Source organism: Myxocyprinus asiaticus, chromosome 30, assembly GCF_019703515.2.
Source record: "Myxocyprinus asiaticus isolate MX2 ecotype Aquarium Trade chromosome 30, UBuf_Myxa_2, whole genome shotgun sequence".
NCBI classification, from domain to species: Eukaryota; Metazoa; Chordata; class Actinopteri; order Cypriniformes; family Catostomidae; genus Myxocyprinus; species Myxocyprinus asiaticus.
In genome coordinates this window covers 2,567,626-2,711,804 of record NC_059373.1, presented here as the reverse complement: position 1 = coordinate 2,711,804, position 144,179 = coordinate 2,567,626, and the positions used below count along the sequence as shown (strand labels likewise).

General features: G+C 37.9%; 3 protein-coding genes across 4 annotated transcripts in view; all 3 read right to left on the bottom strand.

Annotated features, from left to right (window-relative positions):
- Positions 1–11,406, bottom strand: part of LOC127420666 (kelch-like protein 7) — a 16,181-nt gene extending 4,775 nt beyond the window's left edge. Inside the window, exons 1-8 of the mRNA XM_051663114.1 lie at positions 11,165–11,406; positions 8,937–9,039; positions 8,734–8,827; positions 8,382–8,506; positions 7,021–7,196; positions 6,545–6,719; positions 3,336–3,478; positions 2,725–2,965 (exon numbers count right to left, since the gene is read on the bottom strand). Of these exons, the coding sequence (XP_051519074.1) occupies positions 2,725–2,965; positions 3,336–3,478; positions 6,545–6,719; positions 7,021–7,196; positions 8,382–8,506; positions 8,734–8,827; positions 8,937–9,039; positions 11,165–11,302 (1,195 nt within the window). The 5' untranslated portion in view covers positions 11,303–11,406. The remainder of the gene's footprint in view (positions 1–2,724; positions 2,966–3,335; positions 3,479–6,544; positions 6,720–7,020; positions 7,197–8,381; positions 8,507–8,733; positions 8,828–8,936; positions 9,040–11,164) is intronic.
- Positions 11,407–30,693: 19,287 nt separating this feature from the next.
- On the bottom strand, positions 30,694–42,625 carry LOC127420671 (leucine-rich repeat-containing protein 3B). Its single transcript, XM_051663121.1, has 2 exons — positions 42,481–42,625; positions 30,694–34,392 (listed from the first exon to the last, which is right to left on the bottom strand). Exon 2 carries the CDS (start codon positions 34,247–34,249, stop codon positions 33,464–33,466), a length of 786 nt encoding a protein of 261 aa, XP_051519081.1. The 5' UTR covers positions 34,250–34,392; positions 42,481–42,625; the 3' UTR covers positions 30,694–33,463.
- Positions 42,626–75,848: 33,223 nt separating this feature from the next.
- LOC127420665 (solute carrier family 45 member 4-like) lies at positions 75,849–136,192 on the bottom strand. 2 transcript variants are annotated; one of them, XM_051663112.1, is made up of 9 exons: positions 136,049–136,192; positions 132,904–133,003; positions 107,085–107,888; positions 86,289–86,477; positions 81,501–81,680; positions 79,689–80,818; positions 77,641–77,740; positions 77,258–77,469; positions 75,849–77,053 (listed from the first exon to the last, which is right to left on the bottom strand). In XM_051663112.1, the coding sequence occupies exons 3-9, from the start codon at positions 107,380–107,382 to the stop codon at positions 76,673–76,675; spliced, it is 2,490 nt and encodes an 829-aa protein (XP_051519072.1). In that variant the 5' UTR covers positions 107,383–107,888; positions 132,904–133,003; positions 136,049–136,192; the 3' UTR covers positions 75,849–76,672. The 2 variants fall into 2 exon arrangements, with proteins under 2 accessions (XP_051519072.1, XP_051519073.1); XM_051663113.1 differs by lacking the exon at positions 132,904–133,003 and having other exon boundaries at positions 136,049–136,137.
- Positions 136,193–144,179: the final 7,987 nt, after the last annotated feature.

Genomic DNA, 144,179 nt, shown 5'->3' with positions numbered 1-144,179 from the left:
GTCTGGTGAGTTTGCTGGCCAGTCAAGCACACCAACACCATGGTCATTTAACCAACTTTTGGTGCTTTTGGCAGTGTGGGCAGGTGCCAAATCCTGCTGGAAAATGAAATCAGCATCTTTAAAAAGCTGGTCAGCAGAAGGAAGCATGAAGTGCTCCAAAATTTCTTGGTAAACAGGTGCAGTGACTTTGGTTTTCAAAAAACACAATGGACCAACACCAGCAGATGACATTGCACCCCAAATCATCACAGACTGTGGAAACTTAACACTGGACTTCAAGCAACTTGGGCTATGAGCTTCTCCACCCTTCCTCCAGACTCTAGGACCTTGGTTTCCAAATGAAATACAAAACTTGCTCTCATCTGAAAAGAGGACTTTGGTCCACTGGGCAACAGTCCAGTTCTTCTTCTCCTTAGCCCAGGTAAGACGCCTCTGACGTTGTCTGTGGTTCAGGAGTGGCTTAACAAGAGGAATACGACAACTGTAGCCAAATTCCTTGACACGTCTGTGTGTGGTGGCTCTTGATGCCTTGACCCCAGCCTCAGTCCATTCCTTGTGAAGTTCACCCAAATTCTTGAATCGATTTTGCTTGACAATCATAAGGCTGCGGTTCTCTCGGTTGGTTGTACATCTTTTTCTTCCAAACTTTTTCCTTCCACTCAACTTTCTGTTAACATGCTTGGATACAGCACTCTGTGAACAGCCAGCTTCTTTGGCAATGAATGTTTGTGGCTTACCCTCCTTGTGAAGGGTGTCAATGATTGTCTTCTGGACAACTGTCAGATCAGCAGTCTTCCCCATGATTGTGTAGCCTAGTGAACCAAACTGAGAGACCATTTTGAAGGCTCAGGAAAACTTTGCAGGTGTTTTGAGTTGATTAGCTGATTGGCATGTCACCATATTCTAATTTTTTGAGATAGTGAATTGGTGGGTTTTTGTTAAATGTGAGCCAAAATCGTCACAATTAAAAGAACCAAAGACTTAAACTACTTCAGTCTGTGTGCATTGAATTTATTTAATACACGAGTTTCACAATTTGAGTTGAATTACTGAAATAAATGAACTTTTCCACGACATTCTAATTTATTGAGATGCACCTGTATATATAATAAATATACTTTTTATTTGATTTGATTAAATTAAGACCCTCCTGGCACAGCCTAAATATTTACAAATAAATATACTTTATTTAACTTAATTTTATTTTATTGTAGTAAATTCAGACCCTCCTGGCACAGCCTAAATATTTATAATAAATATACTTTTTTTTATTATTATTATACCATCTTGAAACAGCATAAAAATTTACAAATAAAAATACTTTTTTGTTTTATTTTATTTTATTAAATTAAAACCCTCCTAACACAGCCTAAATATTTACAATAAATAGACTTTTATTATTATTATTTTTTTATTATTATTATTAAAACCCTCCTGACACAGCCTAAATATTTACAATAAATATACTTTTATTATTATTATTATTATTATTTTTAAATTAAGACCCTCCTGGCACAGCCTAAATATTTATAGTAAATATACTTTTATTATTATTATTATTATTATTATTATTAAAACCCTCCTGACACAGCCTAAATATTTACAATAAATATACTTTTATTATTATTATTATTATTATTATTTTTAAATTAAGACCCTCCTGGCACAGCCTAAATATTTACAATAAATATACTTTTATTATTATTATTATTATTATTATTTTTAAATTAAGACCCTCCTGGCACAGCCTAAATATTTACAATAAATAGACTTTTATTATTATTATTATTATTATTATTATTATTTTTAAATTAAGACCCTCCTGGCACAGCCTAAATATTTACAATAAATAGACTTTTATTATTATTATTTTTTTATTATTATTATTAAAACCCTCCTGACACAGCCTAAATATTTACAATAAATATACTTTTATTATTATTATTATTATTATTATTTTTAAATTAAGACCCTCCTGGCACAGCCTAAATATTTACAATAAATATACTTTTATTATTATTATTATTATTATTATTATTATTATTATTATTATTTTTAAATTAAGACCCTCCTGGCACAGCCTAAATATTTACAATAAATAGACTTTTATTATTATTATTATTATTATTATTATTATTTTTAAATTAAGACCCTCCTGGCACAGCCTAAATATTTACAATAAATAGACTTTTATTATTATTATTATTATTATTATTTTTAAATTAAGACCCTCCTGACACAGCCTAAATATTTACAATAAATATACTTTTATTATTATTATTATTATTATTATTATTTTTAAATTAAGACCCTCCTGGCACAGCCTAAATATTTATACTAAATATACTTTTTAATTTGATTAAATTACTTCCATCCTGACACAGCCCAAATTCCTTTTCTGTTGTTGATGTTTTTAATAAGTGTATAAAATGAATCTCACTTCAAAGAGGTGGTCTACCAAGATAAATATGATAAATGATAAATATCCTAACAAAGAAATAAACTTTGATTTATTAGATGTTTTTTATTAGAGAGTTTCTTTGTAATGAATGACAGTGAACACTGCACGGGTCAGTAAAGATGTGTTTCTGCTCATGTGACTGAAGGGTCTGACCAATAGAAATAAGTTTCACTCAGCACAAACATTTGAGTCATTTCAAATTTTAAAGCAACCTCATCCGCTCTCTTTTTCCAGTGGAACATCTGTTTCCTGCACAAACTCACCCACTTCTGACCCTCCTGAGGTGTAGATCTTTCCTTTAGATGCACAGGCCGCCAGACTGTCCCGTGGGTTTGGGGGTCCGAGTTTCGAGTACCAGCTGTCCTTCACCACGTTATAGCAGTCCATGCGTTTAATGGGGAAGAGCTGAGAGCCGCCCAGGATGTACACAACATTGTCCCAGAACACAGACGTGGCGTCACGACGTTTCTCAAACGGACAGCGAATGTCTGTCCAACTGTAATCCTGAAACAAAACACACGACAATAACTCGACATCACAAGCCTAGAATTAGCACTGGCTCCCATACCTTTCCATGACATTCCCAGTCATTGTGATTACTAATTAATAATTAAAAAAAATCATTTTATATAGTTTGCAATCACATTTTAGAACAGTGCATAACTAGAAATGTTTATAACCATTATAGCATTTATTGACTTTGCATTATTTTCCGTAACTTTCCCAGGTCTGGAAATCATCATTTTAAAATTCCCTGATAGTCTTTCTATGACCTGAAAATCCTGTATCATCTTCCTGTCTCATTGACACGACAGATCTGTGATTTGCAGACAGTTTTATGGATAATTGTGATTATTCTCGGGAAAGCGCATACCTTTGGGTTAAAGTAACGGCAGGATTGCGGTTGTGAGCCTCCGAACAGAGCGATGCGGTAGTCGTGTTTCTTGCGGCGCGGTCGACTGCTCTCACCGAGCTCCTCGCGGTCTTCTGGAGACAATAAATGATATCGCATCCCACCTGACCACAAACACACAGAGACACATAATGAGCTCAGAGTAACTCACTGTACACACTGTCTCACCACATAAGAGCAATTTAAAGAACTTAATTGTGAAACTAAAGTTAACTGAAGTTAATTCAAGTTGTGTTAAGTAAGGCCACTAATTGGCTAATTGTCTAAAGGCTTGACATCATTTTCTGGAATTTTCCAAGCTGCTTAAAGGCACAGTTAACTTAGTGTATGTATACTTCTGACCCACTGGAATTGTGATATAGTCAATTAAAAGTGAAACAATCGGTCTGTAAGCAATTGTTGGAAAAATGACTCATGTCATGCACAAAGTAGATGTCCTAAACGAGCTGCCAAAACTATAGTTTGCTAATATGAAATCTGTGGAGTGGTTAAAAAATGAGTTTTAATGACTTCAACCTAAGTGTATGTAAACTTCTTACTTCAACTGGACCATTCTACTGAATTGGTTAAAATTCAGTTTTTTCCACCCCAAAATAAATAAAAAAATAATAAAATATATATATATATATATATATATATATATATATATATATATATATATATATATATATATATATATATATATATATGTCCCATATCTTAGGTCCACATTTCTAGTAAAAAAAAAAAAAAACAGTCCATTTTCAGATTATATTTTCATACTTTTTTGTAATGTTTTTTTTCTCTCCCGAAATTTTTCACTACCGAAAAAAAGAAGTACACCATAATAAAAAATAAATAAATGGATCTATTAAGAATGTATTCCACCTTGCCCCTAACCCCCAACCCAAAAGATAATTGCAATGAATTTTTCTAGAAAATGTTCACTTTTAAAATGTTCAAATTTAACAAATTTCAAAGTTTAATTTATAGCTAAAATAATAAATAGATAATAACATTTTTATCTATTTTAAAAGTAAAAAAAAGTTAAAATAAAACAAATAAAAAATAGGAAAAATGTATCTAAATACTAAACAAAAATAAAGTAACATTTAAAGTAAACATTAAAAAATTAATTAATTCAAATTTAAAGGAATATTCCGGGTTCAGTGGACTACTTGCACTGAGCCTCACGACGCACTTGCGCTTTGAAACAGTGTGGCCCGCTAGTTCCCAATAAATGTGCTTACATGCGCCGTAGCTGCCTAGTTCCCGAAAGCCACTTCAAATGAGTGTTCAGCGGTCTGAAGCAGACATTTAACCACAGATCAGCTCGAAACGCACATGACAAAGGGTGTCAGCACCAGCGGTGCTCTTTGAATTAAACAACGGCATGCTTCAGTCACTGATGTCCCATGTGTGAGTGAGGAGAGACGTGATGAACGCATGCATCACCCTGTCTTTATTAAATGTATGTTGTAATCTTTATTTTGTGTCACCGTTTCACTGATAAGTACTGTATATCGATAAATGTTGAAATGCAAATGCATAAGTAAGAGCTGCTAAAGATAATGAGTTGAAATAATATATATTTAGTGTGGTTAAATATATATTTTAGCACAGTTTATTTAATTTGATAATACAACTGCTTCATTCTGCTCTGAATGATGGTCAGAGTAAGATAACAGCTAATGCATTTAGAAATAAATACATCTGGGAAATTTATCCAAAGAAAAGTCATTTGCAATCATTGTATGGTGGAATTTATCACTGAATCTCAACTGGATGTTAATGAGACAGATAGACTGCTGCAGGTTATACTGTATATGTTTGATTATATTTGGAAAATAAATAATATATTGAGAGGCAAATTATAAAACTAAGACGTCACGTTAGCGCCTAAAATATGATTAATTGATTTAATCAACTGACAGCCCTAAAAAAAGATATAATCTGTCTTCAGTGAATAAATCTCTGCACATAGGCGCTCTGAACGCTGTAACCGGAAACACCGGAGCCGCACTACTTATAATGCGGAAGCAGTTGTGCAGGTAGTCAATACAAGTCGAGCTCAATCGACAGCACTTATGGGATAATATTGATTACCACACAAATTAATTTCGACCCGTCCCTCCTTTTCTAAAAAAAAAGAAAGAAGCAAATATCAAGGTTACAGTGAGGCACTTACAATAGAAGTCAATGGGGCCAATTTCTGGAGGATTTAAATCCAGAAGTGTGAAGCTTATAATTTTATAAAAGCACTTACATTAATTCTTCTGTTTAAACTCATGTATTATTTGAGCTGTAAAGTTGTTTAAATCATCATTTCTACAGTCATTTTAGGGTTTGATGACATCGTCACGGCAACGAAGTTGTACAATTGGTTATAACTTTACACAGATGCGGTTAGTAAGTGATTTTATCACAGTAAAATCATGTTTACACACATATTGTTTATGTCTTGTGTCTATACTTTTGAAACAGTGAGTATTTTAACGTTTATGGATTGGCCCCCATTGACTTCCATTGTGAGTGCCTCACTGGAACACAGATTTTTTTAAATTATTTTATCCCCTTTTCTCCCAATTTGGAATTCCCAGTTCCCACTACTTAGTAGGTCCTCGTGGTGGTGCGGTTACTCACCTCAATCCGGGTGGCGGAGGACAAGTCTCAGTTGCCTCCGCTTCTGAGACCGTCAATCCGCGCATCTTATCACGTGACTCGTTGTGCATGACACCGCGGAGACTCACAGCATGTGGAGGCTCATGCTACTCTCCACAATCCACACACAACTTACCACACGCCCCATTGAGAGCGAGAACCACTAATCGCGACCACGAGGAGATTACCCCATGTGACTCTACCCTCCCTAGCAACCGGGCTAATTTGATTACTTAGGAAATCTGGCTGGAGTCACTCAGCATGCTCTGGATTCGAACTCATGACTCCAGGGGTGATAGTCAGCGTCAATACTCACTGAGATACTCAGGCCCCCAGATTTGTGCTTTTTTAAAGAAAAGGAGGGACGAGTCAAAATGAATCTTTGTGGTAATCAACATTATGCCACAAATGCAGTCGATTGAGCTTAACTTGTACTGAATCTGGAATATTCCTTAAAAAAATAATTGAATTGTAAAATAAAAGACTCAACTCTCACGCCACAAATGAGCGTTCAGTTAGTAATAACTCACAGATGACCATTTTCAGGCACTCTGGATTATCCTGGATCAGCGGTTCGGCCTGGACCGTCTTGCTGAGGAAGTTTTTGGATACGAGAGGGAATCGAACTTTTCCCAGAATGTCAACAATGTACTGCTGCCGATTCAACACGTCGTACTTGAGCCACCGAACAGCTGCGTCATATATCTGTATGATTAACACACACACACAACTGTTAAACAAACCTGTCTGCTTCATTAACAAAAATAGAATTACCATGTTTTTTTTGTTTTACCATGGTATTCTTCGAAGTACCTTGGAGTTCCAGGTAAATAGCATGTAATCATTTATTCCTGCTGAAAAATGTCTGATTTAATCTGGTCTCCCAGCGTGACCAGGTAAAACGTATCCAAAACCCCCTTAAAACCAGCCAACAGATCAGCCTGATCAGGCTGGGAGACCATGTAAGACCAGTTTAGACTGGTTTAAGCTGGTTATTGTTTCTCACCTGGTCTTCGGCTCTGACGGTCAGTGTGTCTTGCTGCAGCAGGTGCGTCACCTGTTTAACATCCAGCTGTAGAAACTCATCCATTTTATAAACGTCAGTGAAGTGCTGATGAATGAAATCATCCGCCGCGATCTTCAGCTCGGGACAGTTCAGACATTCAGCCAATGCACTGATGCCTTACGATAAAAACAACCAATCACAACATTCCTCTAATGATTTATGCTGAATATCTGATACATACAGTACTTCAATAATCTGCACAATAGATTGGTGACCATACTGGTATTGATCAATATTATACAGTATTAGCATCTTTTTTTTGTATCGCATCAATATATATTTGTATCAATCTGATAAGGCTAAGGCTTTTATCCAATTAAACAGTAAATGAGTGAAACATTATATTAATGATATTTACACCGTGTTAGTATTAAATAAAATCACTGCATTGCAGTATTACTGAGAATCATAATTAAATGTGTTACCAATAAATTAAAAAATAAAATCTCTGTAAAAATAATCACAGTGAAAATGAAAATGTCACAATGCAATGCAAAAAAATTCAAAAAGATCCTTATATATATATATATAGTTGGAACAAAAATAATCCTTTTTAAGGATCTTTCTGAATTCTTTTGGCATTGCATTGTGACATTATTTTCATGACAATTAAGCCGACAATTGCAATTCAAAGTGCTTTACATAAAATGTAAAATAAATACATTTTAAATCAAATAAATAAAATAGAAAAATACATTTTAAAACCAGTTAAGAACAAAAGATAAGAATAAAAAGATTAAAAATGAATAAAACAGAAAAAGAATACAGAAATTAAATTATATAGTGCAATCAGTGAGTGCAGCACAGTGCTCAGTGAAAAAATGCACAGCTGCACAGATGTATTTTTAGTGCAATTAATTACATAAAAAACAGCATGTTAAACAAATTAACTAAATTAATCACGCCCCCTGATGCATACGTAAATTCCGTAATGAAGTACAGATTTTACTACCATATGAGCAATTCAAGTGAGCAATTTCAATTCATTGATTGTCAATTAAAAACAGCACAGATGGAACGCAAGAACGCATCTTGTGAGAACTGCACACACTGATGAACTCAATGCAAAACAGATTGCTGTAAACTGTAGGCTTGTCCAATGATATAAGAATAAAGCGAACAATATATTGAGTTCTTAAGATACTTTCTGTATTGTCTAATCAATGCTTTATTCATCTGCCACAATAATGCAATTTATTATATATTATAATTATATATTTATTATAGGCCCTACATAAGACAATTCAAAAGACTGAGAAGCCGACTGCAGGACAAATCGCATAAGTTCTCTTGTGTCTCACCCAGACAGTTGGTCGCGTCCACCTGCTCTTTCAGGAAGTCCACACACATCTTCTTCACAGGTTCAATCTGATATTGATTAGCAGCGTTCAGCAGAGACTGAACATTATTACTGTTCACTGAGATCCTGCAAGAACATAAAGAAAAATACATGTTTAAGAGATCCGTCTTCCCATATAAACACATGAACTCTTGATAAATGAAATGAGTGAATGAAGTTAATTCATAGCTCTACACTGAACTGTCTGAGGTACATGTATAAATTCTAGCAGTCAGTCAAATACAATCCCATCCACAGAAGTCCGATGAATCATTTTTATTGAGTAGCACTCTCTCTGTTTCGTCATGTCTTACCGTGCCGTGTAGACAAACTCAACCAGTAGTTCAATGATCTCAGGTTCTGCTCCTCCGAGCTCGACCTCATGATTCGTGGCTTCCATCATGCTCGCTGCAGAACATGCAAAACTATCATTACATTCCTTTCTGTCTCCTGCATAATATGTGATTGTATTTATGTCGTGCATGCGTGTTTAAATGCATCACAGACTGCCTCTCACATGTGAACATGAGATTGAAGAAGTGGCTTGCGGCGGCCAGCACCACTCTATGCGCCAGGATGTGTTTCCCCTCCACCACCAGTATGACATCACAGAGGATCCCCTGTGAACACAGGTCAAAGGTCACACAGTGTGGAGGTGAAATGGGTTTCTATCACAAACTCGATAATAAATGCACAAGACAATTAATATGACATCACCTGGAATATGCATCATTTCAAGTGATAATACATCAGTCATATATCAGAACCTATGATGTACTGTACATGCCAGACACTGATTATCGAATGCATATCTCAAATATCTCAGATTATATGATGTATATATGTGAGACAATTTACCTTTTATGATGCATATGTCAGATTTTATAAATAATTTGTCCGATTATATTATGCACATCTTTAATATCTCATGATATGATATACGTCTCAGATTATATAATGCATATGCCAGATTACATGATGCATATCTCAAATATCTCAGATTACATGATGCATATCTCAAATTACATGATGCATATCTCAAATATCTTAGATTACATGATGCATATCTCAAATATCTCAGATTACATGATGCATATCTCAAATATCTCAGATTACATGATGCATATCTCAAATATCTCAGATTACATGATGAATATCTCAAATATCTCAGATTACATGATGCATATCTCAAATATCTGATTACATGATGCATATCTCAAATATCTCAGATTACATGATGCATATCTCAAATTACATGATGCATATCTCGAATATCTTAGATTACATGATGCATATCTCAAATATCTCAGATTACATGATGCATATCTCAAATATCTGATTACATGATGCATATCTCAAATATCTCAGATTACATGATGCATATCTCAAATTACATGATGCATATCTCAAATATCTCAGATTACATGATGCATATCTCAAATTACATGATGCATATCTCAAATATCTCAGATTACATGATGCATATCTCAAATATCTCAGATTACATGATGCATATCTCAAATATCTGATTACATGATGAATATCTCAAATATCTCAGATTACATGATGCATATCTCAAATATCTGATTACATGATGCATATCTCAAATATCTCAGATTACATGATGCATATCTCAAATTACATGATGCATATCTCGAATATCTTAGATTACATGATGCATATCTCAAATATCTCAGATTACATGATGCATATCTCAAATATCTGATTACATGATGCATATCTCAAATATCTCAGATTACATGATGCATATCTCAAATTACATGATGCATATCTCAAATATCTCAGATTACATGATGCATATCTCAAATTACATGATGCATATCTCAAATATCTCAGATTACATGATGCATATCTCAAATATCTCAGATTATATTATGCATATGTCTGACAAATCAGATTGCATGATGCATATACCACACATCTCAGAATATAAAATGCATATTTCAGATTATGTCTCAAATATTTACGTTTACATGATGCATATGGTAGATATGTCAGATTATATGATGCAAACGTCAGATTACGTGATGAATATTTCAAATATCTCATATTGTATAATGCATATGTCAGATGTTTTAGATATATATATGATGTATATGTTAGACGATTCAGATGTTATGATGCATATGTCAGATTATATGATACATATCTCAGATTACATACACGTCTCAGATTATATGATGCATCTCTCAAATATCTCTGATTTTACTATGCACATGCCAGATTACATAATGCATATTCAGATATATCAGATTATATGATGCATATCTCAAATATCTCAGATTATATGATGCATCTTTTCAAGATCTCATATTTTATGATGCACAAGCCAGACATGTCAGATTATATGATGCATATGTCCGTCAAATCAGATTACATAAAATGTAGATGATGCATGTCACAAATATCTCTTATTTTACAATGGATATGCCAGTCATCTCAGATTAAATGATGGATATGTCAGATATATCAGATTATACGATGCATATCTCAAATATCTTTGATTATAGAATGCACACATCAGACTATATGATGCAGATCCCAAATATCTACGTTTAAATGATGCATATCTAAAATATGTCAGACATGCCAGATATCTCTGAATATATTATGCATATGTCAGATTTTATGATGCATACACCACATATCTCAAACTATACAGATTATGTGACGGACACGCCAGACTTTACAGGTTATATGATGCATATGACAGATGATATTTACCTGTTTCCTCAAGTTATTCATAACACCCATGATATTGGACAATAATCTGAACTCCTCTTTAGATGCAATCTTCTTCTCGTTTTTCTTTTTGGGTCCTACTGTCTTCTCGCATGATGTTGAGGCCATACTGATCATCATTTATCACGCATATGATGAGAGAGTTTATTAAATTAAGACAGTGAGCTGATCTGTGTAGCTTTGGAGATAAATCCGAGTGATGTGAACCGAGCAACAAAACAGCAGGATTCACTACTTCCGCCTACTGAATGAGTGTCAAAATAAAAGTCCCACTTTTAAAAAAAAAAAAAAAAAAAAAAGATGTTGTGTTTTTTATGATCTCCAGAAGAAGAATAAATCTTTCGATTCTTTATCTATTGTAAGTATACTTACTTCTATAGCTTTTGGGAAATTTTAATTTAATGAAGAGATGCTCTGTGGGGCTATGAAGGCAGATTTTAGTGACCAGAATGATGTGAAATAAGCAATGCTAAATTAGGATTTCACTGTAGAAGCCTGCTGAAAGGGTTTGTTCAAATACAAGTCAAACAGAAAATAGATGCATTTCTACCATGTAAAAATATAATATAATATAATAATATATGTAGATACATGAAGCTGTGATTTATTTGATTCCTTAGATGTCAGTGTCGAAACAAGTTATTCTAATGAGAGTGCATCCACTCACCTGAAAATGTAATAAACAAAATTCAAACACTGCAAGAACAAACAGTCACTTTTTAATTAATAATTTATTCGTATGTATTTGCAATCAGCAACTTTTTATAATGTTTTCCTCTTTCTTCCCTCTTGCACGGGTGTCTTGTCTTGGTGTGCATGTGTGTAGTGATTTGATCATTAAAGGTGAAATTGTCATGTCCAGTCAGGCCCAATTACAGCAGATAGAAAGATAAAATCCAGTAGTTCTCAGGTTTAATACCTGGGGTGTAGACGGCTACAGCATGCACATTTATCCTTTGACTCCATAAGGAGAGTTTTACACAAAAGAAGACATGCCAGGCGCTTTTCTGTGTTTAATGAGGTGGAGAAGACTGTCCTGGCATTGGCTCTTAACAACACAACCTCTCTGAGGTCTGCTTGTTACGGCGACCAAAGGAACCAGAACGCTTCTTCCCTGCTTCATTTCAGAAAGCTTTAATTTGAACAAGCCGCTGTCAGATGTCTGAGTGGTGATTATATGGATATGGAATTGATGGATATTAACATACAAATGGAAAGAGATTCACAAATCGAAAGTTGGTTCACAAATAAATTGAATGAAATCGACAAATATTTGTTAGGTGTTTCACAAAAATAAAGTGAATTCACAAATAGATTTGCAAATAAAAAAATTATTTACAAATATATTTTTTAACTCACGAGCACAACTCTGTCCAGCATTCATTTGTGGTGACACATTTCAGTCAAGAAACTTGGTTAAAATGAAAATAGCAGACTCATACAGCCAGCCAGGTTAGCTATAAAGCTAATGATTAGGACACTCTACAAATGGGCAATTTTCATCTGTCGACATTTAACAAGACACTTACACATGTTTATAACTGAGAGAAAATGATATGAACTTTAAATCACGATGGCGTCCGTTTCTTTAAAAGTTTGTGGTCTTGGAGTTTATCTGTATGTGCTTGATTCCATGCTCATGAGAGCGCTGTGACTCTGGCCCCGCCCTGATAGTAAAACGAAGCGTGATTGGTTGAAGATAGAAAGTGCTACGATTGGTCCGAGTAATGTGGCCGTTATCTGATTGGCTTGAGTAGACGATGAGTGGAGTCCACTTATTTGTAGATTAGTGTGCATGTCTTGATGCTAGATTTGTTTCAAAATCAACAAATGCGTGCAGCGATCCGCAAATGCACAGGAAGCAATCCCCAAATAAATGCGCATGATTCACAAATGAATGCTGAACAGAGTTGTGCTCATGAGTTAAAAAATATATTTGTAAATAATTTTTTTATTTGCAAATCTCATTTTTGTGAAACTCCTAACATATATTTGTAAATCTCATTCTTTTTATTTGTGAATTAATTTCATGTTTGTGAAACTCCTTACATTTATTTGTCGATCTCATTCAATTTATTTGTGAACCAACTTTCTATTTGTATGTTAATATGCAACAATGAAGCCTCAACATGTCTGAGCATTGTACTTGCTGCCTGGTCACCTGGAGTGTTTATATATAATGTGTGTGTGTGTGTGTGTGTGTGTGTGTGTGTATATATATATATATATATATATGTATGTATGTATATGTATATGCACATATATACTATAGGTAGATAGATATGAATATATATAGATAAATATACAGTATATACATATACATATATATATATATATATATATATATATATATATATATATATATATATATATATATATATATACATACATACATACATATACATACATACATACATACACACTGTAAATATAAAGAAACATATGTATACCCAACCGTATATATCTCAACAGTGTCCCTAAAAATCTACTGGTTAAATAAGTAATTACAAAAGCTGTACTTAAATATATACATTTCATTGCATTAAATTAAATATTATTATAGTAGGTGTCATCTGCAATCACTTGCTGCTAGAGCTTTTTTCAGAAATAACTTCACTCTTCTAAATCACTTTTGCAATGACTTTAAAGCAACTGATGTCAAGGTGTTTTTGACTGGAAGTCAGCCATGTGACCTTCATCTGGCATTTAAATCTGAAAGGAAGACATTAAAAGAAAATACACATTTAAAGGAAGCAAAAATGGTTCATAACATCAAAGGTTTTATAAAGCACATACTGTACATTCAAGTGAATTTTCTTACCTTCTGCTTTTTGTCCCTTTAAATGATGCAAATGTATTCAGATTAAATCCAATCTACTGTAAAAACATTTGCACCTTTTGACAGCCAAATACTGTGTGTCGATATTCAATGGATCACATGCTCTCTCAAAAAAGCATAGTAGAGAGAGACTAAGCAATTCAAACTACTTCTCATTGTATTTTTGGATATTGAAGAGGAAAGCGTAAAGCACAAATATATTTTCACACACTCATGGTAGTGTGTTAACCATCTGTGTAGAATCTGTCTGTGCAGTTTTTTTCAGCAGCTCGAGTAGAAAAGCACTTTGAACTTGAGGTTGTGAAAAACGGGCAATCATCCTATTGATTACCAACTGTGGGAGTTTGTGACGAGGAGGAGGGTGTGGCCGGGCCATAACGATGGATGCCCGGCACTGAAGCAGCCCAATCAGCCGGGAGAGGGATAAAGAGGAGCCGGAGATGCCAGTTCGAGAGAGAGAGAGAGAGACGCAAGCAGCAGTCTTGTGTGTGTGTGTGTGTGTTTTGTGTTATGCTGGAAAGCAGTTTTATGTTGTGTTTTGTTCATTTGTTTATTAAAAGTTTACATTGACTGCTCAGCCAGTTCCTGCCTCCTCCTTGCCCATCGTGTGAATCCGTTACATTGGTGCTGAAACCCAGGAAGGAGGAGGAATGCGCTGTCAGAGAGCCCATACCGCTGATGGAGGGTCGCGACGCCGAGGCGGAGGAGCCCGCTGCCATCCGCCAGGAGACGAAGGAGCCGCTGCCATCCGCCAGGAAGCGGAGGAGCCGCTGCCGTCCACCAGAGGGTGGAGGAGCCGCTGACATCTGCCGGGAGGCGGAGGAGCTCGCTGCCGTCCACCAGGAGGCAAGGTCCAGTGCCATCGTCAGGCGTTGCAGAGGGCCGCTACACAGCTGGCTGAGGACCAGTCGACAGCGTGTTCGGGGACCGGCAAGACAGTTTTTATCTCTCTCTCTCCTCTCTCTCACCTGCTTGCCCTTACCCTCTCCCCTTGTCCTACTCACATTCCCAGGAGGCGGGGAAGACCGGCAGTTTTATGTTGTGTTTTGTTCATTTGTTTATTAAAAGTTTACGTTGACTGCTTAGCCGGTTCCCACCTCCTCATTGCCCATCATGTGAATCCGTTAAATTCACCCCCCTAAACCCTGCTCCCATCCGGGTTACGGCACCACTGTGTCCTGCTCGACCGGCTCTGAGCAGGATTCAAACTGGCATCTCCGGCTCCTCTTTATCCCTCTCCCGGCTGATTGGGCTGTTTCAGCACCGGGTATCCATCGTTACGGCCCGGCCACATCCTCCTCCTCGTCACAGAGTTTTTGTTGTAATCTTCACTTTAAATGGTTTTATCCTCGATTCCCATCAGGCAGTGACTCATTCCTCTAAAATCTCTGTTTTATCATGTTTAAGAGTGTGGATGTAAAGGGCCAAATCCTAAAGGGGTTTGACACATCCCTGTAGAACCCCAGAGAATATTCCAGAGGCCAGAAGAGTGCTGGAAAACCCTGATACCAGATCCTTTAATTTTGACTCAAACACACGCAAGCGTCCTTTGAATGACACTTCAAAAGAGAGTGAAATATGTAATGATTTGTCCAAACAGACAGACAGATGGACGGATGGATAGACAGATAGAAAAGAGTGACAGACAGACAGACAGAAAAGACTGACAGACAGACAGACAGATAGATAATCGTATGATATGTTATGAGATATTATAATATAAAATATATTATTCTAAAAAAAATCATCATGCCTGTAAAGCTCCACAAAACTCATTTGACAATCTTGAAGCCCCTCTGCTTTTGTCTAATGGATGAGAAGCATCTAGTCTTGGCGCTCTACCCTTCTATAAAATAATTAAGCAAATACAGAGTCTAAAAAGAGACACGAGGCCAATTCCGCCCTCAATGAGGCATGCAGACCTCCGTCTGCAGAAATTAATTACCACAAGACTTCTTCCATTGTTGGAAAGCAAAGGGGCGCGTTATTGTGCTTGTGAAAGGCGGTCTGGGAATCGCTGTGTGCTGGATGTTATTTCTGTGTTTTCCACACATCACATCGCCGGCGTGCCACAGCCATCAGTGTTCTCTGTGCCAGCTTGTGTGACTGCAAATCTGTGAAAGCCTCTCGCTAACAAGCTGCCCGGATCCCACATGAAAGCAAACACGGGAATCGCTCCACAAACTACAGCCACACCATTTACATATCTCCATTTCCAAAAGAGACCCCAAAGTCTTCTTCCCGCCTTTTGATGAAGGGAAACCATAAGAAATAAAAAGTGAATTTCATCCAGAAGCAGAATGATGCAACTGCACATGGTCGAGATTTTGGTGATGAATGCAAGACTGTGGTGGACCTTTTGCAGTTAATGTGGCACACCTCCTGGAAGAAAACAGCGCTGACCCTCAGGGGAAAACGTAATTGAAAGTTGAACATAAAATCCAAACTTTCTTGATACGTTACTAGCCAAATAGCTGTTTTGAAATATGTAATAGCTCAGAGATGCTCTTTCATTGCTCAGGAGCTTAATAAAGTTATTAATTATTCCCCCTAATTCAATGAAGTATCAACCTTGTCTCAGATGATTCTCCTTAAATCCTTATGGAAAACAAAATAGATACAAATTAGTCAATTCTTGAAATACAGTAAGAGTATAGAGCTATAAAACAATTGTGAATTGTATAGCTCAGATAATTTACTCTTGGGAGAACTGAATGAAAACTGAGTTCATATTGAGATCTCAGACTTTGGTATCTTGGCAAATCTAATATAATCAAATGATAATCAACAGATTATTTGATAATCAATATACAGTAGTTGTTAGTTACAGCACTATATAATAAACGTATACTCATATTTTGCTAGTCAAATTATGCCGTAACCTGGTCTCGAAACACATTACAATTCCTATATTTCTGTCTCTTTGCACGTATGGTGGCAGTTTCCTGTTGAAATGAACAGTAGACGCGCTACTACAACAATGACTTTAATTCATTTACACACAAATCATGAGTAAAAGAGCAGATTATCAGTTCATAAACACTTACTACTTTTCGCCCTGATGCTCACACAACGCTATCTTATGACATCTAAACAATTTTACTATAGCGCATGACTCATTTTAACACTTGCATTACATAACTAACTACATTTACAAGCTTGTTCGAGTGTGATCAAATTGCGCGGTAGCTCAACTGATAGAGCGTTGCACTTGCGACGTAAAGGAGCGGGGTATGAGTCCTGAAGAGGACACGAGCCCACACGTGAACCCAAAGTGTCATAGAAGCAGCACAAAATCACGTAGTTGTGTTTTTCATCTCACATTTGCTTTTTCTGACACTCGGTTAGGTTTAGGTTGAATGTTAAGGGTAGGGAGGTTTTGTTGATTTAGAACTCGACAGAACATTAACCTTAAAAGCCTCATCTGTTTTGGAGAATATTTAACTCGCTTTTAGCGCCACACAGTGGACAGTCATATTTTTCAGTGCGTAATTTTCACTGGATCAAGCTGAAACTATAGGTAGACATTGTCACATTTTGGAAACATGCACAGACAGAGTTTTCTCACTTGGATGTTTACACCTCTACAAGACTATAAATGAGAAACAGAGAGTGAGAAACAGGAAATGTGGAGAGAATGGCAGAAACCAGGCAGAATGTGCCAAACTGCATATTTGCTTGCTATAAACACACACACTGAGGCCTGCTGGGTTTGAGTAAACATGAGGACGCCAAACACTTTCCAACACACCAACACTTCCATTGAGAGCAGAGAGGAATTAGACACATTCACTGATGGAGCTGAACTGCTTAAAGAGATCAAACACAATTCATCTGATTGCACAACTGAGAAACTGAATCAAATGAACCGGCTGACTTTAACCTCACTGAAAACATAGGTTATATTTGTAGTACAGCGCACAGCCATCTTGGTTCCATAAGTATTGTTCCTATTCATTATTTCCATAGGGATTTCATAAAATCATAAGAGATGTAAGCCATGACCCAAATTAGCTCCAAGTTAAATCACATCATTACAAACTTTGAGTTGAAGCAAAAAAGTATTTGAAAATCAGACAAAAAAGACAAAGGTACATGACTGTGAACTTAACGCCTTTAATGAACTACAATCCCATGAAGCATTGCAAATAACGTAATCGAATTAAATGTAATTTTTTTTTAAAAGTTTACAGAGAGTGTAGGGAGAGAGACTCGATTGCATCATGGGAGTAGGCAGTCGCTGCAGAGCTCTTTTGATGCACTTTGTTTGCCGCGATTCTCTGATAGGCGGATCTCTTTTCAGGATCATGGGTAGTGTAGTTTTTAACCAGGAATTACGCTACAAACACGATTTTGGAAATAACACAGACTGATAGCTTCAGCAGAAGAATATACCATCCATTAACAACCTCAGAGCTCACGGTAGGTCTGTCTTTAAATATGTTATCGCTAAAACAATCAATTCCCCTATGGAGAAAATGAATGCAATTTTTACTTCTGGAACCAGACTGTTGCGCACTATTAAATGCTATACTGCACTCATGTCAGCCATTATTGTCTAATAAACTCTCTAACGTCTAATAAAAAAAATAATCAAATACATGATCATTTAAAATAATGAAAATAATGATAATGAACAACAAAAAAAACCTAAAAACAAAATTGAGAACCTTCTGTATAAGTTCCTACGAGGTTGTCACACAAAAACCTCACTGCAACGTTCTGGGAATGTTATTTTATGTTCATAAGAAATAAAGCCCAAATAGAACGTTCCTAGAATGTTAGGAATATTTCCAAAAAACAACCAAAGGGGAACCATATGCTAACGCTAGGGGAATGTTCTGTGTTTGCTCTCCTATGTGTGCATGTGTCTGGTCTGTTAACACACTCCAGCAGCTCCATCAAAATGCTTCAAACGTTCCCTCACATTATACAGCCCGTCAAGCTTCTCAAGATCACTAATTGCAGAAATCACTTCAAAATTGTGAGACAGAGTGTTTTAGCATTCAGAAGGCACAAGAGATTTTTAAGTAATTTTCAGCCACTTGTTTCATGGTTTCTCGTGTTTTAAAACACACCAGCGTGCTACCAGGAAGACTAACACAACCTCCGTTTCATATTTAGCTGTTTTAGTGTTAAAAATACATTGCAACAACACTCACTAACAACTATATGTTCAGTCTCGAAGGCTACCAGGGACTAAAAATGGTTCAAGGAACCAAAAACAAATGACATTTTTTGCAGAATGTAAATGAAAACCGGATTTTTTTTTAAAATGCTGGTAACCCGTTATAACCAGTTAATTTTGTTCTGATAATTTTTTCATGAAACTAAAGGCCAAAGGGTTTATCACAGTAATTTTTTGGAACTACACCACTTCATGTTGCCTGAAAAAAAGAAGGCTATGCTTTGATCCTGAAGGAAACTACTGCATCACACATTTCTTTGCCTAATCGCCCGTTGTGGATGTCACATTCTGTGAATGAAGACCTTTTTAACAACTATATATAATTACTACCTATACATGCACGGCTAATCCAGATACAAGGAAAACATTATTAGAGGTAAAAAGTACATTTCTCAGTTGTTTCCAAGTCTTCACTGAATTATTGTTAGATTTGATGCTGCTGGGTTTTGACTCATGATCTGTAAATTAATTATACTTTACTGTTAATGAACTGTTTGTTATGATTTCTATGCCGATATATCCACCACACAGGAAAAAAAAATATAGCTTATTTTCGCCTATTTTGGTGAGGCAAGTTGCTTATTTTGGGCTTGTTTCTCTTGTGAGATCTGGCAACACTGCAATTGGTATTTCACCCACCCCTTAGCACAGAGTACTGTCATTTTAAAAAGAACGTTATTAACCGTTCACTTATTTTGTTCTAAAGCAGGCTGCAGAACTTCTGAACCGGAATGAAAAAATACCGGTTTTGCTCAGAACGAACCGAAATGAAAAACATTTCGTTTTTAGTCCCTGAAGGCTACCAACTATTTTTCAAAACCAACAAGATGATAGAAATGTTTTTACATTGTGAGAGAGATAACAGTGTAATTTACCAGTAATTTCTCCAATTCTCACAGCCCAGAGGAACATTTGTATTTATTGAAACTTCTTTTAAAGGTGCAATATGTAATATATTTACTATACTAAAGCATAACATTTTCATAATATGTTATCAGAGATTTCGGAAACAAGCTAAGTTGAAATAATGGCTTCTCCGAAAACGATGCTACAGCCAGTATATTCTACTTTGAAATATCCGTTCCGGGCCGGAATTTCTGTTTGTGTTTTGGCCTGTGTGATCCCGCCCACTTCCCATTTCCCAACAGTATTTCGACACCCCAGGTTGCCAGATTTGAAACAAGTCAACGGGCAAACACAGCGCGCTGCATCCATGGAAGCCAACAATACATCTAGCTAACAATGATAGAGTTATAAAAAATCCACATGAGCTGGTTTATAATTTGCAAACAATAAAACATTACAAACGTATACATTAGCTGATCAACTTACAGTGTAAGGCTCGTCGCTTGCCATTGTCAGTTTGCTCGTTCCTGTTGCGTGTCCTCAACCTGGCAACCCGCATGAGCTTCGAGTCTGGGGAGGAGGGGGCAGGGGAGACAACTGTCTCCAATATTTTGAATTTGGACTGCAGTACCCATTTTAAACATTTGATGTCAATGTTACATATTGCTCTTTTAAGTTTCATTTAAGGATTAACTTTGTTTTAGATGTTTCTCCTACAATTCTTGACAGAAATGAACAGAAATGAGTCAATTGTTGACATACAGTAAGAGTATAGAACTATACAATGAACGTGAACAGTGTAGATCAGATCATTTGCTCTTGGGAGAAATGATGAGAAATATATGAGTTCAAATTGAGATCTCTGCAGACTTTGGTGTCTTGGCAAATCTGAGCAGAGTTTGAGACATTGTTGAGATCTCTTCTAAAACTCTAGAGGAGGATCATGTGAGATTATTGGGGTATTTTTCTCAGGAGCAGGGGCGTAGCAATGAGCTGTGTGTGTGGGGGGAGTGGGGGGGCACGTTCTAAATCTCATCGGCCTCTTTTTACAATAAGACAGTTTTAAAGAATTTTTAAGAATATGTGATATCAGTGTTAAAAATACATTGCAAAAGAAAGCATTTCACCTGAAATTGTATCCCCTTTTCTCCCAGTGTTGGAATGCCCAATTCCCACTACTTTAGCAGGTCCTCGTGGTGGCGTGGTTACTCACCTCAATCCGGGTGGTGGAGGACAAGTCTCAGTTGCCTCCGCTTCTGAGACCGTCAATCTGTGCATCTTATCACGTGGCTCTTTGTGCATGACACCACGGAGACTCACAGCATGTGGAGGCTCATGCTACTCTCTGCAATCCACGCACAACTTACCACACGCCCCATTGAGAGCAAAAAGCACTAATCACGACCACGAGGAGGTTACCCCATGTGACTCTACCCTCCCTAGCAACCGGGCCAATTTGGTTGCTTAGGAGACCTGGCTGGAGTCACTCAGCATATCACCTGAACTTAAAAGAAACATCAGTCAATCAAGCATTTTTCTATGATAGAAATTTATATTAATAATTGCAACTAAAAAGTAGCAACCATGTATGAATACAAATTTTCAGATTAAACAGAATTGTCATATAATTTAATGACTGCTGTCAAACATTGGTCCAGTCAGCCAAAACCAAGAATCAAATCATAAAAAAACATTCCTTAATGTCAATGTCAAATATGATCTTACCTGAACAGTTTCTACACTGCTGACTTGGTCTCTGATCTTTTTTTTCTTTTCTTCTAAAATAGATATGCCACAAACATCACCACTACCATTAATCTAAATTCAATTTAATGGCCAAACAAAAAACATGGAAATGTCAAAGAACAATAGCATTGTTTAGATGTATACCATGCCATATGATTATTGTTGTCACATACATGACCCTAATGAAAGAAATCCCGAATGTCTGTCCCATTCAGTTTATTGGTTGGTTGTTGAGCAAGACACGTTATTGGTCATTCAGTGTTTCAGTGAAAAAGACCTTGCTAAAATTGACTAAAATGTTTTCACCTGTTTCATGGTAACAACATCAGCTTACAATAGTCAACAACAGACTTCTCTTTGTGCTCACGTATTGTCTCAGGTTGATTGTATGATGTCAACAGCTCAGTGTCTGTCGTGCTAATGGCTGGCAGGCTTGGGCTCTTTAATATTACTCACGTTGTCTGCGTTCGCCCAAACTGATTTACTGAATCAAAATGCGGATGGTGACATGAGAGCGCTAGCTAATGGGATTAGCGATTCTGCGTTAGTTCCACCCATTGCCGAAGCAACCAGCTGGCAGAAGCTTCTGCTGGGTCTTAAAAGCTTTTTTCTCTCGCTCTGTAATTAAGCAAAATAAACGTCTTAAAATGTAATTAGAATTTCTTGCTAATTATGAATTTAGTTATTTCTAAAAGTGAGGGGGACATGTCCCTCCCAGTTATAATGGTAGCTACACCCCTGCTCAGGAAAAATGTTCCCCATTTGCTCTCCAAAAAATGTCAACAATATAATGTTTAGATTTACACATTTTTAATTTCATAACAAAATTCCATCACACTGAATTCAGTAATCTTTAACAACAACAACAACAACAACAACAACAACAAATGTTTTTTGTTATGAAATTTAAATGCATAAATCTTTAAAATATTCTACTTTTTTTTTTGCCTGCATTTAATCTCATTTATGTCTAGGAATTGATCAAGAAATTACAAAGATCTCTTTTGTGATTTTTCTTTCCAATGAAAGGAAGTTCATAGTTCACTCTCATCTTTACTATATTTCCAATCTTAAGAACATTCTGTTGATATTGAGAGTGGAGATACACACAGCGTGTGATGGATGATTCTGACGCTATAAAGTGCTACAGTACATGCCGTGTGTATGGATTAATTCTCATGTTGGACATCGTTTTATCTGGGTAACTCCGGATGGAGGAGGAAGGTGGATGTAGGTGTGTAAAACTCTATTCCGGTGTGTGAATTTAAACATCCTCCCACTGAAAGGTGAGCGGTACAAATCTTGCGTAACACTGAGTGGAAGGACAACACTGCCGGATTCACTTTTGTATAACTTGACTAAGGGTTGGGCAATATACTGTAGCTACTGTACATAAAATATTTTTCAACCTTTTGACAATATTTCTCTATATCTCAATGAATTTGCTCTGTAGCCAATAGTGTTCAAAGGTCAAAAGCATAAGAGTAAAGTACAAAGTAAAATACAGTAGTTTTTCAACCAAATGAACACAAGAAACAGGCTTCCTTAAGCCTTCCTTGGTGTGCTGGTCTTAGTAGGTTTGTCCCAGCAGACCATTGTCTTTTATTGTATTTTATGTAGTAATAAACATCAATAACAAATACACTGATAACTAGCAAAAATCAGCATTTCACAAAATCCGTCAACGCAAGAAAAATGTGTGTTACATTTTAAATCACTGGGTTATTCTTCACTGTTGACGTCAAAAATTGAACAGTCATGCGCACACTGGTAAGCCAGTAAGGTGCTGTTTACATGCAACACGAAAGCAGGTCAATGGGCAAAAATTGGTTTATGCTCAAATCGTTTATGACCGTACATCGATAAAACTGTCTAAAGTTTTTACATGACCACACATTTTGTCTGCTTAAGTATAATCTGTTACTGAACTCTCACTGAATCAGAGTTTTAAATCGATTAATTGACACAGACAGTTTGAAATGATTCACAGAAATTAATTGAACTTTTCAACAAAGTTTTAGCAACTTAAAATCACCAATGCCCTTAAAACATCTGTCTTAACGCTCTCAAACTAACGACTTGCTCTTTAGGAAACTTAATCACTAAAATAGCAAAGATGTTTCTTATTATTTTGGCAGCAATATCATTGTGAATATTTTGTGAATATTCAATATATAGCCCAGACTTAAGTGCATCACAATCTAGCACTGAAAGTTCTCGCAGACATTTTGAACTTATTACAGACTTTAACTGGAAAGTGTTTCCTCGTTAGTGGAAAATTCTGGATGCGCTGCATGAAAATGAAGCATCTGGTTCATTCAAACGCTTCACTCTTGATAGAATACACGGGCTTCATTTCACAAATGAAACAATCCTTGCTCAAATGAGATGCCACACTTTCTCCGTCATTAAATGAATTGTTTAATAAGATAGTAAATCCTCACCTCTCGGCATAATCGATAGGAGCTTTTTAGCTCTCTATTGGTAATGTGTTGTCACAAGTGAGACAAGCCTCAGCATTAACTCTGCTGTTTTATTCAAACTCTATTCAATCACAAGGTGAAGCTTCACTCACATGGCATCTCAGTTCACAGCAAGGGATCCTGGTAAAATATGAGTGTTTCGTTTGGTTGCAATGATCACAGGCCAAGCAAAGCTGTGGAAGACAAATTTATGAGGCATTTCACCTCCTGGGAAGGAAAAAACCAACAGGAAGGGAAAAATTCACAAATGAGATCTCTTTAGTATCTCAGTTGTTTCACCTTGACAGCAATGGTATGAAATGGAGAGACTTCTCAGGTATTTTACCTGAGAAAAAGACCCCGGTAATCTCATGTGCGTCAAGTGAGTTTCCGGAGAGATCTAAAACTGTTCTTAGATTCCAAAGTCTGCAATCAAAATAGATTTGAATAAGAACTCAAACATTTCTTATAGAAATTCTTCCAAGGCCAGATATTCACATCAGTTTCATAGCACTATACCTTTTTTCCCCATGGAACACAAAAAGAGAAATTTTAAGGATTGAAATCAAAAGATGCTTTACGAGGTGGTTTATAAGACAAGAATTCTTGATGTTTGCAAATGTTTTTGTTGCAACCGCTGTTTGTGTGAGAATGCCTTATGACCTCCGCAATATCTTAATCCCGAGACCTCAGGAAATACTGGCCTTACACAACAAGCTCTATATTTCTCTGGAGGGGGGTTATCATATTGGTTGGATGTGTTTTGATTGCTTGTCACCAGTCAGGAGCAGTAAAATGACTAGATTCAGTGTAAATAATGTAATCACATAACATAATCTGTGTCAAGAAACACAACATCACTGTTACTGTTCATTTGTGGGAGGAAACAACAACCAATCATCTGTACAACTGCAGTCTCTTGGCCTTTTTTAATATTTATAGAAGCAGCAAACATAATTCCAAAATCCACAGGGACTCCGTCTTTGGAGCATTCAAAGACACATCTGTGCTTTCAAACTCCACATAAAAATAATTGAATGTGATCGTGTCTAGGCCTGCTCACAGTACAAATGACTGATGATGTGTGCAGCACAGCTAAACCAGATTGTCTTGCTTTGCTCCCTAGACATCAGTAGGATATTAAATTGATTAAATCTATCTAACCCTAACAAACCCTAGCCCCAAACCCTAGCCATAAAGTCTAACTTGTTACACAAATCCTAAACCTAACCATGATTTTAACAGAAAAATAATTTTTGTGCTCCAAGGAAGAAAGAAAACAGGGTTTGGAACGAGATGCGGAAAGCGTTTTACACAAGGGCGTAGATTTGGCAACCAAATCTGTTCACTGACATTTCCTTTCATCGATTTTAAATTCTGGTCTTTATTGTAATAAAAGTTGTACCTTTTCGTACGAGCCAAGTCATACGATATATTACGATTTCGCCATCTCGCATGAATTACAATTTGTTGAGATTATGTTGAACAGAAAATCAAAATAAAACTGTTTCATAATTGGTCCTGCCGTAGAAATATTTCTGATGAATCCTTCCTTAGCAACTGTTGCCACGCACCATACTATCAGGGAAACTTTTCCTCTATGGAAGCCCTGCATGTTTGGATAGTTTTAAACAAATTTTACAGATATTATAGTAAAATGTGGTTTTCCGCAAGCCATTTATAATACAGAACAGAATAATACATTATTGATATATATATAGATTGATTCAAGTCATAGTAGATGCATTTGTAGCTAAAGTAGCAAACTTTTTGGAGAAATGTTCTGTTCCACTAATGTTATCAGTTGTAATCGCTATCCAGTCGGAGATGCGTGGATATAAAAACAGAGGGGAGTGCACAGTGACACCCAGGACGGAGAGGTGCGGCGACCTTGGTGTGCGCACATGTTAAGTCTCCTGTGTGTTGCGGTTGTACAGAGACGGTTGCACCTCTAAAAAAGCAGATTGTGCCCAAGGCAAAAAATGACCAAAACAGCAATTGCGAGTGGGGTAACCAATGGGGTGTCCAGGCTTCAGTCCATGGTGACCACGGCCACCCACTAGCTCCACCACTGCCAAAGACAAAGTAAGGAGCGTTAAATGAGCAGAATAAAATTTCAGCTCAGAGAAGCCAAGAACCCCACAGTTATTCTCCAAGTTGGCACAAGATTCCATCGGTTTTAATACTGTACTTAACTTACTCTAGCTAGGTCTAAACTCTTGATATATTAACATGCCACTGTTTTTATAATGACTGTACTGCATGTGGATTTTTTTGTCACTATAAGGACATACCGATCAGTCACCAAGGTTTCACAGTACATCTAATTTTAAAAATCACACTGAGTCACCCAGTTTGAAGTTTCTGGGCAGTTTTGCTTCTAAAAGTCTGAATTATTTGCCCTTGGGAGTTATTCGAATTTTGTGTTTAGCTTAAATTAGATGCTGCTTCGTTTGGAGAAATAAACGTAACACAAACGCTTGAAACAGAACAGCCAGCAAATGAAGAACTTATTGTTATGATCCTTATTTTTTTCAAAATGCAGTTACATTCAAGGTGATAAATATTCACATATATTAAGTGATTTAGAAATGAAGTATTATGTATGAACGAGTAAACTCTAAAATCAGATGCCTATGAGCACAGTTTTACCACTAACTTTCCCAATACTGTATTCTCTGGAAAATCAAACAGTTGTGAAGATGTGACCATTAATATCATGATTAATGAATGTTACATTGTTTATTGTACTGTTATACTGTACATTTGAATACAATGCATTTTGATTCATTGTATGGATAAAAAACATCTGAAAACCACAGATCTAGATCAAATTGGATGCCACTCACATGATGAGATTATGTGACAAAAAGAAAGGTCATGTGACAACAAAATAGCATATTACTGTTTGAAATGTTTATAATTGAATAATGCCCACTGATTCACTTACTATTGTTGAGTGTCAGAAATAAGAGAGGCTCAGAACCCAAACGCAGAGTTAAAATAAATGAATGTATTAATACAAACAATAGGGCAAAAATCAAACCAAAAGGGGGAAAAACAAACATAAACAACCCCATAGGGGAAAAACAACAAAGGAAGTAATCCGGGCTGAGGAAGAAGGTAAACGGGGCACAGGACTGACCGGACCGAACAGGAACAAGGTAGGGGAACAGGACCGACAAGGAATGTGACCAAACACAAATACAGGACCGACAAGACAAACTGGCACTGGACAGCACACACAAGGAGACTAAAGTAGGGAGGGAATTCAGATGGGTTAACAGGGGACAGGTGAGACAAATGAACTAATAATAAGCAAACAAGGAGGCGGGGTATGACGTAAGACAGAGAGGCACGCGGCGATACAGAAACAAAACAAAGCCACGTGGTCTCACAAGACAACAAATCACCCGAATGGCATGAGTGCACATCACCAAGACAATGCGGCAATATACACCCATGGCAACCGACAAACAACATGAGAGAATGCGTAGCAACGGCAAACAAAGCGATGCCATGCATTCTCACAGTAAACGAAACCTGAGCGTACATCGCGAGACAAACGCCACGCGATGCACACAACAGGCGACAAAAACAAGACAGGACACCTGTGCGAGAGTTCAGCCACACACACACCCGACACCTTAGACTGAAGTGACTGAACCTCAGCACAACATGAAAACAGCTCACGATCCGGGTGCGCAACGCAACGTGAGCGCAACGCAAGGCGCACCCGTGTTCGCCAGAGACAGACTCGTGTCATCTGTATTGACAGGTGTGCATGCTGCCAAGATGACATAAGCGCGATGCACCCATGTCAATAACAGACAGACATGGAGAGTGTCCGGATCCCGACACGGACCAAAACCGAACTAGACAGGAAGTCAGGATCCAGACACCGTGCTCGCGACATGAAACACAAGATAGACCGAAGAGCGCACGGCAGGAATATGACCGAAACTGTGCGCTCACACAAAGACAGATAACAAAACACAAGACAGACATGGGACGATGATGTCACGGTCCTGTCAGACTGACAAAGTGACAGGACCGTGACAGTTGAGATAATAGTATAGTAGTATACAGTATAGTATGTAGTAATCTAGTATTCCATTCTGTCTGTCACAAATATGAATCATTTCAGCAGCTGACCAAAAGGCACAACTTTTCTTAAAACTGGATCCAATTTGTGGTCCCCTTTTAGATCCGGCAAACTGATAATAGGCGTCCACACTTCAGCTGAATAAGAACAACAGATATGAGTGTCAGAGATTCGATGGTGTCTCTGCTGAAACCATGGAAAACCGCATCTCGTCTCCCATCAAACGCTTTTGTTTTCATTTCAATCCCTTCAGTTTTGGCCTCTTGTCAGAATTCAGCCCTTGTTTTATTCATCACTCTCTCCTTTGCATCTCTGTGCCAGAGAATTGCCACTGGATGCAAATTTGACACTATTGAGGTATATTTTTAAGTCACACGAGAAATAAATATTGGACACTTGTGTTTTCTGGTTTTGATGATATTGCTGGCTTTGTATGTTGGTTAAATATTTAATGAAATGTTAATAATTCAGGGAGAAAAAAACAACGCATCATTTTCAGACAGACATGAATGCTAAACCTAAAACCTAGTGAGCTACCTTGCTACATGGGCAGGTACCTATAAGTGACTGATTTGGAACACTCTACATAGGCAGAAACTCGACTGTCACATAGACAGTCAGAAAAACTGTCAGATAGATACAGTACATAGAAAGAGAAATAAAGAAAGAGAGAGCCATTTAAAGCAAATTAAATGTCTTTTGTGGGTTTGTTTACATTTGAATTTTTGACAGTGGCAGTTTGAATTAATGAGTAATTCGTTGACCAATTTGAACATTCCGTTAATGTTACAGTCTACACCAGGCATCGCAACTGCTTACTGTCTACACTGGATGCGTCAAAGGTAACATTCTAAACCGTTTATTTGTCTTGTTGGCAGGAGTAGCGCCAGCGCGTATAGCGCAAAATGGAACGGGACCATTGCCGTGGGAAGTAGGGGTGCTGCAGCACTCACTCTCGGCGTTCCAGCCCACCCTGTGACGTGTTGTCAAAACAGTGTATGCATGAAAAATGTATGACAATTAATTTGTTATTTGAAAACCGCCGTACTCTGTGTTAATCTCGTTAACGAAAGGAATGACGAAAATGTATAGGGGTATTTTAGGGGTAGATTATGACAAAAATGTTATTATTTTAATTGAAATATTTTATTCTTTACAAAAATGTGAGTAAAAAAGAATACTGAAAAGAAATTAACAGTGCATTCTAAAAAGGTAATGCTAATACTAGCTACTACTTTATTCTATATATTATTATATGTTATATATTTTATGATCATTAATCTAAATCTGTTCGTAGAAATATTTCAACAAATGTTTATATATTTTTCGAACATTTGGTTGTATTTGATTGACACATTTATAATTGGTTTATAGCATTATAGGGTAATAAAGTACCCCCCCCAATCGTTCCCACGACTATGAACGGGACATACATTTACTCTCGGAGCATCGCTTCCAGTGTAGATAGCTTCACTGATTATAATGGGATCTATTTGCTTTTGACGCAACACTTGCGTATGGTGAAGACAGGTAAGTCTATAGGATTTTTCATTGTCCGCTGTGCAAAAACTAAGTCCGATCAGTTAAAAAAGACAAAAGCTGTGTCCCAGCTGATGCACTATACACTAGCAATATATCTATACACTCAGCCTTACAGTGTATACATTTTCAAAGTGCAGTATCGTCATGAATGGAACACTTTTTACTACACGGAAGTATTCGCCATATAACAGCTGACGGAAGTGACGTTTCAAACACATGCGTGTTGCTGATAGCTTTAGCGCGTTAGCCAGCCTCAGTTCAACACATATATCTCAAATGATATTCACAGAGCGAGGGATGATGGTAAAGCATTCAACTTACATTTGTAAGCTGCTGTCTTTACTGAAGTTTTGCCAGTTGCTACATGCTCCATTATTTACAGTCGTTTTGTCAGGCCAGCATCATGGACAGGTACCTACGTCCCTTCCGCTACCTACAGCAAGCCACAAGCGCTGAGTGCATGAAGTGTCCAATATTCCACACTCCGTTTTTAAGGTTGAATAAGTGCATCATCTGGGTACTCATACAGCCTGAAGGTCTGTACCAAGTTTGGTGGATGTTGGAGAATTTAGTATTAGAAAGTTTGGTCTCGATTTAGGGATTTTGGAAAAACCCTAAACCAACTTTGTAGAATAACCATATGTTGGCTTTGTCAAGCAAACATAATTCTATTTTAGTAATACTTTTATTGACAAGGAGAATTTTCACAGTATTGTATGAACTATATACTCCACAATAGGTTTTTGGAAAAGATGGAAAAATACTAGACTCATTTATATCAGGAACAGTGTGCATGAATCTTTTATTTCATTTTCTCTACATCATGCTTTTACAATGTGATGTACCATTAGTTGCCACCCAGTTTTACATCTTCACAATAAGTAAATTTTTTGAAAGTTTCATGTTTTCCAAGCCAAAAAATTGCACACAAAAATAAAGGAATTACCTAAAAAACATACAAACATAAATAACATGAGAAACACATGCCGCAACTTTGCCCTACACTTTACTTTCCAGAAAGACCCATTAACATGATTCGCATCAACATTACAGTGCTCTGAACTTTATGGAGCAAAGCATCTATCAGAAATGTTATACTGTGTCCAAACCAGGCGACAAGTTTCCAGCCAAGTAACCTACATGATAACATGATAATCATTTGCTTTGACTATTTTCACTATTGCGTACATTCCATCCTTTGTTACTGAAAACTGCCCTTCCGTGAAGCCTTCTACAACAGTTTTAATGTGGAGGTCAAAGCGGTGATTGACGCTTGTATCGAAAGGTACGTTTAAGCCTTGATGTGACTCATGTGAAAGGCCGTTAGGACTACAGTAATAGCAACCTCACATATCAGTGTCACTTTAAACACAAAACAAAAATTTTTCCAATACTATCTTCAACAGTTTGTCCTTTATCTTTGTGCAATAAAGTCGTGTCCTGTTTCAGGGCCGGTAGACGTGAGTTAGGCAAGACTAAATGAAATGTTTCAAAGCAAATTTACTGGTATCTGGAAGAATGAGAGACTGATAGACGAGTATTTCAGGCACTTAAAAATCTCTCCCCGTGTCCTTGGCTACAGCGTGTCTTTCTGTGGATTCAGAATTGTAAACAGCTCTTTCGTCTGCAGCACAATAAAACGTGTAGAACAAGCGCAGTTAGACAAGGCAACAGACTATATAAGTACATTCAAACACAATTCTTTAAAGGGATTTCAGGTACCTTCCTATGCAAATGACAAGCTGTGTCGACTCTGAAGCATCTTTTAAATGTTCCCCTAAGGTTTTCCTAATGTTTCTGATGAACCAATGTTATATCTGTCATAATTAAGTCATAATTACTACTACACCAACCTTAGAAATTAATTATCGTTAAAAAGGCTCTGTAAAAATGCATTTGATTAAACACAAATGATGAAGTGACACTAACTAAAAAAAGAAAATTTGGGGGGGGGGCATGGTACCATGGAATTAACATGGTATTTTAAACATGTACCATCGTAATGGTACAACAGTTTACAACTGAATATATGGTTATATCCAAGTTTACCATTATAATACCATGTTTTTTTGCATGTACCATGTTAATACTATGGCATTCTTTGAAGCACCTTGAATAACCAAGTCAATACCAAGGTATATAAAAACCATTCAGTGCCATGGTATTGCTATCTGAAACCATTTCTATACCATGGTACCACCACACTACTTTTTGTAAGGACCCTGATTTCCTTTCCATGCAGATTGAGCTAAACCAATGTCCTGTTTTTCATTTCCTCTCTCTTCTCCTGCCGTCTCTCCTCTGGTCCTCCTGGGGCTTTGCTTTGCTGGACTCGGCTGCCAGCTTTAAGATTGTGGGCAGGAACAGAGTGACAGCTGTAATTTTCTGCTCACAGCTAGCCTGGCACATTACTGTACACATACAATAAAATCAGTGAGTGCTGGCAGCACTGCTGCAACTGCTCACAGCACTGGGGGAAGTCGACAGCCCTCAACTGGTTTGATTACATAATTTACCTCTTAATTCGAGAGGCATTGCAGATGTCAAAAGTTGAGCCTGTTTGGTTCCAGGGGTGGAACTTAATGCTTAATGTTAATTTTGGTCATGAATACACATCAGTCACTGAAACCATCTCGTAGATTACATGATAAATGACTAGCACAGGGCTAGCAAGCCTTTTTATGCATAGTGAGGTACAACATAGACAAAGAGCCTCACAAGTAACGTCACCGACAAAAGACTCGGGTGGAGGTATTGACTACATTCCTCAACTACTGTTCCGAGAATCACGTGACACGCACCACATCAGCACTGTTGTGCTCTACGATTCAATGATCACAATTTAATGAAGATTTCGGAAATCATATAAAAATGCACAGGATCACAATAGTAGTTTTTGAATGTTGGAAAAAATGTCCCGCATCAAACCTGTAGCAATTTGTTTTAGATTATTTCGCTAATAAAGGGTCTATTACGTTGTTTTAAAGGTCGTAAGATGATTGGTGCGCAAAGCTAATGTGCATTTTTGACATGCCGTGATTAATATTTGTCTTACAAAACTTTATGGCATCAAAACATTTGTAGGGTTTTTACAAATTATTGGAGTCTATCAACATTTGCACCTGAGATGTAATTTCTCAAAATACCTGTACTGGTCATTAGCGCAATTGGCGCTCTTTATGATGTGTCTTGCTTGATAGTTAACAGTTTCAACTGAACAGTTAAATAGAAAATTACATGTCAATATGCCTGAAGAAAGGTTCTCACACGAACGGTGGGTATTAACCACTTTTAAAGGACAACTTTGCGATTGTTTTTATGCCAACTAGACTTACTCAAAAGGACACAGGGTTGGAAGTGTATCACAAAGTGTTCTAAATACATACTCAGAAACTGGAAAGCACATTGGAAAAAGAGAAGACAGGTGTAGTGCGTTAGACGACATTTACGATTTGTGTCAATTTATCAACATCCTAGAATTAGTCTCTGGAATTGTAACTTGGTTGGTCGCCCTAAACGACAATCAGTTTGACAGTCCCCTTACTTTGCAACATCACACAACCGTGCTGATGTCCTCTGGTTCATCCGGTTTCTTGGGTTTGCTCGGAAGTGATTTCAGGTACTCAAGGTGCCGTCTTGCATCCTCCTGGTTCTGCCGTACATAGTAAACAACGTATGAAATAACCATAGCAAACCAGCCGAACATGGTCACCAACATTGCGTAGTCGGTGGTCCGCTTCGCAAGGTTGCACAAGTCCGCATCCACTGCAAGAAACGGCTGGCCCTCCTGGTCCCTAAGCTCCGAACTACGGCACAATACACGTGTGGCAGCCTCGTGATTGTGCGCCATGCCACCAAGTGCCTGCTGAAGGGCGCAGTCACAGTGCCAAGGGTTATTGTCCACAATCACACGCGCCTTTAAGCGTGCAAATGCATCCTTGTGCACGCTAGTAATGCGGTTGTGGGACAGGTCCAACACTTCAAGAGATCCCTCCAAACCGATAAATGCCCCCTCCCCGAGTGTCTCCACTGCATTATGGGATAGATTAAGCCTCCGGAGCATCCTCAAGCCGTGGAAGATGCGATCAGGCACCAGCGATATATGATTTCTGTCTAGTTGTAACAGTTGAGTGTCTGGTGGGACATCAGGTGGGATCTCCTTCAAACGTGACAGGCTACAGGTGACGTTGAGCCCGTGAGGGGGGCTTTCGGAACGCTGGCAAGTGCAGCCCTTGGGGCAGGTGCTGGCAGACGGAAAGCACAGGACCATGAGCACCAGGCTCTGTAGGAGCAGACACATGGGGATGGAGCGAGACAGCCACAAGTCCAACGGCGTCATGCTGACAGGCAGTCAACATACTCCCGCCCGCAGCGAGCAGACGCCTGGGTCGTTCATGAGTGCCCCATAGTGGGAAGAGCTGTCACCAAGAGCCGTAGATCTCTGGAGAGAAGCAAGTGTCAACTATCATCGTCTGTTTGAGTCTGTAGAGGAAGAAGACAGAGTGATCGCAAGTCGACAAGCTAATTTATGACCTGAAATAACACCTTGTTACCATCATTAGCTCAGACAATGAAGAAGCAAATATGCTATTGAAACATAGGGAACATGCAAACCATGTTTATTTGGGTGCCATGCCAAAAACATGAAGGGATATATCACCCAAAATTTCCAATTCTGTCATCATAGTTCCATGATGTTCCAAACCTGCATGACTTTTCCTTTTCCATGGATTTTAGGCAAAATGTCATTGTATGGTGACTGAGGTTATTATTCTGCCTAACATCTACTTTTGTGTTTCACAAAGTGTTTTGTGTTTCACCCACATCTCAGAATAGCATTCTGAGATGATATTCTTCTCACCACAATTGTACAGAGTGGTTATCTGAGTTACCATTGACTTTGTCATTTCGAACCAGATGGGCTGGTTTGAGTATTTCTGTAACTGCTGATCTCCTGGGATTTTCACACACAACAGTCTCTAGAATTTACTCCGAATGGTGCCAAAAACAAAAAACATCCAGTGAGCGGCAGTTCTGCGGATGGAAATGTCTTGTTGATGAGAGAGGTCAACAGAGAATGGCCAGACTGGTTTGAACTGACAAAGTCTACGGTAACTCAGATAACCACTCTGTACAATTGTGGTGAGAAGAATATAATCTCTGAATGCTATTCTGAGATGCGGGTTGGCGCTGTTCTGGCGGCACGAGGGGGACCTACACAATATTGGGCAGGTGGTTTTAATGTTGTGGCTGATCGGTGTATAATATATATATATATATATATATATATTTGACTCTTTATTTTTTTTTACTATTCCTTTAAGTCATTGTAACACTGTGACAAGTTAAATACTATTAAGATGTATTTTGTCATAAAAAATGTTGTATTCGTGTAATTTTTTTAAATTACAGTTAAAATTGTGATGTCATATATTGTTAGGTAAACTGTAAAAGAATAAAGTACATGTTCAGGGTATGCATGAAAACGGTGTTGTGGCGAAACTAACTAAAAGTATCACCAATACTAACATTTTCTAAACAATTTCAGACATTTGACAAATTTTCAACAACAGCAAACCTGATGTAAGCAAACCCGAATGTGCAAAATAATTCACAGGCAGACAGCATTTCCTATTGGCCAGTTTTCTGATTGGCAAAAAAATAAATAAAAAAAATATCACAGGCCGTAGTCGTATTTTTTATTTAATTTTTTTTGTTGATTTTCTTCCCTTTTTCTCCCGAATTTGGCATGCCCAAATCCCAATGCACTCTAAGTCCTCGTGGTGGCGTAGTTACTCTCCTCAATCGCGCCTGAGACCATCAATCCGCGCATATTATCAGTGGCTTGTTGAGCACGTTGCCACGGAGACTTAGCGTGTGCGGAGGCTTCACGCCATCCACCGCGGCATCCACACACAACTCACCACGTGCCCCACCGAGAGCGAGAACCACATTATAGCAACCACGAGGAGGTTACCCAATGTGACTCTACCCTCCCTAGCAACCGGGCCAATTTGGTTGCTTAGGAGACCTGGCTGGAGTCACTCAGCACACCCTGGATTCAAACTCGTGAACTCCAGGGGTGGTAGTCATCGCCTTTACTCGCTGAGCTACCCAGGCCCCCAGTCGAATTCTTTTTTGCTGTTTACAGAGTATAGTGCTGTCACCAAGACTGGTGTGATTTAATGACACCTACTTAAGTGATATCTCATATAATATAATAGAACCTTTAAAAGGATAGTTCACACGGGTTCAAAACAACATTAGGATGAGTAAATAACATTTTCATTTTAGTAAGAATTTGTTCATCTAAGATTCATTGGTTCAGTTAGTAGGCAAAAATGTAGTTAAATGCTGCTGTTTGTCACTATTTTTCCGACTCGAGTTGTATTCGTTGAATTTAATGTAAAATTTTCTGTTCAACTGATTGCCATCAATCACCCTAATTAAGATCGTCATTGTTTCTATGCCAGATAAATACTGCTCTGATTCTATTTTACAACATTTCATTATCAGTAGCTTGTTGCTCAAGAAGGTACAGTTTCAAAGTCGCTTCCCCAGCGCTGAGTAAAGACCCTCATTGAGCACACAGTTAAAGTCACCTTACAGAAACCTGGTATATTTCAGGCAGGGGGTCGGTGAATCGGTGTGGGGAAGAGCTATAAATAACACACATTAACACAGAGCACATGCCTCGTTCGTACATACGTGATGATGCCAATCATAGCTTGATGTAAACAACTAAACTGAGGTGAGAGATAAAAGCATGCAGAATTCTCCTCATGTCACCAGCACATATCTGAGAGCACTCCATTTAACACACACAGTCCTTACGGATATAACATCAGACTGATTCAGCTGAACTAAAACAGGTTCATTTATAGAACCGAACACATCAGGACCTTTAATTTCATTACCTGGGTCATTCCTGTTCTGCAGTACCTTTTCAAATCAGTAACCTTTAACCAAATTAATATGCTTGTTTTGCAATTGAAGTGAGTATTTCTTTAAAAGCATATACCAGAGTAACTAGACCTTCAGGAATATATGCTCTGGTCCAACTCAGGCACTTTATTAATTATAACTTGATTATTTACACAATGGCAAGAACATTGACAGGAAGTTAGCTAACTTAGCTTTAATGAGGGTGTCAGCTTGAAGTTCATTTTGATTTTTTTGTTTGTTTTTTGGAGTGGAATGTTTTGGATTGAGACAAACATACATTACAGAATATATCGGATCCATTACTAAAACGTATTGATGTATGAGATGCTATTTGCCCACCGAAATGTTGTCACATTGAAGGATGATGTCACTCAGAACCTGGCTTTGGTTGTTAAAGGGATATTACAAAAAACTAACAGGATGGAAAGTGATATTAATGACATATGACAAATCTATAAAGTGATTATCCATTAAAACAATATTCTCAAGAAAACATGTTTTGTTTTAAACATTTCAATTAGAGGAAGAAAAAAAGTGAGGAAACACCTGGAACGTGTTAAAGGAATATTCTGGGTTCAGTACAAGTTGAGCTCAGTCGACAGCATTTGCAGCATAATATTGATTATCACAAAAATGAATTTCGAGCCTAAAAAAAAAGGAAAAGAAAAAGAAGAAAAAAACTGTGTTACAGTGAGGCACTTACAATGAAAGTCAATGGGGCCAATCTGTAAATGTTAAAATAAAAAAAACTTTAAAATATATTTTTAAAGTATAGACACAAGATGTAAACAATATGTGTGTTAACATGATTTTAGTGTGATAAAATCACTTACTAACCTTTTCTGGGTAAAGTTCTACACAAGTTACAACTTTTTAGCCATGACGATGTAACTCTGTAAACCCTAAAACGATTATTTAAACAACTTTATAGCTGAAATAATACACGAGTTTTAACATAAGAATTAATGTGTGCTTTTTATAAAATTATGAGCTTCACATTTCTGCCTTTAAACCCTCCAAAATTGGCCCCATTGACTTCCATTGTAAGTGCATCACTGTAACCTCCATTTTTGCTTTTTTTTTTTTTTTTTTTCCCATGCCCAATGCCCAATTCCCAATGTGCTTTTAAGTCCTCGTTGTCGCGTAGTGATTCGCCTCAATCTGGGTGGCGGAGGACGAATCCCAGTTGCTTCCGCGTCTAAGACCGTCAACCCGCGCATCTTAACACGTGGCTTGTTGAGCGCGTTGCCACGGAGACATAGCGCGTGTGGAGGCTTCACGCCGTCCACCGCGGCAACCACGCACAACTCACCACACTCCCCACCAGGAACGAACCACATTATAGCGACCACGAGGAGGTTACCCCATGTGACTCTCCCTAGCAACTGGGCCAATCTGGTTGCTTAGGAGACCTGGCTGCCATTTTTGTTTTTTTAAGAAAAGTCAAAGTCAAAATAATTTTTTGTGGTAATCAACATTATTATAGATTGAGCTTAACTTGTATTGAACCCGGAATATTCCTTTAATAAACTGACACTTTTTCATTTCAGAAGTACTGATAGTAGAATATAGTAAAATTATTTAAAATTCACCCCATGTCAATCTCATTGCCATTAAGAAAACCAATTTGAACTCCATCTTTAAAATTGTGATATTCATATTTTATCTATCAAGACATATATGATGGGACAATGAAAATGGAAACCTGGTCTCATAGGATGAACGTTACTCTATACACATTTTTGCAAACTGACTGTTATGTGCCGCTTTCTACAGTTTCCTGGTGAAATGAGCTACAACAACTGTGCGTTTTATTCACTTTCACACAAATCACGAGTACAACTGCTGTTTATGACTTTATAAAAACGTATTTGAAAAACGAAAAATTTTAACACTTGTATTACAGACCCACCTATATATAAACACTTATTCCTATGTCTTTAGCTTGCTTGGTATCTCACCTAATAGAGTGTTGGACTTTGAGCTCGATGGCTGCGGTTCAAGTCCAGCTAAAGATGCACAAAAGCCTAGAAGTGACACAAAATGACAAGGTTGCTTCAGTTAACGTGTATTCTTTTTTTTATTCTGAATTTGCATTTTAAAACACTCAGTTAAGGTTAGGTTTTGGCTAAGGGTAAGGATGTCTGTTTTGTTAAACTCTCATTTCTCTTTTTGGACACTATTGGTTAGGTTTAAGGTGAAGTTTTAGGTTAGGGAGGTATGTTTTATTTATTAAAACCTCCATCTAAAATTCACCTTAAAAACCTTGTCTGATTACAACCTAATTTCGCTCAGTTTTGGTGCCCCCCGCTGGACATTTCACTGGGAAATCTGCAGCCAAACGTGAAACGAAACACGTAATTTCAGTTTTGCAAAAATGCTGCAGTGTTCACGTATATTTCATGTGATCAGGCTGTATAAGATTCCCTAAAAAGACTGATCCAAAATAAATGAATAGAGTAATGTAAAAATAAATATCCCCAGAGTGCAAACCTGAGACAACCGTACTCAGAGACTGTGTGGCTGTTCACTAGAGCTGAGCAGCACTGAACTGCTCTAGTGTGTGTGTGTGTGTGTGTGTGTGTGTGTTGCCTGAGGCTCTTTTGGACCGGTGTGGACTGAATCCCAGGCCCATATCGAGACTGCCCGGTTGATGTAATGTTAGTGCATATGCCACATGGGATATATGATGGCACTTCACACAAATCTCAAGGTTCTGTCACTGCCAGCTTTCTGGTGCAGATTATTACAACTGGCAGGCCATCACAGGAAAGGTAAAATAAGTAGGTGATGATGATACACATATACTGTCAACACTAAACTACTTCCTGAAATTTGGATGAGAATTCTGGATAAATCACAGATGTAAATATATCAAAAAACACATTAAAACAGAGTATCCTAAACCATCTCAAGATATGTAGTAAATCAATGTAATTTTTGCAAAACACTCTTTACACTTTTTTTCTGTTAAAATTACTAATATTTTAACAGTGTATTCTTAATCAGTCTTTTTTCCTGTTTTCCATGGACCTTAAATGTAAATGTAAATGTATCCACAAAAATATCAAATAAAAACATAGTATTCTAAAGTGGGTTGCACACCGGACACGTCTGATGGACGACATGGCACGTTCTAAAATTCGAAACAATTGTTTTCTATGAATGTACACACGCCGCCGCCGCCACTCGGCATCTGTCAGCGGCGCCCACCTACAACTCCAGAGACTGCTCAAATTTCTGCCGTGCCACGGAGCGCAACTCGAACATTTTCCATTAAATTTGACCCAAATCATTATCAATGGACATATTATTACTCTAGCCTTGTTCATTCTTTAAGAAGGGAAAAACCTGGGGGCCTGGGTAGCTCAGCGAGTATTGACGCTGACTATCACCCCTGGAGTCGTGAGTTTGGGTGATAGTGTGTGTGTGTGTGACTCCAGCCAGGTCTCCTAAGCAACCAAATTGGCCCGGTTGCTAGGGAGGGTAGAGTCACATGTGGTAACCTCCTTGTGGTCGCTATAATGTGGTTCTCGCTCTCGGTGGGGCGCGTGGTGAGCTGAGCGTGGATGCCGCTGAGAATAGCGTGAAGCCTCCACACGTGCTAGGTCTCCGCGGTAACGCGCTCAACAAGTCACGTGATAAGATGCGTGGATTTACGGTCTCAGACGCGGAGGCAACTGAGATTCATCCTCCGCCACCCAGATTGAGGCGAGTCACTACGCCACCACGAGGACTTAGAGCGCATTGGGAATTGTGCATTCCAAATTGGGGAGAAAATAAAAATAAAAAAACCTTGCTAACTTTTGTGTGTACTGTCTGCCACGTGAACCTCATCGACGTGCCCCGTTTTTAATACCTGTGCCGTGTCCTAGCCACGACGCGGTGTGATGCTTCTCGTCCGGTGTGCGACCGCCTTTAACCATCTCAAGAAATGTAGTAAATTAGTGTAATTTTTGCAAACCAACCCTGCAAAAATCCTAAACTGTATTTGTTGTTGCTGTTGTTATTGTTAAAAATACATAAAAATGTATGTTAAAAAAAACAGCCAGAACTTTACCGCAAAAAACTACAAAGATACAATTTCAGGCATTATGGGATATTTAAGTGATTGAACATTTTACTGTAAAGCTAAAGGCAATTCATACTTTTACAGCTAAAAATAAAAAAAATTAAAAATTCACTAGAAATGTACACAAATTGTTAAATATAATAACGCTTTTTGCTGTATACTGTAAGATAACTTACCCTAATAACAGGTTTTTACAATATGTAAAAAAAAAAATCTGTTAAAATGATTCATTTAGTGAGTTTTATGTTTAAAACGGGTGATAAATAAAAATAAAAAACAAGATAAAATAGACTTATATTCAAGATGCATTCTAAGTCAATTTTGTTTAGATATTCGAACTGATGAAACAAGACAAATGTAGTGAGTTCTCCCTCCTACAGTAACAGACGCTATTGACATTGATAAACACATTGTTCAATATAAATGTAGTCAAGAGTCATTATCAGACGGACATCATGTTTTAATATTAAAACACATCAGTCCAGACAATCAAACGGATCTAGGTCACAAGTCATGAAGCTTTTATCATCATTTCCATAACCATCAAAACACATTAAAGTCCATAATATGACTATAATGAAGCTGGGGGAAGAAATCATAATAGCTTTAATGCACTTTGCGATGATTCATTCATTTAATAACTTTGAATCTGTGGCAATATTACGCTTGGGTATTGTGGCTGAATATTCTATCAACAAAGATAGCTAAACTATCCTACTTCAAGATAAGGATAAGGATAAACTGCACTGATATTTTTGTGGTTCAACAGCAGAGGGGTACTTGTGCATTTAATGCATGCAAAACATGCATTTTAAGTCTAAAAGGGGGGATCTTGCCACAGCAAATAGTAAAGAGTCAAGTATGGTGTTTAAAAGGATTATATGGCACAATACAAAGATTGGTCAAGCGTAATAACAGTCCAATCACATAAGTGTCACATCAAAGCTTTGATCCCCTGATTCCAATCCTATTGCCTCTTACATGAATTCTGACCCTTTCTGTGTGATCAAAGGCAACTGCACACCAGACAGCATCCAATGCACTCAAAGCCAGTTCTAGGCACTTCTAAATAAGGGACTTGCATATTGGAAATAACTTTTTGTCTGCTTGTTAAACAATGATGAGTGCTCATATAGATTACAGTTGATGTTTTGCACATCCTAGTGCATTGTGAACCAGAGCCTACATTCAGTAAATATTATTATTTGGGCTTTATTCTCTAAGATTAATCAATAACTACCACAAAGTTGTTCATGCCAGGCTGGTTTTAGATAAATCAGGCATAAGCCACCCAAGCTGCAAATACAGATTGCACAATAAAAACAATAATGAAATGTCATATGGTGCATGCCATATGAAATGGGCGCAATAATGCAGCCACACAGACTGACGCATGTCAAATCATCTTATTTGATTTTGCATGCACAGTCCTGCAGTTATATCAGCTTGCAACATGTAGATGTTGCACACACACGAAACAGATGAATGCACGTCAGTCTCTAACACGTTTGTTTAATGCGTGTATGTGCAACAGGCGACAAGCGTTTTCTTACCTGCGACAGAAACACTCATCAGTCGCCGCATCCGTGAAGCTGACATCTTCAGAGAATCATGCAAACATATGACGTGATGCTCGCGCGCCTCTTTTCACATGCATTCTCACATAGTTGGAGATTGTTGGCTGATGTTCGTGGCCAGAGGCTCTGGAGTGACTGACTGGGAGGGGTTCGAGGGTTCGTAGTGGTGGTTGTAATTTCCGCTTCGCGATTCTTTTGAATGACTCGGTCGAACCGATTCGCTGAGTCAAAGCGATGTGAATCTCTCGACTGTAAGGGATATTTTTATTTAGATGTTGTTTACATTATGGAGCATAGTTAATATAGATATATTTAATAATAACATGTGGGATAATATTATGTTGCTGACACAAATATTGCATTAATAACACAACATTTGGCACAATCTAACCGTAAACACTATGACAAATAGGATTTTTACATTAAAAATGAACCGGGGAGTTCTAAGAACACATTCGGGTGATCACTCAAAAGAATCGGCGGGGCTGTGATTTGAACCGGTTCATTGAAACGAATTGTTCAAAAGAACCGATTCGATAAAAATGACTCGGAAGCCCCAAATCTAGGCGGTAGCGCGCGTCTGCTCGGTGTGTGTTACCCGGGTGACACAAGCCCTCTTTGTCTCATTTATCGCCTTAAATTGGTCAGAATGTATGACTGGGTAACTCTACCTTGAAACACGTTTATAAAGATGTGCTCAAGTGCTCTGGTGACCCTTACAAAAGTACTATAGCATTACCATGGTAAAGTGTATCAGATGCAATACCATGGTTGGTAGTCTACTTTGTTATAAACAAGGGTACTGAATGATTACTTATTAATTCAGTATGACATTTACATGATACTTCAAAGTAAGTTTCATGTCCCAAAAAACCTGTCTAAAAAACAAAAACAAAACATGGTTATACTCTGTGTTGGGTGTAAAGCATTACTAAGTAATTAATTACTGTAATTAAATTACATTTTCATTGGGGGGAAGTAAAGTAAGGGATTACTCTTAATTTTAAGTAATTTAATTACAGTTACTTCTGATGTAATTGTGTTAAATACTGTATAGACTAAAGAACAATTATATATAAAACAATAGTGAATTTAAAATTGAAATTTAACGTCTAATGTTAAAATGTATGTTTTCTAATTTAACGCCGCCCCTTTAAATTCTTTGGCCAGTTCATGAATAATTTATTAGATTTTATATGATTTATTTGAAAGAATTAAAAGAACAGTTTCATGTCTGTCATTGTATTTTTCATCTGGTCGAGGTTGATCAGGGTTTTAGAAAGTAATCTGTAATAAGTAATGCAGTTACTTTCCAGCCAGAGTAATTAGTACAGTCATCTAATTACACTGTAGAAGATGTAATTAGTAGTTAGTAAATAATTACTTTTTAGAGTAACTTACCCAACACTGGTTATGTTTTATTTTAGTTGGATAAGGGAGTTGTTTTAAAGCCCATTACTTACAAAAATAAATTAATTAATAAAGTCATGGGGGAAAATTTTTTAATATTATGTTTTTGGACACTACCTTGATGGCAGTACAATAGTGTTCTTTGAGGAACCTTACAATGAGTGCATTTACATGCACTTTAAAAATCTGATTTGTGTCGAATTAAAGCAACAGTTCGTCTTTTTAAAATACCACATAAACGCGTTAGTCCGACTGAAATCGTACCAGACCGTTTTTTTGCGAAATCAAACTAGCAGACCAAGGTTATACGATTGTAGATCGGTTCCGTCTACCTTTAAACACTTCAGTCGGTCCACAATTGACCCTTCGCTAAGCCCCGCCTTAAAATAGCTTCTGACCAATCCTGTCCGTTGCCCCGCCGCCATTACTCTAACACGCGTTTGCTATTTTCCATTGAGAGCGTACGGGAGTAATGTGTGTTTGAGTACTTTTAAGCAGGATTTCATCAAAATAATTAAAAATAAAATTGTTGCCGGGTCATTTGTAATAGTGACATGAGTTACCCAGAGAGGATACCCGCAATGTTTTTCTTTCTTGTAAAAAAAAAATCATCTTTAAATATATCTGGAGAAGAGCATGTTATGGATTAAACCGTGTCAGCCCTCATTCCCAAATGAACATATAACATCTGCAATGACGCCTACATTTACTCCAAGGTAAATTGAAGCTAATAACTGAACGTTAATTCATTTATATATTGATTCAAATGGTTATAAAAGCGATAGTAAATAAACAGTTCACAGCACCAAAATGAGATGTTATAAACAGCTCTGTTCACTTACGCTAATGTTATAAGATGTGCATTCGCTATTAAATGAATCGCTATTTATCTTTTCAAGTGACTAATAATCGTTTACCTTGATTCTGATTCATAGTCTCCACAGTTTTCAGTCAAATTACTGTGTAATTTAACAATTTATTTGACAAAAAACTTCAGATAAATATGCATTACAGTGTCACTCTTCATACCAACCCACATAAAAATATGATCCATTACGTTTATGAGAATATTTTGCCAAAAACCGCATCGTTCACGGCAATCTCCCATTCATTCCAATGAGGAGTTCTGCAGGGCTTATCAGAGGGAGCAACCGTAACCAAGGGGTGTGGAGCTTAGCGAAAGGTCGGTAGTATACTCAGCAGGTGCTCTGATAAACAGAGGTGCCGTGTGACGTATTTTTAACCCGGAAGTCAAAAGCAACACAAAGCAGAGAAGAAGAGCAACAGCAACATTTGTTAAAATGTTGCTGTTGTTAGATCGATTCAAAAAGAGTTTTCAATTAAACGTTACAAATTACACTTTATCTGCTGCATATATCTTCCTTTCAGTTATATTCGAGAGGTTATAACAGCTTCTTTTACTGATCTCATGTGGATTCCTTTCATAGAATGAGGCATGAATTTGATTGAATATGCAGTCTGAAGCAAAGGACAGGTACAGATGACAAACTGTTCAATAACAAACCTTAAATACCAGCAATTGTAGGAAAATATAGACAAACTATATATATATATATATATATATATATATATATATTTTAATCGTCTATTTCTTCATGGCAACTCTCCTCAGTCTAAATGTTATTATTTATTTATTTTATTTGGGGGGGGGGGGGGGTTACTCCCCTTTTCTCCCCAATTTGGAATGCCCAATTCCCAATGCGCTCTAAGTCCTCGTGGTGGCGTTGTGACTCGCCTCAATCCGGGTGGCGGAGGACGAATCTCAGTTGCCTCCTCGTCTGAGACCGTCAATCCGCGCATCTTATCACGTGACTTGTTGAGTGCGTTTCCGCGGAGACATGCGTGTGGAGGCTTCACGCTATTCTCCGCGGCATCCATGCACAACTCACCACGCGCCCCGCCGAGAGCGGGAACCACATTATAGCGACCACAAGGAGGATACCTCATGTGAGTCTACCCTCCCTAGCAACCGGGCCATTTGGTTGCTTAGGAGACCTGGCTGGAGTCACTCAGCACACCCTGGATTCAAACTCACGACTCCAGGTCTAAATGTTATTATTAAGCTTTACACTGAGCTTATAAAGATGAAAGGGAAGCAAAGCAGAGCTCGTATACTTGAAGACAGTAACTAAGACTGAACAAATGAAGGCTGTAGATTGACAACGCAAAAACCAGCGGTAGTACGAGTATAACTGTCCGTGTAAACGTATTCAGTAATACAATGGTAGATGATGGTAATCAGTCAGTACAATGGCCTAAATGGTAATGTCCAGTACTTTTTTGTATGGGCTACTTTTGAAAGGTGTGGATATTTCTTATAAAGTTTTTTATTTATTTATATATGTTACATGCATTCTGCTCACAACAGCCACTTTTTTATTTTTTAGAACATTTGAGCTGACAGTACGTTCCTTGTTGAATCTGACTCAAACAGGGCAGTCCAGGGGAACACAAAGGCAACGACCAGGCTGCTCTTTTACTTCATAAAAGAAAAGTCCATTGTAACCACTAGCTATTAAGCTCCTAAACGGACAAAAAGAATTATAAAATTATCCCATACAAATATAGCGCTATATTCCAAGCCATCTAAAGGCGTACAGTGGCTTTGTTTGACTTATTTCAGTCAAAACTATTCTTTTAACCCCAGGTTACGCCAAATTGACTTTCCCTCTAATATTATACTATGCAGTTAATGATAAATTAATATGTAACTACTCATGATCAATTATCATTGCTTCAGCTTATTGGATTAATAACTGTTTTGATAGTTTTACTGTAAATACCAGCTAGCAGTGAGTTTAATACACTTCAAGTCTTAGTACTCAATCAGTGTCAGCCCACTATAGAAAACAAGCAATCATCTGTGCCATCCTTGACAAACATTGTCTGCCTCTGATAAAGGCAGCTCATCTGTCAGACCGGAGAAACATTCATTCCACCCAAATATCACTCACTGTAGCCAATTAGTCATTTTAAAGCTAATCAAACAGCAGAATGGCAGCAAAACATTCATCGCCACCATCAAATGAAGTGAAGTCCCGATCACCTGGGCCAAATGCCAGTTTTGAGGTCTATATTGAAGGCAAAACATAATACATAAAAAATGTCATTTTGCTCAAGCACAAAATACAAAGAAATTGTATAGATCCTGGTATAATTGAAAGCTTCGTGGACCTTGCAGCCATTTAAACCTCTTTGTCAGAGCATCACGTTTTCAGTCTGTTTTGAAGCTCAGTTAACGTGTTTATCGTGACACACTTACACTGCAGCTGCAGTATTATGGCTTGATATGATTTTCGAGAATCAAATTGGCAGGTTGCCTGTGTAGCATGTAATTTCACATTTTTCCTCCATTCTCTGTGGCACTGATACATTGCATTTGATTGACAAACAAACAAACAAAAGAAGCGCAAATAAACACAAACGGATCCTTCGTTAATTTACAAAGGGACTGATTTGGAACAAGACATTTACATTCCTGCTTTTCAAAGGTCATGCATTGTAATGTTAATTTGCATACTAAGTGACTAATTATTTTGCAGCCAATAGGCAGGTATGTGATGGGGCTGCACAGGCGTGTGCAAGGGGCGGCCGGTCATCAGTCTTTAACGGCACTCAAATACAATCACCGCTGAAATTGGGTCACAGAGTTCAGATAGTCCATGCAATTAATTGTCTTTCAATGGGAGTAAATTAGCCTAATTAAATGTAATATAAACACACCATCGTGCATCTCTGATAGACCCATCACATACAATATATAGGGCACAATGGGGCTAAAGCCCCGACTGGGGCGCCCTTTAAGGAAAGTGGGCTTTTTTTTTACTGGTTGCAGAAAAATATGAACTGGTTGCTTTTTATTTTATATTGATGAAGAAACATAACATGTTTGGAAAGAAATAATAACGGTTGTTTTAATTAAAATACATTTTTTAATAAAAGGTGGCAAGAGGGACTTTTACCCCACACTTGGGGAAAATACTGTAGGTACTGGGAAAATAGTTATGGGGCAAAATTTGTCAACTTATGCAAACACTTCAGAGACAGCAAGATGCTTTTTTGAGTAACCAATAAAGATAATGATGATTCAAAATAACCACTTAAAAAACCATTTCTTTAGCCCCCACAACCTCACCCACTATTCTTTCTCTTATTGGACAGTTAATGAAAACCCTTTGATTTAAATCACCTTGAACAAAACTAAAAATTACAATAAATATTTTGGTAACACTTTCTATGAAGCCTGTATTTATAATGCATTATAAGGGTATTTTTAATGCATTATAATATATGCATAATGCCTTATAATATTTTGTATTGTCTCATAAATAATTGTAACAACAGTTATAATATGACATAATACTTACCTATTTATGGTTATAACTTTTAAGAGTACACTGCATTATGACACACGATCAACACCACGTTTTATCCACATTTATTTTAAGTTATAATGCAGGTCTCATACGGTAGTTATAATGTATTGTAAGTTCCATATTTTGACGTTATTTGAGATCAAAACCTGCACAACATCTTCCTACAACTTATGAGTGGTCTTGTACCACTTTAAGTCAAATGACAAAAGCAATGTCTTCTTGTAACCACGTAACATTATTTTAGATGTAAAAGAGTTGCTCACATTAAAATGAACATTGGCCTCAGAGGAAACAGCTCTACTAAATGTTAGGCACTGGTACTGTAAATAATACATTTTAAGTCACAAGAAAGTTTATTATATGTTATTATGCATACAGTATTATGCATTAGGAATACCCTTGTAATGCATAAATACATGCTTCATTGAAAGTGTTACCAATATTTGATATCAAAATATATGTGGTAATTTAAGGGATTCTCATTAGCTAAATAAATTTGCAACGTCGAAGCCAGACATTGCACGCAATGATCTCATGGATCAAGACAATTGTGCTGTACAGAGACAAACAGGTGTTTAGGAAAGAGCTAAAGGGGTAGTTTTTGTTGCTTTTTATTGTTTTGGTAGAAAGTAAAATTAAAAGTGCTTTGGGGGGGGGGCCTTTACCCCCATTGCACATTACACCATACTACTACTCATACTATTTTTTTTACAGTATGTGAATTTTCAGTATGCATGAAATACCTGGATGACCTATGACCTACTGCATTTAACAAAATGTACAGTATACAACTGAGCAAACTTAATCTCAATTTCCAATGAAATACATAGACTAATATAAACCATGATTTCACATCTCCTTCGTGACTATTTTTTTATCAAACAGCCAAAAGTTAAGACACTTTTACACAAAATATGGTTAGCAGTGCAAAATAACCGTATATATATATATATATATATATATATATATATATATATATATATATATATGCAATGACAACTGAATGCCGCTCATTGAATTAAGTCAGTATGAAGTGCCATTTGCAACCCATTTTACTTCCATAATTTGTCCTATATTCAAGTGAAAGAGAATATTTAACAACAACAACAAATTTATGGTTGGACATAATTGTATCCATTTTGGGAACTGACTGGATAACAGAATGATCTGTTTCAGGGGCGGTTGAAAAATAAGAGGGATTGGTGACAGACTCTGAATTGGACATCTTGGATCATATTGTTTGTATCGAGCACTGATCCTGATGTCTCAGACCTGTGTCTGTGCTCTGAGTGTTTAATGGCTGAATTCCTGATGATTATACTTCTCTCGAGATTCAATACGTGCTTCTCGTCCATGTTATGCACTCACCTCTGATAGAAGCAATAAAAATGATCAGTTTGATAGCTCTGCCTATTACATCTCCATTTCTACATGATGCTTGCAACCTCTCCAATGGAGCATTTTCATCCTTAAAGTGATTTAAATGTTTCAGGTCTCGCCTGACCCGATATCAACCCCTAAATTATTCTGATCATCTCCAATAATCCTCTGTGGCTCTGATGTGACCTTTAAACTCAGCTAAAGGTCACGCTGATCAATGCAGAACATGAGTGGTGTCACAGATCTGACCTCCCGGAATATATCAACCGCTGGAACCATCACTGATCGAGATTTGCTGATAAAAGTGTTGCTCATTCTGCCATCAGCCATTAATGAAACACTGAAGAAGACAAGGGCTCTGTTTAGAATAGAATATTAGTGTGCTTAATGCATACTGCACAGTATGTAATGCATACTATTTTTATTTATTTTTTTAAGTATGTGAAACAGTATGCAGTGTATAAATGACAGAACATTGTTTTCACATGACATCATTATGTCGACACTTTTGTAAAGGTGCATGTTTAATTCAGTGAGTTACTTCCAATTATTTTCCATCTTGGAAACAAAAACAGTTCACATTTACGTTTAATCATTTAGCAGATGCTTTTATACAACGCGACTTACAAATGAGGCATCCGACAACATACATGCGTAAAGAATTGCTTACTATGCACAGTAGCCTGTGCATACTATACTACTATAAAAATAGTATAAGTAGTATGGTAGCATGGTAACATATCCAAACATACACAAAATATAGGATTTAAAATAAGCAATTGTAAGCTGCCCACTAGTGTTTTTAATAAACATAATAAATGAACTCAAATTTGAACCTTCAAAAAACATTAGCGTTCTCTTCAGATTATTCGGATTCATTATTCTTCCTACATGATCTCTTTGCTTCGAGTTGTTATGACTGGACCTAATGATACTGTATTATTTATGATGATGGTCTTTCTCACAATGATTGTCTTAATGGAACGGGGGTAAAAGTTCACCGTGGCTCCAGAAAACTCCTCTTTGTCCCATATTGGTGATCTTCAGAAACGTTAAGACTTACTTGCTCTCAGGAAACAGCTCTCTCACTAATGGATGATGTTATAGAGCTCTTCCTGTGAGTTTAATCTATTTTGATCTGCATTATCAACAAAAATGGCAAACAAAACGGTCTCTGCAAGCTACACAAGTGCAGAAAGGATTTAAATATTGATCTGTTTTTCACTCACACCTATCATATCATAAACACTGGAGTCATATGGATCACTTCTATGCAGCCTTTATGGCTTTTATGAGCTTTAAAGTTCTGGTCACCATTCACTTGCATTGTATGGACCTACAGAGCTGAAATATTCTTCTAAAAATCTCCATTTGTGTTCTGCAGAAGAAAGAAAGTCATACACATCTGGGATGGCATGAGGGTGAGTAAATGATGAGAGAACTTTCATTTTTGGGTGAACTAATCCTTAAATATACAAACACTGCTACATATACAAAAATATTGAGGTTTTCCTATAGATGACATTACTAAAGAGCAAAAAATAGTCGTGTGCTCATGTTGCAGTTAGATGGCTGGTTTAATCTCTCTCTCCTCTCGTTTGATGCTGGAGAACTACGGAACATTTAACACTTTTGTCAGACGCAGGAAGTTACGGGAAGCTCCAGTCTCCTCTCACTGACATAGGCTGATTGGCCCCCCGCCGCCGCTGCGCTTAAAATGGAACTCAGAGCACAAATAATTAATGCTTTTGTCTCACCTTCAGAACATGTGGCGAGATGTTTAAGACACCAGTCAAAGATTAAGCCACTGAGGCTAAGTTCGAAATGGAATACTAGTGTATTGCATACTACATGCTGCTTACTATTTTATAGTATACGAAACAGTGTGCAGTATGCAACAATATACTAGTACAGTACTACATTGTTGCCTAATGATCAGTGCTATCCGGTTATTATCTTGAAAATTTCATCTTGTATACTATTTTGTGTACAAAGAATGAATTTTATTGGAATTTTTTTTTTTTACTACAGTCTGATCAAATATGGCTTTGTCTCTGGTTCATTCGTCACACTGGACATAGAAGGTCTAATCGAATGCTATTAAGTATTGTATGCAGTGTGAACTGGTTGTATACCCTTGTGCGACCCCGCGTCCTTCTGCGAGGACACTGTGTTTTGTCTTCACTAAACGCTATGCATAATTTTATTTCATTTAAACCGACTGATCTCAGTTCAGAACACTCTGTGCAGTCAGTAAAGGGTTTAACTTTTGATGCACGGAGTCATGTGACAAAACAACACGGTGCTGATCACAGCGGAGTTTGTCTTTGGAAGAAATGCCAATAAAACTACATCTGGTAAGAAACCTCATTACGTTTTTACATTGAAACCTGTTTGAGTCAAAAGATTTGAGTCTCTAGTTTCATCCGAATTGCCATTTTTTAAATATGAGTGATTTATGGCGAAACGCCAGGCTGTTAAACACAATGATCACTGTAGAGGACAATAGCGCTAGTTTTTTAATGAGAAATCCTATATTTACTATGCATTGAGAATCAATGTATTCATGCAAAAGCTGAAACATGTTGTTTCAGAAGCTTTACATGGAGTTAGGATGAAAATAAAGTGCATTTCTAACTTTTCTGAGACCAGTGCAGACAGACAGCACACTGGAGGTTAAGTCGTTCACTAAATAGGGAGCAAGGGAGCATCCAACAACTTTCTATGCAGCTAAGTGCATTCAGTGCTAAAATCCAACCAAAAGTTCAGTTTCAGGCTGCAGATGATGTTTGGATCACTCAACATGTTTGACAGACATGGGACAATGATAATCAGTACATAGATTCAGGATTTATAAAGTATAATTTTATTTTAACATGGTTGTGATTGGATGATGCTGGTCATTACATTGAATCAGAATTAATGATGCTAATTTCTGATTGGTTCAATGCTTCAGCACTGGCCAATACACATCCAAAACAGCTTTACAGAAAATCAGCTGTAATGTCTCAAAAACATGAATAAATCAACAATCCTGAAAACATAAAACAATTTATTTAAAAAATCTTTTTTTTGGAAAACAAACACAGCAGTCACACTTGAGTCTTAGGAGGATACTGCACATTTAGGAAAATGTAGTAGGCCAATTAGTCTAGAAAAAGATGTTAAAAATCACAGTTTATTGTTTGTCGTTCCTTCATCACACATTGGCTACTATGCACTTCAAAAGCAGTATAGTAAAGCAGGACATCATTCTGAACACACTCAGCTGCTTAAGAATGATAAATTGTTCACTGTTTGGCCAGAAACATACAGGACTTTACGCAAGTACACGTGCGCAGATCCGAGTGCTAACAAACTTAAACAAATCCCAGTACTCAAGGGGGCGATGGAGTTTGTGCCATTAAACTGGATGTGTTATTATTTTGGTAAGTTGCTACATGTATAAATATATTGACTTTAACGTACTTTCTCAGCAATATTCTCTTTAAACTGTCACTCCGCCAAGATAGTAGTTGACTTGAAAGAGTAAACTCACAATAGAAGTGGGCAGTTCACACTAATGTCTGCTATAGCACCCCTTGTGGCAGTGTTGAGAATGCAACACTTCTTCCCTTGAGTTATAACTTGTGGTCTGAAACATTTTGGAATGCAACAATGCACAAAATCACTAGAAGCATCTGCATTCATGTACTTGCACAGAGTATGTTTTGGCCTTTAATCTCTGAATTCAGCAATTGACTTCTGTTTTCTTTCGTCATTAGGAGAATTCAGTCATTTGTACGTGGTTTGTTATGCTAGAACACAGCATCAGTGTTTAGCGCAGGTGAATGGAGAGCTAAATGAGGTTGACAGCAAAGAATGTGAAAAAACTCTGGAGAATAATTTAAATTCAGTCACCTCCATCCAGTGGACAGCAGGGCTGTTGTACAGGGGAATCACATGAAGCCTCTGGTCTGGATGATGTTGGAGTTATTGATCATGAAGGTGCCCAGCATGATGGATCGATTCAGTCCAGTCCTGACACTATATAGAAGTTTCAGTAACCTCGATGCACAGAAACCTTTTAAACACGTCTTTTGTTGCGAAGTGTGAACATTCTGTCATTATTACTCACTTTCATGTCATTTCAAATCTGTTTCTCACACAAAGCTTCTCCAGAAGACTTACAATAAAGCGCATGGACTACTTTTATGGTGCCTGTTTGTCACTTTTGTCAGAAGCCCCTGGCCACCATCTGCTCTTGTTTTCTTTAAAATGATCCTTTTGTGTTACTTGTAAGAAAGAAAGTCATATGGGTTTGGAACGACATAATTTTCATTTTTGGGTGAACTATTCCCAGTACTTTTGAAACAAACTAATTATCTGTATTGATACAACAGACAAGTCAAGTCATTTTCATTTCAAAGCAGCTTTACAGGAAATTAGAGTGATCATTGTGTAGTTTGATTATATATGATTGTAAACTGTGTATAAAAATTAAATTATAATGTATTTAGAGCCCCTGTGAGCAAGCTAAAGGCGACTGTGGCAAGGAACACAAAACTCCATAAGATGTTGATTAATGGAGAAAAATAACCTTGGGAGAAACCAGACTCACTGTGGGGGCCAGTTCCCCTCTGACTAACATCATGAATATAATGCCAATATTAGTTATTTATGTGCAGTGCAGGTCATGGTTTAAAATTGAGGCCCAGTGTTTCAAAAATAAAAATAAAAGATTTTTTTATGAACTTTAAGATTAATGGCTAATGTCTTTGAAGTTCATCCTGGATTAACTGCAGAAGTTCACATAGATGCATTGTCCTTTGTTAGTTGGCTGGTGAAGGCTTTTGTTGGTAAGTAAATGATAGTCTATGTAGTCCATTTCAAGAGTGTAGTCCATCATTAGACAAAAGTGATGAGGTTATTTCAGTGAGGTTCGGTGAGGTTTCGGCAGTGGCATATGAAGTATCCCATGTCTTACAGGTGGTGTTGGCATCAGCTCATCCTCTGAAGTCAAAAGTCTTTTGTGGATTTTGATATTCTTGGAATTATTAACAAGCCAGAATTTTGTGATCGTAATGAACGTGATGGATTATAGCGTGTCAGAAGGTCACTTAAGTACTGTGGAGCTAGACCATTCAAAGCTTTGTACGTAGTTAACTGAATTTTAAAATTAATATGAAATTTAACAGGTAGCCAATGTAACAACGATAAAACTGGGCTAGTATGATCATATTTCTTGTTTGTAGTCAACACTCTGGCAGCTGCATTTTGAACCAATTGAAGTTTATTTATTGAACTTGCTGGACATCCTCCCAGTAACGTATTACAATAATCTAGACTTGAGGTCATGTAAGCATGAATTAGTTTTTCAGCATCAGCAACAGAGAGCATGTGTCATGTGAGGTGGAAGAATGCTGTTCTACAAACATTGGAAATGTGATTTTCAAAGGACAGATTGGTATCAAATATAACACCTAAGTTCTTCACAGTAGAAGATGACGTAACAGTACATCCATCGAGGGTCAAATGATATTTTAGGGGCTTATTTTCAGAGGTTTTTGGTCCAAAAATTAGTACCTCTGTTTTGTCAGAATTGTGTAGAAGGAAATTTCTGGCCATCCAATCTTTGATTTCATTGACACTCTGCTAATTTGGAGAATTGTGAATTTTCGTTGGGTGTAGAAGAAATATAAAGTTGGGTATTGTCGGCATAACAGTGGAAACTTATTCCATGATTCCTGATAATATCTCCCAGGGGAAGCATATATAAGGAGAAAATCAGAGGTCCTAAAACTGATCCCTGTTGCACTCCATACTTTACTTTTGTTTGATTTGACAATTCCTCGTTTACACATACATAGTGATAGCGGTCTGATAAATAGGACCTAAACCATGCTAATGCAAGTCCACAAATGCCAACATAATTCCCCAGCCTATTCAAGAGAATGTCATGAGCTATCATGTCGAAGGCAGCACTAAAATCTAAAAGCACTAGATGCAGCTGTGACCAGTGCGCTCTGTAAAATACAAGCAGTTGCAACAGTAGAAAAGCAGAAAAACCCGAAGCATGCGGTAAAATGGCAAAGGATAAAACTTTGAACGTGAAGAAGCTAGAATAAGCAATGCTAAGCAGGCTAGCAAGCTACAAACACTGATTTGTGCAGCCTGCCGGCAGCAACTGAAACAGGAAGTCAATAGTCTGTCTGCATTTCAGTATTTCAGTAATTGTATTGTCATTAAAAGTCTTAATTCATACAAACTGTCTTGCATCAGGTGGGTATTTTTTCACTAATGGGTGTTACAGCAATAAAAACGAGTCTCACATTTCTTGGCACCAGCTGTATAGAGTCTGTCCCCTAGAAACAGTGTGATGAGGTTACAGCCAAAAGCAAGCAGAAAGTGTCTGTGAACTCTAGGCAGAAATGCACTCTTTTCTGCTTTGCTGGGGCATGATGGGGAATATCTCATTGACACGCCCCTATTATGATGCGATAAAGGTCTGTGCATTGACTATGAGTTTTCTGCCGCAGCTGTGCCTCCATCCTTGGTGTATCTTATTGAATTTGGCATCTTTGTGTGCGCCAGACACTTTAGACAGAGTCTGGATTGTGTTTAAGGCCCTCAGGAGCCCCAGGTGTTGAACACAGGCTGAGTTCTGTTTGCTGTTAATGCTACTGAAAGTGCAGAGAGACACAGAGAGTAAAACAACATAACAGAATACAGAATAAGCAGGAAGGAAGAAAAAATGAAGAATAACAATCTTTTCAGTTCAAAAATAATAATTAAATGTAACAGGCACCAGCAGTTCCCTCACAAAATATAAGGCATGCATAATTAGTAGCATTTGCTGTGAGACCAATTTAACAAATCCCTGACTTTATGTATTTAATTTCAGTGTGAACATTGCGCCATTTGTAGTAAAGAGATAAATTATACCTCAAATCATGTGGCTTGTTGAGAAGAGGTGTGCTATTATTTTTCTAAACAACCTGACTTGAGATTGTCACTTGGTGGATAATAAAACAAGATACAAATACCACAGACATTGAAGTTGGGACCCAAGCCATATCTAGAGACCAGAATATCACAGAGACTTGGACCAGTAAGCAACCACCTTGCAACCACCCATATCACCCTAGCAACCACATAGCAATGCCTGGTAAACCAACTAGAACATCCTAGTAACCGCATTTCAACAGAGTGGCAACCACCAAGAAGACCCTAGCAACCACATAGAAACTCCCTGGCAACAACCCAGAACACACTAGCAACCATATAGCAATGTCAGGTAAACCACCTAGAACATCCTAGTAACCACATTGCAACACCATGGCAACCACAAATAAGACCCTTGCAACCACTTAGAAACTCCCTGGCAACAACCCAGAACACACTAGCAATTGTATAGCACCCAGAACACCATAGAAACCACACAGCAAAACCATGACAACCACCCATAACACCCTAGCAACTGCTTAGCAATGCTGTAGAAACCACCCAGAACACCCAAGCAACCACATAGCAACACCATGACAACCACCCATAACACCCTAGCAACCACATAGCAACTCCCTGACAGTCACTCAGGACACCCAAGAAACTGCATAGTAACACCATTGCAACCACCAAGATCAACCTAGCAACCGCATAGCAATACCCTGGGTACTATCCAGAACACCCAAGCAAATGGAGGGCAACACCCTGGCAACCAGCCAGAGCATCCTAACAACCGTACAGCAACACCAAGTCAACCACCTAGAATACCCAAGCAACTACATAGCAACACCATGACAATGACACAGAACACCCTAGCAACCTCATAGCGCCCAGAACACCCTAGTAACAACATAGCAACACCGTTACAACCACCCATAACACCCTAGCAGCTGCACAGCAACGCCCTGACAACCACCAAGAACACCCTAGAAGCCACACAGTAATGCCCTGGCAACCAATCAGAACACCTTAGCAACCGCATAACATAGCAACACTGATGACCACCCACAACACGTGAGGATCATGGTGGCATGTTTTGCACTGGCAAACACCACTTACTTTTGACATCTTTATAAAATGTAAAAAGTCAGCTAACAATCAGGATTCAGTGTTTTGTATTTTTCATTAGAAGAAAAAAAAACATCAACAAGCAAAACAGCAATAGTGCAAGTACTGGAAGAACATTCCTGTCAATTAAACAGTCCTAACCATAACCATTAACTACCCCTAAAGTCTGTGAGAAATTATAGGTTAGTAAGTATGCCATTCAAGCCTAATGCTGGCCCTGAACATAATCCTAACCCTAAAGTCTGAAGTGTACTGTACTTAAGTGCAGTATGTGACCGCAAATACTTCTAGCTACACAATCTCGATTTTAACGTGTTGCATTCTGAGATGTGCTGATGAAATCAGTAAGGCATGAAACATACTTTACGCAAGTATGTGAGTGCATTTGCTGCAACCATCACTCCAAGCTTCCATTTTTATTAAATGGATTGTATATTTTGGATTTGTATGCAATTATAAGAAGCAGAACTGTTTTATACCCCAAAGTTTGTGCATCTGTGTTTGCATGTGATTTTATTTATTTATACGTTTGTTCTGGGTGTTAGCAGGGTTTGCTGACAGCTGGTCCTTGGCTGTTTCGGATTTGGAAAAAAAAAAAGGAAAGTTTTGATAAAAGAAGTAAATGGAAAGGGAATAGCATAGTTTGTGGAAATTTCCATGCAAGCTTCATTATAGTAAAATATCGTCTCTATGGTTTTCTCATTCATTAAACATTTGAAAAATCCACAGTTGAAAAATTCAGGGATGAATGTGGCATCTAATGACAATTGAGTTTGACACAAAATCTGTCATTCCACAGAAAGATGATCTCCTTCCAAATGTCCTTGAAATAGGTCTTTATGTGAGCATTTAATTAGTCAAACCTGATCTGCATTAAAATCAAATAAATACATTGAAAAAAAAAAAAGGCATTAAATGAGATGAGAGAGACTTCTGGAGCAAACAAGGTCTCGTGCTCTGCGGAGGAGGTTTATGATTTAATTTCTCTTTATCCATAGAATTATATTTCCTCTTCCTCTTTGTCCTGGTGTCTTCTTATTAAGAACCATTTTAGTTCTTGATGACTGTTAAGAGAATAGTTCATAATATGTTCTGCAGATCAGTGTTTTGGTTTCTGGGTTCTTTAAAGCATCAGTAGATGGTTTTCTAAAAATAGAGAATAAAACGTTCTTTGAATGGTTCTCCTATGCAATCTGGCAAATTTTGTCCTGGTTCTTTATTCTTTTTAATTAAAACTTAAAAAACTCTGGGTGTACAAATGTGGTGATACTTATGCAGCAGACATTTATTTGTGTCCAAATGAATAATGATGTCATTCAGTGAAATGTGCACACACTAACCAGAAAGAAATGAAAGTCCAAATGCAATTTTGTAGCTTTTCTGAGAAAGCACAAGTGAAGTATAGCCTTTAGTCTTAAGAAAATGTGAGCGCTGCATAGAGCGAGGCCATTTGAAGTGTCATAAAACACAGCAGTTTGACTTCCACAGGAAATTAATTCTAACGCTCAGGCTAGCTTTAACTTGAACTGTGAGCTGTGGAGGCGAATAAAACTGCCTCTACCTGCGCTGCCATCATGTCTGGCTATTTGCTTTATCGGTACTTAAGTCTGAGAAATAGTCATTAATATTCTTTAGGTGGAAAAGTTCATCTCAGCATATTGTGGACATCAGAGAGGTCGGGATGGAAAAGGTCATTCATTCCCATGGTGGACATATTTCTCTCAATGTGCTTCTTAATATGCAACTGGATAAAAACTGCTGAATCGACAGATAAGTAGATGCATTTGTAGATGATTGAATGGATGGATCGAACAATAGACAGACAAGACCAGACAGACAGACAGATACATAATCAGTCAGACAGACAGACAGATTGATAGATAGACAGACAAACAGATCCACAGACAGTCAGATAGATAGATAGATAGATAGATGGATAGATAGGACAAGGCAGACAGACAGATGCATAGACAGACAGACAAACAGAAAGATAGCTAGAAAGACAGACAGGAAGATTCAAAGACAGACAGGTAGATAGATAGATATACAGACAGATGCAGCGACAGACAGACAGATGCATAGACAGATAGACAGACAGGTGAACAGAAAGATAGCTAGAAAGACAGACAGAAAGAAGCAAAGACAGACAGATAAATAGGCAGACAGACAGACAGATAGACAAACAGACACAAAGACAAACAGAAAGATACACAGACAGACAGATAAACAGGCAGAGAGACAGACAGACAGAAACATAGTCAGACAAGACCAGACAGACAGACAGATACATAATCAGTCAGACAGACAGACAGATTGATAGATAGACAGATAAACAGACAGACAAACAGATCCACAGACAGTCAGATAGATAGATAGATAGATAGATAGATAGATAGATAGATAGACAGACAAACAGACACACAGACAGAAAGATACACAGACAGACAGATAGACAAACAGACACAAAGACAGACAGAAAGATACACAGACAGACAGATAAACATAGACAGACAAGACCAGACAGACAGATAGACAGACAGACAAACAGACAGCTAGACAGACAGACAGACAAACAGATCCACAGACAGTCAGATAGATACATAGACAGATAGGACAAGGCAGACAGACAGATGCATAGACAGACAGAAAGGTGGATAGCTAGACAGACAGATAGACAGACAGACAAACAGACAGCTAGACAGACAGAAAGACAGACAGAAACATAGATTGACAGATGGATGGATGGATATCATGGTACGTATGACTCTAGAGATGTCACCCCATTGATGAAAAAAACAGCGTGAAGCCTCTTTCACACCTCTCTCTCTCTCAGTGCTCAATGAGATCCTGGTGGACTTCATTAGCGTCAGATTGAGTTTAGCTTCCATCCGCAATAGATTAATACGTGGCAGTAATTGGTTCATGTTTACAAACCTCACAGTTTATAAAGACGCATAAATGGTCAATAGTGTTTCATCGACAGCCTTTAACGAAAAGACGGACTGTTAGCCACTTAACAAAGGTCAATGATGGGTAAGCGCTCATCAAGTGATCGATCCACTCGCCTGCTGTCGTCCTCAGCATATGATTGGCCAGTCAAGGGCTTCTGTACCCAAGAGAAACACTCATGCTCCAGCACCACTCACACACCTTTTTCTTCAGAAACATAAAAGTAAAATTTAGATTTGTATCTGGTGACATTTCTGAAGTTGTGTGCTCTGTTTAGGAGGCATATTTGCTTTTATAGTAAATATTTAATGAGGGCTTGCGAAACAGAGTTCCACAAGTGTTCACACTCAATGACCTGCTTGTCATCTTCAGGTCTCTAGCACACTAGACGAGTCACGGAATGGGAATTGAAGACAGGGAAATGTATGTCTGTGAGAGAAAAAGAGAGAGAGAGACAGAAAGTGCTAATTTTAGCTCACAGTGATAAACCTCGCTACCCTGTGGGACAGTGTGATATCAAAGGGAATACATGCTGACTTGGTTGCCATGGTGAGCATAATTCAGCTTAGCGATCTCCTAATTAGAAACCAGGGATATATGGAGGGAATATACAGTAAAAAGGCAGCATAGTTATCATGACTGTCAGGAATTACATATCTGACCATTCCAAGACCATATTGATGGGTCGAGAGAGAGAGAGAGAGAGAGAGAGAGAGAGAGAGAGTGACAGGCTGCACTAGATCAATGCTCAAATAAGTATATAGAGAAAGTGCCTCTAATGCAATGAGGTGCTTGTGTTTGCAGTTAATGCATCTATACACATGCGTGTAGGATAATTCTCTTTACAGCCGCTCTGAGCTGCCGAAGTGCAATTTTGTGTCTCACCTCTGATGCATGTAGAATCACCAGACAATGAAAATACTTTGATAACAATTAACAATAAGTTTAAATACTCATTATTTGGTGTAGGGGGAAAATAAACTTTAGATTTTGTATCTGGAGTGTTTTCACCAAGGAAACTGCTTTCAAAAACTTTTCAAAAGAGCTGTCACTGGTAAAACATTCTCTGAATGTAATGACATATTTGCAATTTATAAGCTGCAAAAAAACAAAACAAATTTATGTCGTCAGAAAACACGCCCCCAAAGTTGCTTCAACACGCCCCCAAAGTTGTTGACTGGTGGGGGGTGGTGGTGATTGTAAATGAGAATGCCCCCAAAGTTGTTGACCGGGGGGGCCACAAGATGTCGCCCCCATGCCTAAATCCGCCACTGCTACTTTTGAATGGCTGTCAATGGAGAAAGATGCTTTGCCCACAGAATGGTGTAGTTCCAGTGTCTACCAGCAGGGCTAACTGGACCATCCTAACCAGCTAATCCTTTACCATATGTTTCCACTGGCGTGAAGGAAATCCACTCAAATCCGCTCACAACACTAGGGAACATCTGGCTCTGTGCCGCTGTCAATCGCACAATTCACCTTGAGAGCTTGGCGCTTGACTACCATAGAAATGAATTGAAAACGCTTACTCACCTTGGCTCAAAACGCGGCAGTCGAAATGTATGGTTACCACTTGTCTGTGCCGATACAGATATCTAGAGAACAGGGTGGATGATTGCCAAAATATCGGGTGCAACGAGGCTTAAGGCCTTTTCTGTATCAAGATTGAAAAAATAAAAAACAAACAACACATTTCTTTTTACTGAATATTAATAGAGCGACATCATTTGTGTGAATAGAAATAATAATGTATGGTTGTTTTGTTTGAAATTCATTTTAAAAAAGTGGCAAGGCGCACATGCAGAAATCCAATATATGAACAAGTTATTGGTTCATACAGTATATTTCACATATGTGCATATTCAAATTCCATTTCTGTTTGAGAAAATGTGTTACATATACGAAAACTGACTTTTTTGTAGTATTTTATAAATTGCAAATGCATAAACTTACAAGTATGTGACTTTTTTATATCAGTGAAAATCACATATGAACATATACTGTATTTCATATCTGTGATTTGCATTTAATGTCATATATCAGTAATATTCTATAAACAAATTAATCTCCACTGTGATTGGATCAGTCAATGTGAGCCCACTTTAAACATTCTTCATTACAAATGTGTTCCACAGAAAAACTTTTGATTTAATGACATTGAACAAAACTGAAAATGGCAAATAATTGTATTACAGTAACTTTAGACATTGCACACAATGATCTCATGGATCAGGAACATTTTGCAGTGCATAGTGATGCTTATGAAAGGTGTTTAGGGAAAGTGATAAGGAAAGTATTGTGGTAGCTTTTGTTGCTATTTAGTGTTTTGGAAGAAAATAACATAAAAAAGAAGTCACTTTTACTCCTGAGGGGGCTTTAGCACCGTTGTACCCTGTTTACGTACAATGTCATGACAGCAAATAGGATATACACAAAACTGCTGAATTAAATGAACACTTAATTTTGCACAACATTTCCTCATAATTCACCTAGGATGAATGAGTACTTCTTTTAACCGTTAAACGCATACCTCGGTTCTTTGGTGATCTTGGACCTCGTTCCTCCCACTGTACCTCGTCCATTTTTTGGAGTTGTACCCACACCTCTTAAGTATTCCTTAATCTATCTCATATAAATAGTGTAACACACACACACACACACACACACACACACACACACACACACACACACACATTGGTGCAGCTATCATTATGAGGACTCTACATAGATATAATGATTTTTATACTGTACAAACTATAGATTCTATCCCCTAACCCTAACCCTACCCCTAAACACACATATACACACACACACACACACACACACACACACACACACACACACACACACATGTTGGTGCAGCTATCATTATGAGGACTCTCCATAGACATAAAGATTTTTATACTGTATGAACTATAGATTCTATCCCCTAACCCTAACAAAACACTTTCTGCATTTTTACATTTTCAATAAAACATCGTTTAGTATGTTTTTTAAGTGATTTGAATTATGGGGACACTAGAAATGTCCTCATAAACCACATTTATAGCATAATACCCTTGTAATTACCAGTTTGTAACCTAAAAACATTAACTCGTAAACCACCCAAACCCACATACACACACACACACACACACACACACAAACACACACACACACTCACACTCACACTCAAACACACACACACACACACACTCACACTCACTCTCACACTCTCACTCTCACTCTCACACACACTCGCACTCTCACACACACTCACACACACTCACACTTACACTCTCACACACACTCACACTCACACACACACACACACACACACTCACACTCACACTTACACTCTCACACACACTCACACACACTCACACACACACTCACACACACACTCTCTCACACACACACACACACACACACACACACGCACACACACACACACACGCACACACACACACTCACACTCACACACACACACACACACTCACTCACACTCACACTCACTCACACTCACACACACACACACTCACACACACACACACACACACACACACACACACACACACACACACACACACTCACACTCTCACACACACACTCACACACTCTCACACTCTCTCACACACACACACACACACACACTCTCACACTCTCTCTCTCACACACACACACTCACACACACACTCACACACACACTTTTTGAACTTCCATAAATTATTTGTTATTTCTTATCTATATAAGTTTACTATCACAGTATATGTATTTATTTGTTTATTACAATTAGAAATGAGTACTATATTCATACAAATGACTACTATATCACATTGATTTTCTGTGCAACAGTGGTGAATTATCAGCATCCCAAATGTGTGTGCATATACATTATACATGCTATTTGATACTCAAGGTGGCGCTGATGTTTAAGATTGTCTTGATTTACATTTGACATTGCTATTTGACGAAGAAGCAACGTGGAAGTAAACTATAGCAAGTGTAACACATGACCAGTATGATTCAGCTATTGTCATTTGGGTGAACTACGGAAATTACGTAAGTTGTGCATCTATTTAGACTCAAAGAGTGCTTGAGAAAATACTTATGTGTATCTTATGTGTATCTTATGTGTCATGTGTAGCTCAATATATGTTTAAAAGCCAGTCGCATCTTGTGAAAATTCAAGTAATGAATCCAGTTCAAGATTTGTCCTGATTTGTTGCATCATGTCTTTGATTTATATAAAATAAAACATCAAAATATATTAAAGCATATTTTTATTGTATTATTTTATTGTCTTGAAAACATTTGGAATATTTTACACTATCTGGGCATTTTGTAGATCTATTTGTGATAGATATAAGTGCCAGGTCTCTAAAGACCGGAGTATGTAAGAGTGTTTGTCGAAATTCCCATGCATTTAAGGGTTAATCGGCCAATCAGTAATCAGCAATCTTAAAATGACCAAATATCAGCAAATTACTATTGGTCTGCTGCACTAGTTCTGAAAGCATAAACCTGACAGGAGCCAATAGCTCACAGTACTGAATCATCAGATTTGGTGTTTTACCAGTATAGTCTAACGGGACAATCCTTTTCCTTTCATGAAAAAATAAAAAGATTATAAATTCATTTATCAGAACAGTCTGACGAATTAAAATGACAGAAAAAAGGATTAATAATTCATTTATTCATTACCAGCCTATGACATCTGCAAAAGTTAATAAAGATTCCCCGTCTCTTAAAATGGCCCAGAGAGGCAGACTATTCCCGGTGATTTATCAAACAGCTCTCACCGAAAATCCCTCGATGTCTTTCTTACCAATCCGTCTGTGTATCATTTATCTCCCGCTGAATCTACAGCCTCCGCCCGTGGCCAGTCGAGACTCCAAAACAAATGATATTGACGATATGCTGCTGTGTTAAAGGAACATTAGGGTACAACGGGGCTAAATGGTTATCGGTGAAACTAAGCAACGATCTCAACATATTTATGATCAAAATGGCAACATAAACGCACGAGCACATCGTGGCCTTTGCTTACGAAGAGGCTGTAGCTGTTGAAAAACGAGTGAGTAAAAGATAACAATATTTTAACATTTGAATCACAATTCACTAAATATAAAGGAAAAAAAAACACTTAATCGTGCTGTGCATCCCAAGAAAACAGACGAAAATACATCTTGCCATCTTCACCAGTATGCCATTGACGCTTTGTTCAACTCTACGCAAGGTTGTGGTATTTATAAGAAAGGGGCGGAGTTTAAGCAGACTAAATGATTGGAGAAGTCCTGCGTACGTCACCAGAGAGAAGTCGTTTCACCGGAAGATCGAGTTATTACATTTTGATTAAAGATTACGAGGTCAAAATTAAAAAAATAAAAATAAAACATATGCATGAATGAATCGTTCACAGTAAGATCAGTAACATGAAAATAGATAGGGTGAATTTTCATTTCATGGTGACTTTAAGCTTTTTGGCTGGTGGATAATAAAAATGGCAGGAATAAATCCTATAGACTTAAAGTTACGTGACATAGCTTTCCGTAAAGTGTTGTTTACATGAAGCAAACTCCACCCATTCTCATTGGTAAAACATAAGCAGAAGTTCATCCACCTACAAAAGTAGTCCCACAACAAAAGGACGATTCAGACAGCTCTACATCGCAAATAAGAAATATTTGAAAAATAATGGATTCATAAGTAAAGAAGCGGCATACAGTAGGCTAACCTACTCCAGCGAAGCGACTCATTTCTGCTGCTTATTCAGGCTTTACAACCATCTGTTCCCGTATAATCTCACTGGGCTGGGAGAGACACAGCACAGCAAAACTTAAACTAGATTCCTTCGTCATCGTCATTTAGTTTTTGGTACTTTTCAAATGTCTTTATGTTTAGATTTGACTTTAGCCTTGTCTTAGACCCAGACTTTCAATATTAAACTATAAAAATCCATTATAAAAACACATATTATTACATGTTTAAAACTATGATCATCTAAACAATTAAACATAACCCATTTCAGTACTTATTTTAATGTATTTTAAGTCTTTAATTCCTACACCAACACTAAAATGCACCAATATTACCACCCTGATAGCACACGTACATCACCCAGACTATTTGATGTAAGTTTACATCTGGAAGACATATTTATTATCTGCAATACGTCTATAAGATGTTTCTTCTCAGATGCCAATCAGATATTCAACAGATGACTTTGAGATGTTTTTAAATCTGATCTTTCTAAGATGTTCAGGAGATGTTTATTAAAATGCGATGCTTTCCAGATGAAAAGATCTAAAACAAACATCTCGGATATGTACGTGTGCTATCTGGGCATGGTGATCCCATGTTATTTGTCTCAAACACTACCTAATGATAATGCTACAGTATTGAAGCACCTTGTAAAAAAACATGGAACATAAAGATGGTAATCACTTAGTACCATGATACTATCAGAGTAGCCAACTATGGCACCACCATAGCACTGTGTTCTCATGTTTATTTACAGATTATTACTGTTTGGTTTTCTAGATATTAGGCCACACTCTAATTAACATCCAGTCATAAAACACAATTTCCTGTCTGTATGCACGTTAGGTGTAAAGTTGAGTTTAATATCAGTCCCAGAGGCTCAGAGCTCATTGAGTATGTGTGATTCCAGGAAACTCGTTTATGAGAGTGCAATTAAGTCGGTCATTTGAAGTGACATGAAGATAGATCCGCCCTGGAGATTACTGTAGGTGCTGCATTCATTTATTTAATGCATGACAGATGTTCTAGAAGCTAGTTTTCATATGCACACTGAAAATGAGGCCGCTATTGGTCAAACTGATGAGAAACAGCAGATGAGAACATCGAACAATATTCAGCCGACTCATAACACTCTCTGTGGGCAATACTGTCTCCAGATCATAGGGATATATTCTAAGGCTTATGCATGTCAAAGTCACAAACCTCACGTCTGAATCTGTTTTTGAACAAATGTTCCCACTCATATCATTGCCACGTTTTAGAGTTGCTCAAAATCTGCATGTAGGACAGTGTGTGTGAAACTATATTACATCTTTGCTTTAAATTGTATGGAAAAATAGCTATGCATATTCTTCATATTTGTGCAATAACTTATGGTATTTTGGCTACAACGACATCCAGTACTAGAAAGTGCTCTGGCGCTCTTTGACCAGCAGATGGCGCCATAGGTCACAAAAAAAAAAAAAAAAAAAAAAAAAAAACAATATTTCAAGCCATTGACAAAGTGAGCAGAGATGTTGAGAGCTTTGTACATCCCTGCTGGAAAATCCAGCTCAAGCTGGTAGCTGTGTTTTGGAACATGGTAGCTGGTCCAAGCTGGCCCTGAGCTGGTCATGTGCTGGTCCTTAGCTGGTCAGGTGCTGGTCCTCAGCTGGTCAGGTGCTGGTCCTCAGCTGGTCCAAGCTGGTCTTTAGCTGGTCATGAGCTGGTCCAAGTTGGTCATGAATTGGTCCTTAGCTGGTCAGGTGCTGGTCCTTAGCTGGTCCAAGTTGGTCATGAGCTGGTCCTGAGCTGGTCTTTAGCTGGTCATGAGCTGGTCCAAGCTAGTCATTAGCTGGTCAAAAGCTGCTCCAAGCTGGTCATGAGCTGCTCCAAGATGGTCATGAGCTGGTCCAAGATGGTCATGAGCTGGTCCAAGATGGTCATGAGCTGGTCATGAGCTGGTCCAAGGTGGTCATGAGCAGGTCCAAGGTGGTCATGAGCTGGTCCAAGTTGGTCATGAGCTGGTCCAAGTTGGTCATGAGCTGGTCCTTAGCCGGTCCTTAGCCGGTCTAAGCTGGTTATGAGCTGGTCCAAGTTGGTCATGAGCTGGTCCAAGTTGGTCATGAGCTGGTCCAAGTTGGTCATGAGCTGGTCCAAGCAGGTCATGAACTGGTCCAACTTGTTCATGAGCTGGCCCAAGCTGGTCATGAGCTGGTCCAAGTAGGTCATGAGCTGGTCCAAGTTGGTCATGAGCTGGTCCAAGCTGGTCATGAGCTGGTCCAAGCTGGTCATGAGCTGGTCCTTAGCCGGTTCAAGCTAGTTATGAGCTGGTCCAAGTTGGTCATGAGCTGGTCATGAGCTGGTCCAAGTTGGTCATGAGTTGGTCCTTAGCTGGTCAGGTGCTGGTCCTTAGCTGGTCCTGAGCTGGTCTTTAGCTGGTCATGAGCTGGTCCAAGCTAGTCATTAGCTGGTCAAAAGCTGCTCCAAGCTGGTCATGAGCTGCTCCAAGCTGGTCATGAGCTGGTCATGAGCTGGTCCAAGGTGGTCATGAGCAGGTCCAAGGTGGTCATGAGCTGGTCCAAGGTGGTCATGAGCTGGTCCAAGTTGGTCATGAGCTGGTCCAAGTTGGTCATGAGCTGGTCCAAGCAGGTCATGAACTGGTCCAAGCAGGTCATGAACTGGTCCAACTTGTTCATGAGCTGGCCCAAGCTGGTCATGAGCTGGTCCAAGTAGGTCATGAGCTGGTCCAAGTTGGTCATGAGCTGGTCCAAGCTGGTCATGAGCTGGTCCAAGTTGGTCATGAGCTGGTCCAAGCTGGTCATGAGCTGGTCCAAGCAGGTCATGAACTGGTCCAACTTGTTCATGAGCTGGTCCAAGTTGGTCATGAGCTGGTCCAAGCTGGTCATGAGCTGGTCCTTAGCTGGTCCAAGTTGGTCATGAGCTGGTCATGAGCTGGTCCAAGTTGGTCATGAGCTGGTCATGAGCTGGTCCAAGTTGGTCATGAGTTGGTCCTTAGCTGGTCAGGTGCTAGTCCTTAGCTGGTCCAAGTTGGTCATGAGCTGGTCCTGAGCTGGTCTTTAGCTGGTCATGAGCTGGTCCAAGCTAGTCATTAGCTGGTCAAAAGCTGCTCCAAGCTGGTCATGAGCTGGTCCAAGTTGGTCATGAGCTGGTCCAAGCTGGTCATGGGCTGGTCCAAGTTGGTCATGAGCTGGTCCAAGTTGGTCATGAGCTGGTCCAAGTTGGTCATGAGCTGGTCCAAGCAGGTCATGAACTGGTCCAACTTGGTCATGAGCTGGTCCTTAGCTGGTCCAAGTTGGTCATGAGCTGGTCGACCAGCTACCATGTTCCAAAAACCAGCCTGACCACCTTGAGCTGGTATGTCAAACTGGTAGCTGGTCTAAGATGGTCTCCCAGTTTGGACCAGCTAGAAACCAGCTACCATGTTCCAAAACACAGCTGTCAGCTTAAGCTGGTAAATCTGCAGAACTAACTGTTTACACATAAATACAAATGGTTATAATTAGCTATAGCTATGCAGGAAACTATTAAATATAAATGAACTAAAAAAAAAAATATATATATATTTTATTCCAGTCTATTGTGTCAGAATCATAAGACATATGTGTTTGTACGTGTATGGCAACCTGCAAAAGGGCGAATTGTCGTTCAGTCACTGTCAAATGACACAAATGTGTGTTTTCTCTAGCAGTGATTATCTGTGTTGTTTCAAACTCCTAGTTTAAATAGTCTTAAATAAAAGGATCATTTTTTTTTGGTGAATTGTATCCTCCAAAGAAAAGTTCCAATACAGTCATATTTTTGTTATAGCTGTGGAATAGTAAGTTGTCCCAATGTGACAATTTACCCCATATAGTGTGACAACATACGTTTTGTAGCAAACACTTGCTTTATGTATATACTGTACAAAAATTGACTTTTAAAAATGACTATTGAGTATGTTTCTATACGGTCTAAACAACAGGGATTATGCAATCATTGGGAAACAAACTGAGCCAAGTTTAATGTCAGCTGTAATCCTCCTCTCTCTAATCTGTGTTTTCTAGGAAACTAGTTCACTTTATTCATTAGCAAGCTATAAAGTTTGTAAAATGCTTTTAATGCTCAACTTTAAAGGGGATTTTTAAGCACTTACCAGGGGTGGGGCCAGAAGAGTGGCACAGGGTGCCACCCTAAAAATGAGCTTTGCCACCCCACTTGCCACCCCAACTCGGACTTCACTTGCACATGGTCCATAACAACGTTCCGCCCGTGTCTGGGAGGACACAGCAGCGTCCTCCCCATGCCACCCCTTACTCGACTCTTGCCACCCCTTTGCCACCCCTGGCAAAAAAATCCTGGACACGCCCCTGGCACTTGCATTACGTGGACGGTCCGTTTTGTCCATGTGATATACATTGAATTAAACTGAATTAAAGCTGCTAGCATATATTAACTGCTATATCAAAAACATAATCAAAAATCTGTATTTGATCAAACATTGTTTATATCTTTCTCATAATGCCTAAAACACACTCTACACAAATATGTGATGATAAAGCTATGATAAAGCTCCCTTTCATGTGTCGTTGCACTCAACCAATGTTGTGAGTTTGGGGGCGGGACTACCTGTTTGCTCCACCAATGGCAGATGTTCGGGAAATCCATTTGCTGTTATTTTTGCATAAAATCACCCTAGAGCACAGCAACTCAATATATACAGAAACTACAAAGCAACATGATTACATGTGATCATTTAGAATCCAAAAATCAAAGATGCCAGACTGTCAAATTTGGTTTAAATTCTTTAAAGGTGCATTCAGTATAGTGTTTTTCAGTTCTTCTATATTTGCAGGCATACAGTATGTACAGAATTTACATAAAGTTCTCATAGAAAATAAAACTAATACAAAATAATCAGCATTTTTTTTTTTTTTTTTTTTTACACAGAGGCAAATGAAACTACATGTACATCTTTTTTTTTCCAAATGACAAGGCATTTAGTACACTGCATGGAGTTTCTCACATCATACATTATGCATTGAAATAACATCCATGTCTTTTCCATAAAGGACCGAAAGTGAATCACACACATCTTCATGTGAGAGTCAAAGACATTTCTCTATCAGAGAAGGTTAATTAGAAGACTAGTTAGTTTTGAGCGTTACTTTTCAGCTGTATGATTTTTTGCTAAAGTGAAATATGAATTGTAAACTAAAGATGACTACAGAGTGAATCTCACGTCAAGAACATGTCCAGGTCATATTTCACCACAAAATCAAAAGGAAGTAATGTTTTGCATGAAGAAAATGAAAACTATTTTTTTTTTTTTTTTTGCATTGTAACAATTTTCATGACAACTATTTTATTTTTCCCTCAAATTCTCATTACTGTAATAAAATAAAATAAATAAAATAAAAATCTAATGTTCATAACTGTAATGCAAAAATCATACATATTTAACATGGTAAAGTTAAACATCTAGATAGTATTTGTGAACTGACTTTTATTTATCTTAATTTAGTCATATTTTTACTGTAATCAGTAAAAATCACTATATTACAGTAATAATAATTTAATGAGAATCACCATTTAGAAAAATAATAAAAAAAAAAAAAAAATCACCTGTGAAATGTGATTTAATTGTCATGAAAATGCAACAAATCTTAACTGTCCTAAAAACAAGCTTAATTTTATTGAAGCAAAATATTATTTAATACCTTTTTTCTTTTGATTTTGGAGTAAAATATGACCTGGCATGTTTCTGTAAGATTCACACTGTAAGAGTGAGATGTTAAGCGTGCACACGCACACTTCCATGTATAAACATGCACATGGTGCTCATATGATCATGCAAAAATAGACATGCTTGCATACATGTCTCTCTCTCTCTCTCTCTCCCTCTCATACACACACAAACACACTTACACTTTTGCACAAGCTGTAAATATATTTTCTCTGAACGTACAATTTCTTTAAATATTTAAAAATAAATAACCACAGTTCAGTTTTGTCTATTGCAAGATATTGATTCATTTTACTTTTAAAACTCTGTATGTGCAAGTTCAGTGCAACGTTGGATCTTTTTGTCCTAAAATAATAATTAAAAAAAACAATCGTTACATTCAATACTGGAAACTTCATCCTCTGACCGAGTCAAAAACTGTCTCTGTGAGTCCAGCATTGGCTTTACAATCCCAAACATTCCAGAGTCTTCGTTTCGAGGTCTGAAAGAGTCACCAAACGCATCCGAAAATATCCAAACACAACCAAGATTGCACTTCAAGTATTCAAAGAAAGAGTCTTGTGTGTTTTTGTGTACCAAACCCCAGTGATTCACCACCGTTAATGCAAACACTGACCGAGGCAGGTGCATCATGTATTGCAACTTCGTCTGATTTGTCAGAAACTTGATGGATTTGCATTCAAGTTTACATTCCAGAAAAAAAAAAATATATATATATATATATATATATATATCAGCTTGTCTGATTTTAATACTCTACCAAAGTTAAAGCCAGTACAAATGTGCCTCATTGAAAACGTCCTTTCCACTGGACTAGTAAACCGTCTAGCCGGCAAGACAGAAAGTAGAACTGTGTCCAGTCAAGACTTCTTCATATCCAGCTTACAGCAATATCTGGTGTTGCTAAAATCCAGTTAAGATTGGATCAAGCCAAAAACAAACAAACGAACAAACAAAACAAAAAAAATCACGCACAGTCCATCACAATTGTCCTCAGCTTCAGAAACCGTAGAGTGCAGCTGGGGTCCCAATGGTGGAGATGAGTTCATTCACACAGACCAAACCAGGCGCTAATGTAAACAGACCGCTAGAGCGAGTGTGTCAGCCATGCACTGAATTATTCTCATTCTGTGAGAGAAAAACTTGCAGACAAACTTACAATACAACTCATTTGTGTTTTGAATTCTTGCACAGTAAAAGTTCTGCCAAAAAGTGCCAAGGCGGCAACCTCAAAAATCACATAATATTCTTTGAATGCGACACAAGCGCAGGTATTAAGTCTGCACATTTCAAACGCAATGACATAGCTGAAGAAAGTTACATTTGAAGACATTGAAAATTGGAAGTCTGCCAGTTTAAAAAGAAAGCATATATATATATTTTCGGTTTGGTATTTGCGCAAAAACTCTGATGCAGCATTGAGATTATTATTTGTTCAGTCTGTGAAGCATTCTCAGCATTGGTTCGGTATATACCCTTGGGAATAGGCCTTGTTAGGGAATACACTGAAACGAGATACGGAAACATGGAAAACTATGAGGGAGAGTCATTTGTCACACTTAAAATGAGAGAAGTATGCAGCGACCTCAGCAGAAAACGCATTAAAGCACTTCAGTACGTCAATGACAAGAGTTGACGCTTTAATTTCTTAAGTTAACATGAACAAAAGTCATGTTCATTAGAAGAAAGTGTCCTAATCATATTTTCACCCCAACATAAAAAAAAAATTAAAAAAAAGAAAGAAATTAGAATTTGCATAAAGAAAATCTATTAAGACAATTCTGACATTTTTTTCCACAAACAAAAAAGTAAAAAATAAAATAAAAAAAAAATTATATATATATATATATATATATATATATATACACATATACACACACACACACACACACACGTATATATATTATTTAACTTGTATAGTACAAATGTAAGTATGGCGGTATTTGGTAGTATTTTATTATGCTAATATTAATTTAAAAAATACTTGTGTCCAGATAAATATATATATTATAATTATATATACAAATAGTTCAATATTATTTCATATATATATATATATATATATATATATATATATATATATATATATATATATATATATATATATATATATATATAGTGGTGGCCAAAAATATTGGCACCCTTGGTAAATATGAGCAAAGAAGGCTGTGAAAAATATATCTTTATTGTTTATTTATGTCTTTATTGTTTGGTCTTTCATTAAAAATATTCACAAAAAACTATCCTGTAATGGATATAAAACAACGGCAAACACAACACAAGTTTTATAAAAAAAAAAGCAAAATGTTTTTTCAAATATATGTGTGGCACAATTATTGGCACCCCTAGAAATTCTTATGAGTAAAATATATCTGAAGTTTATTCCCATTCATATTTTACATTTTTTTTAGGACATCTGGGTGACTAGGAACATGAAATTGTTCATTATTTCCTGTTTCAGAGAGGTATAAATGTGAGGTAACACACAGGCCAAATTCCCTTAGTCATCTATCACAATGGGTAAGACCAAAGAATAAAGTTACGATGTGCGGCAAAAAGTTGTTGAGCTTCACAAAATGGAAAATGGCTATACAAAAATAGTGAAAGCACTGAAAATACCCATTTCCTCCATCGGGGCAATAATTAACAAGTTCCAATCAACTGGACATGTTACGAATCGGCCTGAAAGAGGACGTGTGTCTATATTGTCTCCACGTATGGTGAGAAGGATGGTCAAAATTCTCCAAGGATCACAGCTGGAGAATTGCAGGAATAAGTTGTGTCTTGGGGTCAGAAAGTCTCCAAAACTACAATCAGACATCACCTTCTTCACAACAAGTTGTCTGGGAGGGTTTCAAGATAAAAGCGTCTGCTCTCACCCAACAACAAACTCAAGCATCTTCGGTTAGCCAGACACTGCTGGAACTTCAAATGGGACCGGGTTCTATGGTCAGATAAAACAAAAATAGAGCTTTTTGGCAGCAAACACCAGAGATGGGTTTGGCGTACACAGAGATGAAGTACCCAATGCCCATGGTTAAATGTGGTGCTGCATCTTGAATGTTGTGGGGCTGTTTTTCTGCCAGAGGTCCTGGACATCTTGTTCAGATACATGGCATCATGGATCAAATACCAACAAATACTAAATCAAAACCTGGCTGCCTCTGCCAGAAAGCTTAAAATGGGCTGTGGTTGGATCTTCCAGCAAGACAATGATCCAAAACAAACATCAAAATCAACACAAAAATGGTTCACTGACCACAACATCAAGGTTCTGCCATGGCCATCCAGTCCCCAGACCTGAACCCCATAGAAAACCTGTGGGGTGAACTGAAGAGGACCAACATGGACCTCTGAATTTGAAGGATCTGGAGAGATTCTGTATGGAGGAATGGTCTCAGATCCCTTGCCAGATGTTCTCTAGCCTCATTAGGCATTATAAGAGAAGACTCAGAACTGTTATCTTGGCAAAGGGAGGTTGCACAAAGTATTGAATAAAAGGGTGCCAATAATTGTGCCACACATACAGTATATTTGACATAAATATTTGTTTTTTTTTTATAAAACTTGTGTTGTGTTCGCAATTGTTTAATATCCATTAGAGGATAGATTTTTGTGAATATTTTGAATGAAAGACCAAAAGGATAAACAATAAGGATATATATTTCACAGCCTTCTTTTCTCATATTTAAAAAGGGTGCCAATATTTTTGGCCACCACTGTGTGTGTGTATATATATATATATACAAATAATAGTACAGTATATATATGCAGTATTATAACATAGTGCTGTATATGAAACATGTAATATATTTTATTTATAAAAATTTTGGCATTATGGTAAGGAAAATTGGGGAAAATTTGCTTTATACCATGAAAATAATGTCACAATAGTTCTAAAAATATACATTCAAAATTTTTTTCTTTTGATTTTGGTGTCTTGGACATTTCCTTGTGAGATTTACTCCTTTACCTGCATGACACGCCTAAAATAAAGCCATTAAAATAAAACAATAACTGTAAATTATTGCACTGGACAACTTTTGGTAATCATAATGTCCTTGATTAGGACAGCAGTTAAAAAACAAAAAAACAAATGTGATTCCATTTTTGAGCAATTGAACGACATTAGAGATTTCTCTTAGATTCTTTACATTATATTAGATTTGTTTAGTATGAGCTTAGAATGGAAGTGTGCAAGGTAAGTGCATGTCGATAAAAGCGAGAGAGAGAGAGACAGCATGCCCTCTCTCTCTCTCCCCTGAAAAGTTCAGCCCAGAGTCGCCCCCTGGTGGCCCTGAGAGGGAAGGATGCCCGTCCTCACCCTACTGCAGCCCTGAGACCCACAACACCAGGCCAAATACGGACAAACAAACACAAACAACAACACTGACAAAAAAAACGACTCCCCAGAAACTGTCTCCCACCCGTCCAGGGGAGCTGGTCTTGTTGACGTGTGTAAAAACGTGCCCAGCCGTTGGGAATGTTAGCGGTTGTCGGAATCGGATCACATTCACAGCGTAGATTCGCACTCCACTTTGCAGGTTGTGGTGGCGGTACCTTTCCGGGTGAGCTTCAGGAAGCTGGGTTTCTCAGTGACCATGTTTTCTCCGTGGCCGTTACTAGTGGACGCCAACGCTTTTGTCTGTTCGCTCTTTGACGCGTTGCCTTCTCCGTTCGAACCCGGGTAGATGACGAGGAAGCAGGATGCAAGGAAACCCAAGAAGGAGCCACCGGACGCCACCATGGGAATGACCCGCACGCTGCCCACGGCGTCCACCACCGCCCCTAGCGCTGACGCCACCAGGATCTGCGAGATGTACACTTGGCACGACAGGATGGCGCAGTCGATGCCAAAACCTCGCTTGGAGTTCCCGGGGCTGTGCTGGACATACTGCAAACAGTGAAAAAATAAAAATACATCAAGTTTAAACACCACATATTTCTTCTTTCCATTCTACAGGATTTTTTTAACGCAATCAAAATAAAGGCTGGACAAACTAATTATTCTGAAAACATCATATTTAACATTTTATTAGGTGTTGGGATGGGAATACGGTCTCAAAGAGATGAATGCAAGTGTTAAGAAGATTCTGACCTCTTTAATTTCATGATACTGCCCCAGCAGAGCATACGGACAGTACGAGATGCTCATGGAGATAATTCCCATGCTGCTGATCATCACCATGGAGACATAGACGTTTGGGAAGATTGCCATGACAGCCGTACCCACTGCAAAACCCAGAGTGCCCAGGATGTAGATGACCTTTATACTGAGGTCAAAGTTATCCAAGGACTTCTGCAGTACAGCTAGATTTCAAAAAAGGAAATAAAGGATTATAATTGATTCACGATTGATTCATTGATTCACAAGTGAAAGCACAATGTTTTGTTACACTTCTAGTTTTTAAGGTGTGATGTTCAACAGCTTTGGGCAACATTGAAACAAGTTTTATGGCTGTCTAGGTGAGTGACACTCACCTGAACATATAGCAGCAGTGGCGGCATATATCACTAGACCCCAGCAGCCCATCTGCACCCCCTTGTGGTAGTTATACAGCGCGGTGGAGTTCAACGGGGCCTACAGCGAAAGCAGAGATTAGCGTTAAAGTGTTCAAGTAAAAACTAACTGGACAGCGAAGTTTCTAACTGATGCGTGAACCCCGAGGGCCACCAAAAGGAGTATTCACCAAAAAATGAAAATTTTGTCATTGGTTCAAAATTTAAAGGTGCCGTAAGTGTTTTTTTTGTTTGTTTTTTTTTACCTTTTTTTGCTAACTTCTGCCATTTTGCTAACTAACCATTATCAGCACCAATTTGTCGTTGTCCACAGATAAACTTCCCCTCTTCCGCAGCTCTCAAATCTCATCTGCGGTCACGTTTATTCAAACGTGCCGAATCACGATTGTTCACGTGGCATGCGATAACCAGTGCCATTTGACGTTAATGGTGTTAAACCAGCCGTGGTGGTATTTTCCCTTGCAATTATTTTGGGTTTACTCTAAATAAAAATAACCATAGTTGTTCTATAGTATGTGTAGTAAAACCATAGTAACCACAAAATGTACCATGGTATTACTACAGTAACCATATTTTAACCATGATATTAGTGGTAAAACCATAGTAATATTACAGGAAAACCAAAACTATGGTAATAAAAATCATAATGATTATGCCAAAAATTTAAACATGGTTACAAATGTTTTACCATAGCAATACCAGGGTATACAAACTATAGTAAACCTGCAGTATCCAAGTAACTTTTATGTTAAATCATGGTAAATGTACTACAAATGAACCATGGTGTTACTATAACAAAACCAACCATGTTTTTGGTAGAATGATTATGATTTTTAAATCACACTAGATTTAGTTTCCTGTATTAATATGGTTTTACAACAAATTGCTATTATGTTTAAAAATATGATTTCTGTAGTAAATCCATGGTACATTTTGTGGTTATAAAACTATGGTATAGTTCAACTATGGTTACTGTAGTAAAACCATGATTAATTTTCGTAAGGGGTGGCAAAACTATTGCAAGGGAACAGCAAATTATTTCAGATAATAAATGTAAGCTTAATAATACTGTATATTGGCAAAACATATTTCCTTGAATCCTGGCGAACACACAAAAAAACCCTGCATCAAAACTAACATGTGTGATCTTGCAGATCAGTGTGTCCTAATTTGTAGGCGGAGTATTCTGCTTTCATGCCTCTATTGTACAATTGAGCATTTGATTGGTAAAAATTTCTGCTCTCGCATAGAGAATTTCATAGCGGAATTATCTCACTTAATCGACTGCCTGTTGCTTTAAATTTCTGCTCCGGGATAAAGTGGCACATAACTGCTGGTCAATTTCAAAAAGCCAAATCCACCTTAACGAGAAGTGAAACGTAAAAAAAAAACAACAAAAAAAACACTGACACTAGATTAGTGGTTGCGGATAACATCTTCCAACATCGCTTGCTGCATGCATGCACAGAGAAAAAAGCCATAAATGATTATAGCCTACACTCTAAAAATAATTTTTGGGGGGTTAAATATTTTTTTCATGTTAGAGCGAGATTTGAGCAAACTTTTTTTTACCGGCGAGCATGAGCGCTACTTGAGCGGAATGTTCACTTGGACTGCGAGCGGTTGAGCAGAACGCACACACATGGAGCGGATTATTGAGCGGAGTGTCACACTGCTCCGCTTCGCTCACATGCTCTGTTCTTCACACAATTGTATTGCTTCAGAAGATGTAAAATAGTGCACAAGTTGTATGAATTGCTTTTTGAAGCTTGGCAGTATAAATCACTTCCCTACACTTTTGATGTATTGAAAAGAGCAGCTCGGACATGTTGCCAAAGTTCGTCTATTGTGTTCCATGGAAGAAAGAAAGTCATACAGGTTTAAAATGACAAGGGTGAGTATTGGATAACAGAATGATTCTTTTTTTGAGTGAACTACTCCTTTTTTTTGACAATTTTGTTTTGACATTTTGACAATTGTAATAACAAAGAAAAAAATTTGGCCCTCACCGTGGGGTCACCCTCGTAGATGACCTGCCCCATGAAGTCGGTGTAGAACACGGCCTCAGCAATGATGGAAAACCAGGTGACCAGGTGACAAATGCACAATCTGAACAGCTCTTTGGGCATCTTCAACATGGACATCCACAGCAGTCGTACGGTGGTCTCCACCTCCTCCTCCTCGCTCTCTGCGTCTCCACTCGAGTTGGTGTTCCCGCTCTGGTGTCTCGTCCTCTGTCCATTCCTCTGCTTCTGCCTTTTCTCCATCTCGTAAATGTCGTTCATACTACGGGACGGTTTGATGAGCAATGCTGCATTGGCACGACGGTAACGGTAACGGTGGGAGCCCACGCGGCCATAGTAGGAAAAGGTACAAGACGACTGTCGGTAGAAGGTGTGGCGTCTGCGTCGTATGGATGCGTTGGTGCTCGAAGGTTTCATAGACGTGTTGGATTGGGCGTGACCGTTCATGCCATTAAGGTCCGTTGGTTGTCCATTGGGTGCTTTGGATCCATTGAGTTGGTTGTTAAGTAGAGCCTCCTCACTATTGCGCTCCACCTGTTGCAACAACGCAGAAACACGACTTAATTTACAGCGCAAGAACTCCTGACTCCCTGCACTGCTGCTGCGCCGTGGCAGCGACCCGTGATAGGACGAAATCCGGTCTTGGAAGATTGAAGGCTCAATTTCACGCAAGAATAGTGTATCGTGGTCGAAATGGTCCAATGTCGCATCAGCCATGGCCAAAACGGAGTCGCTCTTACTGCGGACAATGTCCACATCAAGGAAGTCCATGTCTAGATCTCGTTCCGAGCACCGGTCAGTATATGGGTCATAATGAACATAGTGGTTGTAAGACTCGTCTTCGTGGATCATGTCGAGTTGAGTTTGGTGTGCTGGTGGAACCAGAGAGCTGTTAACTTTAGCATTCGATTCGGTTTCAGCTTCCTCGTCGAGACGGTCTTGTTGCGGACTGAACTGTTGTTCCTCGATACTGAAGAGGTGAAGAGCGACGGACACTGTGAACAGAACTGCAGCAAAGAGGAACAGAATCTGCTCCTGAGACTTGAAGGCCTGACCCAGGAAGGTGTGTGTCCAGTCAAGACCGCCCAGAGCATAACCAACCGCACCTCCCAGCCCTAAAGGAAACACACACACACACACACACACACACACACTGCTTAGCACTGATCCTCTAAGGGTGCTTACACACTAGAAAAAAAACTTTGATGGAAGTATGAGGGATAGGATGAGCAACATGTACTTTAAGGGTGTGGAAATATTCTGATCAGTTTGAAATCAAGCGGGAATACAGCAAATTGGTTTTCTGAAAGCACAACATGACACACCTCTATGAAATTCTCACTTGTTAACTGATACTTGTGTCAGAGTGTTGCAGCAAATGTTAAAATGGTCTCAACTTCTGGTCTCATGACACATTCTCATGCTTAAAAATGCTAGATGCAGCAAAATGAAAAGAACAGATGGCAGGTGTCTCGAGATGCATTTTTAACAGTTCTTTTTAACTTGACACGACGTCTAAAAATGTGGCACTCCTGTGCGAGATGCTGAAAATACAGCAAGATGCAGCACAACTGTCAAAGACCTCCATTTAGTGCATGTTTACATTGAAAAACAATTGAAAAACAGTTCTGACACACACATTACACATTTGGTGTGAACGGCCATAAGACTCAGGACATTCAAATATATTCAAGCACAGCTTGTGTTAAGATTATGGTCTCAGTTTATGTGATATGTGAGGAACTGAAGGACCGACAAAGTGTTTTTTCTTTGCGGGGTGAATTTATTGTGCTGTACCAGCAGAAAAGGCGTGGATGTTGAGGGCCATGTCCTGTTCATCTGTGTCTGCCACGTCCAGCAGATACGCTCGTATAGGGCCCTCTGTTGCATCAGCGCAGAAATCCAGCACCACGACCCCCAAAACTGTCATCACGATCCCTATTGGCTGGTTGTTTGGCACGTCTCCTACAGCAAGACCTGAGAGAGTGAAACAAAGAGAGAGAGAGAAGACCATTAGTGTTCCACACAAGCAGGTCCACATTTTTGGCATTTTCAGCACTGATTTTGGAGGAAAAACTACAGAATACTGTGGAATGAATCCAAAGAAGCAGTGTGTAATTTCTGTGGCTGCAGCAATGTCAGGCAGTCCCCCAAGAAATCCTGTAGTGATTTCAATGGCTAAAAGAAGTTATTTTGGGTATTTTATTGGGTGCGTAAATCCTAAAATATTGCTTGAAGGTTTATGTTGTCTTAATCATGAAAAAACTAGAGCTATCAAAATTAACACGCTAACTCGTGCGATTAATTTAAAACGTTTAACATGTTTCTTAATCATGATTAATACATTGGAAAATGTTAAAAACATTATGGTTACATATTGTTTTCTTTTCTAAGAGGGAACTAAAGGCATTTTAACAGGAAAAGATGTATGTATAGAGTCAAATTTAAGCACTTTCAAAATCAGCGATTAATCGCGATTATGAAAAATCAAGCGATTAATCACGATTAAATATTTTAATTGGCTTACACCACTGGAAAATACATAAATTAATGTTGCGTAAGCTATATATGGCATATCACATGATATAACCAAAGCAACAAATGATCAAATTAAAGGTTTATGTTTGTGTTTTCAGTTAGCATGCTCACCGATTAGCATGCTATGCTAACATTCCAGCGCTAACATATTCAGTCCAAGTACTTCACATAATTATATCAAAATGTTTAATTTAGTGCTATGGAAAGTGGATATGGTAATACTGTATCTACAGTAGTATTTACACAGCAACAACAGGAGTTTATAACAGACACTTCAGATGTTCTACACCACAGAGTCACAGTGTTTCCACTTTTCAGGCAAATCAACCTACAAATGGCTGACTTATAATTGACTGCATATTAAGCTGGGATATTAGAGACGATATTTAAAGTATTAGAATGTGTGTGCCTTCCTATTAATAAACCTGATTGTCAACTCAACAGCTCTCTTCCTCACTTGCTTACAACAGAATATACGTCAACCCTGACTGGTCATGTGCTCTGAAGTGCAAATTTACCATTTATCACTTTCAGCATGTGCAACACATACAGCCTGTGCCCTCAGGGAATTCAAACATCCCGTAATGCATGACCTTTATCCGGTGCATGTCAATCAGCTCCATTGTCATAACATGCACCATGTCACATGTGCGTGTCTCTGTTGAAACATCTATTGATTGTTTTGGCATATTTTAGATCTTTTCCAGGGTTACATTAGAGCGGGTGGTAACTACAGCCTGTGATGAGTGACCAAAAGGTGTGATATGTGTGTAATTATTGGTCTTTGTTAAGGCAAGCATCACTGTTACTATTTAGGGCTGTAAAGTGAGAAAGTTTTGCTATTCTATATTATGACTATTAATTCACTATCTACACACACACACACACACACACACACACACAAATGTAAACTGTAAAAGAGACTGCGAGAAGGTGAACACCAAGTATATAGTCTTCACTCTGTGTTACGTCAGTGTTCGGGCGAGTATACTTTCTTCCTGACAAAAGAGTCAGCATGCAGCGAGCTAGTTGTGGAGACAGGAAGTTGTTCCAGTTAGCCAGTGAAAGGTAAAAAGGGCACAACAGGAAACAGTTCCCTGTGAACTGGTTCCTAGTCCTTTCCCATGTCATAGAGACTGACAGAGTTCATGCTGCCACACACACACACTTTTTTACAGCACACAACAGAGGGTCTCTCTTCACTCAGATACTGATGGTTTTCTGTGTTAACCCTGCTGACAAAATCAGATTAAACCAGCCTAAGGTGGTTTGCTGGTCTTTCAGCTGGTTTAAGAGAGTTTTGGGTACTTTTCAGCGGGGCACGCTGGGAGCCAAGCTGGCCTCCTGCTAAACTAGCTGAAAAACCAGCTTGGCCAAGCACGGAGACCATCTTAAACCACGTAAGACCAGCAAAACATCAGAGGCTGTTTTTTTTCCAGCAGGGAAGAAATATGGGCAGCTAAAGTCTGGAGAAGATTTTTCACAATATTTTATTGTAGAAATTAAAAACTTATGTGTGTTTGCGCAACATGAGAATGAGTAAATGCTGACAGGTTTATTATTTTGGGGAGAAATATCCCTTTAAAGTCCCCTTTTGTGGACCTGTGAAATAGTAAAAGTACATTCTGTGAAAACACCCCACAGTTTTAAGGTTGAACACTGGCAGGGAAAAAACATTAACTTCCCACAATTAAAATATAAAAAATATTGCTGTTTTGAGATCTGAGGCGCTGACAGGTGTTGAGTGGGGTTCAGACATCAGCAGGTGTTGATTCTGCTCACAAATACGTGCCAGCTGACGTTGGCTGTGATAATGTTGTCTGCCGTTCTGTGCCAAGAACAAGAGCGCTCCTGAAAAAACAACTTGATTTTTGCAAACATCTCACTCTAATGGATAGGGCTGGGTAAAAATATACATTTACCAACGCATCACAATCTTCATTTGAACAATCTCAATATCGGTATTTTACTCTATGCGCAACCCTCTTTTACAGTGAGAGCAAATCACTCACATTTGCAACCAAATTTCCTATAAAATGTGTATATTTGGCAACTGGCTGGTAAATGTTCAGACTTCACTCAACAGTGATTGAGTAGTTTAGTGGTGAAGAAGTTCAACAGCGAGATCCTTTGAGTGTTGAGAGTAAAATTTGCTTTCACTCGTTCCGTGTAATGTGTGTCCAAAGACGAGATCCACACAATCAATCTGTCATTGAATAATGTCTCTTTTAATACCCTTTCTGCTATTTACCATCAGTTGTTGATCAAAAACAACATAAAAGAAACATTTAATTCTAATCACACACAGCACAGATGATATAAAGCCATTCGAGTCTTCTCTCGTTAATATACGCTCATTTACAGAACTGCCGGTTTTCTTAAAGAGACAGTACCAGTTTTTAGCACTTGTTCAATGAATTACAGTAAATACTTGAAAAACTAGTTTAAATAGTGCAAATGATGAAATGAAACAATAAACATGTAACATGTATAATATATGCAATGTAATATCATTTGTGTTGATTGAATGCATGGATTTGTTCATTTTTAAAAAAGCCAAAATGTGACCAAAATGATGAAAAACTAATCAAATATAATTAGTAAAATGTATATTTTCATAATGTACCTAGTTAGAAGGTCCTCTGTATAATTAACAGCATTAGCTGGGAGAGAATTTCTTTCAAATGCAAGCAAAAGGACATTTAAACTGAAATATACCCATATGAATTGAAATCTAATCTAAATCTTGTGAATCAGAATCGAATCAGGAAATCTGTATCAGTACCCAGCCTTACTAACGGATCTATTGTGAAGTTTTTTAGGTTACTTGTTTAAAGTCAACATAAAACAGCATGAGACAAAAATGTAGGGCGGGACTTGATTTTATCCATCATGAATTGATTGGATGGTGAAAAGTTAATGAAAGCATTTATTGTATATATACAGTATAGATTATATATAGCTATCGATAATTTTTTTTAATCGAATTAATGACACGATTTGCCGATTAATTTAAATTTTTATTAGTTAATCTAATTAATCACAATTTTAAATATTTGCTGAGAAAGGCCCTCAAACAACTATAATTAAATATATAATGATAAATAATTATACATAGTTATATTTCAATAATTATAAATGCAATACATATTATAAATATAATAATTCATATAATTAAAATGCATGACATTTTTGTGACAGATGAATAAAGCATCGATAAGACAATACAAAAAGTGGCTTTAGAAGGAAATATTTTGTTTATTTCAATATAATTGAACATTAGCCTATCACTGGCCTACAGTCCACAGTAATCCATTTTGCAATTTAATTCGTCAATGTGTCCGAGATAGATTTATTATAAAGGGCTTTTTCTAAGAATGTACACATGCATCAGACGGATGCTTTTGGAGCGTCTCACTTTGGTTGCGTTGCGTCATGAACACAGTATTTTTCAGACGCTGTGTAAAATTAAACACATCTCAAGATACCTGCATTCGGAAATGCACTCTGTCTAGCTGTTTGAAAGCAAAAACATGTTCTCAACTTGTGCTGTTGCAAGTGTCAAGCGAGTCTGAATGTGGTTTGTTCTTAATACAGCTGGAGTTGTGCTTACTGCACCCTGCTGAAAACAGGTGCTACTTCAAGCTTGAATTGTTCCGATGGTCGGAATAATCCTTATTAGAGTCCAGCGACAAGTTTAATTGCATAAATTTTTTAACGGCTTTTATATATCCGTTTTTATATAATTAATTGCACTGAATTAACACGTTAAATCCCAACTAATATATAATAAATCCCATACTAATATATATATATATATATATATATATCAGTATATATCAGTATACTGGTCAGGCTGTCCAGACCAGGCCAGGTTCGGGCTTCAACTTGATGCCTGCACAAATCTCAACATGCACTGATGACTCTTGCACATTAAGACCAGGAACATATATTATATATATAAGTAAGTAAGTAGGTCAATTTCGTTATCTTGTGGACTTTAAAGCTTCATTCAGTTCAGACTTTCTCACCTGTCCGTGGACTCACCTATGAGCGAACCGTTGAGAAAAAGAGCCACGCCCAACAGCACGCCCACACACAGTGCCAGGATGAAGGGTCGCCTGCGGCCCCAGCGCAGTGTACAGCGGTCACTCGCCGAACCAATCAGAGGAGTGAAGATGAGACCCAGGATTGGACTGAGGAACCACGTCAGGCTGTAATATTGTTCTGGAAGACCTGCATGACAAACCACTGATTATTAACATCACAATATACGATTAACACAGGTGTGATGTCACTTCCTGTATACACAGCCCAGGGGTCATGAATATGAAGCTTCAAAGATAAAAGCTGTTTCAGGTCTGTGAAAACTGGCACATAAAATGATGATCTTATGACCAGATTAAAACAAGAAAACAGGATCAGACTATTAAAGCATTAAAAGACTTTATCTAATCAACTTTTTCCCTCACAAACACTCTCACATGATTATACTCATAAATAAAGACTGCTGTTTAAACATTATAGGTTTAGTAATCCTCTGAAAGCTTGGCAGACTTCCAGCATACCAATAAAAATACACTTTCATTGTTCCTGGATAAGAAGGAACATGCATCCAGCGTGCCAACGTCTCTGTGCAAGAGACTGGCATTTTTGAGGTGATCTAGAAACACTTTCCCTAACTGAACTACTGTCTTATGATCCAAAAATAAAACTTCAAACATCCAGAGACAGAAATCAATGAGTTGGGGTCCAAGAATTCCACTGACGAAATGCTCCTGAAAACTCAAATTATGGGGGAAAAATCTCTGTTTTGAGTTCCTGTGTTTGCAATTGACAACTGTATTTACTAAACTGCAGCTTAAATACTGTGTGCATAAATGAATAACCAATATATTAAATATTAACAGTAAATAATAAAAATAACAAATATTAAAAATAGACGATTATGGGGGTCTGGGTAGCTCAGCGAGTTTTGACGCCGACTACCACCCCTAGAGTTTGAATCCAGGGCGTGCTGAGTGACTCAGCCAGGTCTCCTAAGCAACCAAATTGGCCCGGTTGCTAGGGAGGATAGAGTCACATGGGGTAACCTCCTCGTGGTCGTGATTAGTGGTTCTCGCTCTCAATGGGGCGTGTGGTAATTTGTGCGTGGATCGCGGAGAGTAGCATGAGCCTCCACATGCTGTGAGTCTCCGGTGTCATGCACAACGAGCCACGTGATAAGATGCGCGGATTGACGGTCTCAGAAGCGGAGGCAACCGGATTGAGGTGAGTAACCGTGCCACCATGATGACCTAGTAATCAGTGGGAACTGGGCATTCGAAATTGGGGAGAAAATGGGATAAATTAAAAATAATTTGTTAGACGATTTTAACATTCCAACACCAGAAAGTCTTATAATTGATACTATGTTATTTAATACACAAGTCAATTAAGGTGTGAGTTTATCCATCAATCCTAATTAACCATCAACTGCAACTGAATTTTTACTTTTACTCTTTTAATAAGCATATTTAGGACTCTAAAACTCTACAATTTAACTGTAATCTATTTATTCAGATTGATCATTTATTTTATTGCCATTTTAGTCATAAAAGATGACACAGTCTGTTTAATATGATAAAATATACCCTAATATACCCATACATTATTTAATACCATATCAGCACCAGAGGCTATTTTCATGGCAAGAACATGGTGAAATAAATCAATAATGGAAGAAAGCAGATCAACAAAAACAGTTAATACGAATAAAAGGAAAAACTAAACAAATAATTTTAATATAGAAAATTAAATATATTTCTGTATTTGTGACACACTCAAAAAATAATTTTTATATATTACGCATTTCAGTTTCATAGTCAAATTCCATTAAAATTGAACTGAATAATCTTTAACAAAAATACAATAACCCTAAATAGTTTAAGTTTGTGAAAAACTACATACAGTAATTTAATTTGATGGAATTTCGTTATGAAATTAAAAATGCGTAAATCTTAAAAATAGGCTGAATTATTATAATTTATTTTTTTAGTGCATGTACTATGTACTAAGCATATCCTACATTTACAGATTGACCCCATTAACTTCCACTGTAAGTGTCTCACTGGAACCCAGATTTTTGCTTTTTTATTTGTATTTTATTTTTTTAAAGAAAAGGAAGGACGAGTTTAAACTAATTTTTGTGATAATCAACATTACGCCACAAATGCTTTCAATTGAGCTTAACTTGTACTTAACCTGGAATATTCCTTTAAAGTACTTTCTGGAAGAATACATAAATAAAAGTAAAGAAATGTCCCTGAAAATCAAATTTAGGGTGCAAAAATTGCTGCTTAATGGAAAATTTATATTTAACACAACACAAACTGTAAAGTAAATTCTATGATGCCTTTCAAAGCCAGATAATATCACACAAAACAGTCCAATAAATGCAAGGAAAGTGTGATTGACTATTGTCAAAAATGAGATAAATGGTTAAAGAGAAAATCATAAAATTGCATTAATATTTCTGGAACATTACAGCACAAACAACATGAATTCTATATATATATATATAAATATTCTTAGATATAGTTTTGATTCAATTTAAAATCAGCATAACCAGAATCTGCAAACCATTTTACTTCCATAATTTGACATATTTTAGAGAGAGAAACAGCATATTTAACTAGGAAAAAACTAAACAAACAAAAACAAAACGGTGAATAATTTTTTCATTACAGAGCCACTAAACAACACAACAGAAGCCACTGCAGTACTTCCTACTGAAAAACACTCAAGCTGTAATTTTACGAGTTTAAGAGTTTGTGTGTGAAAATAAGTCTGTCACATAATTACACCAAATGAAGACTAGATGGAGTCGTGGAGAGCTGACAGACATCGAAATGAATGACGACCTTTATAGTTTGTTTGTTCTGTGGGGTTGTTATAGTGCCAGAGCAAACACACGTCGCACAGCGTGTGACATGCCAGCTTTCTAAAAACTGACCACCAAAATCACTGTCTCACGCACACACACATCCCTCTCGCTATCAATACACCCTACACAAGGCCGTTATAACGCCGCATAACCTAACACAGGCTGATGGTGCAGATCATGTGGTGGTTGGCACAGCAACAAAAATTCAGAAAGAATATGCAAAGAGATCTGTGTGTACTGACCGCGAGCCCTCACAGGAATCAACGCTATCTTTAGAGAGAGATTTCTGTGTGTGTGTGTGTGTGTGTGTGTGTGTAGGCCTGTCCGACACAAGGGGAAGGTTGCCTCACGTCCACAGCCATAATAGGATTACCACACACATGCACACACATTCATCTGAGACGGCTTGACAGCGGTCAGCGAGGGCTGCCAGGTTTGTTATGTGAAGAGATCAGTGTTGAGGAGTCAAGTTCAACACTGGCATATAGGACACCAGCAGAGAAAATTCCAGAACTTCAGATGGGTCGGTTCTTATGCAAGAGAGAACAAGTACAGTTTCACAGATGTCAGCAAATGACATCAGCACTAAATTCAAATGCAAACAGCAAACATAGCATAGATCAAGGAACAGTGTTGGGGAAACTGTAGTTTGACAAGCTACTCATAATTTAAAGTAGTTCAGCTGCAGTCAAGCTACTCTTTTCAAAAAGTAGTTAGCTATGCTACAAGTTACTATCAAAAAGTAGCTAGCTACATTAACGCTACTTTGAGGCATTATGTTACTCTCAAACCAATAATATTAATAACAAAATTTACACTAATAACATTTATTAAATAAATGTATTAATTAAATACATTAAATGTATAAACATTTAATGAACAGTAACATTAATGCAGTTAATAATGTCCATAAAATAAAATACAACAACAGAAAATAAAACCAGAAAAGATCGGACGCCATTAAGTTTTGTGCTTGACGCATAATACTGAGTATGGATAATGTGTGAACAGAGACTCAGGGCTTGTTTATCCCCTCACCTGTGTTCTTGTTTATTGCACATTCTGACTTTTTTGCAATTGACACTCAAGTTTCGGCTGTACAGGTCACATACAAAGGTTGCTCTACAAAAATCTCCTGGACATTTAGAGGCAATTTAGAGGCCGGATGCTTTGTTCAAGTCCAAAAAAAGAGGACATGTCTGGGATAAAGAGGACATTTGGTCAGCAAATAATAGATTGTCGCATAATAATACATGCCATAATAAATGATTTATTTTACCATAACTTAAATTATTTTACATGAAAATAATAGTTAATTAAATGCTAAAAAATTGAGAAATCAAACAGTTATGCACGATAGGAATTATTTATCTCACTGCTCCCAAAAACGCACAGATAATGAGAAGGGAAATAAACATTCAAATAGGAATAAATAAATCCCTCAAAATGCAATAGTAACTTTTTAATTATTTTATTTAAAATAGTAAAAGGTAAATGTGCTGTTATGTTGTCTATTAACAACAAAGTGTCAGAAACATTGTTTGTTTCATAGACGCTGCCTCATTCTGAGCAGCAGCCGAATACACTTCAAGTTCATCAGATGTTTACCCTTAGCTCAGTACTTATTTGAAACACCTTTGGCAGCGATTACAGCCTCAAGTCTTTTTGGGTATGACGCGACAAGCTTTGCACACCTGGATTTGGGGATTTTCTGCCATTCTTCTCTGCAGATCCTCTCAAGCTCTGTCAGGTTGGATGGGGACCGTCGGTGGACAGCCATTTTCAGGTCTCTCCAGAGATGTTCGATTGGGTTCGAGTCCGGGCTCTGGCTGGGCCACTCAAGGACATTCACAAAGTTGTCCTTAAGACACTCTTGCGTTGTCTTGGCTGTGTGCTTAGGGTCATTGTCCTGTTGGACCCTGACCAGTCCCCCAGTCCCTGCCGCTGATAAACACCCCACAGCATGATGCTACCACCACCATGCTTCACCGTTGGGATGGTATTGCGCAGGTGATGAGCGGTGCCTGGTTTCCTCCAGACATGACACTTGGAATTGAGGCCAAACAGTTCAATCTTCATTTCATCAGACCAGAGAATCTTGTTTCTCACAGTCTGAGAGTCCTTTAGGTGCTTTTTGAAAATTCCAAGCGGGCTTTCATGTGTCTTGCACTGAGGAGAGGTTTCCGTCTGGCCACTCTGCCATAAAGCCCAGATTGGTGGAGTGTTGCAGTGATGGTTGTCCTTCTGCAAGTTTCTCCCATCTCCACACATGATCTCTAGAGCTCAAACTAATGCACCTGTTCTCAGTGCACCCGACTGTACACAAACTTTTAAGCATGGGGTCAATGCAAGTGCCATTGGTGCTGGTACGGTTCTTCTTCAGGAGGATAAAAATGGTATAGATCATCCTGTTAGTTATTATTCTAGTAAATTCAATAAGCATCAGCTTAATTATTCTACCACTGAAAAAGAAGCACTTGCTCTGTTACTTGCCCTACAACACTCTGAAGGGCTAATAGTAGGAGAGACCGGGGCTAGCTGACACATTTTTACACCAGTGAATATTTCTCAGGGTAGGTTTATTTTTGAAAGTCAATTTCTGTATAGACAAATACAAGTCTTAACTACAAAATAGCTATTGAACCATGTTTGTTCAAGAAACATGTCTCAATAGCAGGTATTATTGCAGTACCATAATTGATAGAGATTTAAACAAACCTGTAACAAAGTATTACAAGTATTATGAATTTCATATAAATATGGAAAATATGGAAACAATATAAATACAGCTAAAACTCTAACGGAAATTCCCACCATTTAAAAAAAAAAAAAAAAAAAAAAAAAAAAAAATCTGCTATGCAGTTCTCACAATTGGGGTCAAAATTCAGATGGAAAACTGCCACTGCACCTGCTGGTGAGAAATGTGTCCCATTCTCAGACCTGGAAAAAAAATAATTTTCTCGCAGCCCAGGAGGGGCCAAACCATCTGGGAACCACGTACGCTGCAGTCCTGAGAACAGTTCTCAGAGACCCTTATCAGAGTCAGAACAGGATCTGAGAAACAAGCCGTTCTCTTCTCATCAGAGCTTGGGAAAGCCAGACCTGGCATCACGTCATAGTGCCACTGATGACTTCCTGACACCATCGAGCTCTTTGTTCACGAGCCACAGTAAAACACAAACAAGTGCAAAAACATACAAACAAAAAATCTGAATCAGTTGGTAAGCAAGTTATTTGTACCTAAACAAATATATCAAGTAAATATCCAAACAGGACGTTGAGATTTCTGTAAATAATGACAGGAGACTTTTGGTTCCCACCAGGTCAAAAATGGCAAACAATACTGAGAGCAAAGTGAGTCAAACGGGAGGAAGTAGTATGTGAAAGACAAAACCACAGTCATATTCAAATCTCAAGTCACTGAAACCCAGAGAGGGGCAGTTCTGACATCTTATCGGGTAAGAACAGCGCAAAAGATTTCCATTTTGGGGTCTTTTACAACTGGAAAATCCAATTCAAACCAATTTAACATGGTCAAGAGGAATTTTTGGAACAAGGAAACTTGTTTTTGTGGCTCCAAGATGGTCTACCAGGTCAACACCTGGTCCATCGGCTGGAAGTCCAGCTGATCTACCATCTAGACCAACTTGGACCAACTAGAGACCATGTAAAACCAGCAATCAACTTAACCCTCCAATGGTATTGAAAAATGGGGCCTCCCTTTGGTATTCGTGGTCATTTTTGACCGAAAGGGTTAGATGTGTAACCCTTTTTTTTTTGTGATGTTGATGATGATGATGATGATGATACCATTTGTACTTCCCCGAAGAAAAATACAATTATGCATTTCCTTTAGGATTTTATGCTATTTTGATCTTATTTACATGTACATTTCTAAATTTTACCATTAATATGCATATACAAATAAGCATATTTTTTAAGACCCCCCCCCCCATATACTGTATATTTGGCCATTATCAAACTATTTACATTGAAGTGTCAATTTTTGCAGTTAATGTCATTATGTTTGCAATCAAACCTGACCATGGTGTTACAAAGAGTTATATAATTTCAATAATTTCTTTCAAATTTAAAAATGTATTAACTCAAAGTAAATGCATAATAATGTCATAAAAATGAACATCAAGAAACAGAAATGAACTGCAAAATTCTGAAAATTCAATTATAGTATAAAACAGAAGAATCAGAATAAACATTTTGCAATTTCAAACTTTCTATTGTAAAAATGTATTCTGCAAACGTGCATGTGTGTGTGTGTGTGTGTGTGTGTGTGTGTGTGTGTGTTTGTGTGAGTGCAAAGCTGTAACTATGTCTTGAACACTGGGGGGGGGGGACCAAACCATTTTGGGGGTGGGGGGGTCACGGCTGTTGAGGTCACAAATATAATGGTCCTCTTTGGTCCTTTAATATAGTAAAGGTGCTGAATGCAATAATTTTCTGAATAAAGGCTTTAAATGCGATAAAGGCCCAAAATTGTATAATTTTTAGTTTTAAAAGATACATGTATTTTTAAAGTTCACACAGTACAAGACAAACACTGTCTGCATTGCTAACAATTTGCCTGTTTCAGTCATCTTTTCTTTCTTTTATGTGCTGTCTCAAAGAAATGATGAATATCATTGGAATTTCTTTTCATCATTGATGTAGCTGTAAAATGACATGACATCAGCTGGCTAGCAAAAAGAAAATACACAAAATTATTTACTGCCTTCAAGTTTTCCCTCATTGTTTTTTCCTCCCAGTAGAATCTTAACTCAATATTTTCTTCAAGAATCCAAATGCTGCAATTTTCCATACAAAAACAGTTCATATTGACCACTGCTGTCAAGGTCTAAAGAGGAAAAAAAAAATCATTATAAAAATACCATAATAGTAGTCCATACAACACATAGCTGTTGTATGGCCCCAGAAAGCCTGGAATATAGTGCACGAGTCATATGGACTACTTTTAACCTTTAATAGTGCTTTATAGTATTTGTCCTTTATGAAGCTTGACAGCTCCTGCTCACTATAAACTGTTATTCTATGGAACAGAGCTGCTTAAAATAACTTGTCCTCCTCAAAGTATATTGTGGTAATGGCTCTGTGTGAGTGTATCAGATTGCTGTCATCAGCTGGAAAACAACAGATGACTTGTAATGCCAACAATGACCAAACCATGGCTGTAGAGCTCCATTTATTGATGCCCTGGTTCTGTGTGTTATAGTCTCACCTTCATTTCTGAGTGCATGTGTTTAGCATTGTGACTGATTGTTTTTTTTTATTATGATTTTTTTTTTTTTAAATGTAAAAAAAAAGCTCTGTGTTATAGTCTCACCAGCTCATTTTTGTGTGTGTGGAAGTGTGTTTGTTTGTGAGTGGGTGAATGTTTTGTCATTTCTGTCTGTTTTTTTTTCTGCATTGTGGCTGATTTATTGATTGTATTTGACAGATAAAAAAAAACAAACAATTGCCCTGTTTTTTTGGTCTCTCCCATTCATTTTCAATGGTCAGTAAATTTTGACTGCAAATACCAAAAGGTGTCGCTTTTGTTTAGGATCATTTAGACTTATCGAATCAAGCCCAATTTTTGTTTGTATGTTCAGATGGCAAATGGAGGAAAAGTCACCAAGTCTTGTACTACTCAGATAAAGGAAACAATTTTACTTAAATTATGAACATTTATTACAGTCAAAAATGACGGAGTACCATAGGAGGGTTAAGCTGGTTTTAGCCGGATTGTTCAGCAGTCAAAACTCTTCGTTCTTAGTAAGAAGTCTTGGTGACATCAGCCGAAAAGGAAAGCCTTTTCAGAGGAGTAAATTCTTACATTAAGATAAGAGATTACAAATGTTTGTACTGTAAAAAAAGGTCACTGGCCACCTGTGCACCACCACTGGACCTTGTGACTGAAAAAAAGTTATTAATACAACAATGACCATTACAACGACCTGTTTCTATGAAAACAAGAGTCTGTGCCACGACACCATTCACTGCTACCTTTGAGAATTGAGTGAGAAAAATGAGAAAAGTCTGGAGTGAGAGTGAAAGGAAGAGGAAGGTCATGATGGTCAAGCTGTCTAGAAATGGACAAAATGCAAAGCAATGACAGGAAACAGCTGCTCTGTGCCACTCTCAGGCTTTCTCTCGATGTGTCAGGTGCATTTTGCCGTATGTTGAGCAACACTGACTGCAGAGCGGAGGTTTGGAAGAGTGGGGTTCATTCAGGATTATTGGGACGACTATAATCTCAAGTTTCAGAAGGAACTCCAATGGACAGTTCAAAGACCACCAGATTGCACACAGCAAAAATGGCAAGAGCTTTCTCAAAACGACAAGCTCCAATCTGATTGGTGGGATTTATGCAATTTCTGGGAATCATGACCCAAGGTTTTGTTTAGCAAAGTTTCCATTCTGCTACAATGAGCACTTCTGAGAAAGAACTAGTCAGTAAATTTGACAAAGTTTGTGGTGTTAATGGCATAAAATCTTGGAAAGATATTCAGTTTCGATCGAGACACTTAGCAGCACCCCTCTTGAAGCCAAGGTTTCTGTGTGCCGCTATGTCTCATGCACAGTGCTAGTGACGTAGCGTAGTATGCGTGGACGATCCACGTTTAGTGTACTTTTTATCTTTGTGTGTCATTGATGCATGCGGCTGCCGTTAACTGTACTAAAAGAGCATCATAAACGTTGATTACCACAAATAATTACGACTCGTCCCTCGTTTATTTAAAAAAAAAAAAAAAGCAGTGAGGCACTTACAATGGAAGTGAATGGGGCCAATTTTATTGAGGGTTTAAAGGCAGATATGTAAAGCTTATAATTTTATAAAAGCACTTACATTAATTCTTGTTAAAACTTGTGTATTATTTGAGCTTTAAAATGGTTGAACTGTCATTTTAGGGTTTAAGGGTTATGCCATCATGGCAATGAAGTTGTAAAATTGGATTTAACTTTACACAGAAAAGGTTAGTAAGGGATTTTATCACATTAAAATCATGTTTACAAGCATATTGTTTACATCTTGTCTATACTTTTGAAACAGTGAGTATTTATTGTTTACAGACTGGCCTCCATTGACTTCCATTGTAAGAGTCTCACTGGAACACACTGAAACACATTTCTGTGATTATCAACATAATGCCACAAATGCTGTCGATTGAGCTTAACTTGGTATTAACCCAGAATATTCCTGTAAGAATAGCTACTCCCTCAAGAGAGTAAAAGCCTGACAAAAAAACCCAAATCTTTCCAGACCTCTGAATCGCCAGTAATTGAGCAGATGGAAAGATGAAATATTAACACAGCGGTTTTATCTTCCTTTCTATTCCAGCGTGTGTCCGGAATAACCCCTTGTCTTGCTCCGACTGTAGCCGAACACCATCAATTATTCAAAGGAGAAAGAGAGAGAGAGTTGGATGGAGGTGTGCTGTTTGGGTCTGGTTTAGATCAGCAATTCTGACACCTAACAGAGACTTTGCATTTTCAATCCAAAGTACAGCTTACTCAGACGATTGGCATTGTGCCCTTAAGCAAATACCAGACTGTCTAACACTGCTGTCTGTGAACAAATCTTGCATGTTCAAGTGACAAATACAAACTCTCACAGGTAAATATTTGGATGCGGGACTTTTTTTCAAAAATGTCCCTGCAAAAGCAAATTAAAGCAGCATAAGATGGTTTGATGGTCTGAGCTGGTTTAAGCTGGTCTCGGCACCTAATTACTAATTAAATTAAACAACGCTAACAAGAACAGACAGACAGGTAAGAGTTGAGTGGAGATCAAAAACACAGAGGTGTGTGTGCGTGTTTCAATCATTAGATTAGAGAAGCTGACCTCTCATATTATTGGCTGTCTGTTTTTCCCCTAGCCAGTAATCTGCTCCTGAAGGACATTTAAACCGTATAGGTTTATAACACACACACAGAGCAAATCTGCTCTGTTACGTAACACTGCAGCAGTATGATATGCACAAAAGTCTTAACTCAGCACAGCAGTGAACGTTCACTGCAACACATAAGGACACACCATAGACTTCTGTTGTTTTGATATAAAACTAATTATAAATACTGTGCCAACATTACTTACTTTAGGAATCATATCCCCAGTCAATAATATCCCCAGACATCTTCCAAGGGAGATTTCACAGGTTTCTCTAACTTCTGGGGAAAATTAGTCCCCAAACTAGCTAGGTAACATGCATGTTTATCTATCTAAATAAGGACATAGCATGGACTTCTAATGTTAAAGCTAATCATAAATACTGGGGCTGTGAATCGATAACAAATTTATAAATTACTCAAATTAATTGCATATGTCAATATTTGCTAAGACCCACAAATCAAGATAATTCAAAATAGCAATGAAAAGAATTATAAATAAATGTTATAAATTAAGTGTAATTTTATTTATTTTTTTATTGTATATTTAATGTTAACACTTTGCAATAACATTGCATTTAATGTCATGAGTTAACAATGAACACTATTTTTACAGCATGTATTAATCTTGGTAGAGATACACACACACACACACACACACACACACACACACACACACACACACACACACACATCTATATACTAAATATATGTGTATATACAGTCTTGTTGGCATTGCAAATAAATTCTTGATCAAATAAAATCATGTCTTGCAAGTTATGGTAGTGTGCGGGATAAATTATTTTTCTTACACACCTACCTATAACTTTTCAGGTGTGCGAGGGACTTGGAATTATTGTTTAAAAAAATAATATACACACATATATATATATACACACACACACACACACACACACACACACACATACATATATATAATATATACATGTGTGTGTGCGTATATTATACACACACACACACACACACACACACACACACACATATATATACATATATATATATATATATACACACACACATACATACATACATACATACATACATACATATATATATATATATATATATATATTATACATACACACACACATATATACTCACACATGTATATATTATATATATATTTATAAATCTTGTCTGTATTTTTAAGTATTATTTTTTTTAAACGATAATTCAAAGCCCCTCGCACACCTGAAAAGTTATAGGTAGGTGTGTAAGAAAAAATAATTTATCCTGCACACTACCATAACTTGCAAGACACGATTTTATTTGATCAAGAATTTATTTGCAATGCCAACAAGTTTAAAATATGTCATTAACAATCATGACACTTCAGACATGACATTGATTTATTTAATTAATATTGTTAGTTGGTCATGTCATTGTCAACAGCTGTCATGATTGCTAATGACATTTTAAACTTGTTGGCATTGCAAATAAATTCTTGATCATGTCTTGCAAGCTATGGTAGTGTGCAGGATTTTTTCTTGTGGTCTTGATGCATTGTTTTTTTACAATGGGGCACACTAAATTGTCATGTCAAATCGACATCCCTAACAACTACTACAGACTAATCCACACCCTAAAACTATCACTAAAACAAAAAACATTTACTGATTCTTTTTAATCTGAAGGGATTCCACAAAGGGAGGTTTTGCCAGATTTAGCTAACCTCTGGAGTCAATTTTGTCTCTGAAGTATGACCAAATAAAAACTTACACACATACACACACACACACACACACACACACACACACACACACACACACACACACAATTGTTTATCATCTTTCCTCTTCTTACTCTGTGCTCTTTACAATTCGTCTCATGATTCTTGGAAACTAAACCGTGTCACTGTCTGCTCTTGGGTTGATCTCAGGATTGTTTCCTACTTTTGTGGGCACAAAGGGAGTACAGGTCACAGTATATTTAAAACCAAATGTTAAATGAGCTTTAGCCATTGTTTATGCAAAACCGCTGAAAATCTGTGCAGTCACGAGAAAGTGCAATCCACCAGAGACAGACCAAAACAGCCAAAAAGGCTTCATTGTTTTGCTATTTTTAAGAGACAATAGTCTTAATTTTACAGACCTGCAAAATCACGTCAAAAAGCACAAACACTCTTTGCATGGCACGCATGTTAGTGCACGTACTTGAAGCATTACTATTCCTCCATGGACCAGCCACATTGATACTGTATGCACTATAATTCACAGTTGGTCAGGCGCTATATCTGCAGGACTGCTGCTATAAGCAGAATTGAATACGAGTGTACTGCATAGTATACTACTTAGTATTTACTGTATTCTGCATATTACTTGAAAAAGATGTATTTTAATTATAAAAAATGTATTATAATATAACAATTATAATTATATATCTATTATACAATTATAACTGTTATATTATAATACATTATATTATAATACATTTTTTATTTATACATTTTATATATACAGTACTGTGCAAAAGTATTAAGATGTTTCACAAAAACATTTGTCTTAAGATGGTTTTTTACATCTTCAGCTTTAGTGTTTCAATAGGAAATATAAATGTTAGACTCCCAAACATTACTTTTGCAAATAGAAAAGATTAGAATAGAAGAACAGGGAGCCCTGCAACAGATGTCATGGTCCCCACAGAGCCCCCCACTGAACATTGAGTCAGTCTGGGATTACATAAAGAGACAGAAGCAATTGAGACAGACTAAATAGATAGAAGAATTGTGTTGAATTCTTCAAGAAGCTTGAACATCCTATCTGCCAACAACAAAGAAAAACTGTGTCCAGGTGTAAGTAGGAGTGGTGCTGTTTTGCAAAAGTGTTCAAACCAAATATTGATTATAATTATAATAGAGAGCAGAGGCTTTTTGTTCTTGAAACCCTCCCAGACAACTTGTTGTGAAGAAGGTGATGTCTGATTGTAGTTTTGGAGACTTTCTGACCCCAAGACCCAACTTATTCCTGCAATTCTCCAGCTGTGATCCTTGGAGAATTTTGACCATCCTTCTCACCATACGTGGAGACAATATAGACACACGTCCTCTTTCAGGCCGATTCGTAACATGTCCAGTTGATTGGAACTTGTTAATTATTGCCCCGATGGAGGAAATGGGTATTTTCAGTGCTTTCACTATTTTTGTATAGCCATTTTCCATTTTGTGAAGCTCAACAACTTTTTGCTGCACATCGTAACTTTATTCTTTGGTCTTACCCATTGTGATAGATGACTAAGGGAATTTGGCCTGTGTGTTACCTCACATTTATACCTCTCTGAAACAGGAAATAATGAACAATTTCATGTTCCTAGTCACCCAGATGTCCTAAAAAAAATGTAAAATATGAATGGGAATAAACTTCAGATATATTTTACTCATAAGAATTTCTAGGGGTGCCAATAATTGTGGCAAACGTGTTTTAGAGAAAAATATTTAATTATGAGATTTCCCCCCCTTTTCAAATAGTTTACTTCAATTAAAGGTTAGATTTTTGTGAATATTTTGAATGAAAGATCAAAAGGATAAACAATAAAAACATTTCACAGTCTTCTTTGCTCATATTTACCAAGGGTGGCAATATGTTTGGCCACCACTGTATACACGATTAGCCACAACATTAAAACCACCTGCCTAATATTGTGTACAGAGTGGTTATCTGAGTTACTGTAGACTTTGTCAGTTCAAACCAGTCTGGCCATTCTCTGTTGACCTCTCTCATCAACAAGACGTTTCCATCCACAGAACTGCCGCTCACTGGATGTTTTTTGTTTTTGGCACCATTTGGAGTAAATTCGGAGACTGTTGTGTGTGAAAATCCCAGGAGATCAGCAGTTACAGAAATACTCAAAACAGCCCATCTGCTACCAACAATCATGCCATGGTCCAAATGACTGAGATCACATTTTTTCCCCATTCTGATAGTTGATTAAATGAACATTACATGAAGCTCCTGACCCGTATCTGCATGATTTTATACACTGGACTGTTGCCACACGATTGGCTGATTAGATAATTGCATGGATGATTGTTGGTGCCATTGTTGGTAGTATGCTTCCATGCATACAGACGTCAACAGAAAAAAAAAAAAAAAAAAAAAAAAAAACGTGGCTTTTTTGTTTACAGGGTGTTTGTTTTTGGCCTAGTTAAAGCTCTAGGAGTTTGTTTGATTTCAGAATGCCTGAAATCCAGAGGCTGTGAAAAGCAAAATTACTTTCAAATTTTACACATTCCAGAATATGGCTCCCGTTTTCCCCCTCCAGCTGAGCATTCTGGGTCACATGAACGTGTGCACATTATTCCGAAACTCAGAATCTGCTGAGTCACAAATTCCCACCACTGCACCAAACATTCTCTCTTCCTTTGTTACGATCTTCTCTTTTCTCTATCACGGTTAACAAACAATGCTACACACGGAAAACTCTCATCTGCTGCAAAATACTTAGAATTTCTTCCTGGAATTTCTGATGGGCACACACACGTAGCCTGTCAATCCCTTGTCTTTGCTTATCCGGATTTGAATTAGTCTTGACTGTCGTGATGTCGAGCACCGTACCCAGGTTGTCAGTGTAATTTCCTGCTTCCTGCGTATATAAACGAACCGTCGCTGCGTGCTGTTGCTTGAGGAGGATCCATCCAATCCACTCAGAAAAGCCTGTCAAACATCTCCCAGATCTCCCAGTGTGTCTTCTCATTGACATTCCTCACCTACAGTTGCAAACTATGTCAGTAAAGTATGCAATTGCTGTTTAAACACTGAGTGACTGATATTTGTTGCCTGTTAGTGCATCTGGGAAGCTCCTAAATCCAAGTTTAACAGTCATTATAATGGCATGTCACACATTCAAATAAAAAGTGGACAAAGCCAGAACAAAACCACGAATAACAACAAAAGCTTGTTTCTGTTCTGTTTCTTTACACAACCTTTATAATTTATGCTTGGTTGCCAAGTTTGCCATTAACAAATTAACAATACATAAATATAGTACTGAAACTGAAATAACTTTGCAGAATCATTCACTTCCATCTGCAGAGTTCTGGTACCTTTTATATCGACACACCCCTTACAGCATCAAAACTTGGGAACTACGATATTATTCAGATAACTCAGAGGTTCCAACTGGTAAATATGATTTTGCTTGGTCATTTATGTGCTTGTAACGTGTAATTATGCTATTTCAGTATTTTCTTCTACTGCCTCAAGATCTTTTTAAGATGTTTAGCAGATGTTAATTAAAATGCAATGTTTTCCAGATGAAAAGATCTAAAACAGATATCTCTGAGATGTACGCGTTCTATCTGGGTAGGTCACGTTCAAGTGCTTTGTAGTCGGACAGTAAAGGAGTTTTATAATTTTATAAATATACCAGATAGCACACGTACGTCTCAGAGATGTCTGTTTTAGATCTTTTCATCTGGAAAGCATCGCATCTTAATTAGTATCTGCTAAACATCTTAAAAAGATCAGATTTATAAACACTCATAAATCATGGGGCCCGGGTAGCTCAGTGGTAAAATACGCTGGCTACCACCCCTGGAGTTCGCTAGTTCGCTAGTTCGAATCCCAGGGCGTGCTGAATCACTCCAGCCAGGTCTCCTAAGCAACCAAATTGGCCCGGTTGCTAGGGAGGGTGGAGTCACATTGGGTAACCTCCTCGTGGTCGCTATAATGTGGTTCGTTCTCGGTGGGGCGCGTGGTGAGTTGAGCATGGTTGCCGCGGTGGATGGCGTGAAGCCTCCACACGTGCTATGTCTCCTAGGCAACGCGTTCAACAAGCCACGTGATAAGATGCGCGGGATTCGTCCTCCGCCACCTGGACTGAGGCGAATCACTATGCGACCACGAGGACTTAGAGCGCATCGGGAATTGGGCATTCCAAATTGGGAGAAAAAGGAGAAAAATCCAAAAAAATAAAAAATAAACACTCATAAATCATAAACATCTCAAAGACATCTGCTTAATGTCTTACTGACATCCGAGACATTATATATTAAATTATATATATATATATATATATATATATATATATATATATATATATATATATATATATATATATATTTATTTTTATTTTCTCCCCAATTTGGAATGCCCAATTCCCAATGCGCTCTAGGTCCTCGTGATGGCATAGTGACTCAATCCAGGTGGCGGAGGACGAATCTCAGTTGCCTCAGCGTCCGAGACGTCAATCCGCGCGTCTTATCACGTGGATTGTTGAGCGCATTAACGTGGAGACAGCGCGTGTGGAGGCTTCACGCTATTCTCCACGGCATCCATGCACAACTCAACACGCGCCCCACCGAGAGAGAGAACCACATTATAGCGACCACGAGGAGGTTACCCCATGTGACTCTACCCTCCTTAGCAACCGCACCAATTTGATTGCTTAGGAGACCTGGCTGGAGTCACTCAGCATGCCCTGGATTAGAACTTGAGACTCCAGGGGTGGTAGTCAGCGTCTTTACTCGCTGAGCTACCCAGGCCCCCATCCAAGACATACTTATTAAAAAACATCTTGTAGACGCATTTCAGATGAGCAAACAATGTAAAAAAATACATCTTCCAGGTGTAAACACGCACATGAAATAGACTACTGCTATCAGGGACTGAGGATGCCATGTTCATTCTTGCATATTTCTTTGGGAACTTTTATTTTGACACCGTAATAAATGCTAGTCAGCTTGTCTTACTGAGGATTTTTCAGTATTCAGTATTTTCCCCAGAAGTTAGAGAAACTTGTGAAACCTCCCTTGGAGGATGTCTGGGGATGTTATTGATTGGGAAAATGATTCCTAAAGTAAGTAATGTTTTTCTTATGAGGTTTGGCACATTATTGATAATTAGTTTTATATAAAAACTACATAAGTCTATGTGTCCTTGTGTGTTGTAGTGAAGAATTTTGGTCAAATACATGCCATTTTCCCAGTATGATAAATGTAAAATATGCATCAAATGGTTACTGATATATGTAAATGTACAGTATGTGACTGAAACGGCAAGCGATAACAAGGTAGCTGCATTTAGAAAAGTAAATAAAACCTATCAAATCACTACAGAAACAGTGCTGTTCTCCGCCATGTTGAAACTCAGAAACTCTTAGTTTCCCAGTCATAATTTTTTAATTGAGGGGGCATTCATGTGCAACTTCTAAGTAGGAAACTCGCATTTATGCCAATTCTAAAAGCACATGAAGGCAGCATTGGATTGCAGGTACCTTTTTTAACTGTGTCATGTAAGCAACACAAGACGCTAACTCTTAAATTAGCATGTCGCCTGACAACATCACAGCAAATCACTCACAACTGGCCTTGACCTGCTGAGCAATCACTTAATCCAGTGAAATCATCCTTTAGTTTATATAATCACTACTGGGAAGCAACTGAGAGCGGAAGATTATGTGGAAAACAAAGTATTAGCGTGCTAGCTGTTTGTAGTAGACAACTACAGTATATGCAAAATCTGAGTAGAAGAGAAGATTTGTTACAGAAAGTAAAGTCTCATTAAAATTTTCTAAGTCCATTTTAATAACCTTTATATAGCAAAAACACAAAATGTGAAATCTGTTTGTTTTAATGAAAATTAACCATTGGGACCAAAGTTGAAGAAACACCCAGTGTCCTGATACACTTCTACAGATCTAGCGAGACGTGTATGAGTAAATGATAGAGAACTGCTGAGCGCCCACATTCGGGAAATAGGACTCTAGGTGCCAGATTCCTGCCAACTTGGAAAAGATAAGAAGAAAATGAAGTAGAAAGCAATTGGTCTTTGTTGAGGTGCCAACGCAAAGTTCTCAAGAGACAGATAACTACTATTTCAGAAAATAATTGCCATCTCTCTGCTGGAAAAGAAACAGTTCATACCAGCTTAAGGTGGTCAAGATTGTTTTTAGAACATGGTGCACTTTAGACCATGGGGGGATCTCACCAACTTAATCCAGGTTAGGGTTCCTGAAGAGTAATTCATAGCCAAATCTTTCTTTTCTTTTGTAACATGAAAAGGGAAATCTAAAATCATCATAAATCGTAAAATCAAGACATATTTAAAAAATGTTTACACATCTTTTAATACATTTTCTGGAGTATGTCCAGATCAGTTCTCATTACCGCAACACACACACACACACACACACACACATAATGGTTGTAATGATAAAGTGCGTTGCGGTAATTAGGTTGTCTAACACAAAAACCGTAATAATAGGGGCACCCATTACAAGTGTGCAAAAATTATTGCTCTATCTTACAGAGCTAGGTAAAAACTAATACAGTTGTCGAAATTGATCATTAAATCTACTGTCTAACACATTTAGCATCAGTTGCGGTAATGAGAATTCAAAGAGACAATTACAAAATTTTTAGTGAAACAAAGTGAGTATTTAGGTATCTATATTTAAACTTCTATTCTTGCTGATGCACCATTGCAGGTTAAGTCTTTATTTCGCTAATAAACTGTGTTTTGAAAAGGCAGCCAAAGTGTTGCAATACAGAGAAACTGCATGATGGACAATGTTTTTTTAATTTTTTTTATTCTATTATCCAGATAGTGATATTTGGAACGTCAAATAAATTATTTTGTCTACTATTGGGTGTTAGGTACAACAAACATAAAAAATAAATAAATAAATAAATAAATAAAAAAGGTTTATTATGTTTTTACTACATTTAATAATTCTAATTTTTAAGCTAAAAGTGTTGCGGTAATGAGAAATTAACTAGAAAATTCTTTTAAAAAAATCTCAAATAAAACATGAAATCCTTTGTAATATTTATGTGCAAGATGGAGCACATGTATATCTATTGTGTTCAATTTTTAGAATAGGATTTCATATTGATTTCTATATAGAAATCCTCGCTGCCATGCTTCAAGAGTTTCGAGAGAATTACCCAACTAGAAATGTACATATCTTTACAAGAGAAATTTCCATTTCCATGACTTTTCCAGTACTGAAAAATCACAGACTGTGTGTCGTTCGATGAGAGATGCCAGTATGACCCCACAGACGGAGCAGATATTTTTAACCACACGCCAACAGCTACACAACACCATCCAATATAATTATGAAGAACATGAAACTAGTACCGCTATTCAGTTAATCAGTTACCTGAAAAAATGGTCCATTATACTGTTTAGCGCTCATTACACACAAATATTTGACCAATCACAAACAAGTATTCCAAAGAGTTTTGTAATATATGTACTGTATATGCCCACCCACTTTTTCAACTGTCTTGGTTCCGGAATTTTTTCTATAGGGACTTCATAAAATTCTATATAGCAAAGCCATGAAGCAAACCAACAAGCTCCAAGGTAAATCACAACATTAAAAATGTTGATTTGAAGTGAAAAAGCATTTGAAAATCGGACAAAAATACAAAAGGTACAAGATTGTGTACTTAACGTCATTAATGAGAGAATGAACTATAATCCCATGAAGCATTGTGAATGACGTAACTGAATAAAAACAATGGAAAAATATAAAACTATTGATTAAAAGTTGATTACAAGAATAGAAACAATATAATTTCAGATATATGCAAATATATAAGTAGTAGGGAGAGTGACTTGATTGCATCATTCCCACAGCGTCATGGGAGTGGGCGGAGCTGCAGAGCTCTTTTGATGCACTTTGTTTGCTGTGATTCTCTGATTGGAGGATCTCTATTCAGGATCATGGGTAGTGTAGGTCTTTACCAGGAATTACGCTATTTAACATGATTTTTAAAAAAAGTTGAAATATATCATCGTAAATCATATATCATCGATTAACAACTTCGGAACTCACGGTAGGTCTGTCTTTAAAGGTTTGTAATTTATTGTTAAAAATCCATTTCACTATGGGAAAAATGAATGGGATTTTACTTCCAGAACCATACTGATGCGCTATATTGACCACTGCGCAACTGAAAAACATTTTTGGTTTTCTAAATAAGGCTGTGTCATATGTAAAATTTTAATTAGTTATTTTATTATTATCTAAATGTGTAGGTACAATTGTTTAGGCGAGAACCGTCTTACCTATTTGCAGCAGTACAGGTGTGACTAGCGCCGTCTCCATGGCATAGCAGAACTCTCGGCCGAACATTACGGCACCGTGCATGATCCACTGGCGTAACGGGATGCGATCTATAGAGCCCTCGCTGACCGACTCCTCCTGACTCTCCAAATCTGGCCCTCCAGCTCCACCCCCTCCATTGGCCCCGCCTCCTGCTCCGCCGAACCGTCCGCCCTGTTTATCCGCAGGCACCGCCACAACGGCCTGCATCTGCACAGCGTCGGCCTCAGTGTTCTGGGGCGCCATCGTTGTCGTCGGCATGCACTCAGAGTGGCGATCACACAAATCAAACACGCGGAAAAAAGAAATCTACGAAGAATAAAGCCAACAGCAGCACTCGTGGTGTCAATCCAGCTCTGTTTCCTTAGACACCGTGGATCACGTTCAAGGCGTGGCAAACATTCCAAAATGTGCAAAGTGTCGAAGTACACTTCCAGTAGCCCGGGCTCAAGCCGTGTCAGGGTATTTGGTGGTGAGATCAATCCTTTTGATGTGTGCATGTATGTAAATGTGTATGTGAGTGTGTGTGTGTGTGTGTGTGTATGTGTGTGTGTGTGTGTGTGTGTGTGTGAGTGTCTGTGTGTGTGTGGTATGTTTACTGTCTACTGGAAACAGTAAAAATCCATATCATTTGCCATTCAGTTAATACCAGTTTCATGATTTGTATGGAGGCGGTGTTGTAGAGGTGGGAGGGCAGGCCGAGGGGTGAAGGGCAGGAGAAACCAGACGGAATGCACCCGAGAATCCCCATGGAGTGACCGATCAATCTGAAAGAGAAAGAAAGACAGAGAGAGTGTGTTACTGAAAAGCAAAAACAATTTGTATAACAATTGTTCATAAAAAAAATTGCTTGCTTTTATAGTCTTTCACCTAAATGTAAAAAATGAAAACATCAACTCATTAAGGGCTCTATTTTCATGACTGCGCTAGGCACAGCGCAACGTGCAATGACCATGCACAATGTCTTATCTAATTTTTGTGAGATTCACAAAGCGCAAGTGGGCGTGGGTGGGACTGTTTGTGCTATCTGTGGGTGTATGCATGCAAACTGTGGGTGTATTGTGTGTTAATAAAGTGCCGCAAAGTGTAATTTGCTATTTTCCTGAGAAATTGGTCATTGTGCTAAGACGTTTGAAAAGCAGGTCTGCTTTCAGAGCAAAGTCTAAATTCAGTTCTTACATTTGCAGTTTGGAGATTCCACCAGCAGGTGGTAAAAAAGTTCCTGACAAACCACAGTTGTAGCCATTTTATGAAAGAAAAATGTATGAGATTTGTGTAAAACCTTCTAGAGGTCATGGTTTATTTTTTACATTATTTTCATTATTATGTTGACATTTTCACCCTGAAGACTTGGAAAATAGTGCATGGGTCATACGGACTACTTATGATATTTTTACTATTAAAGCATAGTAAAAATATCATAAAAGTAGTCCGTATGACCCGTGCACTATTTTGATTCTTTTTGGATCTTGACAGACATGGTCATATGGGTTTGGAACAGTAATGAGGGTGAGTAACAATGACATGATTTTCATTTTTTTTCCCTTTATATGCATTGCAAATGTTGTTTGAAGCACCTCTCCAGAACATTCCTTATTCTTTGCGTGCTAATATATGACTATAAGCTCATATTCTTCAGTTTGGCTCTGAACAAACAGCAGAATTAACATGTTTGGAGGGATTAAGGAGACTTTCAGAGATTAAATCTGAAAAGCATGGCTATAAATACAGCACGTTTGAGTATAGGAATGAAACTCCAAAAACCCAAAGTATTAGAGTGCACAAACAATCAGCTCTGCAGTCGCACTTAATAAACCTCTTAACAGGACTGAAATATGAAATAAAACCCAACACAATGGACTCCGCTGAATGGTCAAACTGGTCAAACAGAGCTGACATTGTGTTTGTGTGGTCTCAAGTCTCCTGATTATTCCACATGGCTGTTTATGCTTCAAAAGTTTCTGAAACTAGACAAAAAAGGGAAGGGAAACAAGCATTTCCTGAAGTGCATAACAAAAACAAACGTAGAGTAAAACTGGACAACAATCAATCAGGCTGTGTGTCGATAAGTGACTCCGTGGTTTCCCTCCTAAAGCAGCGCTATCAGAACTCGGGCTCTGGATTGTTTTAGCAAGCAGTCTTTGGCTACTGCATGCTTGTTTATCATGTGAGACGCTGATAAAACACAAATACTATCAGATTACAGCTCCATTCAGTGAGTGAAGTGTTTGGAACAGCTGACAAGGACTACTATGTGCCACTTCTGAGCCATCAGTGCAACGGTCTAATCTAGCATCTGATTAGTTACTTAATCCTTACTCTATACTCATGCAGAGAAATGACTGGACAAGAGATAACTAGACTTCACAGCTGGTGTCATATCAAATCCAATCCCATCTCCCCGAAATTCTATTTGGTGCCTGATCAAAAATGCTATTTGTTGATCTATTGCGTTGTACTCCTAAACATGAACATATACTGTATGTCAATTACAGTCTTTCCAAAAAATATAACGAAACAAGAACTGGTCAGTTTAAACAATCTCTTTCTCTTTGTGTTTTCAGTTAGCTTACAGTTAGCATGCTAACTGCTAAGCCTGATAAGCTAGGCTAACCAACCAGCATTAGAAATGGAAATACCTTATTCTACCACTTAGCAGTTAATCTATAATGCAAAATTTCACATTTTCAGCTCAACCAGGTTCCCTGCAGTTTAGCTAACCTGCTCTAACCAGGTTGACCAAAATGGTCTATGTTGACCATGGTCCTAACAACTTTTAGACAAACCTGTCTCCTAATTTACCCAGCTGATAGTGCTAATCTCATCAACGAAATTACTGACGAAAATGTTTATTGAGGTTTATAAATGGTTTTGATTAAAATATACATTTGAGTCTCTCTCTCTCTCTCTCTCTCTCTCTATATATATATATATATATACACACACACATATACACACACACACACACACACACACACAGTTGTGCTCAAAAGTTTGCATACCCTGGCAGAAATTGTGAAATTTTGGCATTGATTTTGAAAATATGACTGATCATGCAAAAAAAACTGTCTTTTATTTAAGGATAGTGATCATATGAAGCCGTTTATTATCACATAGTTGTCTGGCTCCTTTTTAAATCATAATGATAACAGAAATCACCCAAATGGCCCTGATCAAAAGTTTACATACCCTTGAATGTTTGGCCTTGTTACAGATACACAAGGTGACACACACAGGTTTAAATGGCAATTAAAGGTTAATTTCCCACACCTGTTACTTTTTAAATTGCAATTAGTGTCTGTGTATAAATAGTCAATGAGTTTGTTAGCTCTCACGTGGATGCACTGAGCAGGCTAGATACTGAGCCATGGGGAGCAGAAAAGAACTGTCAAAAGACCTGCGTAACAAGGTAATGGAACTTTATAAAGATGGAAAAGGATATAAAAAGATATCCAAAGCCTTGAAAATGCCAGTCAGTACTGTTCAATCACTTATTAAGAAGTGGAAAATTCAGGGATCACTTGATATCAAGCCAAGGTCAGGTAGACCAAGAAAGATTTCAGCCACAACTGCCAGAAGAATTGTTCGGGATACAAAGAAAAACCCACAGGTAACCTCAGGAGAAATACAGGCTGCTCTGGAAAAAGATGGTGTGGTTGTTTCAAGGAGCACAATACGACAATACTTGAACAAAAATGAGCTGCATGGTCGAGTTGCCAGAAAGAAGCCTTTACTGCGACAATGCCACAATAAAGCCCAGTTGCAATATGCCCGACAACACCTTGACATGCCTCACAGCTTCTGGCACACTGTAATTTGGAGTGACGAGACCAAAATAGAGCTTTATGGTCACAACCATAAGCGCTATGTTTGGAGAGGGGTCAACAAGGCCTATAGTGAAAAGAATACCATCCCCACTGTGAAGCATGGCTATGGCTCACTGATGTTTTGGGGGTGTGTGAGCTCTAAAGGCACGGGGAATCTTGTGAAAATTGATGGCAAGATGAATGCAGCATGTTATCAGAAAATACTGGCAGACAATTTGCATTCTTCTGCACGAAAACTGCGCCTGGGACACTCTTGGACTTTTCAGCACGACAATGACCCTAAGCACAAGGCCAAGTTGACCCTCCAGTGGTTACAGCAGAAAAAGGTGAAGGTTCTGGAGTGGCCATCACAGTCTCCTGACCTTAATATCATTGAGCCACTCAGGGGAGATCTCAAACGTGCGGTTCATGCAAGACGACCAAAGACTTTGCATGACCTGGAGGCATTTTGCCAAGATGAATGGGCAGCTATACCACCTGCAAGAATTTGGGGCCTCATAGACAACTATTACAAAAGACTGCACACTGTCATTGATGCTAAAGGGGGCAATACACAGTATTAAGAACTAAGGGTATGCAAACTTTTGAGTACAACTAATATATATATATAAATAAAAGAGAGAGAGAGAGAGAGAGAGAGAGAGAGAGAGAGAGAGAGAGAGAGAGAGAGAGAGAGTACAATGGGGCTAAAGGCTCCCCGGGGTAATAGGCACCTTTGATTTTATTTCCCAAAACACTAAATAGCATCAAACACAACCACATGACTTTTCTAAACACTTGTTTGTCACTATATACTGCAAAATATTCCTTTTCCATGAGATCTTTGTGTGTAAAATCTAAAGTTTGATTTTGAGGTCATTTGATCTAATATTTAATAACTTTAAATATTGCAAATTTATGTAGCTAATGAATTTCCTGGAAATTATCACATTTATTTTGGATCAGGTGATGTTCGTTAAACCAGATGCACTGTCACGTGTATATGAATGAGAAGTTCTTTCAATTCTCATTGTGAATGCAGGAAGACACTGTGCTAATGCTAATGCTAATACTCCCAGCATTAGCACAAGACAGCCCAAGGTGTCTTTTCCCAGCCATCATTTACAGTCAGAGCACAGCGTGAGAGATTGAGAAACAATATCCCTGCTGCCCATATTTCAACGACCATCATTTCAACCACAGCCTTGACTTTCCATATATTAGCATCGAGAGCTATACGCCTATACATATTAGCAAAGCCAATAAACGGCCACATTAGATAGCGACTGCAGAATCAGCTACAGTCAAAAACATCTGCATCACAACAATACAGCTCGAGTTTCATTTGAAAGTGTCTTCGAGTCGTTTCCCCTCAGGGGGTTTGGCAAATGTACCCTCTGCACCAAAACCGCCCTGTCATGCGAGAAGGTAAGTGGGGCCTGAAGTGGGTGGCACTGGATTCATTTCCACTGCGGCACTGTGGAAAATGTTCTCATCAGTGTGTCAGGCGACACCGTTGCACACAGAGAGGAAAACTACCATTCTGGAGACACAAAAAAAAACCCTGCAGTTCTGTAGAAATCAAATGCAGTTCCCAAAATGACTGTGCTGTTTCAGAGGTAATGAGGAATGGTATGCTACGAGAAGAGACAGTTTGAATGTGATGGGATCAATAAATGTATATCAAGTATTAATGTAAAGATAATGACCTTTAAGGTGACGGAGGGGAAGTGAGGGTGTAATATTCTCCTCACCCGTGCAAAGACCTTCACGTAACAACATCACATGGGGCCGAACCAGGAATCTTGCGATATAATACTACTGTATTGGACCTATACAATATTTACTCACGATAGATTAAATATATTTGAAAACAGAAAGTGTGCACTATCCATTGACAAGACTTCCAGTGGGTTTTGCAATCAACATTTAAACTTTAAATCGGTCAGATCTCCGTGATTATTGGTCGATACCAATGATGTCAAAATAGCTGAATATCTTTTCATTTGATCAAAACAAGCATTGGGTAATTTATTTATTTTCTCCCCAATTTGGAATTCCCAATGCAAAGTCCTTGTGGTGGCATAGTGACTCACCTCAATCCGGGTGGCAGAGGATGAATCTCAGTTGCCTCCGTGTCTGAGACCATCAATCCACGCATCTTATCACCTGGCTTGTTGAGCGCGTTACCGTGGAGACATAGCGCATGTGGAGGCTTCATGCTATTCTCCGCAGCATCCACGCACAACTCACCATGCACCCCACCGTGAGGGAGAACCACATTATAGCTACTACAAGGAGGTTACCCCATGTGACTCTACCCTCCCTAGCAACCGAGCCAATTTGGTTGCTTAGGAGGCCTGGCTGGAGTCACTCAGCACGCCCTGGATTCGAACTCGCGACTCCAGGGGTGGTAGTCAGCGTCTTTACTCGCTGAGCTACCCAGGGCCCCCGGGCTATTGTTTCTTTATCACTAATTGATCATTCGTATATTAAAAAGAGTTTTAGGCTATATCAGGGGTTTTCAAAATGGGGTCCAGGGACCTCCAGGGGGCCATCAGTACACAAGTAAAAGTGTAAAAATGTAGGAAAAAAAGTTTTGCATTAACGGATTTAACATTATTACTGTTTAATTCTGCTTTCCAAAGACTGCTTGGAAATCTTGAGATTAATCATGACTGTTTTATTCTAGTGAGAGCCATGGTTTTTGTAAGTTTTTAAATAGGTTTGTATTAAACAAAATATCTTGCTAAAAAAAACAAAAACAAATTGCACTGTCTCTACTATGTCTTCTTTTAAATGTTAACCCATAAAGGCCGAAACATAGTCTACGCAGACACGTAAACGCAGATGCATTTTGTAACGCAATCTCGATTTCACGCGTCGTTGCATTCTGAAATGTGTCAGACTGCAAATCATAACATATCGGCCAGGCCGATTAATCAGCCGATATTTTTGCCATTTTGTGATTATCGGCATCAGCCGATAACCATGAACACTTAGCCGATAAAAATAAGTGTTAACTTTCCCTTGTGTCAGTTCCAAAATCTACCAATAGATTTTTTTCTCCAAAATTTACTTTGATTTTGTATACATCTGATTTGCTGCTTTTATATTGGCCAATGGCCATCCTTCTCTCTAGATATCGGTATCAGCATCGACCATTGAAAAACCCATACCAGTCGACCACTACATGACACAATGAAACTAAACGCTGTATTCTCAACGTTGCCACAAGGGGCGCTATATCGGGATTAGTGTGAACTGTCTGCTTCTACGGTGAGTTTTTCCTTTCAATTCAACAACTGTCAAGGCGGAGCAACAGTTAGAAGACAATATTGATGAGCAAGTAAGTTAAAAACAATATATTTATAACAACTTACTTTGAGAGCAACACATACAGTTTAATGGCACAGACATTTGAAGGAAACTCTATCCCCATACTGAGGTTTGTTACCGCCACTGTAACACAAGAATGCATGTTAAGCATGTTCCACCGGGCCGAGCGTTGGCAATGAGGTGGCCAAGCACTCGCATCTGCGTTCGTGTCCTTTTGGTTTTTCTGGGAACCAAAACCTAACATTTCTAGAATGCTCTGGGAACCAGAGATTGCAGTTGGGATGCTGTTGACTTAGATTGTGGCCAAAACAAGGCATCTTCAAAGTTTTGTAAATGAGCTCACTTTAGTCCAACAGACCTGCAAACTGTTGTGAAAAGCAAGACCAGCACTCAGAATACCACAGATTTACACCATTGACATGTTTACTTGTGTTACAAGGTAAACATCTATCCCCTTTCACATGAGCAACACGGCACACATAAGTGAGAGCGAGAGGTGTGAGATGCCTCTTAAAGTTCAAGGTTGCAATCTTTTTTAGCAGCAGCCAGGTTTAGCGGTCAGTCTACACATACAAATCTGATTCTGCAGCTTATTTTAAGGTGTTAAGTCAAAAACACATGACGTTGAGATTCACATGACCCTCCTCAAACATGTCAAACATTGCAGCACATGCCACATTTCCACACAGTCACTAATTAGCAATCGATCTCTCCGACTCATCAGTGGGACTTTAGCCTGACACACTGCAGCACTCTTCAAGATGACTGACATCTCGCTGTTATGTGATACCAACACAGACAGCGAGAGAGGTCTCTACGACCCACCGCGGCTTATATGGCCTCCACTAGGTCCAAATTGCCCACATGGGACCTTTTGAATTCATGCTGTAGGTTGAAGCAGATTTTGAAGACATTCTTGAGGTGCTTTATGCTTAACGGGTATACAGTGTGTGCTTAGCACACGTGAATGGTGGAGGAAAATAACATGAGGAGAAAGAATGAGAGGTCGAGTAATGCTAAACTGCTGCCGTGTGATGAAATATCAATCTGAGAGAATAAATACAGAGAGGAGGAATAAGAAGTGAGATTATTCAGTTTACAAGCCGGGAAAAAAGCCATCCGTTCATCCGCCCACAAAAACAAAAACCGCAGGTCTAGACACAACAAAACACGAACAACATCGATTGTTTACGGTAACAAAACAACGATATCAACGTGGGCAAGACAGGGGCGTAGCAGTCATTTTAAAAGTGGGGGGACCCAACACTTACAGTGCATTATTAATATATTATAGCATATATTAATATAAAAGTATGATATAAGTATTATATTAATATATAAGTATTTGTAGTATTTTAAAGATTCAAGTATTGCAAATTAATTGCAAATTTAGCTGCAAAAATAAAGGGCATCTTGTGGAGCACTTGCTTCTGTTTCACACATGACAATAAAAGACTGAGCACAAGCCGGTCCTGAATAAATGATTTAATCAATTGTGTGAAATGAGTCACTGAATCAGTGATCAAAAGAACATTTTAATCCTTTAATATTTGTATGTCTACAGACCTACAAAGAGACTTTAGTAGAGGTTTTAAGCATTATAAGAACAAAGCAAATCTATAATTTCCCTACAGTTTGTGAGCTGCTGAGCATAACTTTATAAAAAGAAAACAATAACAGTCTTATAGTGGCTCAGTGGTAGAGCGGGTTGTCCACTAGGGTTAGCGGTTCGATTCCCGTCCCACATTACTTGCATGCCGAAGTGTCCTTGGGCAAGACACTGAATCCCAAGTTGCTCCCAATGGCAGGCTAGCGCCTTGCATGGCAGCTCTGCTGTCATTGGTGTGTGAGTGTGAATGGGTGAATGAGTCACAGTGTAAAGTGCTTTGGAACCGCTAAGGTTAAAAAAGCGCTATATAAGTGCAGACTATTTACCAAAACAAAACGCAAAGAATATTGTATATAAATCCACCATTTGGACTCGGTATGGGTTTAGCTTGAAAAAGTGCAGAGAAGGGGGCCTGGGTAGCTCAGCAAGTAAAGACGATGACTACCACACCTGGAGTCGCAAGTTTGAATCCAAGGCGTGCTGAGTGACTCCAGTCAGGCTTCCTAAGCAACCAATTGGCCCGGTTGCTAGGGAGGGTAGAGTCACTTGGGATAACCTCCTCGTGTTCGCTATATTGTGGTTCTCGCTCTCGGTGGGGCGCGTGGCGAGCTGTGCGTGGATGCCGCAGAGAATAGCGTGAGCCTCCACACGCGCTAGGTCTCCGCAGCAACACGCTCAACAAGTCACGTGATAAGATGAGCGGATTGACTGTATCAGACGCGGAGGCAACTGAGATTCGGCGGAATTGGGCATTCCAAATTGGGGAGAAAAGGGGGAAAAAAAAAAAGTGCGGGGGACAAAATCACCTTTTTAAAGAGTTGTGCTTGGTATTATTTAACATTTCACAACTTAGTCCCACTGTCCACATATGTGGACATCAATTTTTTGTAAAACTATTTGCTCTAGAAAATTATTATTATTATTTTGCATGTTTACTAGGTGCTACTAGTTACAAATCAAAAAGGGAAATGGAAAATGCACACAACAGTCACGCTCAGGTCTCAGGAGGTTAAAACTCAATATTATCCGGCATTAACCTTAAAAAAAATCTCATCTGTTTGGGAGAACATTTAACTCGCTTTTAGCGCCACACGGTGGACATTTCACCTTAGAACTATGGCGATACAAGTAATGAACGACGTGCAAAAATGTTTACACAGTCACGTAATTTTCATGAGATCAGGTTGGATTTGGTGGTGGGCCGAACGAACTTGCAAGCAGTAAACAGTAACTTCACAATGACTAGCGCTCACCTACTAACATCCACCACGAATGTCACATAACACAATAATATTCATGACCAGAGACACACCTGAGCAACTGACTGAAAGTAAACTACCTGAGGAGAGAAAACATCAACATTATTTTCATAAATGTCTGATTATTTAACTGATAACACTTTAAAATACGATTACATTTGTTAACATAAACTAACAATGAACAATACATTTACAGCATTTATTAATGATTGGTTAATACTAATTTCAACATATACTAACATCATTTTAAAATGAAAAGTTATACTTGTTAACATTAGTTAATGTGCTATAAACTAACATGAACTAACAATTCTATTTTTAATTAACTAGCATTAACAAACATTAACAAATACTGTAAATAACATTGTTGATTGATAGATAATGATACCTAATGCATTTACTAATAATGTTAATGAATGGAACCTTATTGTAAAGTCCTACCATTTAACTTTCATAACAAAAAGTAAAAATGTTTCTGAAAAGTTTGTTAAGCTTTCAAATAGTATCTCAAATAGGTTTATCTGTGGCAACTAGGGATTTCATGTGATAATGCGCCACCAAAACAGTTCGTACGACCCTCGACATGCATGCGTGAAAGTGTTCGAGAGCTCAAAATGACATGTTTTGGCATACTCTCACTGTGTCAATACACACAAATGCAACACTGTACGGCTGACCCAAATTACAGTGGCTAAGTTACATGGGTCAAGCTGACTGCAGTGGAGGTATCAGGTTTTAAATTTGTGCATGCTGCGGTAAAACCCCCTCCCACACCTGCCTTACCTCCATCCACTCATCCTCGGGAACAGAAACTGCATTGATACAGAGAAAACGGGGACTACGTGGGTCCGTTTACTGATCGAAAGCTCACAAGACACACATGGAGACCACGTCAGTATGATTCCTGGTTGGATTCAAGTGACCCTCACATTCCAACTAATCTAGAGATGCTCTGAGCCAAATTTCAAACAAGTCACACATCCGAGACTCATCAATCCCAATGTCCCAAATGCTAAATATTCTGACTACATACATTGCAATGCCAAGTTTTCATAACTCAGGTCAGAAACTAAAATTTAGTGTGTTTTGGTGCTACAACCTTCATTACATGAGATGAATTATTTGACCATTTGGCCTCACGAGTACCATGTAAGTGTAAATCACGCCAGAAGGACAACAAAGAACATTGTGTTCAGATACACAGAACAAACTTGCATATGTGCCACAATGACTCCTGAGACAAGCAGGGAGCTTTTACATTGCCTACTCTTGTTTGATAGTGCCGTTTACTAAGGGGGCGGGGCAGTCACACTCACAATTTTCACCTAGCGGATGATAAAGCAGGAATCCCATAGACTAACGTCGAAGGAGGGACTCGAGCCATACAAACCAGAATATCATTGAGACTTGGGTTCTGCGTTTTTGACCTGGGTCAGTAAGCAACCACCTAGAAAGCATTAAAACACCCTAGCAACTATACAGCACACCTCTGAAATCCATTCAGGAATCTTTAGCAACCACCTAGCCACTTTCTCTTATACTGCACATGACATGACCTAATAATAGCTCATGTGATTGAGTTGTCAGGTCAAAGATGTGATACACTCAAACGGAGGTGATGGAGCGTTTAAATGTGCGTGTAATCCCAAGAGACACCTCACTCCCAAAACATCATCTGTTTCTATCTGCCTCTCTATGACTTCACTAAGTGCGGGAACCAATCAGATTCCATGAGCCAAGCCAGTGTTCACTGCAGTGTTTTCTCAATCGGTATTTTTATCTTGTTTTCCAGTGCAAAAATACAGACATCTTTCAAATGAAGACAAATTGTGTGGGAACACATACTGTACAATAACAAAGAACATATCTTGAATTATGGTCAGGGATGGATTAACGACAGGGCCAATGAGGCCAGTGCCCAGGGGACCTTGACTACCAGGGGCCCTTGACTGCTCGATGGGGCCCTGGGCTTTAAGGTTGCGCGATCCAGTTTAGCGATCCCCCCCGCTCGAAAACCCATCAATGAACGGTGACCAGAACTTTGAAGCTCCAAAAAGGACATAAAGGCAGCATGAAAGTAATCCATAATACTCCGGTGGTTTAATCCATGTTTTCAGAAGTGATATGATTGGTGTCGGTAAGAAACAGATCAATATTTAAGTCCTTTTTTGTATAAATTATCCTTCCTGCCCAGTAGGTGGTGATATGCATAAAGAATTTGAATTAACAAAAACAAAAGAAGAAAGTGAAAGTGTAAATTTATAGTAAAAAAAGGACTAAAATATTGATCTGTTTCTTACCTACACCTATCATATCACTTCAGAAGACATGGATTAAACCACTGAAGTCATATGGATTACTTTTATGTTGCCTTTATGTGCTTTATTGAGCTTCAAAGTTTTTGCATTGTATTGCACTTACATTGTATGGACCTACAGAGCTAAAAAAAAAAAAACATTCTAAAAATCTTCATTTGTGTCCTTCAGAAAAAGAAAGTCATAGACATCTTGGATGGCATGAGGGTGAGTAAATGATGAGAGATTTTCTGTTTTGTTTTTTTTCTTCTTGTTCCAAGCACAAACCTCATTAACATTTATAATATTTATGCTTAGAAAAGAAAATTATTATTTGCCAACAGCAGTTACATTTGGCTGAGGAATACTATGTTAGTGTGTGTGTGTGTGTGTGTGTGTGTGTCATTCTGCAGCAGTGCACAAGCTCCTCCGGAATGTAAACAAACCCTTAGGTGTGTGAGACGCAGTGACTGCAGTGGTGCAGCACTAGAGGAGGAGCCACATGTGTGCCAATGTGAACATGGAAAGACATCTTCTGTCTCTCTCTCCCTCACTACACACACACACACACACACACACACACACACAGTCACACACAGTCACACACACACTTAACCCATCGGTGTCAACAGGTTGGGTGACCAGGTCCTTGTGACTCATCTTGCTGACTGATCATGGCATCACGCACGCATAGACACACACGCAAACAGAGAGGATTGAAGGAACCGTTGAAGCTCTGTTTCAGCAGAAGTCATGCACATGCAGTAACGTGCGTTCACTAAATGCCCTGCGTCACACCTAAAGAATGGAGTTTAAATAGTTCAAATCCTAAACAAATGACTAATAATGCTCTATGCGATGATTAGCGAGGATGATGACAATGGCGGTAAGCTTGCACTTTAATTAAGTGAAAACACCTCAACACATTTTTTGACAAACAACAACCAACAACTCACAGGCAACAGCATGCACCCTTACCTTAACCCAGTCCCTCCTTTTCTTCACAACAAATCGAGGTTACAGTGAGACACTTACAATGGAAGTCAATGGGGGCCAATTTTTGGAGGGTTTAAATCCAGAAATGTGAAGCTTATAATTTTATAAAAGCACTTACATTAACTCTTCTGTTAAAACTTGTGTATTATTTAAGCTGTATAGTTGATAAATTGTTGTTTTTATGGCTGTTTTAGGGTTAACGGCGTTATGCAGTCATGGCAACCAAGTTATAAAATTGTAAATATGTTTACACAGAAAAGGTTAGTAAGTGATTGTATACATTAAAGTCATGTTAACACACATATTGTTTACATTTTGTGTTTATACTTTTAACGTTTACGGATTGGCCCCATTGACTTCCATTGTAAGTGCCTCACTGTAACAAAGATTTTTGCTATTTTTTTAAAGAAAAGGAAGGACGAGTCAAAATTAATTTAAGTGGAAATCAACGTTATGCCTCAAATGCTGTCGATTGAGCTTAACTTGTATTGAACACGGAATATTCCTTTAAACTCTATCACTAGCATTAGTGGCATAATGCCGATTAGCACAGAAAATAACTGACTTGTTCCTTTTAAAAAAATAAGGCAGGCCAAAGGTTAGTGCAAGATGTCTTGCCAACAGGGCAGCAACCCAAAAAGATCCCAAACAGAAAATGGCAAGCATGTATAGGTCAATGGCCTGAGATTTTCCTGGTAAGATAGTAAGATGAATCTTACTGCGCTAAATTAAGATCCATCATAGCTGGATTGTGTGGACATTCCGAGATCACACTTATTTCCAAAGATCTATTATCCGAGCACCACACACCTGAAAAGCTTATATTGAAAACAAACAGCTGCACCAACTCAACGTCTCATATGCAACGCATTTGCATGCATTAGCATAACAACTTTCCAGCCCTTTGCTAAAAAAAACAGACATTCTTTATTAAGGGTGTGGCCAAATGCAACGCAACATCAGATTTGACATTGTTGTTAGTTTATGTCATAAGTCATACGGGGCAGCAGATGTTTGTCCAGGAGAGTCCAGGTGGGGTGTTGATGCTGGCCCAGACCCAGTTTGAGACGAAGTGTTGGGTTGCGCTGGTCTGTGTGGGGCCATTTGTGAACGTGATCCTCAACATTAACAAACACAGGCGTATTGTCTTACACCATTCTCAAGTCTGTTTAGACCGTAATTAACTGTGCTGATTAATTTCGTGGCTCAGAATAATTTATGCCAACACACCTTCAAGAGAATCTGTAAAACATGTCGCCTAGCAACAGCGATCAAGCCTGGCTAAAGAGATGCTAATACTGCAAAAAAATAAAATGAGTAATTTCTACAGATCCTTCACAAAGGAATACAAAAGTCAAGCGCAAAGTACAACCAAAGTGACCATGTCAGAAATGTGACGTGCTCACGTGGACTCATAAATCAAATATTCTCGCTGACAGTGGTGACCTTCTCTTAAAACCGATGCAGTCTGGGTAATGTGCCACAGTTAAAGGATCCAATCATAGGCTATGTTTGGAACGGAATTTGAGCATACTCCTTTCTGCATACTGCACACTGCTTACTAGACTTGCCAGGATATCATAATTTACACTCCGGTGCGGTGTTCAAACCGACTAACACCAGTATTATCGCTGGTTGGACGCTAAGTGGCACTATGGGGAAATTTTCGTTACGAAACAGCCTACACAATAACACAAGGCAGCTTGATTTCAAACTTTGAACTTTATCTGTTATTTATTTTAACTAAAATTCAAATGAAACTGAAAAAAAAAAAAGAAGTGCAATTTAAAATGTGTTTATATTTTTGAAAGATGGCTTTTCAACAGTTGTGGAGGGCAACATCTCTTTGGCAACGAACCTACTTCATCCGTGCATTCTCTCCATCATGGGCTACCGGTCGGGTATTTCATTGTCCGGGCAAATACATCACTTATTGTGGGTTGTTGTGGGTTTACTGTTGGTGTTTTATTACCTTTCAACCCAGGACCCAGTTTAGCTGCTTCGGAAGAGTAATGACTTTGAATGTGTGTGAATTAATTGTTTTGTTCCCTCCTAGGGCTGGGCGATATGCAAGAAATATGTTCACGATATTTTTATATATTAAAAAAATAAATAAATGACAACAGGTGGAAAATTACTAATACATATTAAGATCTAAAAACAATTATAAATGTAAACATAATAATTATAATGATGATAATAATCACTGAAATATAAATCATGGTTCGAGGTGAACGTGTTTTTGTATTATTTTATGATTTAACCACAGATGTATAGTCTATATATAAAGTGACCCTGCAGAGTTGTGCTCACAACAAACTGCTCTGTGGAAATAATGTGAGCTGAACTCAAAACACCTCCTGAGTTGAGATGAAAAAAGAAATTCAGAAGACTGAAACAAAGAACGAGTGAGAACCCTTTACATACACGTGTTCCATGAGACTGCATGCCTCCGAACAAACAGCACATCAGACATGCATATTGACGGCTTTTCTGTCATCTGTTCTTAAAAATATAATAAAGTGTGTTTCTTCAAGCTGTGTGTCAAACAGCATTTCTTGTGTCACTCTTCATCTGAGATGTCTTACAGTTACCCACCATGCACATTATATTCTCTACCTGCAATTAAACGTCTTCTGTCAGTGCGCGTACTTTGCTGCCTGTGTCATTTGATACGTTGGTAAAGAACATCTGTCTTTCAATGCGTTATTTAGGTTCATATATCATGGGTCGCAAACTCTTCATTAGGCAACTATTCTTTATTGAAGGCTATTCTATTCGTTAGACTATTATATTAATATTGGAAGTTCCATTCATAATGTTTCCACCGGTATAAAATTTCATACCGGTGTTGTCCCTTGTACCGAGTAAAACTGGTACACTGTTAAACACAATGAACACTGCCGTGGACTAAAGGCCTTTTTTCCCCCCTTAGAAATCCTATATTCCCTGTGCATTTTCAAACTGAGAAGTTTTTTTTTGCTTTCAAAGGCTTTATATGGAGTGAGAATGAAAATATGGTGCATTTGCAGACAGAGCACACTGGAGGATAAGTCGTTCACTAAATAGGGAGCGGGGGGGGGTAGCTCAGCGAGTATTGATGCTGACTACTACCCCTGGAGTCGCGAGTTCGAATCCAGGGTGTGCCGAGTGACTCCAGCCAGGTCTCCTAAGCAACCAAATTGCGCGCGCGATCACGAGCAACTGGCTGCAGTTCACTTAACGGCCACAGGAGTCATTAATAACAAGGGTTTCTGAATCTTACATACTGCACCTTTAATTGTTTTAACCTCATTGGCAAATAGATTTTTTCTTGTTCCAAGCATAAATCTCACTAAACTGTATGCCTCACTAAACAAATTTTAAACCTCCCTAAACAGTATGCAGTATACAACGATAAATGTTTCAAACAGTAGCATGCAATATTGTTGTCACACGATTATGGTGAACCTGTAATTTAGCAAGAGGCGTCCAGTTATCATCTAAAAAATGAATGTTTTCTTTTATATTTTTAATCAATTTTATTGTGTAAAAATGCGTTAACATTCGGCAGACCGATCAAATATGGAGTCAAGAAGGTGATATTAATGGGGTTAAGACAAGTACACAGCATTGTGGGATGCAGTATCCAGTGTGGTGTGCTCTGGTTTTATACTGCACATTTGTATAATATGTAGTATGGAAGTATGCTATTTTGAACACAGCCTAATCACAAGTCTACAAGGAGCTAGCAGGAGAATATTGCATTTGTGATGGTTTGTTTTTAGACAACAACACAAAACCTTGACCATTCGTCCTTCATCCAAACCTCGCTCATACCCCATGACAGTAGAAACAACTCTGAAAAACACTGTTCAAACTAAACAGCAGAACCGCTCTCCAATTATAAACTCCCACACTAACACTTACAAAAATACCACATACGGCTCCACCCACTGCAGATCAACCTTATGGAAAATTCCGGCCTGGGAAAGCAAGACCTTTGGCAAAAACCAACCTCTCGGTTACATCTCGGATAAGTGCAAGCAAAAATCTACTTGTATCTGAAGTCACGAATGTGTTTGGGTTGACACATACTTTCGATGTTTCACATGTGCATACAGGACAACACAATAGCTAGTGAGCTGCCTTGACGTTTATTGCCTATATAGGCAGCTGCCTTTTATCGCAGCATCCTACCTGAAATGTAACCTTTGATTTGAAATGCTCTACATAGGCAGCAACTATAACGTGCTTAACGTGAAGCATTCCACAGTTTTATGTTAGCATGTTGCTAAGCTAATGCCGTGATACTCGAAGCTTAAAAACAACAAAGCACACACAAATATTGGGTAAAACAATCAATTTTAATTAGATTGAAAAAAAATGTACCAATATTTTCATGTTAAATGAATTATAAGTTTACAATCAACATTTCTCAACTTCAATTAGCCTTATGCGTAATTAGCACAATGCGTTCTGGGATTTACTTCTCTGCAAAGATAAATGCGATGCTGCTTTTGAATATGGCCAAAAGAAGTCATCTCAGAAGGCACCATGCTTTGCATCAGGAACAACTTTTGTGACGGGTCTGCGTGCAAGATCCCTAAAATGCTGCCTATATAGGCAGCTCACTAGGTTATGGAACAGAGCTAATGTTGTGGGGTTAGTAGTGAACTCGCTCTAATGTGCTCAAAAATAAAGAGCTCTTCCTGGTTATTCAGAGTACACAAAGCATTTTATGTACATCATCTTTCCAGCAGTTATGAAAGCCATTAGCTTTTTAACTATTTATCTCTACGACCACAGGCAAACACACACACACACACACAGAGCCTATTCTTTTAGCTTCTTTAATTATTAATTGATTTGAAGGGAGTCATTTATGTTAATTTAAATGTTCTGCTTGCAAGGCCCAGCTCCCCAAATTAACTCATCACATTATTTTTTAACTCAGTTTGTCTTGCACTGGGTTACGTGAGCGTGCTAGCCTGCAGGGAGTGCTGACACAAGCTGTGCATTACGCAATGAGAGCAAACCAAGAGTGAAAAAATCCTCACAAGCTAAAATAGAGGTGCATTGTGTGCGATCTGAGATACTGTTTCTAAACTCTTAGAGCATAATGGCTTTTAATGCAGATTACATAAACGTGATTAACTCTCACACCAGGATAAGTGTGTCTTTAACAAGATCAAATTGAAAAACACCATTTGGAAAAATCATTAAGTTGCTTTTTGCTGTGATAACAGCTTCAGAGTGCAGATTACAGTGACAGGAAGTGACATCAGAAATAGTGTCTCGAATGACAGTCCATTATACGCTCAGATTTGATGCTACATTATCACTGAAAGGTGAAAGTCTAAACGGCTTAATGCTGTAGTGAGATTAGCGGAGTCATTCATATGTAATATTTTATTCATCTTTAAAGGGGTCACAGGGCTTAAAATGTGCAAAAGATCAATTTCAAAGTATTGTGCGGCTGTTACATTTTTTATCAGAGTACAGATGGTGAAAAAAAAAAAAAAATCTGCAAAGGTAGTTCTGTCCCAAAACCTAGTGTGATGCCTACCTAGACAGTGTAGGCTGTTCTAAAGTTTAGGCAGCCTTCTAAGATATCTTGTTCGGGCCAATTTTGCATGTATCGTTCAAGGAGAAGACAATTATACAATAATAATTAGATTTAATACGGAAACATGTTGATAAAAATTGCATACTAACAATAAAAATAGTTTAAACCTAGATAAAAATGGACTATTTGTGCAATATTTGTGGTGCTATGTATTTTTGATGCATACTAAAGTATCTTGTTGTTAGCTTAGCATCACACAGAGCTCCTTAGCAAGTGTGTTCAGTGATAAAAGCAACAATTACCTCAACATTTAGCTGCTTCATTATTATCAAAACATCTCTCATTATTGGACACAATTTGCCACAACACACTGACTGAAAAGAATTTTTTTTTAAATGTTAATAAAAATAGACCAATTACACAATATTTGTGGTGCTATATATTGTTTAGGCCTATGCTTATTAGAGTATCTTACCATTAGCTTAGCAACATGCTAACGGCACACTCGACTAAAATCAATTGTGTGTTGTATCTCTTGTGCAATCCTTGTAAGTAGCGCAGTTTTTTCAATAAACCACAACATGCTAACGAGAAAAATAGTTTAAACCTATAACAATGAAATATTCGTGCAATATTTGTGGTGCTATGTATTGTTTATGCATATTAGAGTATCTTGTTAGCTTAGCATCATGCAGAGCAATGAAGCATGCATGTTCAATCATAAAAGCAAAAATTGCCTCAATATTCTTGGACACAATTTGCCACAACACACTAACAAGAAAAATAGTTTCAATCTTAATAAAAATAGACTATTTTTGAAATGTTTATGGTGCAATGAATTTTTATGCAAATTATGGGGCTTTTCAACTGCATGGTACAGCTCGACTCGACTCTGCTCGCTTTTTGGGGGTTTTCCACTGTGGATATTACCTGGAACCTGATTCTTTTTTTATTACCACCTCGGTCGAGGTTCCAAGCGAGCCGAGCCGATACTAAATGTGATGTCAAAACCCTGCAGAACACTGATTGATCAGAGAGAATCGTCACTACCAGCGTCACTGGATTTGCGACACGGGACATCAACCTGCTAATTTCAAAATTAGCAACAGCGATAGCAGTTTCATTTGTTCACGCGACTTTTGAATTGTAAAAAGAAATGGCTGTACGCAAAACCACGCTGTGGTTAATAAATGAGGTGCAGACGTTCCTCTCTTTAGTGATGAATGAAACGACGCAAAAAGAAAAAGTCTTTCAGGAAGTGTCTCAGCCGTTGGCCGCACACGGCTACCACCGGACCTACCAACAGTGTAGGGAAAAGTTAACTACAGAACCATCAAGGACCACAACAACCGGAGTGGTTCAAACAGAAGAAAGTGGAAGTGGTTTGACCAAATGGACGCTATCTATGGCAATAGACCGGCGAGCAATGGGCAATTTGTGTCACGTTTAAGATAATGTCACAGCAGTAGAGGCGGCGCAACTATGACGATCAGCCTATAATCCCACCCACGTTGACTAAACTGCAGTGGAAAAGCAAGCTCAGAAAAGTAAAGCGAGCAGAGTCAAGTCAAACCGTAATGTGCAATGGAAAAGTGCCATTAGAGTATCTTGTCATTAGCTTAGCAACATGCTAACGCCAAACTCGACTGAAATCAATTGTGTGTTGCATCGCTTATGAAATTCTCTCAAGTAGGGCAATTTTTCAATAAACCACAACACACTAACAAGAAAAAGTTTAAACCTAGAGAAAAATAGACTATTCGTGCAATATTTGTTGTGCTATGTATTTTTTATGCATATTAGAGTATCTTGTCTTTAGCTTAGCAACATGCAGAGCAATGAAGGAAGTATGTTTAACTGCTCTGCTATTACAGAAACATCTTTTATTCTTGGATCTAATTTACCACAAAACACAAGAAAAATAGTTTAAATCTATATAAATGTGGTGCAATGTATTTTTATGCATATAAGATATAATCTTGTCATTAGCTTAGCAACATGCTAACGTCAGACTGGACTGAAATCATTTGTGTGTTGCGTCTCTTGTGCGGTTTGTGTGATTAGTGCAATTTTATATGGCAAATGGAGTTGCTGCCAATGTAAAGCGTTCCATTTCAGTTATGATGCTGCATAAGAAGGCAGATGCCTGTGTAGGTAGCAGACAGCAAAGCAGTTCACTAGGTTTTGAAACAGTGCTGGTATGTTTAATCGTACAAGCAAAAATGACCTCCAACATTCATGCAACTGTTGCAAAAATATCTTTAATTCTTGGACACAGTATACCACAACAAACTGAAAAGACAACTATTGTTGAGTGTACACTAATAAGATACAATTCTAAGTAGTCTAGTGCTGAGGGCAACATCAACGTGTAAGACAGCTCTAGACAGATAAAGTGCAAACACAAAGATAGATTCAGTCCAGCTCTCAGGGGGCGAGGGACCTTGTGATAGTGTTATTCTTGAGCAACTCCCAATTTTCTTCAGGAAGGAGAGACGATATAGACAAAAAGCTCACCTGGAGACGCTATTATTACCACAACAGAGAAGTTGATTCAACCACAGAACTCTAGACAAACACAACAGGTGGGGTCAAAATACGACACAAAAGAAGTTTAATCAATAAAGACTGACACACAAAAGCCAGGAATTCACAGGCAGTTAAAACAGACATGTGAGAGGACTGCATGTTACCGAGATTGAGCTCACAATGTCACAAAAGCCTTCAAGAAAACAACAAACAGACTGTTGGACCAAATATTGAAAATTAAATCAGATAAAACAGTCCTTAAACGACATCGAGGGGAAAGCGATATAGATTTCTGTCTCGATACGGATTTCTGAAAACTCAATATGGACTGTTCAGTGACCAATTCAGAACATTTTATGTAACACTTCACAATAAGGTTATTATTTTATGCAAATTAGCATACTTATTAGTTATCGCAACATTTGACATGAACAAACAATGAACGATACTTTTAAATTATTTATTAATTTCTACATTATTACTAATACAGTTTTTACAGTTAACCCTTTAACGTATGGGTGTTTCAAAAACATTATTACATACCTCGGGTCTTTAGCGACCCAGCATGTAAATCTATCACAAATGGATCTACAAAATGCACAGATAGTGTAAAATTTTCAAAACAATTTCTAGACAACAAGAAAATAATAGAATTTATTCTGATATATTTTCATGTTTTATTTTACATATATCAAAGAGATGATACAACAAATCTAGAAGTGGATTCATTACTTCCACACTGAATTTTCACGAGATGCAACTGGCTTTTAAACACATATTGAGTTACACATAACACATAAGATACACATAAGTATTTTTTTCAGGCACTCTTTGAGTCTAAATAGATGCACAACTTATTTAATTTCCGTAGTTCACCCAAATATCAATAGCCTAATCATACTGGTCATGTGTTACACTTGCTATAGTTTACTTCCACGTTGCTTCTTCGTCAAATAGCAATGTCAAATGTAAATCAAGACAATCTTAAACATCAGCGCCACCTTGAGTAAGAAACAGCATAATATGTATGTGTACACGCATATGGAATATTGATAAATTCCTACCATTGTCACACAGAAAATCAACATGATATAGAAGTCATTTGTATGAATATAGTACTCGTGTCTTGTACATATACACTGGCGGCCAAAAGTTTGGAATAATGTACAGATTTTGCTGTTTCGGAAGGAAATTGGTACTTTAATTCACCAAAGTGGCATTCAACTGATCACAAAGTATAGTCAGGACATTACTGATGTAAAAAACAGCACCATCACTATTTGAAAAAAGTCATTTTTGATCAAATCTAGACAGCAGACATCACTCCAACACCTTATCCTTGAGTAATCATGCTAAATTGATCATTTGGTACTAGAAAATCACTTGCCATTATATCAAACATCTGAAAGCTATTTGGTTCGTTAAATGAAGCTTAACATTGTCTTTGTGTTTGTTTTTGAGTTGCCACAGTATGCAATACACTGGCACGTCTTAAGGTCAATATTAGTTCAAAAATGGCAAAAAAGAAACAGATTTCTCTAGAAACTCATCAGTCAATCATTGTTTTGAGGAATGAAGGCTAAACAATGCTTGATATTGCCAAAAAACTGCAGATTTCATACAAAGGTGTACACTACAGTCTTCAAAGACAAAGGACAACTGGCTCTAACAAGGACAGAAAGAGATGTGGAAGGCCAGATGTACAACTAAACAAGAGGATAAGTCCATCAGAGTCTCTAGTTTGAGAAATAGACGCCTCACATGTCCTCAGCTGACAGCTTCATTGAATTCTACCCGCTCAACACCAGTTTCATGTACAACAGTAAAGAGAAGACTCAGGGGTGCAGGCCTTATGGGAAGAATTGCAAAGAAAAAGCCACTTTTGAAACAGAAAAACAAAAAGAAAAGCTTAGAGTGGGCAAAGAAACACAGACATTGGACAACAGATAATTGGAAAAGAGTGTTATGGATCTTAACCCCATTGAGCTTTTGTGGGATCAGCTAGACTGTAAGGTGCGTGAGAAGTGCCCGACAAGACAGTCACATCTATGGCAAGTGCTACAGGAAGTGTGGGGTGAAATGTCACCTGAGTATCTGGACAAACTGACAGCTAGAATAACAAAGATCTGCAAAGCTGTCATTGCTGCACGTGGAGGATTTTTTGATGAGAACTCTTTGAAGTTCCGCCATAATAGTAAACTTATATAGATATGAAATAATCATGAAAATATGATTTATGAGTGCGCAAAAAAAAAAACCAAAAAAAAAACAACAACACTTACATATCTTGGGTTTTAACAAATCTATACACTTTTGGTTATTAATAAATTATAAATTATTGTTTTTTTTTTTAATTTTGCCAATTTTTGTTTTGTTTTATTAAACTATTCAGAAAAGAAAAGTTGTCAGAATACTAAAGAGGATTGGGCATAACTCCAAAAAAAGGATGAGGTCCCGGGTCACTAAAGACCCGAGGTATGCATTAAAGGGTTAATTCATTACCTTTTTATGTTACCAAATTTTACTATCAGTCCCCCAATATTGAACAGACTATTGGGTTCTTAGCTACAACAGTTAGTTTAGCTCACTGCTGTGGAAATTTCCATGCACGATCACCTTCACATGACTCATGAAACCAGTTGACTAAGTCGACTGGTATCCTGCTCTGTAACCTCAAAAAAAAAAATGATAATATTGAAGGGTGCAGCCAATCTACAACAACACCAGATCCAGGGAGGAACAATGTTTGGCTAGGGAGGCCAAGTGAGTCAGCAAGTGCGCTTTCAGAACGTCCTGTATTGTACAAAATTTGCAACCTCACTGCAAATTCCTCAATCCACAGGATGTGTTCTGCAGGTTAACTTCACATCAAATGTATCAATACAACTTAAAATACTTTATGTTTGTTTGATTAGAGGTGTTCTGTTGCATTTCAAAGCAGTCGGACTAATGATGTTCGCCTGTCGGATGATAAAATGGGGGGACTTAAATTGAAGGAGTGACCTGAGTCATATTTAGACACCAAAACATCTTTGAGACTTGAAGGTGGGCTATTTTCACTTGGGCCAGTAAGCAAACTCCTATATTCACACAAATTACCATAGCAACCACAAATTAATGCAGTAAAAACACCCAGAACACCTTAGCAACCACACAGCAACGTCCCTGCAACCATCCGCATTACCCTAGCATCATGGCTGTGAGTTTTGCACATGAAAGAACCACTCACGTTTTCTTCAGAAAATGTAAAAAACTAGTTACTTATTAAATGTTCCCAGTCTTACTGTGCAACATTTTTCAGTGAACATTATTTGAAGTAAAAAAATAAAAGTTTGTTTATCTTTCATCAAAAAGGTCCAATAACATTATAGCCCATTTTTCACAGACAAAACCAGGTCCCACCGTACACTATTTTGCTCATGGTATTACCATGGTACATGTCCAAAAACATGGTATTCCCATGGTATATATCCAAAAAATAAGGCATTCCCATGGTATATATCCAAAAAATAAGGCATTCCCATGGTAACTGTCCAAATAAACATGGTATTTTCAAGGCAAATGTCCAAAAACATGGTATTACCATGGTATATATCCAAAAAACATTTTATTCCCATGGTAAATGCCCCAAAAAACATGGTATTCCAATGGTAAATGCCCCAAAAAACATGGTATTATCATGGTACATGTCCCAAAAAAACAATGGTTTTACCATGGTACACATCCAATTTTTCGGTAAGCATTATTCGAAGTAATAAAGAAAAGTTTGTTTATCTTTCATCAAAAAGGTCCAATAACATCATAGCCCATTTTTCACAGACAAAACCAGGTCCCGCCGTACACTATTTTGCTCCTAATATTTTGTTTCATTCAGAAATACATTACATTACTGAAGTTAAATGCATAGTGAATGCTGTTTAATATTGTAAAAAAGAGAGAGAGAGACAAGACTCACTTTTCACCAAACGCTATTATTAGTGGGTATTATTGAGGAGCGTTAGAGCGTGTGAGGGTAAGACTGCACAGCTTTACAGTGTTAGACCTGGATGTAAAAATCCCCAGCAGTTAAAGGCATTTACTAAATAAAGATCTTATGCAACAGTCACCAAAGTACTTCACTACTGTCATTGTTGCTGTTAAAAGAATAACACATTGCATTTATTTGCTCAGTTGAATCCATAGTGATGTCAAACATCACCTCAGTCTATAACTGTGCCACTATTTAAAATGTAACAATCATTATAAAACAGACATATCTCAGGCCAGCAAAACACAGAACCATTACTCACTCTAAGATCCAAAAATACAACCCACACTCTATGCAATTCTGGGTTAACATGATATCAGTTTTAACAGTCTAGCCGTCTGAAAACAGCACGGCAAAAACAACACTGTGACTCACCAAAAGGCCTTGCAAGCTTCATAAATTTCCAATCTGACTGCATGTGAGAGCAGCGTGTCTTTTCTCCGAGCCCCTGAACGGACGCACAGCAGCTCAGAACCTGCAGAGAGCAATCAAACGACAGGGGTTAACATGCATCCCAGCAATGCAAACTAACCAGCAGCCTGCAAAAACTGTGTGCAATAAACCATTATACACAGACAGGCAGCCACACACTTTTCTGCTTTGCATAGCATGCTGCCGAGGATCAATTTACATGCAATTTCAATGAATTCTGAATTAACCTAGTGACAACCCAGTTTGGCATGTAAACTTCACAGGATGTATGTCAACTGAGCTCATCAATAAACAAAAGACTCTTCAGTCCAGTTTCAATTGCACATTGGCGTTTACATTTGCATATTCGATTAAACATATTTAACAGCAACAGCTCATTAAAAGGAATGGTTTTATCATTATATGATACATTTATGGTGCTTTTTGTTATTATTGAAGCTTGGCAATATAAAATCACCATCCCACTTACATCGTATGGAAAACAGAAGCTCAGATATTCTGCCTAACATCTCATTTTGTGTTTCACAGAACTGAAAAAATGGACTTGATAAAAATAAATAAATAAATAGATAAATACAGGGTTGGAATGTCACAAGTAAATGATATCAAATGTTTCATTTATGGATTTTATGTATTGTGACTGTATGTTAAAGACTGATATATTACCAAGGCACGTGTCCAAAAAAACATGGTATTACCATGATACATATCCAAATAAAATGGTATTTCAATGGCAAATGTCCAATAAACATGGTATTTTCATGGTACATAGCCAAAAAACAAGGCATTTTCATGGCAAATGTTCCAAAACATGGTATTCCCATGATACATGCCCAAAAAATATGTTATTACCATGGTACATGTCTAAAAAAACATGGTATTCCCAAGATACTGCACATGTCCAAAAAACATGGTTTTTCCATGGCAAATGTCCCAAAAACATGGTTTCCCCATAATAAATGCACACAAAATATGGTATTACCATAGAAAATGTCCAAAAACAACATTCTCCCACAGTACATGTCCAAAAGACATGGTATTTCCATGGCAAATGTCCTAAAACATGGTATTCACACGATACATGTCCAAAAACATAGTATTTCCATGGAACACATCCAAAAAAAAAACATGGTATTTCCATGGAACACATCCAAAAAAACATGGTGTTTCCATGGCAAATGTCCCAACATGGTATTCCCACGATATATACAGTATGCCCAAAAATATGTTATTACCATGGTACATTTCCAAAAACATGTTATTCCCAGGATACATGCCCAAAAACATTTACATTTAGTAATTTAGCAGATGCTTTTATCCAAAGCGACTTACAAATGAGACACATAACAAGCAATTTGTCATACAAAGTTTATCAACATCTGCAGTATAGGATTGCCAAGTTCTCACAGTGGCTGGAGTAGTAAAGATGCTAGCACAATTTGTACTAGTGCTGAATGAAAATATAGTGAACTTCGAATGTACAACATGTACCTAATTGTTTACATTACCAATCTGGATTGCTTGAGCCATCTCGCTTTTTAATAGTTTTTATCAAAATGCTGGATAGTCTAACCTCATCATGTCTTAAAACATGGTATTTCCATGGCAAATGTCCCAAAACATGGTATTCCCACAGTACATACCCAAAAAAAAAAAACATGGTATTACCATGGTACATGTCCAAAAACATGTTATTCCCATGGTACATGCCCAAAAAACATGGTACTACCATGGTATATATCCAAAAAACATGGTATTCCCATGGCAAATGCCCCAAAAAACATGGTATTCCCATGGTACGTGCCCAAAAAAACATGGTATTCCCACGGTACATGCCCAAAAAACATGTTATTCCCATGGTACATGCCCAAAAAACATGGTATTACCATGGTATATATCCAAAAAATAAGGTATTCCCATGGCAAATGCCACAAAAAACATGGTATTCCCATGGTACATACCCAAAAAAACATGGTATTACCATGGTACATGTCCAAAAAACATGGTATTACCATGGTATATATCCAAAAAATAAGGCATTCCCATGGCAAATGCCCCCAAAAACATGGTATTCCCATGGTAAATGCCCTAAAAAACATGGTATGTTTAAGGCAAATGTCCAAAAACATGGTATTATCATGAAACATGTCCAAAACAATATAGTTTTACCATGGTATATATCCACAAAACATGGTATTAACATGGTACATGCCCAAAAACATGGTATTCCCACAATACATGTCCAAAATAACACGATATTACCACAGTACGTGTCTAAAATATGGTATTATCATAGTGCATGTCCATAAAATCTTGGTATTACACCATGTTACATGTCCAAAAACATGGTATTACCATGGTACACATCCATAAAGCATGGTATTAGCATATTATTTGTCCTGAAAAGGCATGACATTACCATAGTACATGTCCAAAAATGGTCCCTTTATTTATTTATTTTTTGTAGGAGTTGGAAGCAATTACAAGATGCAGCTCTCCCAAATATGATACACAAAGTTCCGACTTGAGATTCGGTGCATAAGGATCCTCACTGAAACTGAACGGGACACAGTTGTGTAATATTCATTCATCACTACAGCTGTCTGACCACACATTTAAACATCAGCTACTGCTCACTGATGTGAGGAAGACACACAAGGGCTTTAAACTACAGCTCTACAACACAGTCATTCAGACATAATCTATTTTAAACAGCTTATTTATCACGCACGAGCAACTGTCAACATCATCTGCACCTGCAACAAACACTAATATATAATTTCCATGACAGACATGCAGCATTTATTCCAACCCGTAATTGTAGCTTATAGCTCATGATGTAAACTAATGCATCCCTATACGACATACAAAATACCTACCATACCAGTAACTAATTTATAATTGAACCTCACTGATAAAGTTACCAATGAGCCTTTAATATCAGTGCAATAGTACAATATAAAGGAAGCTGCATGCTCAATAAAACGTAAAGGATGACAGTGCACAGGACGTACAGTCCATCCATCATAACACGATCAAACATCAAACACACCGTCGCCGCATAATGTAACACTGTAAACACACTCACCGTGACGTCACAGTGCGCTGATGTCGGCAGAGTGTTTTATGTTTATATAAAAGATTATATCTCAATGTCAGCATGTGTTTTGGTGTTGCTCTCTGCTCTGGTTCTGCACTTCAGCCGCTGTTATAATGCGCCTTTAAAGGCAAGAGCTGTCGGAGAGACACGAGCCGCTTCCGCTGACAGATTAAGAGCCCCGCCCCCTATTCAAATTATTTTAATAAGGGGCGGGAATTCGGATTTAAAGGCAACGAGTGTGGGAAATAGATAGATAGATAGGTAGAATGGCCGTGTGACAGACAGGCAGACAGACAGACAGACAGAATGGTCGTGTGACAAACAGACAGACAGACAGACAGAAAGACAGACAGATAGATAGATAGATAGATAGATAGATAGATAGATAGATAGATAGATAGACAGAGAGACAGACAGACAGAATGGTCGTGTGACAAACAGACAGACAGACAGACAGACAGACAGAATGGTCGTGTGACAAATAGACAGACAGACACAGACAGACAGACAGAATGGTCGTGTGACAGACAGACAGACAGACAAACAGACAGATAGATAGATAGATAGATAGATAGATAGATAGATAGACAGACAGACAGAGAGACAGAATGGTCGTGTGACAAACAGACAGACAGACAGACAGAATGGTCGTGTGACAAATAGACAGACAGACAGACAGACAGACACAGACAGACAGACAGAATGGTCGTGTGACAGACAGACAGACAGACAAACAGACAGATAGATAGCTAGATAGATAGACAGACAGACAGAATGGTCGTGTGACAAACAGACAGACGGACAGACAGACAGACAGAATGGTCGTGTGACAGACAGACAGACAGACAGACAGATAGATAGATAGATAGATAGACAGACAGACAGTCAGACAGACAGAATGGTCGTGTGACAGACAGATAGATAGATAGATAGACAGATAGATAGATAGACAGATAGACAGACAAACAGACAGACAGAATGGTCGTGTGACAGAGAGACAGACAGACAGATAGATAGATAGATAGATAGATAGACAGACAGACAGTCAGACAGACAGAATGGTCGTGTGACAGACAGACAGATAGATAGACAGATAGACAGATAGACAGATAGATAGATAGACAGACAGACAGTCAGACAGACAGAATGGTCGTGTGACAGACAGACTGATAGATAGATAGACAGATAGATAGATAGACAGACAGACAGTCAGACAGACAGACAGACAGATAGATAGATAGACAGATAGACAGATAGATAGATAGATAGACAGACAGACAGTCAGACAGACAGAATGGTCGTGTGACAGACAGACAGATAGATAGATAGATAGACAGATAGATAGATAAATAAATAGACAGACAGACAGTCAGACAGACAGAATGGTCGTGTGACAGACAGACAGACAGATGGATAGATAGATAGATAGATAGATAGATAGATAGATAGATAGATAGACAGAATGGTCCTGTGACAAACAGACAGACAGACAGACAGACAGACAGACAGACAGAATGGTCGTGTGACAAACAGACAGACAGACAGACAGATAGACGATCGATCGATAGATAGATAGATAGATATACAGACAGACAGACAGACAGATAGATAGATAGAATGGTCATGTGACAGACAGATAGACAGAGACAGACAGACAGACATATTATATTATGCAGATTTATTGTTGCGGTTGGCAACACACATAGGTACAGCCATATAGAGCAGGAAACATAAAAACTCTGATCAATATATTGCCTTCAGTAAAACTCTGTCCTAATTTCTACTCACTTGCCTGTGGACATGACCTGCATCAATCACAGGATGTGATGTCATCTCAAAATGTATAATCAGTAATATTCCCCACTGAAAATAACACGAGATGAACATGTGTTTTGCATCTTGGTTCAGTTTGTTTTGTTGTATGGTTTGTATTATGTAGCTAATATTTCACTACACAAGTTTAAAATATGATACAGCACACTGTATGGATTCCAGTAGTGTCATAAATAATTTAAACAACAAATTAATCAAGACTATCATTAATACACTATGGATAAAATTACATCAGTTAATATGACTATTTGGCACACATGTGTTTACGCATGTACAATTGCTTAAATATTGTGACAGCAAGAGGTTGCAAAGATTTCCTCCTCATCTTCTAACAACAGAGAGCACTGTTGCCTTTGACTCAACATAAAATTTTTTTTACATATTTTTCTGTTTCTCTATTTGTATTATTATTTGTACAATTATTTCATTTTAATATGTCTTATATTTACAGTACTTATAATATTATATATATAAAAAATAATCTTATTAATATTATTTCTTTCAATTTCCTGTAAAGCTGCTTTGGAACAATATGTATTGTGAAAAGCGGTATGCAAATCGATTGCATTGATGTGATGCAGCAATATTTTATGTTTAAATAATATGATGCTTATAAATGCTTTATAGATAATCCAATTGTTTTAAAAAAATAATAATATAAAAATATAAAAGTATTAAATTTATAAATATAAATGTATAAATTCACTTATAAATACAGTTGCAGAATTTAACTTGATTTTTACATTTTCTCAAGACATTGTGAGTGGTGTTTGCAAGTGAAAAACTTGTTGCCATGATGCTAGGATGTTATATTATATTATAAATCAATGGTTAATACCTATTTGAATAGGTTTAGAAAATCCATTAAGGAATATTCCAGGTTCAATACAAGTTAAGCTCAATCCACAGAATTTGTGGTATAATGTTGATCCAATAAATTCAACTCGTCCCAAGTTCAAAAGAGCAAAAATGGAGGTTACAGTGAGGCACTTACAATAGAAGTCAATGGGGCCAATTTTTGGAGGGTTTAAAGGCAGAAATGAGAAGCTTATAGTTTTATAAAAGCACTTACATTAATTCTTCTGTTAAAACTCATGTATCATTTGAGCTGTAAAGTTGTTTAAATCGTCATTTTTAAGTTTGATTTTGGGTGTACCGCATTATGCCGTCGAAGCAACGAATTTGAACTTTGAAATTTTGTGACTATACTTTTGAAATTGTGAGTATTTTAATGTTTACAGATTGGCCCCATTCACTTCCATTGTAAGTGTGTCACTGGAACACAGATTTTTGGAGGGACGAAATAAATGTTTGTGGTTATCAACATTAGCTAGCTTAACTTGAATAGAATGCAGAATGTTCCTTTAACCCAAAGTATGTGCAATAGTGATGCTTGACTTAGCAAGCTTTATATAATGATAATTACATGTGAGAAATACAGCGATGCATACAAATTTCATCAAAACTTCTGTACTGCATATCTTACAAATTCTGTACTGTGCTGATTTTGAATTAATGCCAGAAATGTAAAATATTTGCTAGAAACAAATGACAAATTGAAACTTATGCACATCTGTGAAGTTTTTATTGTCTATATATTTGTAGCGTGAGGATTTTAGAGTGTGCCCTTTCCCAGGAGCTGGCATGTACCTTGAAGTCAGTGCTGGGATATACTGATGTGAAGGGAAGCAGACAGCAGCACCAGTTGGAAGTGCTGGGTATATTACATCCATAAGAACAACATCCAGTGGGAAATCTCACGAAACGCTTCCTGTTTGAGTGTATCGCCGGCCTAGTTTAATCACGCCATCTCCGGTGTGCCTGACCATTGAGAACAACACAAACAATTCTTACGATTGTTATTGGGCACTGGAACCCATGACCTCTAAGAAGAGATAAGGCACACATGGACACAACGGTCAGCAAACAAGCCTCCTGTTTAAGTTTGCAGTCTCCTAAAGGTCTGGATGCAAGTTTGATCACGATTGTGTGTATTTTGCATGCTGAAGCACATGAGAAAGTGGTAGATGTGACCCTTCCATGATGCATCAAAGTCAAATATTGCCATACAATAGAGTACAGAGCTATAAAATGAATGTGGAAAGAATAGCTCAGATCATTTTGTCTTGGAATAATTTGATGAGAAATGTTTTAGATTTTAGTTCATCCCAACATCTCTAACGTTTGATTGCAGACTTTGATATCTTGGCAAATCTGAACAGAGTTTAAGGCATTGTTGAAATCTCTTCTGAAACTCTAGAGGAGACTCATGTGAGATTACTAGAGTCTTTTTCTCAGGAGAATCCCCTGAAAAGCACAAAGCTTCTGCAAAAGTCTCCATTTATTCTTTTTGCTGTTGTGGAGAAACTACTGAGATGTCTTTCTTACGGGAGAGCAGTTACTTTAGCTATTTCTCGTTTTTACCTCGTTTGCCTACTCGATTACTAAAAATAGCTCTTTTTATTAATATATCAAAAAAGGTATATAGGGTGAATATAGGTAAAGTGGGAGAGCTACAGTAAGCTTGATCCCTATTATATCCATATGCATTTCACAACATGATTAAAACTCATTACTAAACTAATCTTTGGGAAATAAACAGTAAATCTTTTGGCTTCCTAAACTGATGTCACATCGGTGGTCGTGGCAAAATTCATTTCATGGCTACTGCCGGGAAAAGCAATGGTAAGGAAAATGATATAGACGTCTGAGGAAATCTTGTTAAGGTTATTAAGAAGTAAAATTTTACTTAATGGTCGTAAATGTTACAGATGATTTATGATGTGAAAGTGTATCAGACAATCTAGAATGTAATTTCCAAATAATTTGTAGATTTTTCTTTTTATATATATATATATATATATATATATATACACTGTATATACGTAGAATCAGTTTTCCTCTGTCCCACTTTTCCAGAGGCATAATTGGTAAAGTGGGACAGCATATTGGGTCATTTAAAGAGGAGTTACAGAATGTGTTTCTTATTACATTTCAGTACAGGCCCCTATCTAGCTTGTTTAAGAGTGGGGAAAAAATTGAAGTGTCCCTCTTTGTACTGCCTGAAAAATAAAATCTGTGATTTTGTCAAAAGAGGCTCTTCAGATGTTCTTCTTCCCAATAATTACTTCTTAATTTTTGCTTTTGGAGACATCCTAAGCTTTCTATAAACAGATAATGTCAGGTTATATGGCATTTAGATCTTAATTAAAAGTGCCAAGAAAAGTAACATTTCCAAAAGTGTCCCTATTGATCTGAGGTCCATTTTGTCCTGAGCTTCATTTGTTGTTTTTAGCCTGTCTAAAGAATAAATCAAGCTGTTTTAATAAAATCTTCAGGGAGATGTTTAGCAATCATCACTCTTTCAGCGCTTTAGCGGTGATGAATGACTGTGAGGAAGACGGGTCATAGAGTGCCATGACACAAACAGGCCCGTGAGTTCCGCTTGAGCCGCTGGGATCTCACCCTGTGCGCAGACTACACACCGCCTGTACAGGAAACCATTGTGTTGATAAACTCTGAGCGTCTGAGAGAAGTCGATTGGAGGTGGTGGGAGAGCTCCGGACTGCTATTGTTTCTCTGTGTGAAGTGCATGATTATCTGAACTCTTAGTTTCTTATCCTGCACTTTCACGCCCGGCGGAACCATTAAAGTGGGTCGCGGAGGATAGAGGGGGCTCAACCAATCAAAACACTGTGATTCCAACACACACCACAGAAAAGAAACATCACAAATGAGACTTTTTTAATATCTCACTAGTTTAATATCCCCCAGTAATGTCATGTCTCTAGTGTTTCAGTAGAAATCTCTACAATGTCTCAAACTGTGCTCAGATTTGCCAAGACACAATCAAAAAGTCAGAGATATATGAACTCCAACATGTCTATCATCTGAGCTATGCTATTCACATTAATTTAATAACTCGATGCTCATGTATGCCAATTGATAAATCTGATACATCAAATGTGCATGAGAACTTGCCTGAGTTATGAAAGTGCAACATACATAAAAAAAAGTCCTTTTACAATGAAGGAGGGACACAAGACATTATAAAGACTTCGGGGTAAGCTCTTTTTCCTTTGTCTAGTAAGCAACCACCCATAAATCTCTAGCAACCCCATAGCAATGGCCTGGCAACCACCCAGAACACCTTGGCAAACCCATAGCAATGACCTGGCAACCACCCAGAACACCCTAGCAACTCTATAGTAACCACCTATAACACCTTAGAAACCCCATGGTAATGCATTGGCAACCACATAAACCACCTTAGTAACCCTGTAGCAATGGCCTGGCAACCCCCAGAAGATCCTAGCAACCCCAGAGCAATGACCTGCTAACCACCCATAACACCCAAGCAACCCCATAGCAATGACCTGGCAACCATCAACCAAACCCTAGCAACTCCTTTAGCAACTGCCTGGCAACCACACATGACACCCAAGCAACCTGATAGCCATGGACTGTCAGTCATCCAAAACAGCCTAGCAACAGCCTGGCAACTACCCTTAAAACCCTAGAAACCCCATAGCAATGGCTTGGCAACCATACATAAGACCCTAACAACTCCCACAATGTGGCAACCACCCATAACACCCTAGCATCCCCATAGCAACGACCTGGCAACCATCCATTACACTCTAACAACTCCCAAGGCCTGGCAACCACACATAACACCCTAGCAACTCCATAGCAATGACCCGGCAACCATCCATAGCACCCTAACAAATCCCATGACCTGGCAACCACCCATGAAACCCTAGCAACTCCATAGCAACAGCCTGGAAATCACTCATAAAATCCTAGCAACGACCAGACAACCACACATAGCACCCTAGCAACTCCGTAGCAATGACCTGGCAACCACCCATATTACCCGAGCAACTCCACAACAGTGACTTGACAACCACCCATAACACCCTAACAACTCCATAGCAACAAAATAGCATTGTGTCTGCGAGTTTTGCATGAGCTTTTCATACTTCAATGAAACATAATTGAGCACTCCATTATGTCTCCCAAGCAATGAAACATCAATATTTGAGCAATATTGTATGTCTTTGGATCAGTTTAAAAAAATCCCTATAGGATTTGGAAAAATTGATATTCTAGATCTTTCCTGGACTTCCTCATACAGGACTCTATTCTACATTTGCCACCCTGTAACTGTAGAAAATGTACTTCTTCACTTGAAATGTACCTTTTCAATTACATGTTGACTGTTCTCCTAAGACTGCATTAAGACAAAACACTTTTATTCTGTTCACATGGTCTGCTTGAACAAGGATAAGAACTGCTTTTGATTCTGTTCCAAGAAAACTCTAGAATGGAGTGTATTGTTCCTTATTGTGTACTGTCAACTTATTGTTTTTAAGTCTATAAGTGCCTTTACTAAACTTAGAGTAAATCTTTGGCATTATTGTAACCTTATTAAAAAGGTGAAGTATGCTCGGGAAACAAAAACAACACGACATCAAAAGGAAAGAAAAACTTCAATAAGTAAAACAGCCCATGCACAAATGTGAAACAAATTTTCCTATTAAATCTTTTTATCTACTGTATGATTGTTTAAAATTAAAGCTTTTTAAAGCTGTTTTAAACTTTAAGACAAGACTTAATCAAGCCAACATTTTCTTTTTCAATTAACTATTAACTGATACACAAAGAGAATATTTCGATGTGCAAGTTGCAGTTTGGTTACTATAGTAAAAATGTCCTTCTGTTTCTGGTTATGGTGAGATGGGGGTGATGGGGTGCTTGCCAATGGTCTAAGCTCGTGGTGTGGCATTTGTAAAGTTTGGGAACATGATTCAGACACTGGGTTTTGTCAACAGCAACTGCTTGTTCTGTTGTGGTAGTTCATGGTCCACAGTGTCCAGTGTGACCATGATTGACCTGTTTCCATCACAGTGAATTTGACTGGGTGAAGCTGATCATATATCAGTGGATACGTCTTCAAGAGCAGGGTTATTTTAGAAATGTCTTATTCCACTGATAATCCTCAAGATGCTGTGAGACTGTCACAGAGAACATCTCTTACCTCCATCTGAAAATATCCTGTCCTCTCAAGGAGATCTGTGCCCACAACATCTAATAAGATGGACAGACAGATACTGTAGATAATTGCCTGTGTCAAGAATAGAGTATATTATAAAAGTAAACATAATAGGCAAGTGTAATCAATATATTTATTACATTAAACCTCAATCTGAAAGCTACTGTAGATCATCTTCATTGGGCTCACAAATGAAAATACTGCAGCAAACAATTATGAGACCCAGCCAAA

Coding starts and splice junctions, on each gene's coding strand:
- LOC127420665 (XM_051663112.1), bottom strand. CDS start 107,382: ATGCCGACGACAACGATGGCGCCCCAGAACACTGAGGCCGACGCTGTG. Junction 81,681..86,288: donor TCTCAACGGTTCGCTCATAG/GTGAGTCCACGG, acceptor TCACTCTCTCAG/GTCTTGCTGTAGGAGACGTG. Junction 80,819..81,500: donor CATCCACGCCTTTTCTGCTG/GTACAGCACAAT, acceptor TGTTTCCTTTAG/GGCTGGGAGGTGCGGTTGGT.
- LOC127420671 (XM_051663121.1), bottom strand. CDS start 34,249: ATGACGCCGTTGGACTTGTGGCTGTCTCGCTCCATCCCCATGTGTCTG.